This window comes from Arvicanthis niloticus, chromosome X (genome assembly GCF_011762505.2).
Source record: "Arvicanthis niloticus isolate mArvNil1 chromosome X, mArvNil1.pat.X, whole genome shotgun sequence".
Taxonomy (NCBI): Eukaryota; Metazoa; Chordata; class Mammalia; order Rodentia; family Muridae; genus Arvicanthis; species Arvicanthis niloticus.
Genome location: NC_047679.1, coordinates 294,166 through 438,344, shown reverse-complemented (window position 1 = coordinate 438,344; position 144,179 = coordinate 294,166). Strand labels below are relative to the sequence as shown.

Here is a 144,179-nt window from a genome sequence, read left to right as displayed (position 1 = left end):
TAGAGAGGTCAGTAGCGGGAGATTAGATGGTGGCTCTGTAGTTGAAGACCTTCTCTACGGTTCCCCACAGCAGGCCCCAAAGAAGAGAGGAAGTCCATGATCTTAAAATGTTTATTGTCATGGTGGAAAGTGGATGAAGCTGTACTCCATGTTCTCAGGGTGGGCCTGAGGTTAAATATCTTTTGCAAGGAGGAGGGTCTGGGAAGGAATGCTTAATTGGCTATGCCCTCTGGCCTTTAGGTATCATGAATATGGAGATGTCTTGAGGCTCTGCCATCTGTGTCACACCCTCTACGTGTGCTATATGACCAATGGCTGCAAACCTCTCTGTAGGAGGGGTTGTAGCTATGTAAAAGGAGCCAGGGGCCCAGGAGCAAGGCTGAACTCCTCCCATCCCTGGAGGGTCTCTGGGGTTCAAGGCCTACTTGACCAGGTACCCAGCTGCCTCTCACAGCCCACTGCCCCACACACATGACCCTGATAGCTTGATTTTAAGTTTCTATTCTCTAAAATGTGAAATGATGTGTTTATCTTGTTTTTCATACATAGTCCTTTGAAGTAGAAGCCCTAGGAAACTAATGCCGAGCATCAATGTGGGTATTTGCATTATCAGCTCTAGGGACATGTGGGACATCTGATAGTATGTGTTGGTATTGGCCCTAAGTTTCTGAGATGCTGCAGTCATCTTTTTATTTCTAGGATTATTGCTCTATCCATGCCAGTAAATGGCACTTAACTCTCTCAAATATCAAATAGAAAGCAATTATCTGAATCTAGTTCTCTATCATGTCCTCTGGACAGGGTTTAAAGTTCCTAAACCAGAAGTCATCTTCAAGATGGAGCAAGGAGAGGAACCATGGACACTGGAGGAGGGAGCCCCACGCCAGAGCTGGTCAGGTAAGTGAGTGTGACCTAGGTAGAGGTCTGTGGAATCCCCCTTCCCCAAGAGGCTACTACCTTGAAATGCTATCATTGTTGTCCTCCTTTAAGGTTTTAGAAATTGTTTTATGCAGCATTGGAGTCTTAGGAACTGAATTTTCTTCTCCCATTATTTTGGATGCTGTTATAAACTGTCTTCTTTACTTGGCTTTCCCCCAGGAAAAGTACCCTTCTGCCCTCATTTCCACACTCTGGACTGTAGGCTAGGTCTCCTCTCTATGTATCTTGCTTCCTTGGATATTTTCTCCTATCCCATTTTAATGCTTCATCACTTAAATTACACCTCAGCCTCCTAGATTATCATACCCATTTGGGTTGTAAGGGCATTGCTTTATTTGAAAATAGGTAAGATCAGCTTTTTCCTGTTGTTAGTATTTTTAGTAAAATATCTTCATTTTATCCTCTCACTTTAAGATACTCAACTGCCATTTACAGCTTTCCCTACTTTCTATTCTAAGTATTGCCTTAAAATTGTTCATTCTTTTTCTAAACACAGACCCATCTCTGTTCTAACTTTATGATCAATGCTCTCTTTTAGAATTAATTTTATCAAAGTATGATTTATACAGAATGAAATATATGCATTTTAAGAATACAGTATTATACCTTCTGACAAGGTATGCAACAGTATGACCACCAGGCATAGATAGTGCTATGTTTCAGAAATTTTTTTGTATGTGCCCCTTGGAATCAGTATCTACCACCCTTTCAGCCCTGGGCACTTACTGTCATACTTTTCATCATTATAGATTAGATTTGTCTTTATTAGGAATTCTATAAAGGGGATCCTGTCATGTGTACTCTTTGGGGGCAGGCTTGCTTCATTCATTCATAAGAATTAGTTTGCAATTTATCCCCATTATTTTACATATTTATTTTGATGTTGAATATTATGAAGATATCTGTTGAATACCCCTAATTAAAGGATCTGAAATTCTAAAGTGTCCCATAAATCACAAAACTTTTGAGCACTAAATTAATACTTAAGCAATGCTGTGCTGTAGGCTGTTCAATTTTTGAGTTAGGGTTGCTCAACTAACATTTCAAAATCTAAATTTTTTTTCTGGGTCAAACAGGTAAGGGATATTCAACCTATATTACAATTTGTTACTCTTACATTTCTTGATGGGTGGGTAGTTAATATTTGATAATCATAGATGCAGATAAATAAAATACACACATGTCTTTGTATGAATATATGTTTGCATATTATTGGGCAAATACATAAGTTTGGAATTACTGAGTCTTATGATAAGTGTATGTTTAACTTTATAAAAATTTCCAAAGTGTTTCAAACTCGCTGTACCAGTTTACATTCCCAAGAGCAATACTCACTTCCTATTGTTCTACACCATTGTGATTGTATGCTATCATCAGTCCCTTGAATTTTTTTAAAAGTTAATTTCTGATTTTTTCTTTTTATTTTCTTTTTTACTCATTTACTTTACAACCCACTCACTGCCCCCCTCCTGGTTAATTTCTCCCATAATCCTTCCCCTGTCTCTCCCATTCCCTTGTCCTTTGAGCAGGTGGGGGCCCTCTAGGTATCTCTCCCATCCTGGCAGTTCAAGTCTCTGCAAGGCTAGGTACTTCCTCTCCCACTGAGGCCAGACAAGGCAGCCCAGCTAGAAAAACACATCCTATGTATAGGCAACAGCTTTTGGGATAGCCCCCACTTCATTTTTTAATATTTTAATTAGCATTTACAGTGTTAGTTTTCATTACATCATTTTCAAATAAAATTTGCTTTTGTTGATTCTTCTTTGTCTCCCATTCCTGACTCACTTAAAAAAAAACTTTATATTTTTGAGATTATAATTATATCATTTCTCTTTTATTATACTATATGTGTGATGATGCTATCTCATTCTGATTTTAAATTGAATTACTTTGATAAGAGTAAGGACAGTAAGCATCTTTTCATGTGTTCATTCATTATTTGCATGTGTTTGTAAAAAAAAATCTGTTTAAAGCTTTCTCAGATTTTCAGCAAGTGGATGTCCATTTCTTCCTGGTGTATTTTCTTTTTTTCCCTTTTTTATTGGATAATATATTTACATTTCAAATTTTATCCCCTTACCCCATTCCCCCCACCACCCAGGAACCCCGTATCCCATCCCCCCTTCTCCTGCTTCTATGAGGGTGTGCCCTTACCTACCCCCCACTCCCACCTCCCCACCCTTGAATTCCCCCCCACTCAGTGTTCAGCCTTCATGGGACCAATGATCTCCTCTCCCACCTATGTCTAACAAGGCCATCCTCCCCTACATATACAGCTGGAGTCATGTGTCTCTCCCTATGTACTCCTAGGCTGGTGGTTTAGACCCTGGGGAGCTCTGGTTGGTTGGTATTATTGCTCTCCTCATGTGGCCACCAACCCTTAAGGCTCCTTCAGTTTTCTCTCTAACTTCTCCATTGGGAACCTTTGATCAGATCAATGGTTAGCTGTGAGCATCTGCCTCTGGGTATGTCAGACTCTGGCAGACCTCTAAGGAGACAGCTATATCAGGCTCTTGTCAGCATGCACTTCCTGACATCCACATCAGAGTCTACTTTTGGTGACTGCACATGGGATGGATACCCAGGTGGAATGGTCTTCAGATGGCCCCTCCTTCAGTTTCTGTCCCACACTTTGTCTCCATATTTGCTCCCTTGGGTATTTTGTTACTCCTTCTAAGTAGGACTTGGTCTTCCTTCTTCATGAGCTTCATGTGGTCTGTTAGTTGTATCTTGGGTATTGCAAGCTTTTGGGCTAATATCCAATCATCAGTGAGTACATACCATGTGTGTTCTTTTGTGATTGGGTTACCTCACTCAGGATGATATTTTCTAGTTCCATCCATTTACCTAAGAATTTCTAGAATTCATTATTTTTAATAGCTGAGTAATATTCCATTGTGTAAATGTACCACATTTTTTGTATCCATTCCTCTGTTGAAGGACATCCGGATATTTTCTTATTTAGATAAAGGTCTCATTTTGAAGTACACACTGCCCTAAAATTTTAGTCTTCCTGTCTAAGCCTCCTGAATTCTGGAATTATAGGCATACATATCACCATGCCAAACAGGTTTTATCATATTTTTAAAATTGAAAATACATTATTTTCTCATACACTTTGTCAGTTCATGTTCCCTCAGACATAGGACACGGCCTCTTGGCGACACAGAATGAGGGGAGTTTGACTGTGCTTACCCCATGCCTTCTCCTGGGTGGAAGCACTGAGGCACCACTCTAGGGGTGGGAAAGCACAGTTTGAGAGGTGGGAAAGGTGGAGCTGGTTAGGTGTCCCCAGACTTGCATGGGGTTCTCTGACTTCTGGACATCCAGGTGCTGCTGGGAATTTTTGGAAGAGCTGAGAACGGAGTTGGAACCACCAGCTGGGGACAGTGTCTAGCCCAGGGCCTGGGGGGATGGGTAGGAAAAGGGGATCTTTGACTTGTCTAAGTGGGGTGGTTGTCCTTAGCTTGTCTGAGGCAGGCTTGGTGGTGGTTGTGGCTGGGAGCATAGAAAGGCCTTTTGTGGCGGAATCAAGCTATAGCTCTGTAAGTGAATTCCTTCATGGTTCCCCACAGTGGATCTTGATGAAAAGAGACAGTCCGTGGTTCTAAACAGTTTATTTTTCATGGCAGAAAATGGATGTGTAAAACCCTACCCAACTTCTCAGTGTGGGCCTGAGATTAAATACTATTTTCAGGGAGGACTGTCTGGGAAAGGAAGCTTATTAGCTAAGCCTTTTGGGCCTCTACCTCATTAGCATGGAGAACTCTGCTTTGGGCCTATGTGACCATAGGACATGTTTCTTTTATGTAAGAAGCATGGCACATGTTCCAAGTCAGGAGTCTAGCCAGGAACAGTGAGTTGCCTAAGTCTCAGGTTTGTGCCCACTGAGTCTTTAGGTCTCAACATGCTCTACCTTACAAAACTTCCTGGCATGGTTTTACATTGCACAACACTACATAGTTTTCCATCCTTGCACTCCTCAAAGTTCCTCCCAAATCTCCTCCCCTCCTGATCCACTCTCCTGATCCACTCTCCTTCTGTTTCTCATTGGAAAAGAACAGGCTTTTAAGAGATAACAATCATGATAAAATAAAATATAATAAAATCAAACAAAAACTTTTATATGAAGTTAGACACAGCAACCCCACAGGAGGAAAGGAGTCCCAAGAGCAGGCAGAAGAGTTACACACCCACTTGTTCTCATAGTCAGGAGTTCCCTAAAAGCACTGAGCTAACAGCTATAATGCAGAGGACCTGGTACAGACCCATGTTAGCCCTGTGCTTGCTGCTTCAGTTTCTGTGAACTCACATGAACCTTGTTTAGTTAATTCAGAGGGCTGCCTTCTCCTGGTGTCCCCATCTCTTCTGACTCTTAAAGTTTTTCTGACTCACCTCTTCTTCTGTGGGATTCCCTGATCACTGAGAGAAGGTATTTGATGGAGAACTCCAGTGTAGACTCTTTATCCTCATAATGTCTGGCTGTTATTTTCTGTATCTGTTCCCATCTGGTGCTGGAGCAAGCCTCTCTGATGATGACTGATGAAGGCCCTGATCTATGAGTATAGCAGAGTATTACTAGGAATCATTTCTTTGGTTTTTTTTTTTAAACCAATCATGTTGGTTTTGCCTCAGGTCTCTGGGTTCTCTGGTCTCTCACTAATGCTTATCGAAGCAGTGTCAGGTATCAAATCAGTCATTTCTTGGCTACTTCCACAAGTTTTGTGCCACCATTTCCTTGACATATTTTTCAGGCAGGACAGATTATAGGTCAAAAGATAACCTTACATAACAAAGAGGCAAGAATGTGGGGGTGAAGGTTCCATGTGGGCACCAGATCGATTTATCCAGATCAATTTGAGTTATATGGATGTTCTCCTCAGCAATGGGGCCCCACTGTCAGTTTGTGCAGACCAATCCTTTTGGTCTTAGCATCAACATAGGTTGGTTGGGATTTTCCATGGGATCCCTTTGGCCAACAGCTCAATGGTATGCAACCCAGACCTACCACTGCCTCACATGGCTACAAGAGATGGCCAGTTGAGATTTCATATTCCCTATTACAGAAGCTTGTTAGTCTGTGTCTTTTTATTGGGGAATTGAGACCATTGATATTTAGAGATATCAATGATTGTTGATTCCTTTTATTTTATTGTTTTTGGTGGTAGTGGTGGTGGTGGTGGTGGTAGTGGTAGTAAGGAGTGTGTGTGTGTGTGTGTGTGTGTGTGTGTGTGTGTGTGCCTGTGTGTGTGTATTGTATGTTTTCCTTCTCTGGGTTTTGCTGGTCTGAGAATATTTTCTGTGTTCTTATGGGTGTAGTTAACCTTCTTAGATTTGAGTTTTTCTTCTAGCACTTTTTGTTGGGCTGTATTTATAGATACATGCTGTTTAAATTTGATTTTTATCATAGAATGTCTTACTTTATCTATCTATTGTGATTAGATGTTTTCTTTTATATAATAGTTGGACTGGCATCTGTGTTGTCTTAGAATCTGCAGCATATTTGTTCAGGACCTTTTGGCCTTTAGTATCTCCAGATGGGAATCAGGTGTAATTCTAATAGATCTGCCTTTATATGTTACTAGGTCTTTTTCCCAAACAGCTTTTAATATTCTTTCTTTGTTTTGTATGTTTAGTGTTTTATGTGTTTAGTATTTTGTGATATGGGGGACTTTCTTTTTTGGTCCGGACTATTTACTGTTGTGTATGGTTTCTTATACTTTTATAGGTATCTCCTTTTTAGGTTAAGAAAATTTTCTACTATGATTTTGTTGAAAATATTTTCTGGATCTTTGAGCTGAGATTCTTCTCCTTCCTCTATTCCTATTATTCTTATATTTGGTCTTTTCATAGTGTCCCAGGTTTCCTAGATATTTTGTGTTAGCAATTTTCTTTTTTAGATTTAATACTTTTTTGACAGATGTATCCATTTCTTCGATCATATTTTCAATTCCTGAGATTCTTTTTTACATTGCTTGTATTCTTCTGGTGAAGTTTGACCCTGTAGTTCCTGTTCAGTTTGCTAAATTTTTAATTTCCAGAATTTTCTTAGTTTGTTTTCTTTATTGCTTCTATTTCTATTTTCAGGTCTTGAACAGTTTTATTCATTTTTGTCAACTGTATTTTCTTGGCTTTCTTAAAGGGATTTATAGATTTCCTTACATGGTTGGTGTTTTCCTGGATTTTTAAAAATGATTTATTCATTTCCTCCACTCATTTGTTTTGTGTTTTCCAGATTTCTTTTTTTAATTGGATATTATATTTACATTTCAGATTTTATCCCTTTAACCCATTTCCCCCACCACCCAGGAACCTCCTATCCCATCCCGCCTCTTGCTTCTATGAGGATGTGCCCCCACCGACCCCCCACTCCCACGTTCCACCCTCGAATTTCCCCCCCACTTGGTGTTCAGCCTTCATGGGACCAAAGATCTCCTCTTCCACCTATGCCCAACAAGGCCATCCTTCCATACATATCCAGCTGGAGGCATGGGTCCCTCCCTATATGTGCCCACAGGCTGGTGGTTTAGACTCTGGGGAGCTCTGGTTGGTTGGTATTGTTGTTTTCCTCATGGGGCCACCAACACTTTCAGCTCCTTCAGTCTTCTCTTTAACTTCTCCATTGGGAAACCTTTGATCAGATCAATGGTTAGTTGTAAGCATCTGCCTCTGAATGTGTCAGACTCTGGGGGACCTCTAAGGAGACAGCTATATCAGGCTCTTGTCAGCATGCACTTCCTGACATCCACATCAGCGTCTACCTTTGGTGGACTGCACATGGGGATGGATACACAGGTGGAATGGTCTTCAGATGGCCCCTCCTTCAGTTTCTGTCCCACACTTTGTCTCCATATTTGCTCCCTTGAGTATTTTGTTACTCCTTCTAAGTAAGACCAAGGCATCCACACTTGGTCTTCCTTCTTCATGAACTTAATCTTGGGTATTTCTGTGAGTTGAATCTTGGGTATTTCAAGCTTTTGGGCTAATATCCACTTATCAATGAGTAAATACCATGTGTGTTCTTTTGTGATTGGGTTACCTCACTCGGGATGATATTTTCTAGTTCCATCAATTTCCCTAAGAATTTCTCGAATTCATTGTTTTTAATAGCTGAGTAATACCCCATTGTGTAAATGTACCACATTTTTTGTATCCATTCCTCTCTTGAGGGACATCTGGGTTCTTTCCAGCTTCTGGCTATTATAAATAAGGCTGCTATGAACATAGGGGAGCATATGATCTTGTTATATGTTGGAGAATCTTCTGGGTATATTCCCAGGAGTAGTATAGCTGGGTCCTCAGGTAATGCTATGTCCAATTTTCTGAGGAATCACCAGACTGATTTCCAGAGTGGTTGTACCCATCAAAAATGGAGGAATGTTCCTCTTTCTACACATCCTCACCAGCATCTTCTACCACCTGAGTTTTTTATCTTAGCCATTCTGACTGGTGTGAGTTAGTGTGTCAGGGTTGTTTTGATTTGCATTTTCCCTGATAACTAAGGATTTTGAGCATTTCTTGAGGTGCTTCTTGCTTGTGTCAGAACTCCTCAGAGTCCAGATGTCTCTGTGATCCTGTGATCCTGAGTTCCAGCTGCTGTGAGTACACTGGCTCCTCTAAGATGTCTCATGATATGGTGTGTGTCCATGGTTGCAGACCAGCTAGGTGTCCACTGATGTGGGCGCAGTGTCTCCTCTAGGATGTCTCAGGATAAGGTTTTCTTCACGGGAGCAGACCAGCTAGGTGTTCGCTTCTCTGAGTGTAGTGGCTCCTCTAGGATGTCTCAGGATATGGTGTCTGCTGCTCTGAGTTCAGTGGCTTCTCTAGGATTTCTCGGGATAAGGTATCTTCATGGGAGCAGACCAGCTGGGTGTCTGCTCCAACCAGAAGGACCAGGCGAAGGACAGAAGGGGAGTGGTATTCCTTTATCTTGATTGTGTCAGTACTGTTTGGGTTGGATGTCACTGCTGGGGTTAGAGCTGAAGCCCAAAATCTGCACATTGCTTGGGCAGAGACCAGAAGGAATCAGTGCCCTGGAGTGAATTTCTGGCTCCCAGTTGGTCCCAGTTACTCCTTGTTTGGGGCAGGTGTTGCTGTCTTCTTACCTAAGATACTCAAGTTTATTCTTTCACTATGATAGTGTGGCAGATTTATTTTATGATTTAAATTTTTATTGGTCTTTGTGTTGGTTTTTTAAAAGATATTTTCATTCAAGTATATAATGTACTTTGACCACATCTATTCCTTATATACTCCCATTCATTTCATTAGTCCCTTTTTTCCCCAGATAGCTTCACTTATCTATAATACCATATTATTCTATTATATGTGTGTGTATATGAGTATGTATGTGTGTATATATATATATATATATATATTATATGTACATATGCGCACACATACATATGTATGTATGTATGTATAAATTTAGGATTCTCATTTTAGAGAAAACATGTAATATTTGTCTTTTTAAGCCTGGCTTATTTTCAGTATGATGACTTCCATCCATGTTTCTGCAAATGACATTAATTTCATTCTTCTTAATGACTAAATAAAATTTCATGTATTTACAAATGAAGTTTAGTATATAACTCTAAAATTTCCCTAAACTGTCAACAGATATCTAAACTGAACTGAAAATACTAAAAATTAAATTACCCTATGATCCAGCTATACCACTCCTGGGAATAAATCCAAAGGAATCTAATTAAGCATGCTACAGAGATAACTGCATATCATTTTTTTTATTGAAGCTCTCTTCTCAGTAGTCAAGCTATTTATTGACTTTTCTCTATTAATAAATGTTATATGCCTTCAATTCTTTTTTTTACAGTCTAGTTATTATCCTCATCCTGGTCTACCCTCTGACTACATGTACCTCATGTCATTCCTTCTCCCTCTTCTACTATCCCTGTTTCCATTCTCCCACACCCGCCCCACCAGAACTTCTCACTTGCTGGGGCCTCAAGTCTCTCGAGGATTAGCTGCATCTTCTCCCACAGAGGCCAGACCTGGCAGTCCTCTGCTGTGTATATGTCCAGGGCCTCATTCAGCTGTTGTATGCTGCCTGGTTGGTGGCTCAGTGTCTGAGAGATCTCAGGGCTTCAGGTTAGTTGAGACTGCTGGTTTTCCTATGAGGAAGCCCTCCCCCTCAGCTTCTTCCAGCTTTTCCCTAATTCAACCACAGAGGTCCCCAGCTTCTGTCCATTGGTTGGATGTAAATATTTGCATGTGAGTCTTTCAGCTGCTTGTTGGGCCTCTCGGAAGGCAGCCATGTTAGGCTCCTGTCTGTAAGCACATCATAGCATCAGTAATAGTGTCAGGCCTTGGAGTCTTCCCTTGAGATGGATCCCCATTTGCACTGCTCACTGAACCTTCTTTCCCTCAGTCTCTTCTTCATTTTTGTCCCTGCATTTCTTTTAGACAGGAGCAATTCTAGGTCAGAGGTTTTGATTGTAGGATGGCAAACCCATCCCTCCACTTGATGCCCTGTCTTTCTACTGGAGATGGACTCTACAAGTTCACTCTCTCCATTGTAGGACATTTCGTCTAAGGTACTGAGAGTCTTTCACCTCCCAGGTCTCTGGAACATTCTAGAGGGTCCCCCACCTACCTCCCAAGGTTGCCTGTTTCCGTTTGTTCTGCTGGCCCTTAGGGCTTCACTCCTGTTCCCCACCCAGTACCTGATCATGTTTCTACTTTCCCCTCCCTGACTCCTCTCCTACCCAGGTCCCTTCCTCTCTCTGTCCTCCTTGATTGCTTTCTTCTCCCTCCCAAGTGGGATTGAGGTATCCTCACTTGGGCCCTTCAGCTTGTTAACCTTTTTGAGTTCTGTGGATTGTTTCCTGGGTATTCTGTACTCTTTTGGCTAATATCCACTTATTAGTGAATACATACCACACGTGTCCTTTTGGGTCTGAGTTACCTCACTCAGGATGATATTTTCTAGTTTCATCCATTTGCCTGCAAAACTCATGTCCTCATTCATAATAACTGAGTAAATGAACTACATTTTCTGTATCCATTCTTCTGTTGTGTGACATCTGGATTGTTTCCAGCTTCTGGCTATCCCAAATAAGGCCACTATGAATATAGTGGAACATGTGTCCCTGTGGCTGGGTGGGGCATCTTTTGGGTATATGCCCAAGAATGGTATAGCTGGGTCTTCAGGTAGATCTATTTCCAGTTTTCTGAGGAACCTCCAAATTGATTTTTTTTTCCCATGTAAGTCTTAAGTTTATTTTTTTTATATTTTTTGAGATTTATTTATTTATTTTTATATTTTATTTACATTTCAGATGCCATCCCCTTTCCCCATTTCTTCTCCCTAGAAAACCCCTATCCCATGCCCCCTTTTCCTTTTTGCTTTTATACATTTTTTTTAAAATGTTAATCAAAGGCTTTATAAGGTTGGTAATGCTCAATCAGAAGTGTAACCCAATACCCAACCTAGATATATAAACTATCTTTGACTGGTGGAGACACGTGAACATCTGCCTTGAAGCACCCCCGCCCTTCTCTCTCTCATCACCTAGCTTCACCCTTTCTGTTAAAATAAAACTTTTCTCTCAAAATGCAATTAGAGCATAGTTATTCCTAATTGTACTGGTGAGGTACAAGATAGTCCTAATACCCAGTCCATCATTTTGTTGACTAACCAGAACCTCTGTCATCTGTCCTAACTAAAGTACTTAGTTTTGAACCTGGCTTTTTTTTTCTTGGCTTTAGAATGAATGTCAGCTGAAAACCATCCACTCAGATCTGTTCTCTCAAAGTAAATAGCCAGGATTGGCAATGAGACTATAGGTCTTCAACCCCGTCAGAAATCTAGAATGACTGAGTTAACTGAAATTATGGGAAGAACTAAGCATAGCTTCTAAAACTTAGCCAATTTATAGAGACCGCTGAACACCTGGAAAGCCCCTATACTACCGAACGTTGGAGCATCAAATCTTCAGCCTTCTGGCCCAGAATCATCTGACAGACATTAGTGATGCAGAATTATTAAGGGCTGATTACTCTGTCTAGGCAGATATAATCAGTCAACTATTCTGCAAGTGTGTCCTTTTCTGGACAGTAATTTGTCTGTAGATGGAAAGAGGCAATTCTTGCCTAGTGGCTGTCACCAAACAACTGGAGTAACTCCAAAGATGCTCAATTTCTTCTTAGAATCCATGACAGGAAGCTGTCAGGAGCAGACAGGTCTCTAATCAAAATGAACATTAATATAGAAATATTTGTAACGTCAATTCTATGGACTTCTGACGTTTTGAAAACCAACTATCCATGTAAGATAATCTGGACTGTTGTCTGTTAACTCCTCTCAGCTATTTCAAAATAAAATATGGAAAGCACCCTAACAATAAACTCAAAGCCATGAATTTGCTATAGGCCCTTAACTCATAGGCTAACTGTCCCAAATCAGTTTAAAAAGTTAAAGAAGGACTGGGTCTAGGCCTTGTATTCCTAAGTGTGTTATACAGGCACAATGACCATGAGAGTATCAATATTCATTTCACTCTTATATCAATAAGAAGCTCGTACCAATGAAAACCTTAAATTTGAAATCAAAGTAAATTTTGTACTATTTAAGAAATTATAACTTCATCTTGATAACAATTATACAGATTTCTACCAATAGGTTATGGCTATGCAATAAGTCCTAGCTAATCCTCCCTGTTCCAACAAAACCACTACTTGTCCCTAGAAAGACAGACCATTATTAACCACATTAGTCCCCCAAGCTCAGGGAATAGGGGCGCTGACTCTTCTTTAACTTCTTCAAGCTGATTATGGGCATTGAGATATTAGAAGAGGGGAGGGGGAAGAGTAAGTTGGTAAGCCTCTGACGCTGTGTCTTCACTGAATCCAGATGGAATTCCAGGACATTGGAGGTTTGGGCAGGTCTGCTCAGTATGCTTGATGAGTAGATACACCAAGGCTGTGTATTCTGCAATATACAATTCTCAGAACAAGTTTTAGTATCAAGAAAAAAAAATTTTTTTTCCTAGAGGGTTGACATTTTTTTATAAAGATGTTGGTTCTAGCAACTTTTCTTTTGTTTTCCCTTTTTAAAATTGGTTGTAATATTTATATTTCAAATTTTATCTCCTTATCTTATTCCCCAACCACCCAGGAACCCCTTATCCCATCCCCACTCCTTGTGCTTCTATGAGGGTGTGATTTTCCAGTTTCTATGATGCTGTTTTCATTAACATAAATTGCCTTCTAAATTTCTAAATCCTTCCATTTATGTTATTAAATCTCCTATTTTTTCTTTCTTTTTTTCTCTTTTTTTTCTTTTTTTGCCCCTTTTTTTCATCTTTTTTAAAAATTGGGTATTATATTTACCTTTCAGATTTTATCCCCTTACCCCACTTTCTCCCACCACCAATCCCATCCCTCCTCCTCATGCACCTACCCCCCACTACCCCCTCCCCACCCCTCACATTTCCCCCACCCCACCCCCACACACTCTGTGTTCGTTTTTTATGGGACCAAGAAACTCCTCTCCCACCTATGCCAGACAAGGCATCCTCCCCTACATATACTGCTGGAGTCATGGGTCCTTCCCTATGTTCTCCCAGGCTGGTGGTTTAGACCCTGGGGGGCTCTAGTTGTTTGGTATTGTTGCTTTCCTCATGGGGTCACAAAACCTTTCTGCTCTTTCAGTCTTCTCTCTAAGTTCTCCATTGGGAAACCCTTGATCATATCAGTGGTTAGCTGTGAGCATCGTCCTCTGAGTGTGTTAGTCTTTGGCAGACCTCTAAGTAGACAGCTATATCATATTCTTGACAGCATGCGCTTCCTGCCATCCACATCAGTGTCTAGCTTAGGTGACTGTACATGGGATGAATACCCAGGTGGAATGGTCTCCTGATGGCCCCTCCATCAGTTTCTGTCCCATGTTTTGTTTCTATATTTGCTCCCTTGAGTATTTTTGTTACTTGTTCTATGTAGAACTGAGGCATCCCCTCTTGGTCTTCCTTCTTCATGAGCTTCATGTGGTCTGCGGGTTGAGTCTTTGCTATTCCAAGCTTTTGGGCTAACATCCGCTTAACAGTGAGTAAATACCATGTGTGTTCTTTTGTGATTGGGTTACCTCACTCAGGATGATAATTTCTAGATCCATCCACTTACCTAAAAATTTCTCAAATTCATTATTTTTAATAGCTGAGTAATACTCAACTGTGTAGATGTACCACATTTTTTGTATCCATTCCTCTGTTGAGGGACATCTTGGTTCTTTCCAGCTTCTGGCTATTATAAATAAGGATGCTATGAACATAGTGGAGCATATGTCCTTATTATATGCTGGAGCATCTTCTGGGTATATGCCCAGGAGTGGTATAGCTGGATCCTCAGGTAATGCTATGTCCAGTTTTCGGAGGAGCAGCCAGACTGATTTCCAGAGTGGTTGTACCAGCTTGCAATCCCACCAACAATGGAGGAGTGTTCCTCTTTCTCCGCATCCTCACCAGCATCTACTATCACCTGAGTTTTTGATCTTAGCCATTCTGACTGGTGTGAGGTGGTATCTCAGGGTTGTTTTGATTTGCATTTCCCTGATGACTAAGGATGTTGAGCATTTCTTAAGGTGCTTCTCAGCCATTCGAGTTTCCTCTGTTGAGAATTCTTTGTTTAGCTCTGTACCCCATTTTCAATAGGTTTATATAGTTGTCTGGAATCTAATTTCTAGAGTTCTTTGTATATTTTGGATATTAGCCCTCTATCGGATGTAGGATTGGTCAAGATCTTTTCCCAATCTGCTGGTTGCCATTTTGTCTTATTGACAATATCCTTTGCCTTAGAGAAGCTTTGCAATTTTATGAGGTCCCATTTGTCAATTCTTGATATTAGAGCAATAAGCCATTGGTGTTCTGTTCAGGAACTTTTCCCCAGTGCCTAGGTATTCGAGGGTCTTTCCTACCTTCTCTTCTATTAGTTTCAGTGTACCTGCTTTTAAGTGTAGATGTTTTATCCACTTGGATTTGAGCTTTGTACAAGGAGATATAAATGGATTGATTTTGCATCCTTCTGCATGCTGACCTCCAGTTGATACAGCACCATTTGTTGAAAATGCTGTCCTTTTTCCACTGGATGGTTTTAGCTCCTTTGTCAAAGATCAAGTGACCATAGGTGTGTGGGTTCATTTCTGGATCTTCAGTTCTATTCCATTGATCTTCCTGCCTGTCCCTGTACCAACACCATGCAGTTTTTTTTTATCACTTCTGCTCTGTAGTACAGTTTGAGGTCAGGGATGGTGATTCCCCCAGAAGTTCTTTTATTGTTGAGATAGTTCTCACTATTCTGGGTTTTTTTGTTGTTCCAAATAAATTTGCAAATTGCTCTTTCTATCTCTATGGAGAATAGATTTGGAATTTTGATGGGGATTGCATTGAATCTATAGATTGCTTTTGGTAAGATGGCCATTTTTACTAAATTAATCCTGCCAATCCAGGAGCATGGGAGATCTTTCCACCTTCTAAGATCTTCTTCGATTTCTTTCTTCAGAGACTTGAAGTTCTTGTCATACAGATCTTTCACTTGCTTGGTTAGATTCACTCCAAGATATTTTATTTTTGACTATTGTGAAGGGTGTCATTTCCCTAATTTCTTTCTCAGCCTGTTTATTGTTTGAGTAGAGGAAGGCTACTGATTTGTTTTAATTGATTTTATATCCAGCCACGTTGCTGAAGTTGTTTGTCAGGTTTAGGAATTCTCTGATGGAAGTTTTGGGGTCACTTAAGTATACTATCATATCATCTGCAAATAGTGAAATTTTGACTTCTTCCTTTCCTATTTGTATCCCTTTGACTTCCTTTTGTTGTCTAATCGCTCTAGCTAGGACTTCCAGTACTAGATTGTATAGGTAGGGTGAGAATGGGCAGCCTTGTCTGGTCCCTGATCTTAGTGGGATTGCTTCAAGTTTCTCTCCATTTAGTTTGATGTTGGCTACTGGCTTGCTGTATATTGCTTTTACTATGTTTATGTATGTTCCTTGAATTCCTGATCTTTCTAATACTTTTAACATGAAGGGATGTTGAATTTTGTCAAATGCTTTCTCAACATCTAGTGAGATGATCATGTGGTTTTTTTCTTTGAGTCTATTTATGTAGTGGATTACATTGATGGATTTCTGAATATTGAACCATTCGTGCATTCCTGGGATAAAGCCTACTTGATCATGATGGATGATTTCTTTGATGTGTTCTTGGATTCGGTTTGTGAGAATTTTATTGAGTATTTTAGCATCAATATTCATAATAGAGATTGGTCTGTAGTTCTGTTTCTTTGTTGGGTCTTTGTGAGGCTTAGATATGAGCATAATTGTAGCTTCATAGAATGAATTGGGTATTGTTCCTTCTGTTTCTATTCTGTGGAATAGTTTGAAGAGAATTGGTATTAGGTCTTCCTGGAATGTCTTATAGAATTCTGCGCTAAAACCATCTGGCCCCGGACTTTTTTTGGTGGGGAGATGTTTAATGACTGCTTCTATTTCTTCTATTTCTATTTCTTCTATTTCTTTAGGGGTTATGGGACTGTTTAGATGGTTCATCTGCTCCTTGTTTAACTTTGGTACCTGGTATCTATCTAGAAAATTGTCCATTTCATCCAGATTTACCAATTTTGTTGAGTATAGGCTTTTGTAGTAGGATCTGACAATTTTTTAAATTTCCTCTGTTTCTGATGTTTTGTTTCCTTTTTCTGTTCTGATTTTATTAATTTGAATGCTGTCTCTGCGCTCTTTGGTTAGTCTGGCTAAGGGTTTGTCTATCTTGTTGATTTTCTCAAAGAACCAGCTTCTAGTTTTGTTGATATTTTGTATAGTTCTTTTTGTTTCAACTTGGTTGATTTCAGCCCTGAGTTTGATTATTTCCTGCCGTCTACTCCTCTTGGGTATACTAGCTTCTTTTTGTTCTAATGCTTTCAGGTTTGCTGTCAAGTTGTTAATGTATGCTCTTTCCACTTTCTTTTTGTGAGCACTTAGAGCTATGATTTTTCCTCTTAGTACTGCTTTCATGGAGTCCCACAAATTTTGATGTGATGTGTCCTCATTGTCATTTAAATCTAAAAAGTCTTTAATTTCTTTCTTTATTTCTTCCTTGACCAAGTTATCATTGAGTAGAGCATTGTTCAGTTTCCCCGTGTATGTGGGCTTTTCATTGTTTTTATCCATGTCAAAGACGAGTCTTACTTAGCCCATGATGGTATGATAAGGTACAATGGATCATTTCAATCTTTTTGTATCTGTTGAGGCCTGATTTGTGACCAATTATATGGTCTATTTTGGAGAAGGTACCATGAGGTGCTGAGAAGAAGGTATATTCTTTTGTTTTAGGATGAAATGTTCTATAGATGTCAGTTAAGTCCAATTGTTTCATAACTTCTGTTAGTTTCATTGTGTCTCGGTTTAGTTTCTGTTTCCATGATCTGTCCATAGCTGAGAGTGGGGTGTTGAAATCTCCCACTATTATTGTGTAGGGTGCAATGTATGCTTTAAGCTTTAGTAAAGTTTCTTTTATGTATGTGGTGCCCTTGCATTTGACGCATAGATGTTCAGAATTGCAAGTTCCTCTTGGTGCATATTTCCTTTGATGAATATGAAGTGTCCTTCTTTGTCTTTTTTGATTACTTTTGGTTGAAAAACGATTTTATTTGATATTAGAATCGCTACTCCAGATTGTTTCTTGGGGCCATTTGCTTGGAAGATTGTTTTCCAACCCTTTACTCTGAGGTAGTGTCTGACTTTTTCACAAAGGTGCGTTTCCTGTATACAGCAAAATGTTGGGTCCTGTTTATGTATCCAATCTGATAGTCTATGTCTTTTTATTGGAGAATTGAGTCCATTGATATTAAGAGATACTAAGGAAAAATGAATGTTGTTTCCTGTTACTTTTGTTATTGGCAGTGGAGATATGTTTTTATAGCTACCTTTTTTAGGGTTGTTGGAAGATTACTTTCTTGCTTTTTCTAGGTTGTAGTTTCCCTCCTTGTGTTGGAATTTTCCACCAATTATCCTTTTAAGTGCTGGATTTGTGGTAAGATATTGTGTAAATTTGGATTTGTCATGGAATATTTTGGTTTCTCCACCAATATTGATTGAGAGTTTTGCTGGGTATAGTAGTCTGGGCTGGCATTTGTGTTCTCTTATGGCCTGTATGATATCAGTCCAGGATCTTCTGGCTTTTATAGTCTCTGGTGAGAAGTCTGGTGTAATTCTTATAGGTCTGCCTTTATATGTTACTTGACCTTTTTCCCTTACTGCTTTTAGTATCTTCTCTTTGTTTTGTATATTTGATGTTTTGATTATTATGTGACGAGAGGTATTTCTTTTTTGGTCTAGTCTATTTGGGGTTCTGTAGGCTTCTTGTATATTAAGGACATCTTGTTCTTTAGATTAAGGAAGTTTTCCTCTATAATTTTGTTGAAGATGTTTACTGGCCCTTTAAGTTGGGAGTCCTCACTCTCATCTATACCTATCATCCTTAGGTTTGGCCTTCTCATTGTGTCCTGGATTTTCTGGATGTTTTGTGTTAGGAGCTTTTTACATTTCATATTTTCTTTGACCATTGTGTCAATGTTTTCCATGGTATCTTCTGAGCATGAAATTCTCTCTTCTATGTCTTGTATTCTGTTGGTGATGCTTGTGTCTATGACTCCTGATCGTTTTCCTAGGTTTTCTATCTTCAGGGTAGTCTCCCTTTGAGATTTCTTTATTGGTTCTACTTCAATTTTTAGATCCTGGACGGTTTTGTGTAATTCCTTCACCTGTTTGGTTGTGTTTTCTTGCATTTCTTTAAGGGCTTCTACCTGTTTACCTGCATTCTCATCAAATTCTTTAAGAGTGTTGTTTATGTCCTTTTTAAAGTTCTCTATCATCATCATGAGAAGTGATTTTAATTCTGAGTCCTGCTTTTCTGGTGTGATGTGGTGTTCAGGCCTTGCTATGGTGGGGGAACTGGGTTCTGGTGATGCCAAGTAACTTTGGTTTCTGTTGTTTATGTTCTTAGGCTTGCCTTCTGCCATTTGGTTAGCTATAGTGCTACTCACACTCACTGGTTCTGACTGGAGTCTGCCTTTCCAGTTATCTTGGTTGTGTCAGAACTCCTCGTGGTCTGGATGACTCTATGATCCTGAGCTCCAGCTGCTCTGGGTACAGTGGCTCCTCTAGGATATTTCAGGATATGGTGTTTCCAAGGTAGGAGACCACCTAGGTTTTTGCTGCTCTGAATGTAGTTGCGTCTCTAGGATGCTTCAGGATATGGTGTCCCCTGCTCTGCAGCTCTGTGGGTCGTGTCCTCTCTAGGATGCCTGCAGCTCTGAGGTCCTTGACCTCTCTTGGGTACCTCTGCAGCTCTGCAGTCCGTGACCTGTGACCTCCCTAGGGTGCTTCCGGACTCAGTTTCCAGAGGGGAGTAGATCGGCTGGAAGACTGCTCCAGCCACCAGTATCTGGGTCAGGGGCGGAAGGGGAGTGGCTCTCCGCAGGGTCAGGGTCTGGATGCCAGGTGCACTCTGGGGTCTCCCTACTGCCAGTTCTGCTTCTAAGGCCTAGGGCAGTGTGCTCTGTTGTCCATGCCCTTCCTAGGGTGCCTCTGGACTCAGTTTCCAGAGGGGAGCAGATCAGCTGGGAGACTGCTCCAGCCACCAGTATCCGGGCCAGGGGCGGAAGGGTCCAAATTGATTTTTAGAGTGGTTGTACCAGCTTACAATCCCACCAGCAATGGAGGAGTGTTCTTTCTCCACATCCTTGCCAGCATCTGCTCTCACCTGAGTTTTTCATCTTAGTCATTTTGATTTGTGTAAGTTGGAATTTAAGGGTTGTTTTGATTTGCATTTTCTGATCACTAAGGACTTTGAACATTTCTTTAAATGCTTCTCACCTATTCAAGATTCCTCTTTTGTGAATTCTCTGTTTAGTTCTATACCAGATTTGTTGATTGGGTTGTTCAGCTTTTTGGAGGTTAGCTTCTTGATTTCTATAGATATTCTAGAAAGTATCCCTCTACCAGATGTGGGCTTAGTAAAGATTTTTTTTTTTTTGCCAATCTGTAGATTGGCAATTTGTCCTATTGACTATGTCCTTTGTTGTACAGAACCTTTTAAGTTTCATGAGGTCCTATTTATCAATTCTTGATCTTAGAGCCTGAGCCACTGGAGTTCTCTTTAGGAGATTCCCGCCTTCTCCCTTGCCAATGAGTTAGAGGCTCTTTTCCACTTTCTCTTCTATTAGATTCAGTGTATCTGGTTTTATGTTGAGGCCTTTGATCCACTTGGACTTAAGCTTTATGCAAGGTGACAAATATGGGTCTATTTTCATTTTTCTACATAGCAACTGCCAGTTAGACCAGCACCATTTATTGAAGATTCTTTCTTTTTTCCATTGTACATTTTTGGCTTTTTTTTGCCAAAGATCAAGTTTAAGTGTGTGGTTTTATTTCTGGGTCTTCAATTCTATTCCATTGATCAACCTGTCTGTCTCTGTACCAATACCATGCAGTTTTTATCACTATTGCTTTGTAGTAGAGCTTGAATTCAGGGACGGTGATTCCAGCAGAAGTTCTTTTATTGTTAAGAATTGTTTTGCTGTCCTGGGTTTTTTGTTATTCCAGTTGAAAATTTAAGAATTGCTCTTTCCATGTATTTGAAGAATTGTGTTGGAATTTTGATGGGGATTGCATTGAATCTGTAGATTGCTTTTGTAGGATGGCCAATTTTACTGTTAATTCTACCAATCTATGAGCATGGGAGATCTCTCCATTTTCTGGTGTCTTCTTCAGTTTCTTTCTTCAGAGACGTGAAGTTCTTGTCATACAGATCTTTCACCTGTTTGGTTAGAGTTACCCTAAGATATTTTATTTATTTGTGACTATTATGAAGGGAGTTGTTTTCCTAATTTCTTTCTCTGCCTGTTTATCATTTGTATAAAGGAAGGCTATTGATTTATTTGAGTTAATTTTATATCCAACCAGTTTGCTGAAGTTGTTTATCAGCTGGGGAAGTTCTCTGGTAGAGTATTTGGGGTTGCTTATGTGTACTATCATATCATCTCCAAATAGTGATACTTTGACTTCTTTGCCAATTTGTATCCCCTCGATCTCCTTTTGTTGTCTTATTGCTCTAGTTAGAACCTTGAGTACTATATTGAATAGATACAGAGAGAGTGGGCATCCTTGTCATGTACCTGATTTTAGTGGGATTGCTTCAAGTATTTCTCTGTTTAATTTGATATTGGTTATTTGTTTGATGTATATTGCTTTTTTATGGGTCTTAAATTCCTGATCTCCAAGACTTTTAACATGAAGGAGTGTTGCATTTTGTCAAAGGCTTTTCAGCATCTAAGGAGATGATCATGTGATTTTTTTTCTTTGAGTTTGTTTATATAGTGGATTTTCATATAGTGAACCAACCTTGCATCCCTGGGATGAAGCCTACTTGATTGTCATGAATGATGGTTTTGATGTGTTCTTGGATTCTGCTTGTGAGAATATTATTGAGTATTTTTGCATCAATATTTATAAGCAAAATTGGTCTGAAGTTCTCTTTTTGTTAGGTCATTGTGTAGTTTAGTTTATCAGAGTAATTGTGGCTTCATAGAATGAATTAGGTAGTGGTCCTTCTGTTTCTATTTTATGGAATAGTTCAAGGAATGTTGGTATTAGCTCTTCTTTGAAGGTCTGGTAGAATTCTGCCCTAAGCCATCTGGTCCTAGGCTTTTTTGGTTATAAGGTTTTTAAAGACTTGTATTTCCTTAGGGGATATTGGCCTGTTTACATAGTTTACCTGCTCTTGATTTAACTTTGATAAATAGTATCTGTCTAGAAAATTATTCATTTCATCTAGATTTTCCAGTTTAGTTGAGTATAGGCTTTTGTAGTAGGAGCTGATGATTTTTTTTAATTTCCCCAGTTTCTTTTGTTATGTGTCCCTTTTCATTTCTGGTTTTGTTGATTTGGATACTGTCTCTGGGCCCTTTAGTTAGTTTGGCTAGGGGTTTATCTATCTTGTTGATTTTCTCAAAAAAAAAAAAAAAAAAGACAGCATTTGGTTTTGTTGTTTCTTTGTATCAGTTTTCTTTGTTTCTATTTGGTTGATTTCAGCCCTGGATTTGACTATTTCCTGCCATCTACTCCTTTGGGTGTGTTTGCTTCTTTTTGTTCTAGAGCTCTCAGGTGTGCTGTTAAGTTGCTAGTGTAGGATCTCTCCAGCTTCTTTAGCAGGGCACTTAGTGCTATGCATTTTCCTCTTAGTGCTGCTTTTATTGTGTTCCAGAAGTTTGGGTATGCTATGTTCTTGATTTTTTTTTTATTGTTGAATTAATCTTGTGATTCTGAGATAGATACAACTTGATTTTAGTGTATTGTTAATATAAAGAGTTAGGTTCTACTTATCAATACTTTGTTTAAAATATGTACTTTTTAGTTATTGGTATTGTTTCATAGATTTTGTTTTGGACAATGTCTTTCTCATCTTTTTATATTAAGATTTTGCTGGCAACATGAAATTTTAAGGTCTTTCTCTATTTTTGGAAATAGTCTATGAAATAATATTTATACTTTTATTAGTTATGTAATTCACTAGAAAACCCATCTATGCTTCAAATTTTCTTCTTTTTCCTCCTCTTTCTTTTTTTTGGAAAGTATCTTTTATGTAGCCTAGACTTGCCTGGAACTATATATAGATTTATATATATATATTTCAGGCTAATCTTGAATTCTCAATTCTCTTGAGCTTCAGTGTTCCAGGTATTGGGATGTGAAGTTTTCTTGATGGGAAATTTTTTATATATTCATTCATTTTATGTCCTGATCAAAACCTCCCTCCTCCCTCTCCTGCCTGTCATACCTTCACATGCCCCATTCTCCATTACACCCTCCCCTTTCCCTCAGAGAAGGGGAAGTCCCCCATGGGAACCCACCTGCTCAGGCACATCAAGTCTCAGCAAGATTAAGTGCATTCCCCCCTGCCCCTGTACTGAGGCCAGACAAGACAGCCTAGCTAGGGAAGGCAATCCAAAGGAAGGTAACAGAGACAGCCCACTTTCCAGTTATTAGGGGGCCCACAGGAAGACCAAGCTATACGTCTGCTACAAATATGTAGGGAGCCTAGGTCCAGCCCATATATGTTGTTTGGTGGTTCAGTCTCTTTGAACCCCCATGGGCCCAGGTTTGTAGGCCTTCTTGTGGTGTCCTTGACCCCTCTGGATTTCTTAATCCTTCCCCTCACTCTTCCATAAGATTCAATGACTAAAGGCACTTGGATACTGTGCTGGTTACTTTTATGTCAACTTGACACAAGCTATAGTCATCTGCAAGGAGGGAATATCAATTGAGAAAATGCCTTCATAAGGTCTGTCTATAGGCAAGCCTGTAAGACAGTTTCTTAATTAGTGATTGATGCCCCCAGCATTGTCAGCAATGAGGTGGTGGTTCTGGTATCTATAAGAAAGGAGGCTGTGCAAGCCATGGGGAGAAAACCAGTAGAGCATTCTTCAGTGGCCTCTGTGTCAGCTCCTGTCTCCAGAAGATACAAGACAGATAACCTAAATTTGATTGCTGGAACCCACATTGAAAAAGAGAACTAACTACTATAAATTGTATTCTTATCTCCACATGAACACTGTAGAGTGCACACACACACAGTGGATAAATAAATATTGAAAATGTAAATTTGCTGCTGTTGATGGGTCAGTATTCTTTAATCTATAATAGAAGTTAGCCATATTTGTGAAAAATCTCTTTACATTCCAAATTTTGTTAAATTCTTTTTTCTTTTTTCCACTTGTAATTATGTTTTCTTAGTTATACTATAGTTCTTGTTTTTTCTTAATACTGTTCAGAGTCAGGTGTGGTGGTAGATGTCTTTAATCTTAATCAATCGGGAGGCAGAGGCAGTTGGATCTTTGTGAGTTTGAAGCCAGCCTCATCTACAGAGTGAGTTCCAGGACAGCCAGGGCTCCACACAGAACCCCTGTCTCGAAAAATCAATCGATCAATCGATCAATCAATCAAATGTTCAGATAGCCTCTCATTCCAGTTTCTAATAGGGATCTGAATACAAGTCTGTATTTACATATGCTTGGATTTTTGTGTTGTTAGTAAGAATTGCAAATTCCATTCTATATTTATTTTATTTATGTTTATTCTATTTCATTTTAAATGCAACTCTCCCATCTTATTCTGTAAGGTATTATCTTTGGCATTAGCTTTATGAAACAAATTTTCAGTTGGTCCATATTATATAACCCATAACCAGTTACACTTTTTTCTTTCATCTATTTCATGACCACTATTTCCAGTTTAAAATGTTACTTGTTCAGGTTTCCGTTATTTTTTTCTTCAAATATTTCATCTGTCTTCAGTGTTCACTATACACAAATTGTTTCTATGCACATGGGCTTTTCATTGTGTTGTATTTGTCTATTCAGGGTATAGATATTTTCATTTTGTATTCAGATGAGCAGCTCTTCCACGGACTGCTCTCACCTACTGTGAATGTTTTACTCTTTCTCTTTTCTCTTCTTGTCATCCTTCAAGGGATGAAAGCCCTTTATCATTTTGAAAGTCTCTGAAAATAAGAATTTATATTTCATTCTCATAAAAAGAAGAAGAGCACTGCCTACTTTTTCAGAGTATCTGGGTTCAATGGCCAGCACCCATATGTTATCTTCTAATGTTTATAACTCTAGTTCTAGTGCCACCTTTGCCACTGCAGGCACCAGGCATGCATGTAGCACACAGACATGCAAGCAGGCAAAACATCCTCGTAACATGACATGATATAACAAAATAAGAATAGGGTATAAAGTTTTTGGTAAAATGTGTATGTGGAAAAGAGAAAGTTGGATTTGATGTCTCAGAGCATTCTCAGTGTCTATAATTCCTTACTGAATACCTCAATGTCATAATGTTTCATTTTAAATTATTACTAAATAATAAATATTATTTACATGTTTCATGTATTCTGTAGTAATGAAAACATATGATACCTTTTCTGGAAGAGAATAGTACTTGAATTTTGTTAAAGCCAATTTGTACTAATAAAGATATTATAAGATACAGTGATTGGCTACATATAGTGGTATACTGGTATACATGTGGCACACATAATACTAGCACTTAGAAGGTAGAGGTAGAAGGATTAGGAGTTCAAAGCCAACCTCAGCCACATATTATGAGTTTGAGGCCAAGATAGACTGCATGAGACAATGTTTTGAGAAACAAACAAATACAAATATGTTGCGGCCCAAGCTACTCCATGTTTGGGGGCCAAAATGTCTCAGACCGCTCTGTCAATGTTGGAACCTGCACTGCCAAAAGCCTTGGGGGCTAAATTGTTAGAGCCTGCACTGCCCCAAGCTGCTCCAGTCCGTGGGTAGGGGTTCAGCAAGAGAAAGAGTGATGCCAGATGCGAAGAATGGAGACCAGACAGAGTGTGATTCAATCCTTTTTAGTCTTCATTCTCTCTTCTTCTCCAAGTCTCAAGTCTCGAGTTCCTAGTCCCCAGTGCTTCCAAGTTCCAAGTTTCTACTCTCAGGTTCAAGTGCCTAATACCTAATAATTATTCTTCCGAGTTCTCTAGTCCAAGTGTCTTCTTCCTCAATGCCTAGTTCCTACTCCAAGTTGTACTCTACTATGTTGTCTGGTACTCTCTAACCTAATTCCTAGTTCCAAGTTGTACTGAACTCTTCTGTCTGCCTCTTGCCTTTTATATGTCTCACTTCTAAGCCACGCCTCTAAGTTACGCCTTTAAGTCATGCCCTTAGGCCTTGTCTCTAAATCTTATCTCTAAGTCAAGCCCTTAAGTCTGGGCTCTAAATCACAGCTTTAAGTCTCACACACCCAAGGGGAGATCCTGGGTATCTAAAGCAAGATGTTATCAGAGTGTGCTCAGCTGTTATAGGCTGTTGTAATCAAATCTCTTACCAGGGTATATGGCTCAAGATGGCTGTAAGGATGATATCCGCCTTCTGTCAGCTCCCCACACAAATATATGCCAGGTATGGTGGCACATGCCTGTATTCCTACCACCTTGGAGACAGAGGCAGGAAGATCAGGTTTGAAGCCAAACTAATCTACATAGTGAATTCTAGGCCAGCTAGGGAGACACTGTCTCAAGAATAAAATGAATCCCCAAGCAAAAAATAAAACAAAACAAACAAACAACAAGATACATTTATTTAAATATGCAATGATTTTATTTCACTCTTATAGAAAACTTTGATATTCATATTTGTTTAGGAATCTTTAGTTTTTTTGTTTTTGTTTTTTATCATATATTATTCAACCTCTTAGATTTTTTCTGACACCTGCACATTTGAACCTTTGTTGCTGCCAAGTCCAGATTTAGTAAGCATAAAGGCAAAGGTGGACTTGGAAAAATGTCTAAGGTTCTGATACACTAGTTTGAAAGTGTACCTATAATTTTCTTTCCTATTCAGTTGATGAAAACACTGTTACATGGGAATGGCAGTCTTCAAAGGAGGCTCAGAAAGATTATTTGACTGGACATCCTTGTTAGTCTCTACCACAGATGGCCTATCTTTTTGATAAATATGTGTATATATGTAATAGCTTATCTCGTTTATCTCGTGTGTTTGTGTGCGTGTGTTTTGTGTAGTGAAAGAAAAAATTTCATCTGGGATATAGAAATGGAATGTATATATCCATTTATTGTTCCTGTAAATTAGAACTACAGTACTTACTCATATAGATATAATGGATAATTTATTTTATGATATTAATTTGGTATTGTTACTAATAAGATGAGAGGCACACACTTAAATCCCAGCAGTTTCCATTCACATTTGAAGCCAGCTTTATCTACATAATGAGTTTCAGGCCAGCAATTAATAAAAAAAAGTTAAGCAAGATAAAAGAATGAGACAAGTGAGGATTTAGACTTGGAAGTTAGAGTAGCATAAGTATCAATAGAGCTTGTCACATAGTAAGTGCTCTGTATATATTTTCAGTCACTATTTTCATCAGAGTTACTGATTTTTATGAGTTTGACATAGACATTTTAATCTTTCACAATCTATTCTTTATGTCAACTTTTGTATTTTTCTCTTAGGTGAGAAGTTTAGGATTAATAATAACTCAGAAAAAAGAATTTCTGAAAAAGCTACAGTTTACAGTGAAACAGTAGATGAAGATTCAAGAGATGATTCATTGTATTCCATCTTAGAAGAAATGTGGCAAGATGCTGAATGGATGAAAAGATACCAGGGAAACCAGTTCTACCCTTTGAATCATGCTGCTTTCAGTAAGAAAATATTGAATACTAAGAGGGATTCTGAATGTACAGATATTGGAAAGCATGTACACCTCAAACCAAATGTTCTTTCACAGAAAAGACTCCATAAAAAAGACTCATTTGGAAAGCATTTTAAGCATAATTTAGACTTACATATTCATAATAAAAACAAAGCAACAAAGAATTCTGACAAAATAATGAGCCGCAGGCAAGGTTTTACCCACAGTACTTCTTATACTAACCTTGAAAATCCACATATGGGAACAGAATTCTGTGAAAGTAATCAGTATGGAAAAGTCATCAGAATCAAGCATACATGTAGACAAAGTATGATATTTCCTGTTGGGGAAGAGCCAAAAACATGTGATGCATTTGGGAGAATCTTCACCCAAAAATCACATATCTTCACTGCTTCCAGAAGTCACAATGTAGAAAAACATCGTGAACTTAATAAATGCATAAATGTTTTTACACAGAAGCCACTACTTAGTATATATCTGCGAGTTCACAGAGATGAAAAACTATACATATGTACTCAATGTGGGAAGGCATTCATCCAGAATTCTGAATTAAAGATGCACGAGAAAACTCACACTAGAGAAAAACTGTACAAGTGCAGTGAATGTGGAAAATCATTTTTCCAGCTGCCATCTCTACTTAGGCATCAAACAACCCATACTGGAGAAAAATTCTATTCATGCAGTGAATGTGGGAAAGATTTCTCCTTGAGTTCAGCCCTCAATATACACCAGAAAATCCATACTGGGGAGAGACATCACAAATGTAATGACTGTGGGAAAGCCTTTACCCAAAAGTCAACACTCCGAATGCATCAGAGAATTCACACAGGAGAGAGATCTTATATATGTACTAAATGTGGACAGGCTTTCATCCAGAAGGCACACTTGATTGCACATCAAAGAATTCATACTGGAGAAAAGCCTTATGAATGCAGTGACTGTAGAAAATCCTTCCCTTCTAAGTCCCAACTTCAGATGCATAAGCGAATTCACACTGGAGAAAAACCCTACATATGCACTGAGTGTGGGAAGGCTTTCACCAACAGGTCAAACCTCAATACTCACCAAAAGTCTCATACTGGAGAAAAATCTTACATATGTGCTGAATGTGGGAAGGCCTTTGCTGACAGGTCAAATTTCAATAAACACCAGACCATTCATACTGAAGAAAAGCCCCATGTTTGTGCCAGTTGTGGGAGGGCCTTCATCCAGAAGTCACAGTTAATTACACACCAGAAAATCCACACTATGGAAAAACCTTATAAATGTCCCGACTGTGAGAAATCCTTCTTCAAGAAACCACATCTCAAAGTACACCAGCGAATCCACACAGGAGAGAAACCATACATATGTGCAGAGTGTGGGAAGGCCTTCACTGACAGGTCTAATTTCAATAAACACCAGACAGTTCACACTGGGGATAAGCCCTATAAATGTAGTGAATGTGGAAAGGGCTTTACTCAGAAGTCAGTTCTAAGTATGCATAGAAGTATTCATACCTGAAAGTATCCCTGCTTCATCTAAACAAGACAACTTTATGATAGAAGTCAAATCTAAGTGAATAAGATTCATCTAAGACATATTTGTGTAAATACCCTGTACAAAATATCCAGGTATCTCACATGAGATAAGAAAAAAATGTTTTGAAAAGACTCTTTAAGAATATATCGGAAAGGGGGATTTTTTATATTTGCATGGCCTCACAAAGCAGAATTCATATTGGGAAGAATGTAAGTTTGATACATTAAGAAATGTCTTTTTGTATTCCTATATTACAAAGCAAATTGTTACCAAATTCTTTTTTTAGAAAGAAATTATGTAAGTTTCAGTAATGTAAGTAATTAAAAGTAACATCAAGATGAATGATAAAGCAACAAAATAATGTATTTGATGTGTAAAATTCTCAGTTGTATATAGTTTTTGTGGTGAAATATACTGTGTAACAGGAAGAATATAAGTTCCTTTTCAAAGTTAGAAAGATTGTATCTATCAGTTTTTTTGCCACTGAATATTTCTTTCAAGTGTACTCACAAGTCTAAAGTCATTTTGATTTTCTGTATATACACATCTGCAGACAATGTTTTATATGGTAACATAAGATGATCTTGTTATTCATTCTGCTGGACATGAGATAATATTCTTCTTTCATTTGGTAGAAGTTCAGTAGCCACAGATGTGTGTGTATATAATATTTTCTGTTAGGTTTCTATTTTTATTGAACAGAAGAGCAAATGTCTTTGATTTTAATGTGTTCAATTAATTTTATTTGTAAGTATTAATTCTGAATTTTTATGGGCTACAGTGTGGTTTTTTGTGTATTTGCATATGTATATTGATCAGCTCAAATTACTTAACATTATCACCTCAAATACTTATCAGTTTTGCATGATGAAATGATTTGAAATAATTTCCTGTGGCTATTTTGAACTGCATGATGTCATATTGCTAGCCACAATTGCCCTTTATGTAATTGAACACCAGAACTTATTCCTTTAGTCTATCAGTTATGTTGTTCTCATTAATCAGTCTCTCCCTATTATCTTTTCTATCCTCTCTTTCCCAGTTAGGCACTTTTTAAGAAGTAGCTTCTCTCTGCTCCTTGACTTTTGACATTGACTATGACTGGCTTTGGCCAGAGGACCTTATGAAAGTGATTTTATTTATTTTTTTTATTTTTTATTTGTTGTTTTTTTGAGACAGGGTTTCTCTGTGTAGTCCTGGCTGTCCTGGAACTCACTCTGTAGACCAGGCTGGCCTCGAACTCAGAAATCCGCCTGCCTCTGCCTCCCAAGTGCTGGGATTAAAGGTGTGCGCCACACCGCCCGGCATGAAAGTGATTTTAAAAGGGGCTTGAGATATGTGAAAACCTACCTCAAGGTTTACTCTTTCTAACTGCTCTTTGGAATCCTGAGACTTCTGTGTGGAAAGTCTCAGATCATCCTACTGGGAGATTAAGAAAACCACATAGAGCAGAGCAAGCCAGCTCAGCTGAGATCTGGTCGGCCAAATAGCTTGCCAAGTCTTAGACATTGGAATGAGACCTTATTAGATTTCTAGTCCTATCCAAGATAGTCCTGCTCAGAACAGCCATATCAGTTATTCCAGCTAAACTGGCATTGTGAGATAAATAACCACCACTTTAAACAGCTGCATATTGGATTGGTTTGTTGCATAGCAAATGCTAAATAATACATAAAAGGATATTATATCCCACTATAATGTGGCATTGGCTTTGGTGCTAGGCATCAGGTGGAGACCAGAATGAGGAAACTTAGTAAAATGTAGCCCACATTATTTAGTAAGGGAAAAACGGGAAAACACCCAACATGTTCTGTAGGAAGATAAAGAACATATCAATTGAAATTTTGGATCTGACTTTGGAGATTTCTGAGAGACTAATACAAGTACCAACTTGCTGCTTTTAGCTGCATATAATAAAGTTCAGAAAAGAGAGATGAATTCAAGAAAAAACTGTTCCAACGGGCAAGCAGAATCAAAAGGAATACTAAAAAGACTTGAATATTTGAGAAATAACTGTTTTACATAAGTAATCACACAGTCAGTATCCTCAAGGTATTAAGTGTCCTTGCGTAAAGGTCAGTCATGGATTGTCTGTACAAGTCTTTATTACAATGTGTAGAATTGGTGCTAAATTAGTGAGCACATCTGTGTAATATCCCATGGTGCGTTGTAATATCCCATGGTACTTTGAGAAACTGCTCTAAATAGAGGCTTATCATAAAGATTCACTGATGTGGCATTTGGGACATGAGCTAGCTTAAACCAGATCCATAGAAAAGTAAAGAGACTTTTACCTTTGAAATTACCTCACGATTGCTTTTCAAAGTGACTGAAATAATTCAAAATTAAAAGTAATCTGGGCTGCCTTACCTAAACTAACATCTATGTGAGTGCCTTTGGCACTCATGGTACCAGCACTCGTGTTCATATATAACTATGCAGACCCTCATACACATAATTAAAATATTAAATAATTAATAAATATATAGTTGTCTAACTACAGATTATGTTCTCTAAACTCTCTTTAGTGGAGCCTGAAAGATGACAGAACTCTGAATTTCACTGTAGCTGAGTTTGGTGCTTGGCCAGAAAGTGTATTTGTGTGTGGGAAACATAAGACTTTGAAAGAGTAAAAATCTCTGTATAATAGAAAGAATGAAATTCAGCTTGGAATAAGAGAAAAAAGGCCTTGCAGTTAACTGGACACAGACAAAATTTCAATACATAAAAGACAAGAAACCTTACTTCTCCTGGTCTTGCCGCAGTGATAGAATGCCATAAATCCTGATTACATCCCTTCCCTTTTCTGTGACTACTGCTTTATCAGTGATGTCACCAAATGTCTTTCACCTATTTAGGAATTTCCCATTACTGAGCTTACTTGACATTCTATATGTAGGGTTGCATCTGTGTAGTTGCCCTACAGCCCTGGAGGCTTAGCTCCTGCCTTACATTCCACTTATGAGTTTGAGCTCTGTGTCCTTGTTGACAGCCACTGTGTTCTGTTTCTTCGAATGGGACGTGCTACCCAGGCTTAGCACACAGCTGGTGCTGCTTCCACTCTCCTCTAGCATGATCACTGCCACACTAGCCTGCAGCTCTCTACAACCTCAACTCATTGACAATTCAGGGGCCCCCCTCATATAAATACTGCGTTGTTTTCTCACACAAGTGAAGAGCAAGTGGGGTCAGAAGACTGAGGTGACAGGAAACATGCTCCATATGAAGAGTGAGGCCTGAAGGAGTTTTGTCCACAGTTGGGCATGGGGGCCATTTTGCCTAATAGAGACATGCGTACACTGTACATGATGAGTGGGGCATATAGTGTGCAGTGGTGGGAGTTTTTCCATGGGGGTTTGTTTGTGGTGAGTGAGTATTTATGTAGTGGGTGGAGTGTGCAAGGGCAATGGGCAGAGCATGTATGCTGGGAGCCAAGACCCCTTTCTGCCTGAGAGCAAATGTCAGTTAAGTAAACAGCCTGAGTTAAGGAATACTTTATTGCCCTTCTGCCTGAGAGCAAGTGTCAGTTAGGTAAATAGCCTGAGTTAAGGAATGCTGTATTGTGCTCCTGCCAGGGAGAAAATATTAATGAGATAAGCAACTCGAGCTGAGAAATGTTTTAATTGCCTTCTTGCTTGTGAGAAAATATTTAGATAAGTAATTTGGGCTAGGAATTCTTGTGGGCTTAGAGAACTCTGCGATTATGATATGACCCTGGACCCTGACTGTCAGATGACCCTCCTGCCTGCTTGCCTTTATAATGGCAGCCTGAACAATAAAATGTAAGCACTAGATCAGACATTCAGACTGGTGCTTCTTCCTTGTGTCTCTTGTCTCTTCATTCTTTCGCCCCCTTCCTTAGGGTCTTGTCGAATCCCCAAGGGCCGGGGCATCCTGGTGCCCGACGTGTGGCCCTTTGGGTCAGGGTCTGATTGAACATTGCTTCTACAGGGACGTCCTGCAAGCATAGGATCGATGCTTCTCTAGAGAGAAGGGAGAAGATCTGCATTGTGATCGCCACAGAGTAGCCTGCCTGTGAGATTGATCCAGTGAAGGTAAGAAAAAGCAATGCAATTATGGGACAAGCATTGAACAAACATGATTTGTTCTTACAGCGTCTCAGAGAGCCTCACAGCAGGAGGAGTAAGGGTTAAGAAAAAGGATCTTAAAAGATTCTTTGAATTCATTGGTGATATTTGTCCATGGTTTCCCCATGAGGGTTCTATTGATAAACGGGAACATTTGCAGTTAGTAAAAGAAGTGTGAGCTCTTGATTTAGAATTTACTTCCCTCTCCCCAATGCCTGCTATCTCTAAGAATAAATCTAAACCAAAACCTCAAAAACCTGTACTGGCCTCCCCTGTTACCAGAAGCAAACCTGCTGTCTCTTCCAATAGCAGAAATAAAAACACTGCCTCACCCCATAAACGGGGAAATGACTCTCCTTCTGAGGAAGATAATGAGTATGACTCTCCTGCTGGGGAAGACAATAAGGATACAACTCCTTCAGACAGTGAGGCCTCTGATAATGAAAACAAAGCCTCAGGGGAGTCAGAAAGTGAGGAAGATGAAATAAAAAGTCAACAGTATCACAGGCTAGGGTTCGATCAGCTGAAGGACTTTAAAATGGCAGTAACAAATTATGGACTGGCAGCCTCATTAACACATTTAAAAGGCATTGGACAAACCTCTAATCCCCAACAAAGCTCTAAGATCCTCACATGGGTAGATGAAGAAGGCAATTCTGGTACAGTACAGCCTTATGTTGTGCTGATTTACCTGTTAATCTATGGGGCAGAGACATACTTGGCCAGTTGAAACTTATCATGTGTAGCCCTAATGAGATAGTTATTCATCAAATGTTAAAACAGGGATTTCTACCCAGACAAGGGCTCGGAAAACATTCACAAGGAATAAAAGATCCTATCAAAGTGACTGAAAAATTTAACTGCCTGGGACTTGGTGCTGAAAATTTACCCTAATGGCTGTTGACATCCCTGTACCCCATGCAAACAAGATTACATGGAAATCAGATGAAGTTGTGTGGGTTAGTCAAGTTGTGTGGGTTAGTCGATGGCCATTAACCTCAGAAAAACTGGCTGCAGCAACAGTGTTAGTACAGGAACAGCTTGCTGCTGGCCATGTAGAACCTACTACCTCCCCTTGGAACACGCCTATCTTTGTTATTAAGAAAAAATCAGGCAAGTGGAGACTGTTACAAGATTTGAGAGAGATTAATAAAACTATGCTCACTATGGGAGCCTCACAACCTGGATTGCCCACCCCTGTGGCCATTCCTGCTGGATTCTTTAAGATAATAATAGACCTCAAAGATTGCTTCTTCACCATTCCCTTACACCCTGAAGATAAACAACCGTTTGCCTTTAGCCTGCCAGTAACCAATTTCAAAGGGCCCACGCCATGTCTCCAGTGGTGGGTCCTACCGCAGGGCATGGTTAAGTGGGAAGACCCATTTTTAAATTTGTTTTTTAATTGCTTTACATCCCAATGTCAGCCCCCCTCCTCCCAGTATCCCCTCACACAGATCCCCCTGAACCCCTTCTCATCTGAGAAGGGGCAGCACCCTCCCCCATGAGTTTACCCCCTGGCTCATCGAGTCACCAGAAAAATAGTTGGCGCATCTTCTCCCACTGAGACCAGACAAGCCGGCCCAGTTAGGGGAACTGGATCCATAGTCAGGCAACACATTCAGAGACAGCCCACTCCAGCTGTTAGGGTACCTGCATGAATCCCAGTGTTAACTTCTGCTATATATGTGCAGGGGAGCCTAGGTCCAGTCAATGCCTGCTCTTTGGTTGATGGCTCAGTCTCTGGGAGTCCCCAAGATCTAGGTTAGTTGACTCTGTTGGTGGAAGACCCATTTCTAATCCAGAACATTGAGGTGAAATCCATCTTTAATATGGACCACATCTTCTGCTGGCAGCCTACATAAAGGAAATGGAAGAAGGAAGCTCTCTTGCCAACTTGCTTTTCCTCTCCTTAGGAAGTCCATTCTTTCACTGCTTCTGTTTCAGAGCCTGCTGCCTTGGGACTTTGATATATTCTGGAAACCAGCTGAGATGAGATATCTAGCATCATGGACTGAACTACTACTGGATTCTTGGACATTCCATTTATAGTTAGCCACTGTTTGACTAGCTGGACCAAAGCCTATAAATCACTTTTTAAACTTACTCTTTTATTTTATTGAATATTTTCTATATTTACATTTCAAATGTTATCTCTCCCGCCCTCCCAAGACCCCCTATCCCATCCCCCTTCCCTGCTTCTATGAGTGTGTTCACTTATTCATGGGCTGTAGCCAGTGAGTGGTCAGGGACTTGAAAAGAGTAAGATTGTAAAATTGGTGAGAGAGACATTTGAAGAAGTATGTGGTTAAGTCTGTCCACTGTGGGCAAAGGATGTGAAGATACGTGTGACCCATTTAAATGCTTATCAAAAGGTGACTTCAGATGGGGAGGAGCTCAATAATCAAGTAGATAGAATGGCCCATTTTGTGGACAGTCAGCCTCTTTCCCCAGCCATGCCTATCATTGCCCAAAGGGCCCTCTATCTCTTTTGTGGAAAATTCCATTATGGCATTTTACTTCTCTTGTTTCTCTACCTTTATCAGATCCGAGGCCTGTGTCCTCATCTCCCACAGCCCTGACCAATGGTTTGCCTATTGTTCTTAATAATAAAGACAGCCAATGATTCCTATTGGACAATTAGGTATAGAAGCTGTACCAGGGAGGGAATGTTTCCCGCCATTAAGTGCTCACTGCTCCTCTGCTAGGCTGGTCACTGACTCACAAGTCTTCCACAAGAGCTACTCAGCTTGTGGTCAGAAACTTTGGTCTTCCTTTGCTCACCTCATGAAGCTGAGCACAAGAAGACTAGTGACACCACTCCAAGTTTCCACCATCTCCCCAAATAACACAAAAAGTTGGGGGCTGTGGATTCAACACATGAACTGTGGGTATAGTTTATATCCAAAATAGAATACCACTGAAAAATAATTCTAAAGACAGTCTAGAGGGCCAGGTAAGGTGACACATGCCTTTAATCCCAGCACTTAGGAGACAGGCAGGAGTATCTTTGTGAGTTCAAGGCTAGCCCAGTATTTTAGTTAGGATTTCATTGCTGCAAAGAGACATCATAACCATGGCAACACTTAAAACGTTTAATTGGGGCTGGCTTACAGTTTCAGAGGCTTGGTCCATTATCATCATGGTGGGAAGCATGGCTGTGTGCAGGCAGACCTGGTGCTGGAGGAGCTGAGAGTTCTACATCTTGATCCGAAGGTAGGAAGAAGGAGACTGTATGTGACACTGAGCATAGATTGAACATAGAAGACCTCAAACCCCCCACCCCAGTGACATACTTTCTCTAACAAGGCCACTCCTCCTGATAGTGCCACTCCCTATGGCCAAGCAGTCAAACACATGAATATATGGGGGCCATTCCTATTCAAACCAGCACACCCAGTCTACATAGAGAGTTCCAAGATAGCCAGGGCTACATAGTGAGACCCTGTTTCCAAAAATAAAAGGCTGAATCTATGTACCATTTATATCCATTAAAAGACAGAATAAGATAGTGTTAAAAAATGAGCCTGAGAATTGAGAATGGGTAAATAACTAAGACAACAAGAGAGGATGTATAATTATGAAAATACAGTCTAAACATTCCAATTAAATGACGATTTTGAATTGAGGATGTTGCCCTTTTGGCTACACAGTTTGAGGCAAGCCTAGACTAGAGACTTTGTTAATAAATAGTTGAACATAAGCATTCGACTCATTTCCCCCCAAGACATAAAAGGGTAATTGAAAAAAATTGTGGTGGATTGAACCCAGAGCCTTGCAAGAACTAATTAAGAATTCAACCACTGAAACACATCCCTGGCTTATATTTTCTTTTATGCCAGGGATGGTGGCAGCACTCAGGAGGCAGAGGCAGAATGATCTCAAGTTCAAGGCCAACCCAGTCTACATAGTATCCAGGTCTCCATATTGAGTCCCTGTATCAACGAAAAAAATCTTTTGAATGCATAAATTTACGGTGTGGACAAAATGATGGGGGGAAAGCAGAAGTCAGAGAAGTAACAGCACAAAAGATTTCTAGGATGCAGCTAAAAGAATGAGCAGTCAGTCAGGTAAGAACATGAAATGTGGCCTTTTGGCTCAGTGGAACCTCTGAGATCCCAGGACATGAAGTTGTCAGATCCCTAAAAGATCAGGGATGAAGTGTGTATTGGAAGTAGATGAGGAACCATACCCCACATCCCTCCTCAAGTGCATTGTGGGAAAAGGAGCAAGCTCAAATGCAAGCAAAGTAAGCCTTGGGGAATGTGTTGGCCACTTGTCACTTTATCAAAATTCTTGAGAAACTGAAAGGATGAAAGATTTATTTTGACTCTCAGTTTCAAGGGTTTCAGGGGTTACTTGGCTTTACTGTTTCTGGGCTGTGGTGAAACACTTAAGCATATCATGGTAGGCAATGTGGGAAAGAACAGAGGCACTTACTTCATGGCTGCTGGAAAACAGAGGAAAAGTTCCAGGACAAGATATACTCTTGAACTAGATTCAGTAATTCATATTTCATAACATTAACTTCATGATGATCCTATCCACCCTGCCTCTTTCTATGGTGCAGTTATGTGCATGTATTACACATTGTAGGCCAGATATCTCATACCCAAAATGGATATTTCAGCTTTGGGATTTTTTTACTTTTCAACTTTTGGAATACTTGCCTAGGCTTTTCAAGTTGGAACATTTTTAATCTGAAAATCACAAATGCTCCAAAATCTGATACTTTTTCTTTGCTTGCACATGGGGGCTGGTGTGTGTATGTTTCTGATGATACTTTTCTTAACTTTCAAGCAAGTACCTCCTGCTTGTGTCCTCATCTAACCTTATACCCTGTGATAAGAGAGCCCATGTGTTCTCTTGTATTTCTTGGACTATGGCCCTATCAGACCAAGGCTTCTTTATGCTTGTAGTTAGCCTTTATTAATTCTTGATACCCCATTTCCAATTACAACTCCGTGTGATTCTTAAGGAGTTTGTTACCATTGGGAAAAGACCATAGACTCAATCCAATTATAATTAAAAGATTTATTGATTAGCTGGTAGCAAGACAAACAATCTCTGAGCAAAATTTGATATTTTTATGAAGGAGAGGTACAGGGAAGGGTTTTTAAAGCATAAAACCACAAGAAGACCTTCAGTATCTATGCAAACAAGCATAAACTAGTCTGCTCTGACAAGTTTAAGTAATTAAGGCTACTCAAAATCGTTTTGGGGGTATCTATGTAAGCAAATCACAGAAGTGAAAAAAACAGCTGGCAATATCATAATAAGTAGATGGTCATAACTATTTCTGGGTGGGGATCAGTGAGTCAGGATTGTTTTCTGGGGACTCGTCTTTCTGGAATTTTTAGTCGAGGGCAAGCAGTCATTAGATACTACAATGGAGACTTTGTGCAAGTGGAGTTTCTCTGGCTGGTCCTTACAGTAGGTTAGGCCTTTAATGTATGAATTTGTGGAGGATAAAAACATTTAGTATGTGTACTAAGGTCAGTTGGCAGAATCCAGTCTAGCTTGGAGGTAAATATGCCCTCTGTGGGTGAGCTTCAATGACATTTGGTTTGGAGGGCAGTTGTACATTTCTCACTCTTCTGACAGATGTGTATACGTGTTCCAGTTCCCTGTTATTGGGGGTGAGCTTTGAGGTTTCAAGACCTCATGCCAGGCACAGCATATTCTCTCTCTCTCTCTCTCTCTCTCTCTCTCTCTCTCTCTCTCTCTCTCTCTCTCTGCCTGAAGATCAGGTTGTAGTTCTCAGCTACTGCTCCAGTACCATGCATGCTCCCTACCATGATGAAAATGGACTAAACTGTAAGCAAATCCAAGTTTAATGCTTTGTTTTGTAAGAGTTGCCTTGTTCATGGTGTCTCTTTACAGCAAGCAGTGACCAAGACATTCATCATAGCTTGTTCAGCCTGCTTTATTATAGAACCTAGGACCACCCACCCAGACATGGTACCACCCATAATGTGTTAGGCCATCCCACATCAATCACTACTTAAGAAAATGCCTTATGGCTGGATCTTCTGGAAGCATATTCTCAATTGAGGTTCTCTTCTCTTCTTTCAGGTGACTCTAGCTTACTTATGTCAAGTTGATAAAACTAGCCAGCACATGTGGAGAGCCTCCAATACACAGAGCATTTCAGTTCCTCCATGGGATTAAATATCCATCTTTTTAGCAACACTCAAGCCTGGATTGTTTCCTGGAGCAGCCAGTGCTCAATTCAATGGAATACAATGTAAAACTCACCTTTGGTAATGACAAGTATGAGAAAATGAGGTCCAAATCTGGTTACATTAGCCCTGGTATTGTTGCTGTTGATAATTTATTATTATTATTGACTGGATCTCAGTATGTAGCTTTGACTGGCTTGGAACTCAGAAATCTGCTTATTTCTGACTTCAAAATGCTAAGATTATAGGTAACACTGTACACTATCATACTTGGCCTATCTCTGGCATTTTAGATATGCCTTGGTCTAGATGTAGATAAGATGTAGTGTTGTTTATTGATCAATACTGACTAGGTCCATGAGGATGTGGATGGAAAGGTTACTTAGTTGGTGTGGCTTCTTTCTATATGACTAAATGCATTTTGTATTAGAGGTTAGAAGATCCTATAAATAGAAAAAGTGGTTACTTGTAAAGGTGCACAGAGTTTGCAGGGCTCTTATCACCCCTGCAGGGCATCGCTATTATCCCACAGGGTTGGCTAGTGTTGGCTTTGTATTGCAGTTTTTTAATATCATAATAGATTTTTTTTGGGGGGGGAACAATAGCTCACTATGTAGCTCTAGTTGGCCTGAACTCATTTTGTAGACTAGGCTGGCTTTTAACTTAGATATATGCCTGCCTCTGCCTCAAAAGTGCTTGGATTAAAGTGTGTACCATCATACTTGGATTTAATATTTTACATTTTAAATTATATTTCTTGAAGTATTATTTGCATGACTGGGGGTGGAGCCCAGGGCCGTGTGAGTCATAAGTAAGTTCTCTCATCAATGAGTTACGCCTAAGGCCTGCCAGGGTATTTCTTTTAAAATTTTTATTAGTTAAATAAAATGTAAACATATTTTGATCATATTTTCCCAGCCCTCAAGTTCATCTACGCCCTCTCCTCCTCCCTAATAACCCAAATGTTACCTTATATTCTTTCTCTAAAAACAAACAAATAAATAGGGAAACAAACAAAACAACCGGAAAGGGGCTTGAGAGATGGTTCAGCATAGTTAAGAGCACTGGCTGGTTTTCCAGCAACCACATGGTGGCGCACAACCACCTGTAATGGGATCTGATGCCCTTTTCTGGTGTGCCTGAAGAGAGCTACACTGTACTCATAGATGTATTTAATAAATAATTATTTATTTATTACAATATATTATATATTTATATATTTGTCAATAAACATATAATGTACAATATATTGTATATAAATAAATCATCATACAATATATTTATAAATATATAAATAATAGATCATATAAATACAAATATAAAAATATACATATATATAAATATATAAAAAACTAAATAAGTAATAAATAAATAAATAAATAAATAAATAAATAAAATCCCAGAAAACTAAGATAAAAAAATGCTCAAAATCTAGAAAAGAAAACATATCAACCCAAACAATCAAACAAAACAAAACATAACAAAAATACCAACTTTAACCAAAGAAAAGTACACACACACAAACACATACAGAAAAAGAGAGAGGAAGGGAGGGAGGGAGGGAGGGAGAGAGAAAGAGAGAGAGAGAGAGAGAGAGAGAGAGAGAGAGAGAGAGAGAGAGAGAGGAGAGTCCATTATTTCTTGGTCAACTATACACTATATACACTATACCTGAACATGAGTTCTGCCCTGGAGTGGCTGATATATACCCAGCATTATTTGATTGGAGAAAACTGATCTTCCCTCTCCCAGGAGGTATAAATTACAGTTCCATTGATAATCTTTACTTTAGTGGCTAGGTATTCAGTCATTCACTCATTTTCAAACTTTAACAATATAAGATAAAACAAACAATCACATTGAAGTCAGAAAAGACAGACCAGCAGAAGGAAAAGAGACCAAGATGGGGCATAAGAGTCGGAGACCCACTCATTCACATACTCAGGAATCCCATAATACACTAAACTGGTAGTCATAAGTACAGTGGGCCTGGTGCAGACCCATGCAGGCCCTGTGCTTGTGGCTTCAGTCTCTTGTGATTTTATATGATTTTTACTCATGTTGATTTTAGAGGTCCTGTTTTCTTGGTGTCTTCTATCTTCTTTGACTTTTCTTTAACGGGGTTACCTGAGCTCTGAGGGGAGAGATGTGATGAAGACATCCCACTTAGGGCTAAGTGTTCCAAGGTCTCTCACTCTCTGTGTAATGTCTGGCTGTGGGTCCTTGTATTTGTTCCCATCTGTTACAGGACAATACTTTTCTGATAGTGGTTGTACAAGGCATGGATGTATGAGATCTATGAGTATAGCAGATTATCATTAGAAGTCATTTCATCACTATATACATTGTTTTCTTTTAGACCAGTATTATTTGGCTTTGTCCTAGTTTCCTGGGCTATTTAGTTTCAGGATCTTAGTCATCGAAGCAGTATCAGGTATAAGGTCATGGAGTAGACCTTAAGTCAGATCAGTTGTTGGTTGGTTACTCTCACAACCTTTGTGCCACCATTGCCCTAGCATATCTTTTTTTTTTCAAGACAGCAAGCCCTGGCTGTCCTGGAACTCAGACAGATCAACCTGCCTCTCCCTCCCGAGTACTGGGATTAAAGGCTTGCACCACCACCACCTGCCCACTCCTAGCTTATCTTGCAGGTAGTACACCATTATAGATAAAGGTTTTATGGCTGGCTTTAATGTTTCTTTTTGATAGTGTGCAGAGTACCTTTTTGTAACAAAGACACTGGAAACAGAGGTAAAGGGTTTATGTGACACCATCTTGGCTTCTCTATGTTCAGTGAGTTGTATAGATATTGTCTTCAGCAATGGGGGCCTTGTGGTAAGATTGTGGAGAGCATCTTATGGTCTTGGCAAAATCCTGGGTTGTTTGGGGATTCCCATTTCTTTGGACTCAATTAGATGTAACCCAAACTTCGTGACAGGAAATGACCAACTGGGCTCTGTCATCCCCATTATTTGGTGATTTCGTTTAGACCATCTTTATATGTGTATGTTTTAGGCGGTTTCTACTGTATGAGATTTCCATACTACCCCTCAAATGGCGCTTCATTGTTTTGTAGCTGTCTCTACCCATATTCCTTTCTGCTAACCCCTCCCCTTCCCATTCTTACATGATACTTCCTTTCCACATCCCCTCATCCATCTACAAATATCCATTGTATTTCCATTTCCTAATGAGGTCTATCTGTTCCCTCTAAGTATAAAGTAATACCTATCCTCTGTAGTTCTATGGATTATAGCTTTGTTGTTATTGAATTAACAGCTAATACCAACATAGAATCAAATACAAACAATATTTGTCTTTCAGCATCTGAGTTAACTTACTCAGATAATTTCTTTCTAATTCCATTCATTTGCTTGCAAAGTTCATGATGTCATTTTTTATAATGACTGAGTAATACTCCAGTGTATAAATGTATTATTTTCTTTATCCATTCTTCTGTTGAAGGACATCTAGGATGTTTCTAGGTTCTACCTATTGTGAACACAGCAGCAATGAACATGTTTGAACAAGTGTCTTTATGGTAGTATGAAGCATCCTTTGGGTCTATACTCAAGAGTGGTATAGCTGGATCTTGAGGTGGATTGGTTCTCAACTTTCTGGGGAACTGCTATATTGGATATAGTGGCTGTTTAAGTTTGCACTCTCACTAGCAATGAATAAGTAGTCTCCTTACTCCACATTCTTGAAGGCATGAGCATCCACTTCTTTTGTTCATCTTAGGCATTCTGACAGGTGTAAGATGGAATCTCAAAGTTTTGATTTGTATTTCACTGATGGCTAAGGATGTTTAACATTTTGTTTCTCAGCTATTTGAATTTTCTTTATTGTGAATTATCTGTTTAGATCTTTTATCTATTGATTAAAAATCAATGATTTTTAATTGGGTTATTAATTGGTCAACATGTCTGTTTTTGTGCCAATACCTTTTATTTAGGAGTGTTTTCGCTATTCTGGGCTTTTTGTGTTTACAAATGAAGTGGAAAAGTGTGTCCTTTCAAGGTCTGTGAAGAATTGTGTTGCACATTTGATGGAGATTGCATTGAATATGTAGGTTCCTTTTGGCAGAATGGTCCCCCCCCCCTTTTTTTTTTACTATGTTAATCCTACTGATCCATGAGCATGGGAAATTTCTCAATCTTATGATCTCTTCAGATTCTTTAAAGACTTGAAGTTTTAATCATACAAGTTGTTCATTTGCATGGTAAGAGATACTCCAAGGTAGTTTATATTATTTGAGGCTATTGTGAATGGTATTATTTCTATGATTTCTTTCTCAGACCATTTATCATTTGCATATAGGAGGGCTGCTGATTTTTGTCGGTTTGTTTTGAATCCAGCTACTTTGCTTAAAATGTTTAGCAGGTGTAGGAGTTCTCCAGTGGAATTTTAGGGACACTTACGTATACTATCATATCATCTGAAAATAAAGATACCTTGACTTCTTCCTTTCCAGTTTGTAGGCCTTTTATTTCCCTCAGTTGTGTTACTGATCTAGCTAAAACTTAAAGTACTACATTGAATAGGTAGGGAGAGAGTAGAAAACCTTGTCTTCTTCCTGATTTTAGTGGTATTGCTTTGAGTTTCTCTCCATTTAATTTGATATTGCATATGACTTTGCTATGTGTTGTATGATATTTGATCACACTCTGAACCCTGAGGTTGTGTTATTTACTGAAAAAAATCTGTTTTGAGTTGTGTGGCTCAGCCTTAGCAAGGTTGGAATCCAGATGGGCCCTTAGTACACACCTTTAATCCCAAACATTGAAGGTAAAGTTTAGTTTGTAGAAGGAAGCACCCATGTTTGAAAGTGATGTCTAATTGAGTAGCAGACAATGTGATGAATCAGAGAAAGGTTTGACAGAATAGGATATGCCCAACTCTCAGAAGAGAGGAAAGGAAAGCTACTTAAAGGGCAGTGCTGAGAAAAAGAGGAGGGCAGTTTAATCAGGAGCATTTTAGTGAGAGAACAAGTAAGACATATGTGAAGACAGAATGAGCCAGGGGATGAGAAAGAGCCAGAAGATTAGAACAGATTGCCAAATGCAATCTGAAAAGTCAGAGGCCAAGAGAGAAGCCAGATTGAATCAGTTAGAGGAGAGGAGTTTTAAGCCATGACAGCTGAGTTGATCAGTCATTCAGAGCTCAGAAAGAATAGGAAGGGGTGAGCTTGTTCAGCAGCAAGTCTTAGAAGCTAAAAACATTCTAGGCCTAGATTAGATTATATAGAAGCAATACGTTTCCAGGACTAGGCAGGTTAACAGAAAGAGACAGCCTTGGAGATGACATTTACTTCAGGCAAAAAACAAAAAAACAAAAAAACAAAAAAACAAAAAAACAAAAAACAAAAAAACAAAAACGATACTTTTATAGCCATGAATTGCCTTTATTATGTTCAGATATGCCTCTTGTATCCCTAATCTCTTTTTATCATGCAGGGGTGTTGCATTTTGTCAAAGACCTTTTCTACATCTAATGGGATGATCATGTGATTTCTTTTCCTTTTAGTGTGTTTATATGGTAGATTATATTTATAGATTTATGTATGTTGAACCCTGTCTCTATCTCTAGGATGAACTCTACTTGTTCATGGTGAATGATTTTTCTTGATGTGTTTTTCTATCCAGTTTGCAAGTATTTTAATGAATATTTTTGCATCTATGTTCTAATGGGAAATTGGTTTACAATTCTCCTTTTGAGGGGTTCTTTATGAGTTTTGGGTATTGGGGTAAATGTGTCCTTGTGAAATGAATTTAGCAATGTTACTTCTGCTTCCATGTTGTGGAATGGTTTGATGAATGTTGGAATTAACTCTTACTTGAAAGTCTGGTAGAATTCTGTGCTAAAACTATCTGTCCCCAGACTTTTTTGGTTGATGGAATTTTAATGATTTACTTCTATTTCACTCAGGGTTATAGGTCTTTTTAAATTGCTTATCTGATCTTGACTTAATTTTGGAACATTGTACCTATTGAGAAAATTATCCATTTCTTTTACATCTCCTAATTTGGTAGAGTACAAGTTTCAAAGTATATCTTTATGATTCTGTGGATTTCCTCAGTGTCTATTTTTGTCCCCTATTACACTTCTGATTTTGTTAATTTGGATAATCTGTATCCACATTTTAGTTATTTTAGATAAGGTTTTTTTTTTATCTCATTCATTTTTCTAAATAACTAACTTTTGTTTCATTAATTCTTTGTATTGTTTTCTTTGTTTCTATTTTATTGATTTATTTGATTGTGATCTACTCCTTTTTGGTGTCATTTCTTCTATAGTTTTCAGGTGTACTGTTACATTGCTAGTATGAGATCTTTCTAGTTTTTTTTAATGTATGAACTTAATGCTACTTGCGTTTTAAAACAGCCTTCCTTGTGTCCCATTAGCTTGTGTATATTGCATATTTATTTTCATTCAATTCTAGAAAGTCTTTGACTTCTTTATTTCTGCTTAGACTAATTTTTCATCAGTGGAGAGTTATTCAGTTTTTATGAATTTTTTTATGAGTTTGTAAGCTTTCTATTGTTTTTGTTGTTGTTGGTACCCAACTTTAATCCATGACGGTCTGATAGGATGCAGCAAGTTCTTTCAATTTCTTTGTTTCTGATGAGACTTACTTTGTCTTTCACATGGCCTGTTTTGGAGAACATTCTATGAAGTGCTGAGAAGAAAGTACATTCTTTGTGTGTGTGAAATGTTCTGTTAAATACCTGTTAGGTCCTTTGGTTTATAAATATCTCTTACCTCCTGTCAGATCCTGTCTTTCTCTGTTAAGTTTTATTTCTGGATGAACTGTTATTAATGAATTAGGGTGACGAAGTCTCCCACAGTCACTGTGTGAGGGTCAATATATGATTTAAGCTGTAGTGGTTTTTATTTTTGTTTCAGAAACTTGATTGTTCTTGTGTTTACGGCATAGATGTTAAGAATCACAATGTCCTTTTGGTGTATTTTACCATGGTAAGTATACAGTGTCCTTATCTCTCTTCTGATCAGTTTTGATGTGAACTTTATTTTGTCAGATATTAAAATGGCTACACCAGCTTGTTTCTTAGAGCCATTTGCTTGCAACATTTTTTATAACTATTTTCCACCTATCTTTTTCTTTCTTTTTTTCTTTTTTATTGGATATTTTATTTACATTTCAGATGCCATCCCCTTTCCCCATTTCCCCCCTATCCCATACCCCCTTCTCCTTTTTGATTTTATAGTTTTTTAAAATGTTAACCAATGGCTTTATAAATTTGGTAATGCTCAATATCAATCAGAAGTGTAACCTAATACCCAACCTAGATATATCAACTATCTTTGACTGGCGGAGACATGTGAACATCTGCCTCCATGTCTGGCCCCCTCTCTCCTTCTCTATCATCACCCAGTCCTCATCTCCTTCTCCTCCTCCTCTCCTTACTCCTCCTCTCCGTAATCCTCCCACCTTAGCCCCTCCTACATATCACCTTTCCTGTTAAAATAAAACTTTTCTCTCAAAATTCAGTTAGAGCATAACTATACCAATTTATGTCAGTAAGGTGCAAGATAGACCTATTACCCAGTCCATCATTTTGTTGACTAAGCAGAACCTCTGTCATCTCTGCTAAATAAAAGACTTAGTTCTGAACCTGGCTTTTTTTCTTTCTTGGCTTTAGAATGAATGTCAGCTGAAAACCACCCTCTCAAATCTTTTCTCTCAAAGTAAATAGCAAAGATTGGCTATGAGACTATAAGTTTTCAACCCCATCAGAAATCCAGAATGACTGAGTTAACTGAAATTATAGGAAGCACAAAGCATAGCTTCTAAAACTTAGCCAATTTATAGAGACCATTGAACACCTGGACAGTCCCTATATTATAGAACGTTGGAGCATCTGATCTTCAGCCTTCTGGCCCAGGATCATCTGACAGACCTAGTGATGCAGAATTATTAAGGGCTGATTACTCTGTATAGGCAGATATAATCAGTCGACTATTCTGCAAGTGTGTCCTTTTCTGGACAGTGATTTGTCTGTAGATGGAAACAGGCAATTCTTGCCTAGTGGCTGACTCACCACAACTGGAGTAACTCCAAGAATGCTCAATTTCTTCTTAGAATCCACGACAGGAAGCTGTCAGGAGCAGACAGGTCTGTAATCAAAATGAACACTAATACAGAAATGTTTGTAACGTCAATTCTGTGGATTTCTGATGTTTTGAAAACCAACTATTTATATAAGGCAATCTGGACTGTTGTCTGTTAACTCCTCTCAGCTATTTCTAAATAAAATATAGAAAACTCCCTAACAATAAACTCCAAGCCATGAATTTGCTATAGGCCCTTAACTCACAGGCTAACCATCTCAAATAAGTTAAAAAGGTTAAAGAAAGACTGGGTCTAAGCCTTGTATTCCTAAATGTGTTATACAGGCACAATGCCTATGATAGTAACAATATTCATCTCACTTTTATATTAATAAGAAGCTTGTACCAATGAAAACCTTAAATTTGAAATTAAAGTAAATTTTGTACCATTTAAGAAATTATAACTTCATCTTAATAAGAATTATACATATTTCTACCAGTAGGTTATGGCTATGCAATAAATCCTACCTAATCCTCCATGTTCCACCAAAACTACTACTTTTCCCTAGAAAGACAGCCCAATATTAACCACCTCAGTCCCCAAGCCCAGGGAATAGAGGCGCCGACTCTTTATTAACTTCTTCAAGCTGATTATGGGTGTTGAGATATTAGAAGATGAGTTGGGGGAAGAGTAAATTGATAAGCCTCTGACACTGTGTCTTCACTGCATCCAGCTGGAATTTCAGGACATCAGAGGTTTGAGCAGGTCTGCTCAGCTTGCCTGATGAGTAGATACGCCAAGGCTATGTATTCTGCAATATACAATTCTCAAAACAAATTTTAGTATCAAGATAATTGTTTGTTTGAATTCTGGAATCTAGTCTTCTGGCAGCCTGCCTCAGTCATGTCTAATCCATACAATTCTGGGAGTTTCTATGAGGGTGTGCTCCCACCATCCTCCCATTTTTGCCTTCCTGCTCTCAAATTTCCCAACATCAGGGAATCCAAACTTTCCGGCACCTAGGCCCTCTACTTCCACTGATGCCTAACCCCTTACTCCATTCCCCCCTCCAATTACTATGAGGGTGTGCTCCCACCATCCTCTCATTCCTGCCTCCCTGCTCTTGCAATTCCCCAACACTAGGGAATCCAAACTTTCAGGTACCAAGGCTGTCCACTTCCACTGATGCCTGGCAAGGCCACCCTCAACTACCTATACAGGTGGAGCCAGGAGTCCCCCCACCCCCTTTGTGTTCTCGGGCTGGAGATTTTAGAGTGGCTACTCCAGCTTGTTTCTTAGGACCATTTGCTTGAAAAATTGTTTTCCAGCCGTTTACTCTAAGGTAGAGTCTGTCTTTGCACTGAGGCGGGTTTCCTGTATGCAGTAAAATGCTGGGTCCCGTTTATGTATCCAGTCTATTAGCCTATGTCTTTTAATTGGGGAACTGAGTCCATTGATGTTAAGAGATACTAAGGAACAGTGATATTTGTCTCCTGTTATTTTTGTTATTAGAGGTGAAGTTATCTTTGTGTGGCTATCTTCTTTTGGATTTGTTGGAAGAGGGTTACTTTTTTGCTCTTTCTAGGGTATAATTTCCCTCCTTGTATTGGAGCTTTCCTGCTATTATCCTTTGTAATGCTGGGTTTGTGGAAAGATATTGTGTAAATTTGGTTTTGTCATGGAATATCTTGATTTCTCCATCTATGGCAATTGAGAGTTTTGCTGGGTATAGTAGCCTGGGTTGGTATTTGTGTTCTCTTAGGGTGTGTATGACATCTGTCCAGCATCTTCTAGCTTTTATAGTATCTGGTGAGAAGTCTGGTGTAATTCTGATAGGTCTGCCTTTATATGTTACTTGGCTTTTCTCCCTTACTGCATTTAACATTCTTTCTTTGTTTTGTGCACTTGGTGTTTTATTATGTGATGGGAGGTATTTCTTTTCTGGTCTAGTCTATTTGGCGTTCTATAGGCTTCTTGTATGTTTATGGGCATCTCGTTCTTTAGATTAGGGAAATTTTCTTCTATAATTTTGTTGAAGATATTTATTGGCCCTTTAATTCACTTTCATCTATGCCTATTATCCTTAGGTTTGGTCTCCTCATTGTGTCCTGGATTTCCTGGATATTTTGTGTTAAGAACTTTTTGCATTTTGCATTTTCTTTGACAGTTGTTTTGATATATTCTATGGTATCTTCTGCACCTGAGATTCTCTCTTCTATCTCTTGTATTCTGTTGGTGATGCTTGTGTCTATGACTCCTGATTTCTTTCCTAGGTTTTCTATCTCCAGCATAGTCTCCCTTTGTGATTTCTTGATTGTTTCTACTTCCATTTTTATGTCCTGGATGGTTTTGTTCAATTCCTTCACCTGTTTGGTTGTGTTCTCTTGTAATTCTTTAAGGGATTTTTGTGTTCCCTCTTTAAGGGCTTCTACCTGTTTACCTGTGTTCTCCTCAAATTCTTTGAGAGTGTTATTTGTGTCCTTCTTAAAGTCCTCTATCATCGTCATTAAAAGTGATTTTAAATCTGAATCTTGCTTTCCTGGTGATATGGGGAATTCAGGACTATCTAGTGTGGGAGAACTAGGTTCTAATGATGCCAAGTACCCTGGGTTGCTGATGCTTATGTTCTTGAGCTTGCCTTTTGCCATCTGTATCTCCTTAGTGCTACCTGCCCTGTCCCTGACTGGAGCCTGTCTTTCCTTGTCTTTTCCTTTTCTTGGTTATATCAGAACTTTGTGGGGTGGGTGTAACTACTGGGGTAAACACTGGGGCCCAAAATCTGCTCAGTGCTCAAGCACATACAGGATGCTGCCCAGGTTAGAGCTCTGGGAGCCCTGTTTCCTCTGGGTTCTTAGAGATTGGGGGCAGAGCTGCCACCCAAGATCTGCTCAGTGCTCTGGTTCAGACTGGAAGGAATCAGTGCTCCGGGCAGGGAGTGAATTCCTGGGTCCTTGTGGGTCCCAGTTACTCCCTGTTTGGGGAGAACGTTGCTGTCTGCTTACTTAAGATACTGCCCTGGTTAGAGTTCCTGGGAGCCCCGCTTCCTCTGGGTTTTGTGTGATTGGGGGCAGAGCTGCTGTCTTGGATCTGATCAGTTCCTGGGCCCAGACCGCAAGGAAACTTTTCCACCTATCTTTGTTGTGAAGGTGTCTTTCTTGGATGCAGAAGGATGAATCTTGTTTCACATACATTTGTTAATCTGTGTCTTTTTATTGGAAAATTGAAACTACTGATGTTGACAGTTATTAGTGACCAATGGTTGTTGATTCCTATTGTTTTGGTGTGTGTATGTATATTCCCTTCTTTTGACTTTTCTGGACTGAGATTATTAATGACCTGTGTCTTCTTGTATGTAGTTAATCTCTTTAAGTTGCAGTTTACCTTTTAGCACCTTTTGCAATGCTAAATTTGTCAATACATATTTCTTAAATTTGGTTTTATCATGCAATATCTTATTTTTTTCATTTAAAGTGATTTATTTGTGTTCTCTTAAAGTCTGCACATTTTTCCAGACTCTTCTGGCCTTTAGTATTTCCATTGAGAAGTCAGGTATAATTCTAATAGTTCTGCCTGTATATGTTACTTGTTCTTTTTCCTATACATATTTTAATATTCTGTCTTTTTTTGTACGATTAACAATTTGATTATTTTGTGGTATGGAACTTTCTGTTTTGGTCCAGTCTAGTTGGTGTCTTATATGCTTCTTGCACTTTTAGGTATCTCCTTTTTTAAGTTAGAAAAAATTTCTATGATTTTGTTGAAAATATTTTCTGGGTCTTTGAGCGGGGATTCTTTTCCTTCCTCTATTCCTATTATTCTTATGTTTTGTCTTTCATAGTATCCCAGATTATCAGGATATTTTGTGTCAGGAATTTTTAAAGATTTTACCATTCCATTTTGTTTGACAACTTGTATCTATGTCTTCTATAGTATCTTCAATTCCTGAGATTCTCTCTTTCATGTCTTGTATTTTTCTGGTGAAGCTTGCCCCTGTGGTTCCTGTTCACAGTTCCTAAAGCTTTTTTTTTCCCCAGAATCTTTTTAGTTTGTGGTTTTCTTATTTCTTCTATTACTATTTTTATGTCTTTGATAATTTTATTAATTTACTTTGTTTTAATCAATTCATTTAAGGTATTTATTCATTTCCTTTTAAAAGACATCTATCGTATTTGCTTAGTCAATGTTCTATTGCAAGAGGCTCCATGACCATGGCAAATCTTATAAAAGAAATGATTTATTTGAGGCTTTGTTATCTTCAGTCCATTATTATAATGGTGGGAAAACATGGTGTCACACAGGCAGACTTAGTGCTGGAGAGGTAGCTGAGAGTTCTACCTGTGTATCAGCCAGCAACAGGAAGAGATCTATCTACCTTGGGTCTGGCTTGAGCATTTGAAACCTCAAATTCCACCCCCAGTGATACATATCCTTCGACAAGCCACACCTACTCCAAGAAGGCCACAGGTCCTTATGCTTTCAAGTAGTATCATTCCCTATGACCTATGAGGGCTATTTTCATTTAAACCACAGTATCCATAAGGGTTATTTTAAGCTCTTTTTTGTGCTTCAAATGTCTTGTTGTGATAGGGTTGCTGGGCACCAGATGAGACATTTTTTACTGTCTATAATTGTGTTTTTGTGTTGGTATCTTGGATTGGGAAGATTATAATCTTAAGTGCTGATATCTGGTCTTACCTCTGTTGGATGGGTGCTTTGTTCCTTGGTTTCTGTTTCTCTTTGGTTCTTAGGAAAGTATAGAGGGACATCTGGTGTCTTCATGGGCACTAGAGGTTCCAGGAAAAATGTGCTTCTGGGAATTAAAACCTGACTTAGGAATTAGGATGTGCTGGGGGCAGTGGTGGGGCTTTGCAATAGGGAGGAAAGCTTGGTGTTACATGGTGATCTGTTTGGCTAGTTCCCTGAGACTAGAGTTAGATAGTGAGGAGAAAGCAAAGCAGAAGACCTGCTAGAAACCTGGGGATGATATTGGGGGAGTGCACTGAGGAGCTGCAGTCAGCCTACCTGCTTCCTTGGCAGGAATAGCCTGTGGGGTCCCAGGAGTTGGTGGCTGGGAAAAGGCAAGTAGTGGGTGAGGGAGGTTAGGAGAGGAAGCTGTGTGAAATCAGCTGGAGATGGGTGCAGGAAAGGTCAGGGGGTTTGCTGCAGCAGATACTCTGTTGTAGAGCTAGGGCTGAAACTGGGGGATTTGAATTGGAGGAGCAAAAGGAGACGTGAAGGTTTGCAATTGGTCTACCTGCGTTCCTGGCCAGAGTGGCCTAGTTTTCTGTTTTTGTTTTTCTTTTTCTTTCAGGGAGTGCCTGCTAGAGTTTGGGGGTGGGTGGAGTAAAGGAAAGACTTGGGAGAGGTAGATTAGGAAGTAAAAATCTGTGGCATTCTCTAGAGATGAGGTACAGAGCTGCTGTGGGTGCTCTCCCTGTTTCTTGACAATTTGATATGCAATTGTATTTATTAGGGATTTATAATCAATTAATTGTGTGTGTGGGTACATGCTCGGGTGCGCCCTTGTGGAGGTTAAAGGACAACTTGCAGGAGCCTGTTCTCTCCTTCCACCATTTGAGTACTAGGGATTAAATTAGGCCTGCTAGCAAGAGCTTTTACCCCATAAGCTATCTTGCTGGCCCCTACTGAAAACATTTTACTAACATGTATTAATTGTACATGATAACAGAGTTCATTAAGTTCATGCATATAGCATTCACTCATCAACTTCACATTCTTTTCAATTTCTAGTCATCCTTATTCTGTTTTCTAATTAGCTTATTTTTAAGCTTAAGATTTTAAATTTGATTGTACCAATCATGAGCATCTTGGTTATAATGCTGGCGCCATGTGCTATATCTAAGTGTGATTTAAATGGGCCTCAGTAGGTGTGGTCCATTGCCTTACGTGATGACACTGATAACATTTCCCACCATGGACAGTAACCAAGACCAGCACTAATTTAGAGCTCCCTGAGCCAGAGCTTGATGGACTCTGGACTAAATCATCATGGTGCATGCCACCAGAGTATGTCATTTTGTATGCTTACTCTGACATCCTACAAGTGGCTAAACTCTTTGGTCAGCTAGTGTTTTCTGTTGAATTGACACAGGAACTTATGAGGCCTTATAACCACCTATTCAAGTCATAAAAATCCCCACTAACAAGGCAGAGTGGACTATGGTCCAAGTCCTCATGGAGGCTGTCTTTTACCCTTCTGTAGATTGGCCAGGATGCTATACTTGTGGATGCTATTATCCCCACCCATGTTGTGGCAGCTATGTCTGATCTTTGAAGGGGGTTGAGAACCAAACTCTCTCTGAGTGGTCTTCTGGTAAGAAGCCGTCCTAAGGCTCAGTATCTGTCTCCTAGTTGAATGTAATAGGATATCCACCTCCCTGACTCCTTGAGTGGGCAGAAGTATAAGATCCCTTGAATCTAGTCTAATTCATTAGCTGCATAACCCAAGTTTGTGATCTTGATATCCTATATGGAGGGCCTCAAAACATGACAAATAACTGAATGCTACAATAACTATGACTATGTATGTCGGGGTCAGGCCTTAGCCTAACAACCTGCCTTACCAGCTCAGCTACCTTCCATTATGGTTCTTATGGATAGATATTCTTTCTTCCCAAGTCCTCTATATCAGTAATCTCACACACAAAGCTCTTTCCATTATAGTCTGTTCTATGGTGAGGGTAGCCCACCCTCCAGGATGGCATGTTGTTCCTCTCATGTTTATCCCACAGGTCTCACAAGGTCCAGAACTAATATAATTGAAATTAAATGGGTGGTTAACCTTTCTCAGGTAGTTGGATACCTCAGACATCTAGCAACCAATCCTCCTTGAGTCTAGGATAGTAAACCATGCCAGGAAGCTTGGTGGATAGAGCCGGCTGAGACCCAGGAGACTTGGTTGGCACACACCTGGGACTTAGGTGACTCCCCAGTCCCTGATAGATTCCTGGCCTGGAACACATGTCATGCTCCTCATGTTGGTCACTAGCCCAAAACAAAGTTCTCCATGCTAATAAGGTACCTAGAGGCCCTGAGGATGTAGCCAATAAGCTCCCTGTCCCAGACATTCCTCCCTGCAAAATGTATTTAATCTGAGGTCCACCCTGAGAGGTATCTGTATGCATTCATTTTCTGCCATGAACAGTCAATAACCATGGACTCTCTTTCAACTACCATTGCCATGGGGAACATTCAAGTCTTTGCCTATAGAGCCACAGCTTAAATCTCCCATAGAAGGTCTAGATGCCAGTCTTCAGCCTGCGGCCCCAACTCTGTTCTCGGCTTTTCTGCAACTCCCAGTGGCGCCTGGATGTCCAAGAATTGGAGAACCCAAAAGCCCCAGCCTCATTGTAAGTCCGGGTACCCCTGAACCAGCCAGCTTTATCCCTCATCTCAGACTTCATTTCCCACCCCTAGAGTGCCCAGTGGCTGGGTATATGCGGACCCACAACTGAGTGCTTTTACGGACATACTGGTGTTATTGCTTGACCATTCTAGTGATACAGAGGGAGTCCATAAAAATGGAGTGCAGCATGGTACAGAAAAATGCCATGTCAAACTGCTACAGAAGTATTCTTGATTCTATTATCCTTTGAGGCTGTTTATGATCAACTTGCCAATTATTTAATGAATTGTGTAGACCCTGTGCCACTGAAAAAATGCATCACTGGATGTTTGGCCTTCCACTGGAAGGCCAACATACCAGGGGCTACACTCTTAAAAGAAAACAGACTTTCATTCTTTTGGTAGCTATCAATTGCCAATGACTAATTAGTTAGGGGTGAGACGTTTATGCCCACTTGCTCTGTCCATGTTGGAATTTAGTCTTCAAAAACCACTATAAGTTCATATGTGCAACTTTCCTGCTGTGTCTAGAAGACACTGTTTCCTTATTGTTATCCATGGCTCATACTTCAGTGGAAGCCTACATGCTCAAGAATATATGAGTAAATATTATCAAAATACACTGTATAGAATTCTCATAGAACTAGTGAAAATTCAAAACATCTGTACTTCAGTGTCTGGTGAGTTTGAGGATTTCTAGCTGGTCAACTAAGAGATATGATCTTGAGATATCAGTATTACAGAGGAAGTTTTTATTCCAGTTTTAATCAGATGCCCCTGACTTGAATATCATCCATTTCTAATATGTTCAAAATTTAATTAAAATATTTTAACACAAGAGTGATTTAGGATAACAGAAATTGCCTGATCTTATTGTATTGGACCTAGAAAAACATATCCCTATGATTGCTGAGCCCCCCCCCCCCTTTTTAATTCTGAGACAGGTCTCTCTACATAGCTGTTCTGGATTTCACCAAGTTGGCCCTGAACTCAGAGATCCATCTGCTTCTGCCTCCTGAGTGCTGTAATTTAAGACACGTGACGACAACGCATGTGGCCTGCTGCTGGCCCTTTATTTATGATCTACTTACTAAGTGACTAACTGGTAGAAGCTAATAACATGTAAGTGCTTGATAAGGAGATGGTTTAATGGATGGAGTAAAGTCTGGTGCTACTCAGAATGGCACTCAGTTTAACACAGTGTTCCTGGAATTTTCCTTTTAATATTTTCAGAACAGAGTTGACAACCAAAAGAGAACTTAGGCTTGGTAAAAGGGGACTACTACTGTATGCTGGTATAGCATAGGCACACCTACTTTCTTGGATTCTTTGTGTGTTTATCTTTGTCTATTTTGCCTACCTTGTGTTCTCATAGTTAAGACATCTACTTATCTTGGACGTTGAGGACAAGGCTTACATTAGTAAACATAGTACAGCAGAGGAGCCGATACATGGGCCCGAGCCACGTTTTTGATATATGATGTCTTGAGGCATGCTAAGTATAACCCACAAGGACATGGAGAAAAGAGCTGACCTTCATTGAACACTGAGTCCAGAGTCCAGGTTGTTCCCATCTCATATACCTGTGTTCTTGGTGGCATTCTCTAGTGTTGTGGATGGGCCTGGTGCTGTTTGCATTTTTTATGTTAATTCCACTGTCCTTGGAGGGGCTGTGGACAAGGGATGAGTCACCACATACTTAGGTGACTTCTTGTGAACCAATCCCCTGATGAATAAAGAAGCTAATCACTGGGCGAGTAGGAGGGACTTCTAGGTTGGATAGGGGAAGAGAGGAAGAAGAGGGTCCTTTTGGACAGGGACAGCATGAGGACAAGATGTAGCTACTAGTATCTTCTGGTTTCTCCCTGGCCCATCCATCACCAGAGGATTTAGATTTAATATAGATACAAGATTAGGATTCTAGTTGTTGAGCCCCAGAGATTGAGTTACCATTGTTTCTGAGCTAAGTTTGTGTGGTGTTTTCCTTCCCAAGGTGGTTTTACTGGGTTCCAGAGAGAGAGGTACAGTGGCGAAGTGTGGGTTTGCCAAATGTGCACCACAAAGGCCGTGGGGGTTTTGAAGCACGGGAATGGCATGGTAGTGACCCGCCAGTGGGAACTTAGCCAGCTGGGTGGTGAGATTTTGGAGCTTTGGCCAGTGTCAGCTACAATGTGGGAACTTGGCTGGTGGGAACTTGGCTGGTGGGAACTTGGCTGGTGGGAACTTGGCTGGCAGCAGTGCCAGGAAGCTGCTGGTCATTATCTTTTAATATTTCCCACTACACTCTACTTGGCTCTCACCAATTGCCTAGCATTACCCAAGGTCCTGTGATTGTAACTCTTGGTACCATAGATCCTTGTTATCTATCATTCTTTCACTCTGGCAGTCTGCCTACTTTGATGACTCATCCATTTTCTTCTTTTCATTCATCTGCATGGCTCCCTACTCAAGTGCATCTAGCAGGATTATTGGCTATACCTCACCTTTCCTCACTTCCAATACAATCTTCTCTGTCCATTCACCCTCAAATCCATGCATGTTTATTTATGCTCATCTAGTCTCAAGTACTGAACTTCACTGGATTTCATATTTTTTCCCCTATTCGCTCCCCACCTCTGCCCTTTACTGCCCCATTGACCCACATTCGGTGCTTCATTAGCCTTCTCTCTTTCCCTCTAACCTTAGCACATTTGCATCCTGCAGTTCATCCTCATCCCATCTCTTCGGTCTGTCTGTCCCTTCAATTTGCCACATGTAGTTGGAACAAGTTGCCATCCTGTGCACAGGAAGGTGTCCCAAGATTAACAGGAGGGCACAACCTGAGCTCTCACCTTACTGCAGATTAACCTTAAATGGAGATGACTTTCTATTGGTAAAAAAGATCAAATAGCTATTTCTGGTTCCCCTTGGTATCATTAATGTAGACTGCACCAGGAACAAGCTAGTGGGCCCTACATTTTTTTCTGCCTAGAAATGGACATATATATCTTATGGAGCTCAAAAACAAAGGGAAGATGCAGCAGAATGTGGGAGCACTTCACATTTGCAAAGCCCTATGTTTGACCTACAGCATTAAAGCGTCGCCCCCCTCTAACACAAACCTATTGCTCACTTTTTCCTCCAGAATTAAACCATTAAAAGAGGCTTTACAGAGGACCCAACTTCAGTAAATATTTATACATTAAATATTGTTTGACTGGGGCTATGGAGTTTGAGAGAAAATTATTGAGAGCAGTTGTATTAAACTTTCTAAATGCAGTTTAGACATCTATATAAAAGCAATTTAGTTTCCAGGATTTGACCCTGGAGAACAAACATAAACATACACAGACAAAAAATTGGATTGTGACTCTCTGAGCCTCAGCACGCATGTAAACATGCATGAGTGCATGAATGCAGACACAACACACACTCTCAAAAAGAGGTAGTCTAGAAAGGCACAAACGGACTCAAGTCTAATTCATCTGTTTTGATAAGAACAAACCCAACTGACCTCCAGGTTTTATATACCTTGTGTTGCCTATTAATGTTAGACAAGAATCAATGAATGATAGCCACATTAACAAGAGGGCTTACAAATACAGTAATCCACAAACAAGACCTCTTGTTCTCCAGGAAATGTTATATTGTTCTTATGGGCCTCAATTTCATCTCTGATCTTAGAAAATACATGTCAACATATTTGGAGGATATTACTCTACCTCCTGTTGAATTGGTATTTTATGCTTCCTGTAAAAATGGAGTAATTTTAAATCATTTTAAGATTTGAAAAGGTGTCATTGTACACTCTAAGCATGAAATATATTCCAGTTTCTGTTATTGTAGGCTTATGTAATATGGTATTTCCCATGTGTCACTGTCTGTGCACACTAAATTGGAAAATGTGTTCCAGATTTTGTTATTTTAGGCATATGTCATATGGTCACAGGTGACCCCAGATTCACTTGAGGCTTGGGAAAAATGTCTACATATCTTAGGAATTGATTGAATATTTTTGATTCTCTGTTTGCCTGGTTATTCAATTTGTTCGCTGAAAATAAATCAAACTTTATTGAACTTATATACATTAAATGTTATGAATTCTGTATCCGGAGTGACCATTAAAGGAATACAATACGGTTTTAAAAGATTTATTGTTCAAACAGGTAGTATATTCACGCTATACAACTTTCCAAAGCTATGAAAGAATACAAAAGGTATTTCCAAGTTTCATCTCCCTAGTCACCTACTACTCTTTCCTTTTGTAAGGTAGTAATGGTAATCACACTCCTTTCCAGAAACAGCGTATACATACAATTCATTCTGTACTTACAATTTCCCCACTTTTATATACAAACAGTAGCACATAATACTCACTTTGCTGTGTCTTGCTTTTTCCTAGCTAATGATGTAACTTGGAGATTATCTCAAATCACTAAAGAAATGATATCCACGTTCTTTCTGTTCATTTTTGCCTCTGAGGAGTCTGCTGTAAGAACATATCAGTTTCAGGAAGCAGAATCCACATGATGCAGTTTCAACAGCTTCTAATCTTTTGTTTTCCAACAATGCATCAACAAATACCTCTGTGTTTTGATTATTTTACACATATATGAGTATCTGTATTCCCAGAAGTAGAAATTTATTTGTGGTTTTGATTACTTTTAAATACTTTAATTTGAATGAGAAAAGTCATTCCTGGACTTGCTATTTGCCACAAGTTCTTGAGGGGAACATGCCAGGATATCAGTTTTTTAAACAACTGAGACACTCCTTAACATATGTTAGTTCTTTCAAACTTTACTTTCTCCAAATCAGTAAACAAGAACAACTATATCCCTTTATTTGCCCCATCTCCCCCACCTCCAGCTGTTCTTCAAATCCTTTAGATTACTTTCTGTAAATGCAAGGTGTTTCTGCTTGTTTCTCCCCAGACCTCACATGGTCTTCGTCAAAGCTGTCTGTGGTCATGCACCTTAGCGAGCAACTGAACCCTCAGCAGAGGCCTTGGCTATGCTGTCTCCCTTCTGAAGCCCTTAAATCTCCTGCACTGGTGCCTGATTGCCTCTTCATCTGGCAGCCCTATGGTTCCAGTGGTTTCAAAGAAATTACACATCTACTTCTTTTTCAACTTTCTTTAGGGTGAAGAGGATAAAAGGAAATGCTGTTTTATCCCAATGATTAGGCTAGAATCTATGGTCATAATTTTTAAACATTAATAGAGCTTTCCTTTGGAATATATAAAAGACACTATTGCATAGTAGGCTTTGACTTGCAAGTGTGGCCTTTTTCATGGGCTTTCTTTCCTGTATGGGTTCTTTGATGTACAATAAGATTGGATTTCTGGGTAAAGGCTTTCCCACATTCTGTACACTTATAGGGTTTCTCTCCAGTGTGAGTTCTTTGATGTACAGTGAATGTTGATTTTTCCCTGAATGCTTTACCACATTCTGTGCATTTATAGGGCTTTTCTCCTGTGTGTGTTCTCTGATGGATAATGAGCTGTGACTTCTGGCTGAAAGCTTTCCAGCACACAAGGCATTCATAGGGTTTCTCTCCTGTGTGGATCCTCTGATGGATAATGAGCTTTGACTTTTCTCGAAAAGCCTTTCCACACTCATTACATTTATAGGGTTTTTCTTCTGTATGGGTTCTTTGATGTATAATGAGATACGACTTCTGGGAAAATGCCTTCTCACATTCATTGCATTCATAGGGCTTCTCACCCGTGTGGCCTCGTTGGTGTAGCATGAGGTAGGATTTCTGAGAGAAGGCTTTCTCACATTCATTACACTCAAATGGTTTCTCTCCTGAATGAGTTCTTTGATGCACACCCAGATTTGATTTTTGGGTGAAAGTTTTCCCACACACATCACATTCATAGGGCTTCTCGCCAGTGTGAGTTCTTTGGTGCACAATGAGGGTTGACTTTTCATTGAAAGACTTCCCACATTCAGTACACTTATGAGGTTTCTCTCCAGTGTGAGTTCTCTGATGTATAACGAGGGTTGACTTATCACTGAATGTTTTCTTACACTCATTACATTCATGAAGCTTCTTTCCTGTGTGAGTACTATGGTGTATAATTAGGTCAAGTTTCTGTATGAAAGATTCCCCACACTTGGTACACTCATAGGTTTTTTCTCCTGTGTGGGTTTTTTGATGAACAATGAGGTTTGATTTCTGAGTAAAGGCTTTCCCACATTCATTACATTCATAAGGCTTCTCTCCCGTATGAGTTCTATAATGTATGATGACAGTTGACTTTTCTCTGAAGGCTTTGCCACATTCTGGACATGCAAAGGGTCTTTCTCCTGTATGAGTTCTGAGGTGTATAATGAGCTGAGACTTTTGGCTAAAGGCTTTCCCACACTCAGTACATTCAAATGGTTTCTCTCCTGTATGAGTTCTCCAATGGACAATGAGGTGTGACTTTTTGCTGAAGGTTTTCTGACATGCAGTACATTCAAAAGGCCTCTCTCCATTTTTAATTCTCTGATGAAGGCTAAGGCCTTTCTTTCGCCTGAGGGTTTTCTCATATTCTTTATATCCATAGGGTCTTACTATGAAATTAGGGTTTTCATATTCTGTATGGAAGAAAAAATTTGCATACCCAGTATCATGTTTATTTTCTATAGAGCTTCTAGTAAGTAAGTTTAAATTGTCTACCATATCATTTCCAAATGATTCAAATTTATGGGATCCTTGCTTTGGAACAACAAGGCTTGAGCTCAGATGCAATGCATTTCCAAATTCAGTACAGTTCGGCCCACTCTTGGTAATTACGTTGTCGTTAGGGAATCCAACTTGCATCAACTGATACTTATCTTGTTTATCTTGATGTCGCCTCTCAAATTGTTCATTAACTTGGTAGACTTCTAAAAAAAAAAAAGCACAATTATGTTTACACTTTGTCAGTATGGGGAATAGGCCTATTCTAGAACTACTATAATCTCAACTATTACTGCCATACAGCTACTAACCACCTAAGATGCAGATCTAGCAGATCCTAGGTTGTGCTTGGCTCTCTCTAAGTGCATCTTATAAGAGCTTATCCTGTGAGTCAGATGAGGTTATCACATCATTTTTTCAGAGTGCCAAGGGAGAGAGAGAATCTTTTAGTATATGCTCATGTACTGACATTTTTATAACCAAGTCCTTAGTTACAGGAACTTTTTTTTTTGACATAGGGTCTCACTATGTAGACCTGGATGGCCTGGAATTTGCTACGCAGACTAGGATAAGTCAAAGAGATCCATCTGCCTTAGCTTCCTGAGTGCATGTACAGGAATGCTGACTCCTGGCTTAGCTATATGAACTGACTGCACATGTCTTACATATTATCTCCATCTAGGGAAAGCACTGTGCTCCCTAAACTCAATATTAACAATCCTGGATCTACATAATAATGAGCTCGGCAAAGCCAAAATTTACTCAATAAGCATTCACAAGTGTTATCTCCTTTAATACATATACAGCTTTTCAACACCACTGTTTCTGCTGTCTACATTATCTCACGTACAAATTGTGCATATTTTAACTCTGACTTTTAAGATGTTTCATTATCTATATTACCCTCCTTTCTCTTATATTTTGCTATATTCAGAATCTACATAACTTTTAAGAGGCAGTTGTATCATTGTACGAAAAGCTTACTTTGACCTTCCTATATACTTTAAGTTTTGATTAACATCTAATGTGCCTAATAATCTGTACTACTCATTTAGACAATTAAACTATAAATCTGCATCTTTAATTTCATATTTTATCATCTGTAAAATGTTTTACATTTTCACACCTCTAAATCCAAATGTAGCTTAAAATCAATGCTATCAACATGCCATAACTTAATTAGTGGCACTATTTGGTGGCACATCTTAAAATCAATGGTGTCTTGAATCTAACCAAATACAGCACAATTTTGCACACAGATATGAATTATGTTTTTTAGTTTACTTAAATATTTTAGAGTTAATCCAACTACTACTGATGTTTCTAATTGGTTTTCATAGTAGTACTGTTTACTATAGTAGCAATAAATTTTAAAATGGGTCCCATGGTTGTGGTTCTCCTTCCTGTGACTTCCTTTCTCTAGCTAGAAAAGCACAAGTTCTTAGCAAGAGATGGAACACTGAATCATAGGAAGTGGTCTCACAACTTGTATTTAGAGGGAGTCAAACTATATCTAGGATCTGCTAAATCTGAACCTCCTTAGGTGGTCAGAAGTAGTATAGCCTCTGTGGTTTAGGTCATATAGATTATCTGGATCAAGAGTAAATCCTGACTCAGCTTTTTCACTTGATCCAATCTATTTGCATAATTTTCCCACCTATAAAACAGTGCTCACCAAAATGAATATTCAGGGAGATTCAAATACTTACAACAGAACTTATATGCTCTCAATGAAATACTTAAAATGTTTACTAAACCAAATGTTACTGTTATCATGAGCTATGTCAAGCCATACACTACATTACTATAAAAGAAATAACAAGTTTATATACATATACAAATATATATTTGATATGTTCTCAGATACTAAGTGAAAAGGGACAATAAAACCTCACCCTGTGCATAGGAGCCAGGTATGGTGGTTCACATCTTTAACTTCAGCATTTGGGAGGCATATACAGGAAATTTCTGTGACTTAGAGGCTGGCTTGGTCTATATAGTGAGTCCCAGGTGAGTCAGGGGTCAACAATGGGACCCTGTCTCAAAAGCTAAATCAAACTAAACCAAACTAAACTAAACCGAACCAAGCAAACCGAACCAAACAACGGTATATAGCAGAGTATAATATTAAAGAAATAGATCATCAACGTTGGAATGTTAATATAGAGTTATGATGTAAGAAACCAATGAGATGACAAACCTTTAAATTCCACTAATGGTTACCTGTGAGGAAAAGAGAGCAGACAGGGAGAGGGAACGATGTTGGACTGCTCTTTTTATATTTTACATTTATTTATTTATTTGTATGTTAGGTGGGCACACATACCATATGTGGTGGCTAGAGGACAACTTATAGGAGTCAGTTCTCACCCTCTACCCTATGGGTTTCAGGAAGTGAATTCAGGTCATCAGACTTAGCAACAAACATTTTAGCCATAGTGCTGTCTCCTCAGCCTGTTCTTAGTAACCTGGTTTAATAGATTTCATTTCAGAATCACGTAAATATTTTTGTAACATTTTATAAAATCATCAGCAAAACTAAATAAAAAAAGACTTCCCTAATATTGGTGGGTACCTTGCCATTTCTATTTCCCAGTGAGAAGTTTTAATTCTCAGAGATACCAACATCATTATTTCATTCGACTCCATATACTCTATGTGCATAACAGACTTAGAATGATACTGTCAGATGAAAAATTAATAGGTCTAGTGAGATGGCTCAGCAGACAAAGATATTGATGACCTTAGTTTAATTTTAGGGATCTACAAAGTGAAATGAGGAGACCTACTCTTGTAAAATTTCTCCTGACTGTCAAACAAATGCTGTGGTATGCATGCATGTGCATCTAAGAATGCATGTGTGTACACTGAATGTACATATACACACATACACATAAAAATCTAATAAATTAAAAAACCACTAGAATTTGATGTAGAAATATAAATTTGAAGACATAAGGATTTTTCTTCTTTAAAGAAACATAGTCTCCAACTCCTATAAATGAAAATGTCTAAGAGTGATTTAATAAGAATCAATTTGCGGCACCTTTTACAATGGACTGAAATAATATCAAAAATCTTAGGATAACTCTAACCAAGCAAATGAAAGCCTTGTATGATAAAAAAAAATTCAAGAAATTATAGAAGGTATCACAAGATGGAAATATCTCTGATGCTTGTGGACCATTAAGATTAATAAAGTAAAAATAGCCATTCTACCAAAAGCAATCTACATATTTAATGCAATCCCCATCAGAATTCCAACATAATTCTTCACATATCTTGAAAAGACATTCTTCAGCTTCATATGTAAATACCAGAAACTCAGTATAGCTAAAACAGTCCTGAATAATAAAAAAACTGCTAGAGGTCTTACCATTTTCAGTTTTAAATTGTTGTAGAAATATAAACAGCATGGTATTGGCACAAAAACAGACACATTAACCAATGAAATTTAATTGAAGACTCGGGCATAAATCCACACATCTATGAACACCTGATTTTTGATACAGAAGCCAGTACTGCACATTGGAAAAAAGACAGCATTTTTTGACAAATGGTGCTGGTAAAACTGGGTGTCAGCATATAAAAGTATCCGAATAGATCCATACTTATCATGCTGCACAAAACTCAAGTTGAAATGGATCAAAGACCTGAACAGAAAACCAGATACTGAGAGGGGTAAGTAAGTGGTGGAGAAATAGAAGAGAAAGAGAAAATAAGGGTGTGGAGGGCGGGTATGAGGGTAGGGAGAGATGAGTAGGATTGGGGTGCATGATGTGAAATTCACAAAGAATCAATAAATAAAAAGCTTAAAAAAACCAGGTACACTGAACCTTTTAGTAGAGAAACCGGGGAATAGCCTTGAATTCATTAACCTAGGGAAAGATTTTCTGAATAGAACACTGATAGCACAGGTACCAAGATTAACAATGAATAAATGCGACTGCATGAAACTGAGAAGTTTCTGTACAACAAAGGATACTGAAAGGATACTGTCATTTGGACAAAGTGGCAGTCTATAGAATGGGAAAAGATTTTTACCAACCACACATCTGACAGAGTGCTAATTCCAAAATATATAAAGAATTCAAGAAAGAGATACCAAGAAACCAAATAACCCAGTTAAAATGGGGTACAAATCTAAACAGAGACTTCTCAATAGATAAATGGTTGAGAAAACTCTTAAAGCAATGTTCAGCATCCTTAGCTACCAGGGAAATAGAAATCAAAACTACTTTGAAATTTCATCTTGTCAGAATGGCTAAGGTAAAAAAAAAAAAAAAAAAACCCAAACCAAAAACCCAAAACTGCAACTGACAGCTCATGCTGGTGAGGACATAAAGCATTCCTCCATTGTTGGAATGCAAACTTGTACTACTACTATGGAAATCAGCATGGCCGTTCCCTGGGAAGATGTTATTTGATCTATGTCAAGATCCAGTTGTATCACTCTTGGGCATGTACCAAAGGATACTTCATCCTACCACAGTGACAGTAGCTCAACCATATTCATTGCTGTTCTATTCATAATAGTCAGAAACTGGAAACAACCAAGATGCCCCTCAACAGAAGAATGGATAAAGAAAATGTGGTACATTTATACAATGGAGTATTGCTCAGCTTAAAAAATGAAATCATGAAACTAAAAGATCGAACCAGATATATTGGTTTGTATTTGCTGATTATGTGATTAGTAGCTGTTACATCAAGGATAAAAATGGTACAATCCATAGAACTACAGAGGTCAGTTATAGAGTATGGGACTGTGTGTGTGTGTGTGTGTGTGTGTACATAGATTTCTCTAGTAAAGGGAAATAGAATAGAGAGTTATGGATGGATGGTGGAGGGGTGAAGACTAGAACAGGAAGATCAATTGGAGGGGTGAAGAAGAGAGGGATAAATGAGGAAATATGGGGAGACAGCTAAAATTAAAGAACATTTGAGGGGTAGTATGGAAATCTAATACAGTACAAGTTTCCCAAAATATACATACATGAAAGTAATCTAAATGAAATCAGCAAATTATGTGGGGAGACAGAGCCTCAACTGACCATCTTTTATTATCAAATGAAGCTTCTACTACTGGGATTGGATTATCATTGAGTTGTTGGCCAAACGTGTTCCATGGGAACCCCCAAACAATTCAGTCTGCTGCCAAGACTTAGGTTGTTCTCCACAAACTGACTTGCTGAAGACAACACCTACCTATAGGGCATTTTCTTAATTAGTGGTTGATGTGGGAGGGCTCTGTCCATTGTGGGTGGTGCCATCCTGGTAGTCTTGGGTTCTATAAGAAAGCAGGCTAAGCAAGCCATGGGAAGCAAGCAACACCCCTCCATGATCTCTGCATTAGCTTCTGACTCCAGGTTCCTGCCCTTTTGAGTTCCTGTCCTGACTTCCTCTAGTAATGAACAGTGATGTGTAAGCCAGATTAACCATTTTCTCCCAATTTGCTTTTGGTCATGGTGTTTCATCACAATAATAGTAATCTCAACTAAGAAAGAAGGGAAATATGTTCAACATATAATATATACTTGCATGAAAATTTTAATTAAAAAGAATATAACTTGTTGGTCACTTTCAGATGGTGTTCAAAACCATTTAAAAATTGTCTTAAAATTTACTTTTATTTATATCTATGTGTCCATGTGTGAGTATGTGCACATGAGTGTGGGTATCAACAGAAGCAAAAAGAAGGTTTTGATTTCCTTGGAGCTGGAGTTACAGATGTTTGTGTTGTGTTGTGATAAGGGTGCTAGGAAACAATCTCAATTCTAGAAGAGTAACAATTGTTATTAACTTCTGAGCCATCTTTCCAGCCCCACTAAAATTATTTTTGAATAATGATAAACAAAACCTTAATCATTCTATAGAATATGTAACTCACGCTAACCAAGTAATAAATGAGATACATACAATTTCTCTCTCTCCCTCTCTTTCTCTGTATATTCTCTCTCTCAGACTGACAGAGATCCTTCTGTCTATGCCTTCTGAGTGCTGGGATTAAAGGCAGGTACCACCATGCCAGGCCTTGACAATTTGTTTTCACAGAAATATTCTAGCTAAATAATAAATAACAGAATTAAAATCTCATCCTTAAATCATGGGAGTCCTACTAGTGGCCATATTCTCAAAGAGCAAATCTCCTTCTTCCAGCCAATAGTTAATTAGGAAGGGGTGAGCTTTTTGTGATCATCTACCTTCTATCTATGTTGCAATTTGGGCTGGCTTAGTCTTGTGCATGTAACACAAGTTTCCTCACATTCATGAACATATGGACAGCACCAACTGGACTTGGTTGTAAGAAAAAGAAAAGACATGAAATTTCGAGAAAGATCTGTTGAGGGGATGATGGGAGGAATAGGAGGTGGGAGATGGTTGGGTAAGTGTGATCATATTTTATTGTATACATGTAAGAAATTCTCAAGAATAAAAAAAATTAAAAATTTTTGGTTGTGAGCCTAGCATTTGATGGCCCAGCAAAGTACAGGATAAGCATGCTATAACCCATAGAAGCTAAGTAAAAAGGAGGGCCCAAGGGAGGACCCTTGAATCTCACTTAGAAGGGGATATAAAAGAGACATTGGAGGTGGAGGGAGGGAGGCAACTGGGTGGGAGAATGGGTAGAGATGGGGCTAGGGATGGGGAACAGGTGTGGGGAGAGTAGGGGTTAGTGTGTGTGAGAGAGGGCTGAGAGAATGGAAATCAGAAGGGGGACATTTCTGGGACAAGCTGGAGATCAGAGATGGGGGAGACTCCTGGGAGTCTATGAGGAAACCCTAGCTGAGACTCCTAGCAGGGAGGATATGGGGCCTGAAGTGGCTACTTCCCAGGTGGGACTCTCAGTGGAGGGAAAAGGACAGCAACCCCCACACAAATATTTCGACTCAAAACATGTCCTGCCTACAAGAAGTACAGGGGCAAAGACAAAGCAGAGACTGAGCGAATGGCCAACTGATGACTGCCACAACTTGAGATCCATACCATGGAAGAGAACTGATCCCTGACGCTATTAATGATACTCTGCTATGCCTGCATTCAGGAGTCTAGCATCACAGTGTTCTGAGAGGCTTCATCCAACAGCTGATGGAAACAGATGCAGAGACCCACAGCCAAAGATTAGGTGGAGCTCACATAGTGTTATGGAAGAGTGGGGTAATGATTGAGGGAGCCAGAGGGGTCAAGGACACCACAAGAAGATCTGAGGAGTCAACTAACCTAAAACTATGGGGACTCACAGAGACTGAACCACCAACCAAAGAGCATGCAGGGGCTGGACCTAGGCCCCCTACACATTTTTAGCATATGTGCAGCTTGTTCTTCATGTGGGTCCACTAACAAGTGGAGTGAAGGCTCTTCTGACTCTGTTGCCTATCTTTGGATCCCCTTCCCCTAGCTGGGTTGCCTTGTCTAGCCTCAGAGGACAAGGATCAGCTGAGTCCTGCTGCGACTCAATGAGCCAGGATGGGTTGTTACCCATGGGGTTCTTCTTCTCTTAGGAGGGGAAATTGGGGGAGGAGTTTGTGAGGGTGGGACTGGAAGGAAAGGTGGGAGGGGGCTGTGATGTTAACATGAATAAATTAAAAAATAAAAGTCATAATTTTGCATTTATTAGTGAATTAATTAGCCTAAGCAGTAATTACCAGTAACTAATAGCATAAGACAGACAACTGTGTTTGACAAACCTCCTGATGGAAATAATTAGGAAGGAAAAAGAAAGCCCCAAATTTAATCTAGCTTAAAAGAAAACCAAGACAGAGGGCTGCATTAAGATACTACCTGGAAGGCAGCTATGCTTATTGGGTTACACTTCTGATTGAGCATTACCAAACTTATAAAGCCTTTGATTAACATTTTAAAAAATGTATAAAAGCAAAAAGGAAAAGGGGGCATGGGATAGGGGTTTTCTAGGGAGGGGAAATGGGATGGCATCTGAAATGTAAATAAAATATAAAAAAAATTAAAAATAATAAATTAAAAAAAAAGATACTACCTGGAAAGCTCCAAACTGGAATTTCCCCATCTTCTGGGTCTGGTTCTTTTACTTCCAGCTTGATAATGAGATCTGGCTTAGTAACCTGCTGTTCTGAGGATGATAAATGATAGATACCTCCTTTGTCTTCAGAGCCTGAAACAGCACAAGTTGCAGTTTGGGGTCAGCAGAAGGGACCTGTCACTTAACACAAACCATTTAAGCAATATTTTGAGTTTCCTTTTAAAAAAGGAAAATATGAAGACAAGCAAGAGAAGTCCCCCTACTGGATATAATAACCATCAAAAATTACCTGTGGAAGCCACCTCACCCACAGAAACAAGGTTGTTGTAGGTCTCAAGCATCACATCTCGGTACAGGGTCCTCTGTGGAGAGTTCAAGTATTGCCACTCCTCCTGAGTGAAATCCACAGCTACATCCTCAAATGTCACTAGTTCCTGTAATGGCAAACTTCTTTTATTCTAAAATGCTGAGCACTGAATGGTAAGGATATAATGTGAAAAAGTTGCTAATTGAGCTCCCAGTTCAACCCCTGGTCTATAGGCACATCTGTTATACGTTTTCTTCATTGCTAATTGGTAGAGGAGAGCCGGCCGGCCCACTGTGGCAGGACCATCCCTTTGCAAATGGCTCTGGCTCTTTGAGAAAAGTAGCTGAGGAAGGCAGAAAAAGCAAGCCCATAAGTACTATTCCTCCATAGTCTCTGCTTCAGGTCCTGACTAGTTTCCTGAAAAGTTATATCCCGACAAGTGATTCTGCAGCAGAAAAAAATACCCCTCAAAATGCATCACTGACTTAAATGTAGTATCTAAACCCATAGTATTTGTAGGGAAAAACATATTGGATGAAGTCCTTTAAATCTTGATGAGTCAAGTGTTCTTCTGTAACCAAAAAAATTCCAAAGATATTCACTATTCTTTTGTTTTGGTTTTGATACTCTTAAAGATAATGAAAAGGTAAGTCACAGAACAGAAGGAAATACTGCAGCTTAGATATCTAATAATATAAAAGGTACAATTAAACTATTGAAGAGTATGAAAACTAAAATAAGATATAAGAATTATCTGCAAATACAAAAACAACTATTACAAGTGGAATATTACACCAAATAAGACATATAAATGGCAAATAAATACATAAAAAGTTGTGAATGAGGCACTAGCATACATCTGTTAGTGTAGGAGAACTTACACTATCAAGTAGTGTAGATATGGCACAGCTGGATCTCTTTTATTACAGGCATGAAAGAAGAAATAGCACAGGCCTTGGGAAACAGTTTTGCAAGTGTTTGTGACGTTATCATATACTACCTAACAACCCAACAATCATGCTCCTAGGTATATTCATCCCAGTAAAACGAAAATCTCACAACCCCCAAAAGCTTATAAAAAAAAAAAAACCCAAAAGCGTATATTCATTTATTTTTAATCATCCAAACGTGAAATAACCTAAGCACTTTCAGTCAGCAAATGGACAAACTTGAATCCACATAATGTCATACTATTCAACGATACAAATGAAATACTTAACACATGTGATAATACAGATAGTAAATGTAGTGTAGCAGGGCACTTGCCTAACATGGAGAAAGGTTTGGGTTGAATCTTTTGCATTTTCAAAAAAACTCAACTCACTAAAAATCCCTCAAATCTCTCCATGAACTTTATAATAAAAAATATACTAATGAACACATTATATACCACACATAATCGATACTTTTAGTTTGTATAATATAAATTAGAGACTAACACAGAATGCTCTAAATACCTACAAACGAAAAACTAACAAGCGAACATAAAGAACACAAACATCCAGGTCAGCTGTCTTTCAAACTCTTGCCATCAGGTCAGCTTGTCTTTTCAAACTGTATAAGAATACAAGAGGGGTCTGAAAATCCAGAGCAGAGTGGGTAAAGGAAGCTGAGATCATGTATAGAAAGATGCCTAGTGCACTGCCATCTATGTGTATAAAAGTACTGAAAAAACGGATCAGCTCTCAAGAACTGCTAGCTGTAGGAGAAATGTACAGGAGCCAAGGTGACAGTCATAAAGAGCATCAATTCTCTAGGAGAAAATGGAAACAAAAGAACTAGAAGCATTTGAAGAGTGTGTGATGACAGGAGAAAAACAGAAATGGGAAATTAGGGTCATATATGTTATGATTCAAATATGAAATGTACTGCACAATGCTTTGAACATTTGCTCCTTAGGTGAAACTGTTTTGAGAGGTTATGGAGCCTTTAGGAAATGGTACATGGGGAAAGTAGCTTATTAAGAGATGGAATTCTCTTTTTTTGCTGGGGCAGACTCCTAGTTGGTCTGCTCCCATGAAGACACCATATCCTGACATATCCTAGAGGAACCACTGTACTCAGAGCAGCTGTTAAGAATCCTCCCCAACAACCTGAAGCCACAGAGTTGTAGCTGGAAGTCTGGGGCACTCAGGACCCATCACCCACCAAAACCCCACCCTCACCTTCTGCCCCTCCTTTGGTCCTTATGGCTGGGGCAGACTCCTAATTGGTCTGCTCCCTTGAAGGCACCATATCCTGACCCATCCTAGAGAAAGCACTGTACTCAGAGCTGTGGAGGAACCACTGCACTCAGAGCAGCAGAGGATCCACTGCACTCAGAAAAGTTGAGGAAGTCGAACTCCCAGGAGCTCTAACACAACAAGGATCATTGGATTTCAGGAACCCAGAAGCAGCCTGAGTCCCAGGAGCTCTTCCACCCAGGATCCCAGGATCCCAGGATCCCAGGATCTCAGGATCTCAGGATCTCAGGATCTCAGGATCACAGGATCACAGGATCACAGGATCACAGATATATCTGGACTCTGAGGAGTTCTGACACAGCAAGATAACAGGAGAGACAGGCTCCAGTCAGAGACAGTGAGTGCACTTAGCACTAGAGATAACCAGATTGTGAAAGGAAAGCACAAGAACTTAAGCAACAGAAACTAAGGTTACCTGGCATCACCAGAACCCAGTTCTACCACCATAGCAAGTCCTGAACACCCCATCACACCAGAAAAGCAGGATTTCAGATTTAAAATCACTTCTCATGATGATAAAGGACTTTAAGAAGGACATAAATAATTCACTTAAAGAAATACATGAGAACACAGGTAAACAGGTAGAAGCTCTTAAAAAGAAAACACAAAAATCCCTTAAAGAATGACAGGAAAACATGGTGACAGGTGAAGGAATTAAATAAAACCATCCAGGATCTAAAAATGGAAGTAGAAAAAAAAAAAAGAAATCACAAAGGGAGACTACCATGAAGATAGAAAACCTAGGAAAGAGATCAGGGGTCATAGATGCAAGCATCACCAACAAAACACAAGAGATAGGAGAGAGAATCTCAGGTGCAGAAGATACCATAGAAAACATTGACACAACTGTCAAAGAAAATGAAAAATACAAAAAGCTCCTAATCATCTAGGAAAACATCTAGGAAATCCAGGACACAATGAGAAGACCAAACCTAAGGATAATAGGTATAGATGAGAGTGAAGATTCCCAACTTAAAGTTCCAGTAAATATCTTCAATGAAATTACAGAAGAAAACTTCCCTAACCTAAAGAAAGAGATGCCCATTACCATATAAGAAGCCAAAAGAACTCCAAATAGACTGAATCAGAAAAAAATTTTCCTGTCACATAATAATCAAAACATCAAATGCACAAAACAATGAATATTAAAAGCGGTAAGGGGAAAAGATCAAGTAACATATGAAGGCAGACCTATAAGAATTACACCAGACTTCTCACCACAGATTATGAAAGCTAGAAGATCCTGAGCAGATGTCATACAGACACTAACAGAACACAAATGCCAGCCCAGACTACTATATCCAGCAAAACTCTCAATTAACATAGATAGAAAAACCAAGATATTCCATGACAAAACCAAATTTACACAATATCTTTCCACAAATCCAGCCCTACAAAGGGTAATAGATGAAAAACTCCAACACAAGGAGGGAAACTACAACCTAGAAAAAGCAGGAAAGTAGTCTCCTTTCAACGAACCTAAAAGAAGATAGCCACACAAACATAATTCCACCTCTAACAACAAAAATAACAGGAAGCAACAATCACGTCTCCTTAATATCTCTTAAAATCAATAGACACAATTCCCCAGAAAAAAGAAGTAGATTAACAGACTGGATATGAAAACAGGACCCAGCATTTTGCTGCATACAGAAAATGCACCTCAGTGACAAAGACATACACACTACTTCAGAGTAAAAGGCAGGGAAAACAATTTTCCAAGTAAATGGTCCCAAGAAATAAGCTAGAGTAGCAATTCTAATATCAAATAAAATCGACTTTCAACCAAAAGCTATCAAAAAAGATAAGAAAGGACACTTGATACTCATCAAAGGAAAAATCTACCAAGATGAACTCTCAAATGCAAGGGCACCCACATTCATAAAAGAAACTTTACTAAAGCCCAAAGCAGCATTGCCCCTTACACAATAATACTATAATAGTGGGAGACTTCAACACCCGACTCTGAGAAAGACAGATCATGGAAACAGAAACTAAACAGAGACACAGTAACATGAAAAGAAGTTTTGAAGCAAATGTATTTAACAGATATCTGTAGAACATTTAATCCTAAAACAAAAGAATATACCTTCTTTTCAGTACCTCATGGTACCTTCTCCAAAATAGATAATATAATTGGTCATAAAACAGGCATTAACAGATTGAAATAATCACACACATCCTATCAGATCACCATGGACTAAGGCTGGTTTTCAATAATGACAAAAATAACAGAAAGCCCACATACACGTGAAAACGGAACAGTGCTATACTCAATGATAACTTGGTCAAGGACGAAATAAAGAAATTAAAGACTTTTTAGAATTTAATGAAAATGAAGGCTCATCATACCAAAACTTATAGGACACAATGAAAGCAGTGCTAAAAGGAAAACTCATAGTTCTGAGTGCCTCTAAAAAGAAACTAGAGAGAGCATACACTAGCAGCAGAACCTGAAAGCTCTAAAACAAAAAGAAGCAAATACACCCAAGAGGAGTAGATGGCAGGAAATAATCAAACTCAGGGCTGAAACCAGCCAAGTAGAAACAAAAAGAACTATACAAAGTATCAAGAAAACGAGGAGCTGGTTCTTTGAGAAAATCAACAAGATAGATAAACACTTTGCCAGACTAACCACAGGGCAGAGAGACAGTATTCAAATTAATAACATCAGTACTGAAAAGAATGACATAACAACAGAAACTGAGGAAATTCAAAAAATCATCAGATCCTACTACAAAAGCCTATACTCAACAAAACTGGAACAACTGGATGAAATGGACAATTTTCTAGACAGATACTAGGAATCAAAGCTAAATCAGGAGCAGATAAAGCATCTAAATAGTCCCATAACCCCTAAAGAAATAGTAGCAGTCATTAAAAGTCTCCCCACCAAAAAAAGCCCAGGACCAGATGGTTTTAGTGCAGAATTCTATCAGACATTCAAGGAAGACCTAATACCAATTTTCTTTAAACTATTGCCCAGAATAGAAACAGAAGGAACACTACCCAATTTGTTCTATTAAGCTACAATTACACTCATACCTATACCACACAAAGACACAACAAAGAAAGAGAACTTCAGACCATTTTCCCTTATGAATATCGATGCACAAATACTCAATAAAATTCTTGAAAACCGAATCCAACAACACATCAAAGCAATCATCCATCATGATCAAGTAGGCTTTATCCCAGGAATGCAGGGATGGTTCAATATATGGAAATCTATCAATGTAATCCACTACATAAATAAACTCAAAGAAAAAAACCACATGATCATCTCACTAGATGCTGAGAAAGCATTTGACAAAATTCAACATCCCTTCATGTTAAAAGTCTTGGAAAGATCAGGAATTCAAGGCCCATACCTAAATATAGTAAAAGCAATATACAGCAAGCCAGTAACCAACATCAAACTAAATGGAGAGAAACTTGAAGCAATCCCACTAAGATGAGGGACTAGACAAGGCTGCCCACTCTCACCCTACCTATTCAATCTAGTATTGGAAGTTCTAGTCTTAGCAATTAGACAACAAGTGGAAGTCAAAGGGATACAGATAGGAAAGGAAGAAGCCAAAATATCACTATTTGCAGATGATAGGATAGTATACTTAAGTGACCCCAAAACTTTCACCAGAGAAATCCTAAACCTGATAAACAACTTCAGCAAAGTGGCTGGATATAAAATTAATTCAAATAAATCAGTAGCCTTCTTCTACTCAAAGGAGAAACAGGCTGAGAAAGAAATTAGGGAAATGACACCTTTCACAATAATATGAAATACCTTGGTGCGAATCTAACCAAGCAAGTAAAAGATCTGTATGACAAGAACTTCAAGTCTCTGAAGAAAAAAAACTGAAGATCTCAAAAGGTGGAAAGATCTCCCATGCTCATGAATTGGCAGGATTAATATAGTAAAAATGACCATCTTGTCAAAAACAATCTACAGATTCAATGCAATCCCCATCAAAATCCAACTCAATTCTTCATAGAGATAGAAAGAGCAATTCTCAAATTTATTTGGAATAACAAAAACCCAGGATAGTGAAAACTATCTTCAATAATAAAAGAAATTCTGGGGTAATCACTGTCCTTGACCTCAAGCTGTACTACAAAGCAATAATGATAAAAATTACATGGTATTGGTACAGAGACAGGCAGGAAGATCAATGGAATAGAATTGAAGACACAGAACATGAACCTACACACCTATGGTCACTTGATATTTGACAAAGGAGCTAAAACCATCCAGTGGGAAAAGGACAGCATTTTCAACAAATGGTGCTGGTTTAATTTGAGGTCAGCATGTCGAATAATACAAATTGATCCAGCCTTATCTGCTTGTAAAACTCTCAAGTCCAAGTGGAACAAGGACCTCCAATAAAACCAGGTACACTGAAACCAACAGGAGAGAAAGTAGGGAAGAGCCTTGAATACTTGTGCACAGGGGAAAAGTTCCTGAACAGAACACCAATGGCTTATGCTCTAAGATCAAGAATTGACAAATGGGACCTCATAAAATTGCAAACCTTCTGTAAGGCAAAGGACACTATCAGTAGGACAAAAATGACAACCAACAGATTGGGGAAAGATCTTTACCAATCCTACATTCAATAGAGGGACAATATTTAATATATACAAAGAACTCAAGAAATTAGACTCCTGACAATCAAATGACCGTATTAAGAAATGGGGTATAGAGCCAAACAAAGAATTCTCAAATGAGGAATATTTAATGTTGGAGAAGCACCTAAAGAAATTTTCTACATCCTTAGTCATCAGGGAAATGAAAATCAAAAGAACCCTGAGATTCCACCTCACATCAGTCAGAATGGCTAAGATCAAAAACTCAGATGACAGCAGATGTTGGTGAGAATGTGGACAAAGTGGAACACTCCTCCCTTTTTGGTGGGATTGCAAGCTGGTACAATCACTCTGGAAATCAGTCAGATAATTAGACATAGTATTACTTGAGGACCCAGCTATACCACTCCTGGGCATATACCCAGAAAATGCTCCAACGTATAACAAGGACACATGCTCCACTATGTTCATAGCAGCCTTATTTATAATAGCCAGAAGCTGGAAAGAACCAAGATGTCCTTCAACAGAGGAATAGATACAGAAAATGTGGTACATTTATACAATGGAGTATTTATTACTCAGCTATTAAAAACAATGAATTCAAGAAATTCTTAGGCAAATGGATGGAACTAGAATATATCACCCTGACTGCAGTAACCCAATCACAAAAGAACACACATGGTATGCACTCACAGATAAGTGGGTATTAGTCCAAAAGCTTGAAATACCCAAGATACAACTAACAGACCACATGAAGCTCAAGAAGAAAGTGTGACCAAAGTGTGGGTGATTTGGTCCATCTTAGATAGAGGAACAAAATACTCATGGGAACAAATACGAAAACAAAGTATGGAGTAGAGACTGAAGTACAGGCATCCATCCCATGTGCAGTCAAAGTCAGAGGCTGTTGTGGATGCCAGGAAGTGCACGCTGACAGGAGCCTGATATAGCTGTCTCCCTGAGAGGCTCTGCCAGAGCCTGAAATATACAGAGGAGGATGCTCACAGCTAACCATTGATCTGATCAAGGGGTTCCCAATGGAGAAGTTAGAGAGAAGACTGAAGGAGCTGAAAGGGTTTGAGGCCCCATGGGGAGAACAACAATACCAACCAACCAGAGCTCTCAGGGTCTAAAACCACCAGCCTGGGAGCACATAGGGAGGGACCCATGGCTCCAGCTGTATATGTAAGGTAGGATAGCCTTTTTAGGCATTGGTGGGAGAGGAGCTCCTTGGTCCTGTGAAGGCTGGATGCCCCAGTGTGGGGCAATTCGAGGGCTGGGAGGTAGGAGTGGGTGGGTGGCTGGGGGCACAACCTCATAGAAGCAGAAGGAGAGGAGATGGGATAGGGGGCTTCTGGGGGAGATGGGTAAAGGGGATAACATCTGAAATGTAAATAAATAAAATATCCAAGAAAAGAAAGAAAAAAAAAAAAAGAGATGGAGTTCTCAAGATTAAATCTGTTTCTGGTTTTGAATTTGGCCTGTTGTTCTCTGCTTCCTTATCTGGCTACCTCCACCACACACTCATACTTCAATAAACTCCACTGTGGCCTGAGAAACTCTGAAACTATGAGGCAAAATAAAGCCTTACTCTATTAAGCTGTTTTTGTTAGGTATGTTGTTATAGCAACAAGAAAAATAGTGAATATAAGACTAAGAATAGGATATAATAAAACCAAGTCAGAGTATACAAAATACTTCTCAGTAGTGCCCATAGCAAAAGGCATCTCCTCAAGCTGCTGCATCATACCCCACTGCCAGATCTTGAACTAAGAGGCATCATGTAGGCCACTTGAACACCAGGTTATCCTTAGAACAAAGCAACACAAACAGTGGAAATCCACTCAAAACTTGTTAAAAACAATGGAAAATGAGAAGATATTTTGTGACTAGACTAAGGATTTAGCTGAAAAGTAGAACCCTAAGTTCAATCTGCAGCACCAATCACCTCCAAAAGCATTCCAGGTGACAAAAAATTCACCCCACAATGATGACAGCAAAGTGGCAAAGTAGGCAACTCTAAGCTCTCATCCTTTCACAGAAATAAACATACAAAATGAATAAGAGGACCAGTAAAATGGCTCAATAAATAAAGACCCTTGCAACTAAGACTAGCAATTTGAGTTCAAGCTCAGTACCTACCCTGAGATTGGTGGAAGTAGAGGACTGTCTTTCATAAGTTGTCTTCTTATCTGTATGCTTAGGTAGTGGTTCTGTCTCTGTCTCTGTGTTTCTTAGTCTTCTCACCTCTATGTTTAGGTGCTGTTTCTCTCTCTCTCTCTCTCTCTCTCTCTCTCTCTCTCTCTCTCTCTCTCTCTCTCTCTCTCTCAAAAATGCATTAAATATAATAAGAGACCAAACCAAATGTAAGTTTGGAATAACACTCACAGGTTTGCAGCAAACACACAAAGATATAATCAACATAAAGAATACAGCATAGGCCCAGAATCCCTCAAACCTCTGACACTTCCTTAAAGCTAAGAGGGCTCTATACAACAATGATATAGTACACCATACAACAGCCCACAACTCTAGTGGAAGCCCCTACTCTACTAGAGACCTCACTGGTTCCCAGAACTCCTGAGGAAATGCTGGCACATTCCCTCAAATTCCCGAACACTATGGCATCCAGACTTTCAGGGACCAAGACCCTCCTCTTCCAATGATGCCTGACAAGACCATCCTCAACTACCTATACAGGTGGAGCCATGAGTCCCTCCCTCTGTGTTTCCAGGCTGGAGGTTTAGACCCTGGGAGTTCTGGTTGAGTATTTTGTTACTCCTTCTAAGAAAGACCAAAGCACCCACACTTTGGTCTTCCTTCTTCTTCTTGAGCTTCATGTGGTCTATGCATTGTATCTTAGGGATTGTGAGCTTCTGGGCTTATATCTAATTATCAGTGAGTGAATACCATGTGTGTTCTTTATGATTGGGTTATATCACTCAGGATGATATTTTCTAGTTCCATCCATTTGCCTAAGAATTTCATGAATTCATTGTTTTTAATAGCTGATTAGTACCCCATTGTGTAAGTGTATCACATTTTCTATATCCATTCCTCTGTTGAAGGACATCTAGGTTCTTTCCAGCTTCTGGCTATTATAAATAAAGATGCTATGAACATAGTGGAACATGTGTCCCTATTGTATGTTGGAGCATCTTTTAGGTATATGCCCAGGAGTGGTATAGCTGGGTCCTCAGATAATGCTATGTCCAATTTTCTGAGGAACTGCCAGACTGCTTTCCATAGTGGTTGTACCAGTCTGCAATCCCACCAACAATGGAGGAGTGTTCCTCTTTCTCCACATCCTTGCCAGTATCTGCTGTCACCTGAGTTTTTGATCTTAGCCAATCCTGACTGGTGTGAGGTAGAATCTCAGGTTGTTTTGATTTGCATTTATCTGAAGACTAAAGTTGAACATTTCTTTAGGTGCTTCTCCCAGAACAAAGAAAGAATATTAAAAGCTGAAAGGGAAAAAAGCCAAGTAACATACAAATGCAGACCTATTAGAATTACGCCCAACTTCTCAACAGACTTTAAAAACCAGAAAGGCCTGGGCAGATGTCTTGCAAATTCTAAGAGACCACAGGTGTCTGCCAAGACTACTATACCCAGTAAAATAGATGAAGAAAATAGATATTCCATGACAAAGTCAAATTTAAACTATCCACAAATCCAGCCCTACACTAGAAGAAAAACTCCAAACCAAGGAGGTTAACTACATCCAGGAAAACACAGGTATAAATAATCTTACACTAACAAAACCAAAAGAAGGGATGGACTCTCTCTCTCTCTCTCTCTCTCTCTCTCTCTCTCTCTCTCTCTCTCTCTCTCTCTCTCTTCCTCCCCCAATTTTGGACAGAAGAGATCATGGAGGCAAAATGTAGGTAGCGGGGGACCCTGGTTCAGCTGGTTCAGGTGGCAGATCCGCTGGGATTCACTACAGGAGGATTTATAACTTAGAATAGCTTACAAATTAGGATGCTAGTTGCTGTGCCCAGTGATTGTGTTACCTAATGATTTTAAAATAAGATTGTGTGGTGTTTTCCTTCACACAGTGACTCAGCTGGGTTCCATAGAAAGGTACTGTAGCAGGATGCCCCAGCTATCCACAGGAATTTGGAAGCGTGTGGCATGAGTGACAGCGGCCCATCATGGGAACTTACTGAGCTTGGTCTCGGAGAGATTTTGGAGCTCTGAGTCTGAGAGTCTGCTGGGCTGAGAACAGACAGTGCCTTGCAAGCAGTAGCATGGATTGCTTTTTAATATTTCATGCTACAGGTAAATGAAGTCATACAAATGGCTAACAAAAGAGACTTCAAAACAAAATTAATCAAAAGGGCCAGAAAAGGACATTTCATACTCATCAAAGGAAAAATCCACCAAGATGATTCTTCAATGATTAACATCTGTGCCACAAATGCAAGAGCACTGATACATTTGCAAAGGAAACACTATTAAAGCTTAAATGATACATGGACTCACACATTGATAGTGGAAGACTTCAATACCCCACTCTCACTAATGGATAAGTCATCTAGTCAAAAACTTAACAGAAAAATACTGGAGTTAAGAGATGTTATGAACCAAATGTACCTAACAAATATCTACAGAACATTTTACACAAACACAAAAAATATTCATTCTCAGAATCTCACAGAACCTTCTCCAATAGCAACCACAAATACAAAAGAAGCCTCAACAGACACAATGCAATTGAAATAACCCCCTGCATCTTATCAGGCCTCTATGGGCTAAAACTGGATTTCTTTCTTGGTTTTTGTTTTGTTTTGTTTTGTTTTTCGAGACAGGGTTTCTCTGTGTAGCCCTGGCTGTCCTGGAACTCACTCTGAAGACCAGGCTGGCCTTGAACTCAGAAATCTGCCTGCCTCTGCCTCCCAAGTGCTGAGATTAAAGGTGTGCGCCACCACTGCCCGGCTAAAACTGCATTTCAACAACAGAAAGCCTACAAACTCACAGAAACTGAGCAACATTCTACTGAATAACTACTGGGTCAAGTCAGATATAAAGAAATTAAAGACTTCCTAGTATTCAATGAAAAAGAATACCCAACATACCCAAATATATGGGACACAATGAAAGTGGTGCTATGAGAAAATTTCATAGCCCTAAGTGCCTACATAAAGAAATTGGAGAGACTTCATACTAGGGACTTAAACAGCATATATAAAAGCTCTATAATAAAAATAAACAAGTTTACCCAAGAGGAGTAGATGGCAGGAAATAATTAGACTGAAAACTGAAATCAACATAAAAAACAGAGAACAATTGAAAGAATCAATGAAGCAAAGAGTTGGTTCTTTGAGAAAAATCAACAGGATAGACAAACCCTTAGTCAAGCTCACTAAAAAACAGAGAAAAAAAATATCCAAATTAACAAAATCAGAAATGAAAAGGGGGACATACAGCAGACACTGAGGAAATTCAAAGAATCATTATGTCATACTTTAAAAACCTGTACCCCACAAACTTGGAAAATCTACAAGAAATGTATAATTTTCTCAATAGACACTATTTATTGCAGTAAAATCAAGGTCAGATAAAGAATTTAAATAGACCTATAACCCCCAAGGAAATAGAAGCAGTCATTAAAAGTCCTCCACCCCTTGCAAAAAAAAAAAAAAAAAAAAAAACAAAAAACTCAGGGTCAGATGTTTTGGAGCACAATTCTACCAGACTTTATAAAAGAGTTACTGCCAATACTCCTCAAATTATTCCACAAAAGAGAAGAAACATTGACCATTTCATTTTATGAGGCCACAGTTACCTTGATACCAAACCATACAAAGACTTAACAAAGAAAGAGAATTACAGACCAATTTTTTCTTATGAGCATAGATGCAAAATTAATCATTAAAATACTTGCAAACCAAATCCAAAACACATCAAGAAGATCATGCACAACAGTCATACTTGAGATGTTTCCTCACAGAGATGTAGGGATGGTTCAACATATGAAAATCAGTCAATGTAATCTACCATATAAACAAACTGAAACAAAAAAACCCCCACATGATCATCTCATTAGATGCTGAAAAAACCTTTGACAAAATTCAACACTCCTTCATGATGAAAATCTTGGAGAGATTATGGATACAATGGACATACCTAAACATAAGAAAGGCAATTTACAGCAAGCTGATAGCCAAAAGCATATTAAACAGAGAGAAACTCAGACCTATCCCACTAAAATCAGGAACAAGACAAGGTTGTCCATTCTTTCTATATCTATTCAGTACAGTAATTGAAGTTCTAGCAGGAGTTATAAGATAACTAAAGAAGATCAAAGGGATATAAATTGGAAAGGAAGAAGGCAAAGTATCTTTTATTTGCAGATGATATGATAGTATGGTATAAATAACACTAAACATTATAATAAGATACATGAGTGATGGTGGATAATAAAATTTTACCAGGGAACTCCTACTGCTGATAAACACCTTTAGCAAAGTGGCTGGATACAAGACTAACTCAAAAAGAAAAACAATCAGTAGCCCTCCTACTCACAAATGATAAATGGACCGAGAAAGAAATGGCTGCTCCAGGAACACCAGGGGAAATGATGCCTTGAAGGCCCATGTAGGTTTCTTTAAAACCTCGATAATATCCAGACTCAAGTACTAGATCTATGGAGCCCAGAAGGAACTGTCTACTGTTTAGAGGCACCTTCTCCGCCATCCTCCCCCCAGGGGCCATTGATGTGAGTGACCTCCGTCTGACCGGTGCTAGACAACCAAGAAGTTTTCTGACATCCTGTGGCCAACCAGAGTCTGATCATAGAACTTCTGGAGCTGCAGGCCCACATGCAGGGCAAAGCAGCTGCATGGTACCATTTTGAGGACGTTGGCAGGGTGCAAGGTGCTAGGGCCGTACATGTGCTATCTGTGCAGCCTCTCTGGAGAATTTATCCCTGAGAGGTCAAGATGCCTGGTTCCTTTCTGGCAAGTAGCAGGTAGCTAAAGAAAACCAGCAGGTAGCAAAGGATGTCACACTGCGTCAGGCCTTGCTTCAGCTGCCCCAGTATCAGACTGTATCTTTTGCTTACCCTCAATCAGACCCCATAAGGATGAAGGAGTGGGTGGGAACTTTGCAACTGAGTCCCCAAAACAATTAAGCTGGGTGGGTCAAACTCCTTCAAGGAATCAGAAATAGGCTATAGGCTTGGGGGTGGGAGGAGGTTCATAAATTCCTGGTCTTCTGGGGTTTGCTCTTGCAAACCTCAAGCTGGACCACTTTCCTTCCCCCTCTATTCCCTTACCCTAAGGTGTCACAGCAGGTCTTTTGGCCCTGAAAATCTGTTGTCATGTCCACCTTGGAGCCTGGGTAACATTGAAGAGCTGGTAACTAGCTTGACTCTTCATGATCCCAACCTCTTTGGTTCCCAGTAAAGATGGTTAAAACACAACGTGCTGCTGGGGACTCAGGGACCTAGTTCTGAGAGAGGGAGTTTCTTTCTGCTTCTTCCCTGGATGTAAACATAAGACACCTTCTCTGCAGAAATAAACTTGTTTTATGAAGAACATTAAAAAAGAAATCAGGGAAAGAACACCCTTTACAATAGCTACAAATAATATAAAATATCTTGGAGCACCTCTAACCAAGCAAGAGAAAGATCTGTATGACAAGAACTTCAAGTCTTAAAAAAAATTGAAGAAGATACAGAAGATGGAATGATCTCCCATGCTCATGGATATGTAGGATTAACACAGTAAAAATGGCGATCCTACCAAAAACAATTTACATATTCAATGTAAGCCCCATCAAAATTGTATCACAAGTCTTTACAGACCTTGAAAGGTCAACATTCAACTTCATATAGAAAAACAAACAAACAAAAAACCCAGAGTAGCTAAAACAATAAAAGAGCATTTGTAGATAATAGCATCCTTGATTTCAGACTTTACTACAGAGCTACTGAAATAAAATTGCATGTTACTGGCATAAAAAGAGACAGGTTGAGCAATGGAATCAAACTGAAGATCAGACATAAATCCATACTTATGGACACTTGATTTTGGATAAAGAAGCCAGAAATACACAATGGAAAAGCCTCCTCAGCAGATGGCATTGGTAAAAATGGCATTGGTCTAATTGGATGTTAGCATGTAGAAGAATGCAAATAGATCTGTATCACCCTTCACAAAACTCAAGTCCAAGAGGATCAAAACCTCAATGTAAAACCAGGTATACTAAATCTGATAGAAAGGAAAGTAGGAAATAGTCTTGAACACATTGGTACAGGAGATAATTTCTTGAGCAGAACAGCAATGACTCAGGCTCTAAGATCAACATTGATAAATGGGACCTCATGAAACTGAAAAGCTTTTATAAGGCAAAGGACACTGTCAATAGGACAAAATGGCAAAAGACCGTCACTAACCTTACATCTGACAGAGGGATAATATCCAAAATATATAAAGAACTCAAGAAGTTAGACACCAACAAACCAAATAACCAATTTAAAAATGCAGTATTATGCCACGCAGTGGTGGCGCACGCCTTTAATCCCAGCACTTGGGAGGCAGAGGCAGGAGGATTTCTGAGTTCAAGGCCAGACTGGTCTACAGAGTGAGTTCTAGGACAGCCAGGGCTATACAGAGAAACCCTATCTTGAAAAACCAAAAAAAAAAAAAAAAAAAAAATGCAGTATAGAGTTAGACAAAGAGTTCTCAACAAAGGAATCTCTAATGGTTGATAAATACTCACAAAGAAATATTCAACATCCTTAGCCATCACAGAAATGCAAATTAAAACAACTCTGAGATTCCAACCTTCACCTGTCAGAATTGGCCAATATCAACAAAATACAAGTGACAGCTCATGCTGGCAAGGATGTGGAATAAGGGAACACTCCTTCATTGCTGGTAGGAGTGCAAACTTGTACAACCACTATGGAATCAACATGGTGGTTCCTCAGAAAACTGGGAACTGATCTACCTCAAGATCCAGCTATACCATCCTTGGGCATATACCCAAAGGATGCTTCATCCTACCACAGGGACATGTGCGTTACTATACTCATAGCAGCCTTATTCATAATAGCCAGAAACCCGGAACAACCTAGTTGTCCTTCAACAGAAGAAGGGATAAAGAAAATGTGGTACATTTACATAGTGGAATATTATTCAGCTGTTAAAAATGAAATGATAAGATTTGCAGGCAAATGGATGGAGCTAGAGAAAAATCACTGAGTGAAGTAAACTAGACCCAGAAAGACCCAATGAGAAAGGACTCATTTATAGGTGGAATTACCTGGTAATTAAAAGACAATCATGCTATAATCCACAAACTCAGACAGGCTAAGTAAAAAGTAAAAAGAAGGGCTCAATGGACCTCCCTGGCAAGGGGAAATCTAATAGACTTTGTGGGTGGACTGGGGGCAGATGGTGATGAGAGCAAGTGGGATCAAGCAGGAGTACAGGGGAAGTGGGGAGACGGAAAAAGAAAGTACCGGGAGAGATTATTGGAATTGGGGGGGGGGGCTTTTGAGGAGTTATACAGAAATCAGTGAGGTAGAAACTCCCTGGGATTTATGAGAGTGACCCTAGCAATGTTTCCTAGTGTGGTGGCTTAAATATGCATGGCCCAGGGAGTAGCACTATAAGTCGGTGTGACCTTGTTGGAGGAAGTGTGTCACTGTGGGCTTTGAGAACTTCCTCCTAGCTGCCTGTGAGTCAGTCTTCTGTCTGCCTTTGGAACAAGAGGTAGAACTCTCAGCTCCTCCAGCACCATGCCTGCTTGGATGCAGCCATGCTTCCCACCATGATGATAATGGATTGAACCTTTAAACCTTTAAACCTGTAAGCTAGGTCCAATTAAATATTGTCCTTTACCAGAGTTCCCTTGGTCATGGTATCTCTTCACAGCAATGGAAACCCTAACTAAGACACCTAGTAATGGGGGATATAGAGTGTAAACAGGCCGTCTTCTATAACCAGGCAAGGCACCTAGCAGTGGGACTGAGACATCAATCCAGCCATAGAACTTTCCACCTATAAACTGTCCTGCCTGCAATATATGCTAGGGTAATGGTGGTGCAGACTTTGTGGGACTGGTCAACCAATGGCTGTCCCAACTTGAGGCCCATGCTATGAGAGAGCCAGTGCTTAACACTGTGTGGGTGTACAGGAGCCAGAGGCAGGGTAGCCTGGAGACCTAGGATAGAACTAAACCCAACTGCCAAAAAGTCAATGAAATGATTCCTAATGATATTCTGTTATACTCATAGATTGGTGCCTAGCCCTATTGTCAAAAGAAGGGCATCATCCAGCAACTGATGGGAGAAGATGCAGAGACCCACAGCCAAACACTAGTGGGAGCCAGGGGAACCCTGCAAAAGAGGAAAAGGAACTATAGGAATCAGAGAGGTCAAGAACACCAGGAAAATGGGGCATACAGAATCAACTAAACAGGGCTCATAGGAGCTCACAGAAACTAAACTGACAAATGGACTCTGTGAGTCTGAACTAGGGTAGGTCCTTTGCATATACCTTATGATTGATTGCATAGCTTGGTTTCCTTGTAGGTCTTTCTACAATGGGAGTGGGTGTACCTGAATGTTTTGCCTGCTTTTGAGACCCCTTTTGGAGGTTGTCTTAGTTAGGGTCTTACTGCTGTGAACAGACACCATGACCAAAGCAAGTCTTATAAAGGACAGCATATATTTGGGGCTGGCTTACAGGTTCAGAGGCTTAGTCTATTATCATCAAGATGGGAGCATGGGCAGCATCCAGGCAGGCGTGGTGCAAGAGCAGCTGAGAATTCTCCATCTTCATCTGGAAGCTGCTAGCAGAATATTGACTTCAGGCAGCTAAGATGAGGGTCTTAAAACCCACACCCACAGTGACACACCTACCCCAACAAGGCCACACCTACCCCTATAGGGTTGCACTTTCTAATAGTGCCACTCCCTGGGCCAAGCATATACAAATCACTACAGAGGTCCTACTGAACTGTCATGCCCAGTTGTGATATGAGGGTTTATGCCCAGTCTTATTGTATCTTACTAGGCCATGTTTGATAGATATCCCTAGGAGGTCTGCTCTTTTTTCTTTTTGAAGGGAAACAGAGGAAGAGTAGATCTAGGGGAGGTAGAGGTTGGGGGAGAGACTGGGAGGAGTGGAGGGAGGGTAAACTGCAGTTGGGATATAATAAGAATAATAAAAGTTTTTTTTTTTTTTTAAGAATATAACATAAAGGCCATAGGAAAGCTTTTATGGCTTAGGTTTTACCTCTCCTTCCTTTCCCTCTCCCTGTTCCCTCCCCCTTTTAGCATAGTAGCCTCACCTTTGTCCTTGTTCTACTGCTACTGATAAGCCTGTGCTTATTACCCTGTCCATGGTGTTAGAGGGAGCAAAAAAAATTTTTTTTTGGATGCCAAGGAACTTTCTGCTGAGTGTCTATGGCACCCTTACAGGCATATGGCATGATCTCGACCAGGTATCCAATATGGGGAAGAGAGCATGTTTGTGTTTTTTCTGAAGGATGCTGTAGGAGCATGGTGGCTGCCAGAGTGATTGGTGAGACATGCTGTTGCTGAGACAAAGAATGATGCTGACCCGTGAGCTTGCTGAGTGCCCTGACAAGGGTGACTGGGGAGTTGTATTGGACATATGTTCCTGACCCACTTTTGCTTGCCTATATCCCAGATGGGACAAGCTACCTTGCCTCAAGTTTTTAGACCTTGTGGGACAGAGAATCAAAAAGAGAAATTATAATGTCTCTTGTATTTTTCTTAGTGACCAGTTATTCTGATTCAATCATATACTAGTCTAGAAATGAATCCAATATTGAAAATAACAGTCTTCATTTGGAAGGCTGGATCTGCACATTTTCAGAGACATATTTGGAAATTAGCTGCAGTTCTCTATGATGTTACTTTAGCAAGAGATAAAGTTGGGACAGGATCTAGATTTCAAACAAGGGTTAATGCATGTTTTAAGGCTCTTTTAATTGTCAAGCTAAAATTAGTTTTGAGTCTTCTACAGCATTTATTGTAAGTTGCATTGACTGTATACTTTCTAATTGTGTTAGTGTGTTGAAACCTGGCATGTCTGTGACCAGAGTCTATCAACCAGCTTTCTGTCTTACTGCCCTGAGTATTAGAAAACCTTAATTTTATGAAAAAAGCTTGAAAGTGCTAAAAGAAGTGAGTTAGGCTTTAAGCAGAAGAGGGTAGTGGGCTTGATTATTGCTGGTATAACAGCTTTAATTTCATTAATTGCTGGCACCACTGTTTCTGCAATAGGTTTGACACAAGGAGTTAAGACAGCTATTTTTGTTAACCTATATCCTATCTATATCCTATTAAATTATCTGAAGGAGGTTCAGAGTTCAAGAGTTAGGAGCCATCTCAAGTGTCATGACAAATATCATTGGAGTAGTGTTACTTCTAAAATTTACAATGATTGTCACTATAATTAGAAAAAAGTTTAAAGACACCTGTAGGTATTTGGCATAATCCTAACACCTCTCTGGGTGTGTTAACTTTGCATAGTGAGATTATGAATTTAAAGAATGCTGCTCTGTTGAGCTTTGATGCAGCAGAATGCCAATAAAATTATCCATGGCCTGAGGTCAGTATTTCTATTTTAGTCAAACCTCAGGAATGACATATATAGCTTGATCAGGCTAGCCCTTCTTGTCCTAGGAATACTTTTATTCCTGCCCATCGTGTTAACTCCCATCTCTACATCAACAGGCTGGCAGCCAAAGTACATGACTTGAAACTGAAAATGGACCTCAGACAGAGTTATTAATTTAACAGGCTGGCAAGCCAAGGACAGGTAAGATTCTACACAGGGCCTTACCAACCTAAGACATAAGTGCATTGGTTATGATAATGAATATTCTACAACGGGTAAGGAAGGCTTTCTTGTCAGAACCACCTAAGACAAGCTCGGTCTGGTTTATATAATAAAAAAGGGGAGATGTGGAGAGCTTTTGGAGCTGCCTGGCAGGAATCTGACATTGGCCAATGACAAGGAAATGGGCTGTTTGGAAGGAATCTGACATAGGACAAGGACAAGAAAATGGACTGCAGGTAGGAATCTGGCATTAGGCTGGAACAAAAAAGTAATTTTAGGCAGAAATCTAAATCCTAGGCTAGAACAAAGAAGAAATTCCAGGCAGGAATCTAAATCTTTGGCTAGAACAAAGAAGTAGGCTTCAGGCATCAAAATGACTTTGGGCTAGGATAGGGAAGCAGGCTCAGATATTTTGGTTATCTTGATAAGCCCTTAGAAAAATTGATCATAGGAGTGATCACGGGACTCTGTTTATTGTCCTGCATGTTCTTTGATTATCTGGGTTTATTGTCTTGCTTGTTCCTTGACTATTTGCATCTATTGTATTGCTAGTTCCTCAACCTAGAACTGACCTTAATACTTGAATGTAATTTAAACAGTATAAAAGCAAAAAAGGAGGAAGAATGGGATAGGGGATTAATGAGGGGGGGAGTTGTAGATAGGGAAAGGGAATAAGGGGATAACATCTGAAATGTAAATAAATAAAATAGCGAATTAAAATTAAAAAAGAAAGAAAAAGCCAAAAAGATCCTCAGTGGGTACAGGCTCTGGCCATCAAGCCTGATGATCTGACTTTATGCATAGGAACCACATAGGAGAAGAAGAGAACCAATCTTAACAATTTTTCCTCTGGCCTCCAAACACAGACACTAACATTTTTTAAAGAAAATTACTAAAGTGAATTTATTGCCATTTCCTATTTTTAAAACATCCAAAATAGTATTAGAATTGAGAATAATTTCTTTAATATAACCAAGGGTTATTTTACACTTATATTGACTAGTTTCATGTCAACTTTGCACAATCTATAATCATCTGGAAAGAAGGAATCTCAACTGAGAAAATGTTTCTCTAAGATTGGCTGATAGGCAAACCTACGGGTATTTTCTTATCTGGTGATTGATGTTTGAAGGCCCAGCCCATTGTGGGTAGTAGCATCCCCAGGCACAAGGAATAGAGAACAAGCCAGTAAGCAGTATTCCCCCATGGCCTCTACTTTAGCCTGCCTCCAGGTTCCTGCCTTGAATTTCTGCCCTGACTTCCCTCTGATGACAGACTGTGATGTGGAAGCATAAGATACAATAAACCCTTTCCTCCATAAGTTGCTTTGGGTCATGGCATTTTATCACAGCAAGAGAAGCCGTAGCTAAAACAATACTCAATCTATGACCTTTCAAGGAAGGTTAAATATATAAGTCCTGAAGTCAACATTTCATTTAATGGATAAAATCCCCATTAGCATCAAGAACAAAGCAAAATACAGTCACCATTGCTATGGAATATGGTATTGTAGGGATTAGCTAATGCAATTAGATATTAGAAAACAAATGAGAACTAAAAAGAAATTTATACTTATAAACCATATGAGAGTATATCTGAAAACTATAGAATCAACAATAATACTAAACAATTATTTGAAGAATCCAGAAAAGCACTATATAAGAATCAATGCTTTCCATATGTGCAAACAAATGCTAGTTAACTTATATAAACTGCAGAAAAACAGCAACAAGGAAGAAAAAATTTTTAAGAGATATTTTTCAAAGAAATGTGAAAAATCTATATGATAGAAAGTTGAAAAATACTTCATATAAACACAAATGATGGCATTTCTTTTTAAATAGTAAAAATAATTCAATCTTTTCAAAACCTTGTCTGGCATTGGTCCTTGGCTTCATGAAGGTAATTTTAAAGTTTTCCTGCCCATGAGTGTCTTTGTTCGTATGAGAGCCCTGTTCACATGGGTAGTATATTATGATTTAGGCTGGAGGTTTTGGGTCTTTACTAAAGGGGCTGGAGGTAGAGACCTGCCACAGGAACAATCACGCCTATATAATGAAGCCATAATAAGAATTCTGAATACTGAAACACACCCAAGTGTCCCTAATGGGAAATACTCCCAGAGTGTTATTTATTGCACAGTCCTGTCAAAAGTAGTGTTGACTCCATGAGAAGAAAGTGGGAGGTCTGCATGTGGTACTTCTTTAAACTTGGCCCTAAGTGCTTCTCATAGCTGATTTCAAATAGTACGCTTTCTGCGCAAAAAGTCAGTATTGTGCATTTAACAGCTTTCTATAACTTTTAATGCACCCATGGTATTATCAAATCCAAAAGTGGTTTTGGTATTCTAGTAGCCTCTTATAGGGATTATTCCCTCTAACATGACAGAAAAACACATCACAAAATGACACAAAGTCACAAAGATGTAATTTCCTAACGTAATTTATAAATATAGTGAGGACCAAATAAACAAGCTTTATAAAGGTGTTGAAAAAGGTAGCAGTGGGTAGGATGTAGCTCAGTGCTGTAGAGTGTCTGTTTAGCATGTGTAAGGTCATAACTTCAGAACCCTAAAGAAAAAAAGGTCATATATAAAATATAAAAGTATTAAAATAAAAGCAAGGCCGAGTGCGGTAATATGCACCATAGGCCCAGAATTTGAGAGGCAAAGGCAGGAGGATCATGAATTTTAGACAGCATGGCTACATATATGGTACATAAGAGGCCAAGCTTGGATACACAGACTCTATCCAGTTTGCTTTTTAAAAAGATTTATTCATTTATTTATATGCATGTGCTAATACATTTTTATGAAAATATCTGACTACTAAAAGACTATTTTCGACTTTATAGCCAGGTTAAAAATCTGCCTTGAGATTTTTAAAACTATGTACTGAATCTGCTAACCCACTATGTACTCAACCTCTTTTAAATTTAATCTGCCTTTAAGAGAACAATGAAACCAACTTTACTATGTCTTGGATTTCTCATGCACTTAGCTTTTATAATCTAAGCTAAATGCGTACATAGTTTTAATCTTAAATGGTGTACTTTTCCATACCCCTGACCCAGAAAATTTATGTGTGTATTTGTATGTTATGGTAATCATTTGCTTAAAACAGCTGACAGGTTGGAAGCAACCTTAATCCTGTAAATATTGAATAGGTTGGTAATGTCTGTCTGTAGTGTTGAGTGCTATCAGGGGTCAACTGGAGTCAGCAAATTATGGAGAATTCCTTGTTCCTTCCCATACCATGTTTTCTGTGCTCTTCAATAAATACTGAGCAAAGTTCTTTGATGGGGTCAGACAAATCAGACACATAAAACAGACAGGGCAGTAACCATAGATTACAGACTGCTGAGTTGTCTCTGTAGCTCCAAGCCTCATACTGACAGAGACTCTCACTACACCTGGAACTTATGATTTTTCTGGTGAGCAACCCCTGACATATCTGCCTGTTTTCCTGATACTGGGGTTACAGACATTCATCACAATGCCTGGCTTTTAACATGGGTGCTAGGGATCTGAACTCAGGTCCTCATGCTTATGCAGCAAACATTTTATTCATCTGGCCACCTCTCCAGATTTTTACTTAAAGCAAAACAACAAAAGAAACATTATGAACAAAAACTGCCTCAAAGGCAGAGTTAAAATGGAACAGATAGAGTAGTTGCATTCTTTGTCTTTTGTATAATTTTTTCTTTAAAAAAATACATTAAAAAATACACTAAGGGGTCTGCGCCTGGAGCTGATCCTGTGCCAGAGGGTTCCATACCCAAATACCACCGGGAGAGAGCTGGTCTCCCAGGAGTGCTGGCATACCTGTGAGCACAAGTAACACCACCACTTCTGCTTAAATTACTGGCCCAAGAGGGACCAGCGCAGAACCATAAGGACACAGGAACCAAGGAACAGCATCGGACAGGATCATTCAGGTTTCCATCTGCATCCCGGAGCTGACACTGTGCCGTAGGTCTCCATACCTAAATTCCTCCCAGAGAAAACTGGTCTCCAAGGAGTACTGACACACAGGCTTACAGGAGGGACACGTCACAGTCAGAGACACAAAGACCAGCTAACACCAGAGATAACAAGACAAGGGCAAGAACATAAGCAACAGAAATCAAGGCTACTTGGCTTCATCAGAACCCAGTTCTTTCATCACAGCAAGTCCAGGATACCCCAACACATCAGAAAAGCTAGACTCAGATTTAAAGGCACATCTCAGGATGATGACAGAGGACTTTCAGAAAGACATAAATAACTCACTTAAAGAAATACAGGAGAACTCAGGTAAACAGGTAGAAACCCTTAAAGAGGAAACACAAAAGTCCCTTAAAGAATGACAGAAAAACACAACCATACAGGTGATGGAATTAACTAAAACCATCCAGGTTCTAAAAATGGAAGTAGAAAAAAAAAAGAAATCACAAAGGGAGACAACTCTAGAGATTGTAAACCTAGGAAAGAGATCAGGAGTCCTAGATGCAAGCATCACCAACAGAATACAAGAGATAGAAGAGAGACTCACAGGTGCAGAAAATACCACAGAAAACATTGACACAACAGTCAAAGAAAATGCAAAATGCAAAAAGCCCCTAACCCAAAACATCCAGGAAATCCAGGACACAATGAGAAGACCAAACCTAAGGATAATAGGCATAGATGAAAGTGAAGATTCCCAACTTAAAGAGCCAATAAAATCTTCAACAAATTATAGAAGAAATCTTCCTTAACCTAAAGAACGAGATGCCCATAAACATATAAGAAGCCTATAGAACGCCAAATAGACTAGACCAGAAAAGAAATACCTCCTGTCACAAAATAATCAATACTCCGCCAGGCAGTGGTGGCGCACGCCTTTAATCCCAGCACCTGGGAGGCAGAGGCATGTGGATTTCTGAGTTCAAGGCCAGCCTGGTTTACAAAATGAGTTCCAGGACAGCCAGGGCTATACAGAAAAACACTGTCTCAAAAAAAACAAACAAAAACAAACAAACAAACAAACAAACAAATAATCAAAACACCAAATGCACAAAACAAAGAAAGAATATTAAAAACAGTAAGGGAAAAAGGTCAAGTAACATATGAAGGCAGACCTATACGAATTACACCAGACTTCTCACTAGAGACTATAAAAGCCAGAAGATCCCCATACAGACCCTAAGAAATCACAAATGCCAGCCCAGGCTATACCCAGGAAAACTCTCAATTACCATAGATGGAGAAATCAAGATATTCCATGACAAAACCAAATTTACACAATATCTTTCCACAAATCCAGCCCTACAAAGGGTAATAGATGAAAAACTCCAACACAAGGAGGGAAACTACAACCTAGAAAAAGCAGGAAAGTAATCTCCTTTCAACGAACCTAAAAGAAGATAGCCACACAAACATAATTCCACCTCTAACAACAAAAATAACAGGAAGCAACAATCACGTCTCCTTAATATCTCTTAAAATCAAATGGACTCAATTCTCCAATAAAAAGACGTAGACTATCAGACTGGATATAAAAACAGGACCCAGCATTTTGCTGCATACAGAAAATGCACCTCAGTGACAAAGACATACACACTACTTCAGAGTAAAAGGCAGGGAAAACAAATTTCCAAGCAAATGGTCCCAAGAAATAAGCTGGAGTAGCAATTCTAATATCAAATAAAATCGACTTTCAACCAAAAGCTATCAAAAAAGATAAGGAAGGACACTTCATACTCATCAAAGGAAAAATCTACAAAGATGAACTCTCAATTCTGAACATCTATGCCCCAAATGCAAGGGCACCCACATACATAAAAGAAACTTTACTAAAGCTCAAAGCACACATTGCACCTCACACAATAATAGTGGGGGATTTCAACACCCCACTCTCAGCAATGAACAGATCATGGAAACAAAAGGGGATGGCATCTGAAATGTAAATAAAATATAAAATAAATAAATAAAATAAATAAAATTTTAAAAAGGCAAAAAAAAAAAAAAACCTAAACAGAGATACAGTGAAACTAACAGAAGTTATAGACCAAATGGATTTAACAGATATTTATAGAACATTTAATCCTAAAACAAAAGAATATAACTTCTTTTCAGCACCTCATGACACCTTCTACAAAACTGACCATATAACTGGTCACAAAACAGGTGTCAACAGACACAAGAAGACTGAAATAATCCCATGCATCGTATCAGATCACCACGAACTAAGGCTGGTCTTCAATAACGACAAAAGCAATAGAAAGCCCACATACACATGGAAGCCGAATACCAGCTCTTAACCTCAGGTCCACTGCAGTGAACCAGATGCTTCACTTTGTGCTTTACAGCTCCTGCTTCCAACACCAAGACACTAACCTGCCAGACACTGCTGTCCCAGACTAAGTTAAAATGTGAAATGTTTGGAAAGGTTTCTACTGAATGTTAGTTACATCCTCCCATCCTAAAATGTGCCAAGGATTCTTGAACAAATCATGGGCAGCCTGTTATATACCTGTTTGAATAGCCGAATGTATATCTTGAAATACTTCATGCTTTAAAATGTCCACATCCTTTTATCCTGAAATATCTTGTAATTTCTTGAAGACATTTTGAAAATCATTGAGTTAGCAATTTTCTATATAATATGCACAATGATAATGATGACAGTGTTGTAAGATGTGAATACCATGAATCTGCACACTTGTGATATGACATAAAAAACAAAACAAAATAAAACATAAAAAAAACAAAAAATAAATAAATTGAATACAATTATAATAATTTAAAAAATTATCATTTTTGAAATAGAAAATAAGACAAACTCTGTGATTCAATGTTTCATATTTTCTAGCCCTTAATGAGAAAATTAAAATACCTGAAAATACTAGTGTAGATTACACTAAACTACCAAAAAAGGATTAAAATAAGTTCCTAATTTTCATAAATGAATAAAATCTCTCTGATTCCAAGGAATTCAAAGATGAATTAAATATGTAGTTTCTTTATAAATAAGGATTTAGAAAACCCCAACTCAGACACTATATACTTCTTGAAAAAATAGAATATAATATCTTTGTATTTTGGTTGAGGAGTAATTTGTTTTTAGTTTTACTTTATGTATATAAATGTTTTGCCTGCCTGTATGTATGTGCACTACATATGTGCTTGTTGCCCAAGGAGGTCAGAAGAAAGCAAAGAATTTCCTGAAACTGGAATTACAGACTGTCAGGAGCTACCTGGTAAGTGTTGGGAACCAAACAGGGGTCCTCTACAAGAACAGCCAGGACTCTTAAATGCTGAGTCATTTCTCAAACTCTTTGATTATAGCTTTTCCATGCTTGATTTATTTATTTGGTAGAATGAAGTTTATGTACAAGGAGAGTGGAGTCAAACTTGAGAACTTCTAGTGTCATTATACAGCTAGCTAATTAAGACTGGAGAGTTGTTGCCTGAGAGTAAAGGAAAACTTAACCTCAAATTCTTCCCAATAATAAGTATCTTTATGGCCCATCTAACTAAGTTCTACCTATTTCATTCAAAACTAAATCCCTTGCCTTCTGATTCTCCAAAGCATTCATGGACAAAATGTCAAAGACTATCTAGGTTTTGTGCAAAGCATTCTTTTATGCAAGATTATTATACAATTCAACTCAGCTTGAAGATTCCTTCATTTGATAAATTCTTTGGTGACCAAGAGTGAACTTGGGCAGAATCTTGATTTTCTATTGTGATTTTTGGGGGGAGGAGGAGTAGACATTGATTTATATCTCCCCCAGGAAGAGAATTTTAGCAATATATACATATCTTAATGTAGCCTGAAAGTAAATTGCTGGTGTATTTTTAGTGTATGTGCATTTTGACTTCGAGCCATTATATCATATAGAGGTCTGTTGGGAGCCGACTTTAGCAGAAAGTGGCTAGATCAACTTTGCAGCCATCTGGAACCATATACCCTGACGAAAGATTTGGTTTTCAATAGCCTACAACAGCTGAAGCACACTCTGATATCCCACATATTTTGTGTTGCTGTTTACTGGCCCCAGCTGCAAGGTGCACGTGGTAGTCACGCCTGCAAGGCATGCAGTTCACGTGCTGTCCACGTGCTATCTACGCCATACATGCTTATAAGGCGCATGTGCTATCCAAGCCTGCAAGGCATTGCGGTGCACGTGCTGTCCACGCTATAGACGCCTGTAAGGCTTATGTCATATCAACACCTGCAAGGCACGTGGTATCCACGCACCTACAAGGCACGTGGCAAAAGCCTATAAATAGCTCCGAATTCCCTTCAATAAACGAGACTTGATCAGAATCTCTGTCTTGTCTCCATTCTTCACGTCTCTTCCCCTTTATCCCCACTCTCTCTCTCTCTCTCTCTCTCGCTAGACCCTGACCCTCGGACCGGAACGGGCAGTACGGACAGCAACAGAGGTCAGATACAGATTTCTCTACTTCTATAATACTGGTACTCAAAAAATGATTTTGTAGCATTTCAAATGTCAGCTTTTTATGCTATGGATGTTCAACCCATTTGCTAGTCATATGCAGTTAAGAAGGAAAAGGCAATCCTCCAGTGTGATGTGGGAAGATGCCTTCACTCTAGTCACTCAGTAAGCATATTAAGTATAACTATATACCTTGAAAGTACACAAGAGGCACTCCATCAAAAATCAAAGAAAGGAAAAGTGGAAAGTAGTCTGGTTAGGAATCCAAGGAATTCACAAAAGTGCTAGAGTGTAAGATGACTGCCCATCTTCAACAACAGAAGTCACACAGGCCATGTCTCTCAATCCCAACCTACACATACATACATACATACATACATACATACATGTTTCAGCCTTTCCACCCACTAATAGGTGTCTCTTTAACAACATCAGACACAAAGGGAATAGCAGCAAGTGAGATCAGTGGGATGTCTGCAGCAGGGAAAGTGTTTTTGTTCCCCCACTGAGTCTGCCTGTGTTGGCAAACAGGCAACATGTCACGGGAGACACATAGAACAAGCATCCAAGATGGGCTATACTTTGTTCCTGCTGGCCAAGAGACCAATCTCTTATTGTGACCAGATCAAAAAGAATGACAATTCAGGCCAGTGAGATAGCTCAGCAGGTAAGGGTGCTTGCTGCCAAGCCTGACAGTCGGAGTTCAATCTCTTGAAACCTACATAGTGGAAGGACAGAACTGACTTCTGTAAGTTGCCTTCTGACCTCCATATGCACAAATGTGTGCACACACAAAAACATAAATAAATGTAAGAGATGATGACTACACTGAAAAATCTATACATTATGGAAATTTCCTTCAGGAATAAAAGTGAAATAAAGATACAATAAAGGAAAAATATGTTGCCAACAGGCTTAATCTGAAAATAATTACTAAAAGCAGTTTACGGACAGATAAATGATCACAGAAGGAAATCTGAGTTATCAACAATGAAGAACATCAGACATGTTTGTTTTTAAAAAAGATAAATATAATAATGTCATTTCTCTTCAATTTTCTAAAATATGAAGATGTTGAAAGCAATAACTATAACAATGTAAAGACTGATGTGGTAGCACATGGCTGTGCCACCTACTCAGGAGGCTGAGGCAGGAGAATTAAACGAACCTAGGAATTTGAAACTTGAGAACAAATATAGTGAAACCAAACAAAGAGACAAAGACACTGTAAGAGTGTCCAATGTAATTTTCTATGCATGTAAATATAACAACCAAAACAGAATGGGACCAGGTAAGGAAACTTATACAAGCTCATACATGTAGCTAAAGAGGTAAAAATATTAACATTAGTTGTATTTTATAAAGTTAAGTACACATGATAATCTCTAGAGTAAACACAAAAGAAACTCTGTAAATAGATATAGTCTAATATATAACCAAGGGCAAAGCATGGTGGTACTTTTACCTGCAATCTCAATGCTTCGGAAGTAGAGGAGCCAGGAGGATCACAAGTTTGAGGCCAGCCTAGGCTGTATATCAAGTTACAAAACAGCCTGAAATTGAAAGAACCAGTAGATAGAAAATCAATATAGGACTTTAATCCCAGCAGTCAGGAAGCAGAGCAGGCATAACTCTGTGAGTTCAAGGCCGTTCAAAAGCTACATGGTTACACTGTCTTAAAACCAATATAAGCCAACCAAACAAATGAAATAACACCACCAACTAACTGTTTGCTGTCACATATAGAATACCCCACCAAAAAGCAAAACATACATTTTTTTTCCAAGTATGAATGAGTTGGGAAACAAGCTTTAACAAAATTAATATAATTGAAACCACTGGGCTACATAGCAAGATAAGATAAACACAAGATACTCAGTGGTAGAGTATGTTTATCATACCAGGGTTCTGGGTTCAATTCTCACCAGATACAGAGAGAGAAAACATAAAACAAGCTTGGTTTGGGTTAAGTTCTTGTGTACGGGCAAGAAGGGAGTTAAGAAGAAAGTGGTTGATCCATTTTCTAAGAAAGACTGGTATGGCATGAAAGCTCCAGCAATGTTCAATATTAGGAACACTGGAAAAACACTAGTCACAAGGACTCAAGGAACCAAAATTGCATCTGATGGCCTCAAGGGTCCTGTGTTTGAAGTGAGCCTTGCTGATCTACAGAATGACAAAGTTGCATTTAGAAAATTCAAGCTAATTACTGAGGATGTTCAGGGCAAAAGCTGTCTAACTTCCATGGCATGGATATTACTTGGGACAAAATGTGCTCCATGGTCAAAAAGTGGCAGACCATGATTGAAGCTCATGTTGATGTCAAGACAACCAATGGGTATTTGCTCTGACTTTTCTGTGCTGGTTTCACTAAAAAACCTCAACAATCAGATAAGAAAGACATCCTATGCACAGCACCAGCAAGTCCACCAGATCCGCAAGAAGATGATGGAGACCATGATCTGGGAAGTGCAGACTAATGACTTGAAGGAAGTAGTTAATAAACTGATTCCAGACAGCATTGGGAAAGACATAGAAAAGGCTTGCCAGTCCATTTATCCTCTTCATGATGTCTTCATTAGAAAAGTAAAAATGTTGAAGAAACCCAAGTTTGAATTGGGAAAGCTCATGGAGCTCCATAGTGAAGGCGGTAGTTCTGGCAAAACAAATGGAGATGAAACAGGTGCTAAGGTTGAAAGAACTGATGGATATGAACCACGAGTCCAAGAATCCATTTAAAATCCAGATTTTTAATAGTGACAAATAAAAACTCCTATTTGTGAAAAAAAACACAACAGAACACCAAATACAAAACAAAACAAATGTTTAATTTTTTAAAAGGCAGCAAGAGTAACCACCGCCAAATAAAATGGGAAAAAGGGCAATGAATGAACAATAAAATGGGATGCCAAAATCCAATAATTTCATTTAAAGTGAAAAGACTAAAATGCACCAGTTAAATGAAAATTTCCAAATGGATTACAGCTATTTCCAAATGGATTACAACATATAATATGTGCTAATAAATCCATTAAAAGATACATCAGTATGGACTGAAACTGTGTCCTTCAAGACATACATTTAAATCTTAATCTCCAATGTGGTTTGGTTTGGGGGTGCAGATTAGGGAGATAGTAAGGTTAAATGAAGTCAGAAGGGCCATCACCTGACAGGAGTCCATAAGAGGAAGGACAACAAATCAAGTTCTCTGCCCTCCTCTTCCCATATGATGTACACATAGAAAAGGCCATATAAGAGCACATAAAAAGGCAGCTACCAACAAGTCAAGAAGCCACTGTATTAGAAACTAACCCTGCTGGCATCTGATCTTATACTGTGGTATCTTCTCATGGTAACCTAAGCAGAACAAAATACATGCATAGGATCTGTATGCTGAAAACAATATAACATCAACGAGATGATCAAAGATCTAAATAAATGGAGAGGTATACTGTAGTCAATGTTATTTAATTCAGTCACAGTTCTAGCAAAATATTTTTAAACATACAAGCAAGATCATCCTAAAATGTATGCAAAAAGCCAAAAGGAAAGGAGCACACATAGGTTAACAATTTTGGCAAGGTAGAATAAAGTTAAGAGAGTTTACGCTATCTAATTTTAAGATTTACTATAAAACTCCTTCATTATTTACTATAATGAAGGCACTCTAGTACTGGTAGAAGATAGATACACAAATCAACAGAACAAAATAGACAACTCCTAGATGAAAACACAGAAACTGGAGGTGGTGCATATCTACCAGCATAGCAGTCATATGCCAAGAGGCAGGAGGATTAAGAGTTTTTGGCCAAAAAGGACTATATAGTCAGTTTCTGGCCAACCTGGGTTTCATATCAAGACCTTAAAAACTAAGAAAAAAATTAAAAATCCCACTCGTAAAACATAGCATCAGTCTGGGCAATAGTTGGTTTGGGATGTGATCCCTAAGGCTCAGCAACAGAAATAATAATAGGTTAAGTAGAATTAATTGAAAAAAATACTTCTGCATAAGGAAAAAAATAGCTAAGAATGTGAAGAAGCAAACCTGTGGATTGGGAGGAAATATATTTGATTTTTAATGTTAATGTATTTTGTTAATGTTAAATAAATATATGATTTAAAAGTTATATTTAAGTAATTTTTAATAAAAAACCATTATTTCTAATAAGGTATTAATAGCTAAAAAGTATAAGGAACTGAACTCAATAGCAAACAAACAACTCCACTTGAAAACAAGCAAGGAACCTCAACAGATTCTTCTAAGAAAAAAGACACAGGTAAGCAAACACCTATAAACCTAGCACTTGGAAAGGCAAGCAAAAGCTACATAGCAAGTTCGTCACTAGCCTGGGGCACATCTCAGTTACATGTAGAATCTAAAACAATCAAACTCAATAGTAGTAGAGAGCAGAATGGTAGATACCAGACAAAGTATAGAATACTTCAGTTAGATAGGATTAAGTGATAAGTATTTGAGGTGACAGATGTGCTGGGTATGATTTAAGCATTTCTCAATATATAAATAGCATCATTCTGTATGGCTCTCTATCACCTTGCTTTCTTATATAACCCAGGACCAGCTGCCTAAGAGTGGCACAATTCATAGGGGGCTGGGATTTCTCACATCAATCATTAATCAAGAAAATGATCCTTAAGGCCAATCAGCCAGAGGCATTTTCTCAATTGAGCCTCCTCCTTCCCAGATGACTCTAGTTAACAAACACACTAGTCCCCACAGTATCCAGTAAATATACACAACTATGCGGAATATTCTTTTTTTTTTCTAAATCAGAACAGAGATAGATACCATCAATAATGTTTTAATGTTGGGAACAGATCCCAGGGTCTTGCCCATGCTAGGTAGATGGTCTACCTCTGGGCTACATCTTCAGCATTTGTATTTTAGGGACAGGACCCTGCTAGGTAGCTCAGAGTAGCCCAGAACTCATGGTTCTTTTGTCTCAGCTGAGATTACAGCTATATGCCATCCGGCCCAGAAGATAACTGATGTGAAGTGAGAGCGAAGACAAGGTTTTGTGTAGCCTGAGTATCTGTTACTTAGATGATTTCATTTATATCATATGACATAACCAAACTCTTGAAATAAGAGAACAGATAGGTGTTTCCAGCAGTCTAGGTCCGGGGTGGGGGTGAGGGGTCAGGGAGCAGTGAATGTAGCGTTGAGGAAGCCTTAAAGTGATGCAATATTTTGATCATGTTAATGTCAGTACCCTGTCTGTGATATTGACTATATAGTTCTGAAAGATATAATGGGTATACAGGCCTTTTTTGTATTATTCTTTGAAGTATATGTACATATTCTTCAAACAGTATGTAAATCAATCTTGAAAGCAAATATATAATTTCAAACTAAGGTTATAAATACCTGATCCCATTTTATATGACACACTTGAGAAATCAAAACTGTAATGATACAGAATAGATCTATAGTTGCCTGAGTTTACAAGATGGGATACTATAAGAGAACAGCATGAAACAGCTTTTGGGGAAGATGAAACTATTCTCCGTCTCCCTGGTCAGTTAGTTCCAACAATCTACTTGTGTTAACATTTATCAACTTGTACAACAGCAAGACTTCACTGTAATTAAAAAAAACCTGAACACTGAACAAAAAAGATGGTAAATTGTACATATCTCAGGGAATTTGTCTTTTGGATGCAAGAGAACTGAAAATCCAACCGAGGAAATGATTACAGGAAAATCATTTGAAAGAGAAGAGATTTCATTCCCAAAGTCTCCATTCTCTCTATGGAATTTTATGAGAAATAACTACAGGAAAGCAGGGAAACATTTTTTTTATCAGTCTATTACTGAAGACAATTCTACATGAAGACACAGGAAAAAATGCCCCAAAATACAATTCCAGAAAAATCTTGGTTTTCCGTGAAGCCTTGGTATGCTCTATCCTAATGAAATAAGGCAAACCAAAGTACTGGTTACACTACCATATAGCTGTCAGACAGTTCAACAACAAACTGGAAATTCACAGATAATCTTAACTGAAGAATTAACATTTTTTCACTTTACAATGGTGCAAAAATAATGTGAACTGAATAGAAACTATACATCAAATTTTGATTTTTTCCTGAGATAACCGTAAGCAATACTCTATTCTTTGATGATAGAAGGCAGCAGCAAGAGCAACAGTTTCCAGTAAGCAATGCCATTATGGCCTATACAGACCACAATATACCATGTTGCCATGATGTTGAGTGGGATAGGGGTATTAAATGAAATTTCAACTATGAATTGACATAACTCCAGAATATAGTATCATCATAAGTTAAGAAACATCTGTTACCTTTATTTACTTAAGGCATCAACTATCTAATTTGATCTTAATTGGCTATTTTTCCATTTTCTCTGATTCCAGTAATTGATAGTTTCCTATTTTGCAGTGCTGATGCTTATATATCTCATCACATCTATGATAACATATAGAAACAGATAGACCACATACTTACCTGGGGTTTGGTCATTTCTTGCTTTTCTTGAGAAAACAGATGTATGAAAGCTGAGCTGGAATGAGTACAGTAGAAGCAATCATTAGCTATGCAGGGCTTAGAATCATCTGCCCAGAAATCCCCTCACGTGAGAGGCCATTCTCTGGAAGAGTATGAGCAACTCTAAGTCTTTTGTTTTGTTTTCTTTTTGAGACAGATCTCTCTCAAAATGTAGCCCTGGGTGGCCTTGAACTCACTGAGATCTTCCAGTCTCTGCCTCCCAAGTACTAGAATTAAAGGGGTGTGCCACCACATCAGCACCAACATTCCTTGTAGTACTGATAGAACCTATTCCTAGGGCTTTGTGCATGCTAAGCCAGTCCTATACCAGCGAGATACAAAGAACAGATTTTAATAATGCAAAACTAAAGCAATCATAGGAAATGTGTAATATGATAATAAGTAGAAATTCAGGATAAAAGGCTATATAGATGTTAAAATAATGTATAGAACTGTACACTTATTATCTACATGTTTTGTAGCTCAAAGTTTAGAAAATGTTACAGAGAAATATCTGAGGCCAAATTAAATTTCTAAATAAAAATGATATATAAAACTACAGGCATGCATTTTAAATAATATAAATTAAATGTTAACTATTAAGTGATATATAGCTCTTGAACGTCTAAGAATGGACATTTAAATAAGGGGTAAAATTAGTTCCTATTTTCTTCCCCTCTATTTTCAAATTAATCATAACTCAAATATTATTAAACTCTAAAAAAATAAGCCTCTACCTATTATTCAAATTGTGCCTGTCTATCCCTCCTCAGACCCAAATGTCCAAAGGCCGATAAGGCTTTACAGATTTTTTCCCCTTTCTCTCACCTCACTGGGGCGGGCTACCTCAGGTGCTGCGAAGAAGTCTTTAAATGCTGATTCAATCCAGGACCCTTCCCCGCGACTCCTGCGAGTTGTACTCTGGAAGACTGAGATAAGGGGGCGCATCTAAAGAGGGGAGATCACTGTGGTAGAAAATGTATAAAAGCCAAAGTTTAGTAAGACTCACTTAATCCTAACTAGCCTCATAACTTTGTCCCCTATTAAGTCCGCAGACCCCGGTTCTCTGTCCTCTCAAGCCCCCATCATCCCATCTCCCAGTCTCTCGCATCAATGACATACACGAACCTCCCTTCACTCATTCCCCCAAAACTCCCCACCACTCAGCTCGCGACCCCAGATGTTAGACCCTCAACCTTACTCAATCAGATTTTTTTTTTCTTTTTCTTTTTTTTGGCAGGCTGTTGAGTAGACCTTTCCGTGAGCGGTTCAGAAAAGCACTTCCGCATCGGACCTACTAGCTGTCTCTGCCGCTTATACGGGGACCGTGGCTTGTACTACGCATGCTCAAGTTTGCCTTTGAGACAGCATCCGCCAATAGTCAACATGGCACGCAAAGGCGACCACGCTGAACGCATGCGCAGAGGGTAGCCGGCCGCGTAGATGATGTCACTGATCGGAAAATAAATTCTGCATCCACTGTTTTTTTTTTTTAACCTTCTGAGTGGCTTGGCAAAGCTGGTGTTTATTTAGCAGAGATTAGCATTTCCAAGGACATCTGGCGCCAATATTTTTTTTGATAGGGTGGAAAAAGGGAGTGTCCAATTAAGAAAATTATTCCAACAAGAACGAATTTCCTGTGGTGAATTCAGAGAGCAGCCACAGGGTTACAGATGCAGTTAACAAGACAATGCAGAGTCTTAAAGGCTTTAAGTGATTTCAATTTCAGTTTAGGGAAAAGTCCCCCGGCTCTATCCTTTCATCTAGAACCGAGAGAGTTTGCATTCTAGCATCTAAAGGGTCACAGGACTCTTCAAACAATAAGGTGAAGAATTAACTGCCACAGGGGGCCACAGAGAGAAAAGTACAGTAGTGTATTAAGTGGTGGCTGACAATGCCTTCGCCTTTCCAAAGAAAGCAGTCATTGTGTTGAGAATAAGAAGGTGTGGGTATTGACTACCTGGTATTGTACTTCCTGAACCAGGGACAAGGCTTCATATTTTACCTATTAAAACAGATGAAGCAACCTAACATTGTATACTGAGCTTAAAATTACATATAAAGCTACAAGCAGTTAGTTACTGCTCACTTCACTGCTCCCCTGCAGTATACTCAATAATAAACTACTCTTTTAAAATGGTGCAGGATAGCCCAAATAAACCCTCACCTCTTCCTGTTCCCCAAACAGCTGGCTGAGGGACTTTTCCTAGACAGGATTAGTGGGCATGCTAAAAGATTTTCAGTCACTGGTCTTTGGCAGTTTTTTTTTTCCCTGTTTGGTAGCAGCACAATCTCAAATGGCTTAGTAGGGAGTTTGTACCACAACTTTTGCTACCACAAAACTTGAACTCAAAAACATCCTGCAAGTTGAAGTGGAACATTTTCTCCCAGCTGGCTTAACCGCGGGATTGCTGTGACTGGTTTTAAAGGGACAAGGTTGTTCAAACAGGAGTCTCGAAGGCTATGATTGGTGCTAAAAGGCAAGGCTAGGGTTGTCTAAAGCATATGGCTGTGATTTGTGCTGATGCTTCTGGAGCTAAGGGTCCACATACCAGAAGCCTACACAAAGACTATGCCACTTAAGGAACCACCTGCTGTTGCTGCCACCTGCTTATTCCTGCCAAACACTGAGGTAAACAACACCTTCTAAAGAAAAGTGCTTGAAGAGTTTCTCCTCACCTGATTTCCCTCTCTGATTTTTTTGTATGTTATTGGCTTTCACTTTTATTAGTAGGCCTAAGTATAGCAGTACACTATGAGCTACTAGACAATAGTTCTTATAAATGTGTTTTCATTGTACCCGCATGCATACCTCTTCCAGGATGACATTCACTTCACTCTGTGGCCAACTTGACATATCTTCTTTCACTACCATTGTTTTAATTAATTAGCACTGGTTCTGGTGCTCTTTTAACCTTACTCAAGATTTTGATCTGGGTAGGCAGACAAGCAGTCACATGGTGGGACGGGAGACTTTAGATGAAGAACAGGAAGCCCCAAATGTTGAGGGTGGGGGAATCCCAAAGTGTTAAGGAAAGCATGCAATAAGGGAAAGCATGCAAACAAGGGAAATAAATTGCAGGCTAGTTTGGTGAAGAACATATTTTAAAAGAAAAAGAAGGCCAGTGTAGAGGTTCTGGCAACAAGCACAGGAAGTGAAATAAGTGTGTGCTGTGTGCCATACACTTTGTGAAGTACATATTGAACTACCTCAAATAGTCACTACAACAGTCCCATTGCTCCCATCTGTTAGATAAGGGAACTGTTCCAGAGATCAGTACTTGCCCAAGGTCACAAGTCCTTAAAGTTGGATCCATAACTTCCACTCAATAATAGCCTTTATTTCTTTATTATTCTAGAGAGTTTCTGGAAGGTATCTGATTATATAAGCATTTCATCTTAGAGAACTTGAATGGGGGCAAAGAGGACACCCGGGACTGGCAGAGGTGTTGAAGAACAGTGATTACAGGCCAAATTGGGAGTGAAGGAGCTGAGAGAAAAACAAAAAGTGATGGAATGAAGATGAGTGAGCAGCAGAGTGAAGGGAATGAAGGAGGATATGTGACAGAGGAAAGGCATGACTGGTTTAGATTTTTAAAGTTCCCACAAAGCTTGTTGAAAAGTTTGGTCTTAAATGTAGTAGTGTTCAAAGGTGTGCCTTTGGGAGTGGACTGGTTTTTGAGGACTCTGACATTATGAAGTAATTCACGTTCATATTTGTTCTCCCTGCACCTTTCTCACGTATGCATAGATAGATAGATAAATAAATAAATAAATAAATGTTTTTAAAAAATCCATGTGCCAGAAACTTAATCCTCAGTGCCTTGGATGATGGGCCATTTGGACAGGTATTTAGGTGACAAAGAGCTCCACTTTCATGATAAATTAATATGACTAGTGTGTTGGATAGTTTTATGTCAACTTGACACAAGCCAAAGTCATCTGAGAGAAGGAAATTTCAATTAAGAAGATAGTCCCATAAGATAAGGCTGAACAAAACCCTGTAGAGCATTTTTTAAATTAGTGATTGACAAGGGAGGAACCAGCCCATTGTGGGTGGTACCATCCCTGAGCTGGGGTCCTGGATGCTTTAAGAAAGCAGGCTGAGCAAGCCATGAGGTGCAACCCAGTAAGTAGCACCCATCCATGCCCTCTGCATAAGCTCCTGCCTCCTGTTTCCTGCCCTGTATGAGTTCCTACTCTCACTTCTTTTGATGAACTGTTAAATGGAACTGTGAACAAAAAACCCTTTTCCTCCCTAAGTTGTTTTGGTCATGATGTTTCATCATAGCAATAGTATCCCTAAGACTGTAAAGGTCTGATAATCACTAAAGGAAGACCCCAGACTCAGATAGCATGCAAAGACAAAAAGCATTTATTCTGCAGAAACATCCAGCATGTGTGTGTGTGGGAGGGGGTCAATCATTCTTCAAAATGGTGACTCTATACAGAGGTGCACTGGCCTTCTTATAGGGAACCAGGAGAACTCTCTAGAAGAATTAGGTAATCTCTAATGTGATTGGCAGGGACCAAAGCAGTGACGTCATTATAACTTTGGCTGATATGTGTTAGTTCTTCTATATATAGTGGGTTAGGTAATCTAATATTTCATTGGTTGATGCTGGGGAAGTGCATGGATCAGCTTCTGATTGGCTTGTGCCAGGCAGTCAGTGGTCTGCATTCCTATGTCATTAACTACAGGATGAGATCAGATTGCTCAGCACAGATGACCCATCCTGGGAGAAGATATTTTCCTGTTCTTGTGGTTATCCCCAGGCTGTTTTTTTTGGGAGGGGGTTTTATGATCTTGTTCTGGATTTTATGGCCTCTTCCAGGAGCTGGTGTCTTAATGGTCTGTTCTTGGAGCTGGTGCCTATGGCCTTCTTTTCGGAATCAGGCCTGGTCCTTAAATGGAGACAAATGGGGTTTATGTTGTCCTTTCAAGACAACTACCAAAAGAACTTGCAGAAATTAGTTCACTCTTGTCCCTCTGCCTTCCACCATGTGAGAATAAGAAAGCACTTATCAGATGCCATAATTGTAATCTTGGACTTATTGGCCTCCAAAAACTATAAGGAAATATATTTCTGTTCTTAATGAATTACGTAGTTTCAGGTATTCTGCAGTACAAACAGATGAAGACCATGAGTAAATAAAGCTAATAAGGGGTAGCAAGAAGACATGATGGTCATATTCTGAATAGCATAAAGAATTAGAGGTGACAGTAAACACATTGTAGAAGACAAAACTGACCACTCAGCAGAGTGGGTAATAAAGACAGCAAGCATCATCGTGAGTAGAAAAGGAGGTAGCTAAGTGGCAAAGAATGATTAGCAAGGATAGAACAAGGTAGGGCAATATTAAAGAATGTAGAGGAATGTGGGTCTACTGTAAGGATAAGTATTCAAGTTCCATGCATCTTTTGTGTATATCCAATCTTTCTCCCTGCATCTTTCTCATATTTCTGAGTTTCTCCCTGTATTTATCTCCCTTTGTTATGTGTGTATATGTTAATGTTTTTGTTTCTCCGTTCCTTTTGTTCTCTAATAGAGTTGGCATTAAGGAAAGTGGTACAGTCCCCAGGCATCATGTAGCCCATGTGTTCCAGAATCTACAGCTCAGACTGGTACTCATAAAGCCTAGCATTCTAGAATGTCCCTATTTCTGATCATCATTGAATCTGAGTCAAAGAAACATATAGAAGGGCTTTTGGCTGCCATGCAGGTCTGCAGCACTGTGGTAGTGATCTTGGCCACACTGTTGATTGCCACAGTGGATGCCAAGATTTATGAACGCTGTGAACTGGCAAGGAAGCTGGAGAAGGCTGGCCTCAATGGCTTCAAAGGCTACACTGTTGGAGACTGTAAGATTCCTATTGCCCCAAGTCTTATCCACCCCAATTTATCCACTTCACTCAGACCCAGTAAACTTTTATATTTTTCATCTTTTTGGGGGCCAGGACACAATCTTTTCAGTCACTACCTGATTATAATGACTAGTTTAATTCAACCATAAAGTCACAGTCATCACTGTCTTCACAATTGTTAGCTCTATCATTAACACCACCATTGCCATCAATATTATCATGTTTACCACCATTTGCCACCAGCATCAGCTATAGGTCACCAGAATCAACACCTGACAGCCAATCCAAGATCACCATGTTCACAATTAAGATGAGATTCATACCCCCACCATCTCCCCTCTTCTCCTAGCCTTCCCTTTTCCTATGCTTATGCCCATCTTATAACTACCCTCTCACTGTCCTAGGGCTGTGTGTAGCACACTATGAGAGTGGCTTTGACACCTCTTTTGTGGACCACAATCCAGATGGCAGCAGTGAATATGGCATTTTCCAGTTGAACTCCGCCTGGTGGTGTAACAATGGCATCACACCCACTCAGAACCTCTGCCACATGGATTGTAATGGTAAGGCATCCCTGGGGACACACAGGACTGTCTGCCACCTGACTCCCATGTCATAAACAGAAAGCAATGTCTTTTGTAGTTGTTGTTTTGAGATAGGCTGGCCTTAAACTCAGGAGATCCTCCTGCCTCTGTCTCCTGAATGCTAGGATTAAAAGCATCTGGCAGCAATGTCTTTTAAATCTTAATCTCATGCTGAAGCAGAAAAATAATGAGAAAGGAAAAACTCTCTGAGTTGATAGAGAAAGCATCCTGAATCTTTAATAAGTCTAGACCAGAGGTTATTTAGGTCAGAAATAGCATAAATGCCCATCACCACCCCAACCTCTCTTAAAATGCAAACTGCAGTTTTATTAAAATTTTGAAAACAGGAAACTTTGCTCCATGTGAAATAGAATAATGTGATATTTAGGCCCTGAGGAAAGAGGCCAAAGTATAGAAGTAAGAACAAAAACAAACTACCCCAGGGATGGAATTAGAGAACTTTCCAGGCAAAAATGTTGAGTAGTACTGTTGAGGGACACACACACACACACACACACACACACACACACACACACACACACACAGGACAATTGAAACTTAAGGTTATCCACAATGATGGCTAAGATTATCTCCAATGGGTCAAAATGGAGACTACAGTTATTTGAAGCCAGGCAGAGTGGGGGTTGAGGTTGAGGTTGATCTAAGTCTTGAGAACATGACAGCAGAGGTCATCCAAGATTGGCAAGACTGAAGGTTGAGGTTGTCTAGAACCTCAGATGAACTTAGACAGGGCAAATGAATAATGATTTTTTACATGAGTAGGTAAAATGAAGATTAAAGTTGTTCAGTTTGAGGTAACATAACCAGTAAGATCATTTAGATTTGAATGATCTGTTTGACTTTGACTATCATGCTGGCTGGTTATGGATAACTCCAACTACCACACCTGGATATCCTCCAACTCCACATTGGCCAACTCTGGATGACATCAACTGTCATCATGTGTAGGGTTGAATGATGTCAACTATAATGTTGACTGATCTGGCTTTACCTCAACTACCATGTGGCTAATTGGGAACCTACTTTATTTCCATATTGGTCAGTCCTGATGAATTCAAACCCTATGTGGTTAGATTCTTGATAAATTCAGCTTCTATCTGAGTGTTATGAATGAACTCAATCAGGAGTTCAAGTCAAAATGAAGGACAAATTACAACTAGTCATATTTGTGGTTAAGATTATCTAAGGAGCTGGGGAGATAGCTCAGTGGTTGAGTGCTTGCTGTTCTTCCAGGGGACCCAAGTTCAGTTCCCAGCACTCATGTTAGATGACTTATAAGCTCCTATAAATCCACTTCATGGTATCTGATACCTTCTTATAGCCTTCATGGGCACACCTACACTTGTGATATATACCCACACATACATATAAATAATAAAAACAAGACTTTTCAGGACTGGTAAGCACGGTGGTTGAGAACATTAATAATTATTAAAGTGGTAAGTAAATACTATCCTGGCCTACAACATGGCAGTTCAAATCATGTAGGACTATGCAGTATGATGGGTGGAACTGAATGAAGCTGGCCAGTATGAAGATTAAACTAATTTATTTTTTATTTTAAAAGGTATTTATTTACATTTTATGTGTATGAATGTTTTATGGGCATGCTTATATGTGTATTATATCCATGCCTCGTGCCTGTAGATGGAGCAGAAAAGGTGTCAGATTTCTTGGGAATGAAGTTATAGGAAATGGAGTTCCCTGAAAATGGAGCTACCATGTGGGTTCTAGGAACTGAACCTGGATCTTCTTCAAGAGAAGCAAGTTATAACTCATAACTGCTGAGTTCTCTCTTCATTCCTGATTGAGTTCATTCATAACACTCAGAAGCTTAATTTATCAAGTATCTAACCACATAGGGTTTGAATTCATCAGGACTGACCAATATGGAAATAAAGTAGGTTCCCAATTAGCCACATGTTAGTTGAGGTAAAGCCAGATCAACCAACATTATAGTTGACATCATTCAACCCTACACATGATGACAGTTGATGTCATCCAGAGTTGGCCAATGTGGAGTTGGAGGATGTCCAGGAACTCATTGTGGTGGTTGGAGTTATTCATAACCAACCAGCATGATAGTCAAAGTCAAACAGATCATTCAACATGAGTTAAGATTGTATAGCATCAGTCAACAAGGCAATGGAAATAGTTCATGACTATCTAGCAAAGAATGAAAGTCATTTACAATTTGCCAACATCATAGCTAAGGTTATTTAGGCTTTAAGGAATCCAGAAACTTTAGTCCCTTCAAATACTTTACTATGTCACCAGTGTATCACATCACCCCATCCTTCTTTTCCCATCCCCAGACCTGCTCAACCGCCATATTTTGGATGATATCATGTGTGCCAAGAGGGTTGTATCCTCACATAAGGGCATGAAGGCCTGGTAAGTTTGTGGGCATGGTCTGGACCTTTAACAGCCCAAATAGTGATGCTACCATTCCATTAACTTGTCCACTTCATTTTCCTTTCTTTCTTTCATTTCCCAGGGATTCCTGGACCCGGCACTGTGCTGGTCATGATTTATCTGAATGGCTAAAGGGGTGTGATGTGCATCTGAAAATTAACTCAAATTATGATAACTGGTGACTCAAATTGTATAAAGATAGAGATTCCATTTTTGTGGGTTTAATAAAAGATGGCATTTATAAATAATGCAAGATCTATTACCTGTCAGATGCTTTGACTTTCTTCATGTTTCCCAGTGCTTGAAAGTACTCCCAGTCAATCCTTTCTTCCACAGATTCATAGATCTAATCTGGAGATACAAATCACTTGGGGGTTGGGAGGATGATATAAAAATCAAGAGCACAGATTCCCTTTGATTTACATATGCTCTCTGACACCTACTGGTTGTGCTTCTTTTAAATAACCACTGATTTTTTTCTCTGACTGTTTCCAAATCTGAAAAACAAGGAAGATAATGAGAGCAATAACTCATGGAGTTTATTTGGAGGACTTAATGAACTGATATTTGGAAAACACATATAGTGCTTGGCATAAAATTCTTAAAAATATGCATGTGGTGATACATGCTTGTCATACCAGCACTCAGGTGGCAAAGGCAGAACATCACAAACTTAAGGCCAGCCTGGTCTACATAGTAAGACCCTGCCTCAAAAGAAAACCAGCAACAGATTTGGAGAGAGAGGGGGTTGGTATAAGGATATGAAAGATGTCTTATCTTTAAAAGCATCATTTTCAGATTAGGTCACTATGGGGTCTTTATTTAAGACATTTGCAGTCTCTTCAGGGGAGAATTAAATTAAATAGAGCTTACATAGTGTGAACTACGAGTTTAAAATATTCACATTCTTTCACATACTCTAACATACTACCATTCTAAGCCCCAACCTCCTGTTATATTTTTCATGATCTAAATCTAAAGTTGAAAATGACAGACTTGGAATTTAGGCAAAGGATTCAAAGGACACACAAAGTAATAATTTCTTTTTACAGAATGCCTTGGTTTCATGCTATGTCTGGAACACAGCCATTAGCTCTCATTTCATTGGGCAGTCACATTGGAAGTAGCTATTCTCATGAAGTAGTTGCTCATGTTGTTTGTAGTCCATGGTCAGGGCTCAGTTACCCAAAGCCTTGCTTTCAGTGTTCATCAGAAATAAACAGTTAGTTGATCATTAAAACAGCTAGTTGTCACTGCATGGCAAGGAGAGTTCAAGACCTCTTCCTTAATGTCAACTGGAATTTTCCATTATTTCACCCCAACCCCATAGATAACCAAATTTCACATCTTTCTGGGAAACCATAAAAGGTGCTACCATGCTGGCTATTGAAAAAAGTCTGAATGTGGTAGGTATTCATTAAAAGCAGCATAAATGAACTCTAGTGAATTTGTGTCCAAAACTTGTCTTCTAAAGCCTATTAGGCAGCTTATAGTCCTTCTTGGAATCTTATAGTATTCCCAGATAAGGCTAGGAAAGAAACATTGGCATTATCAACTGTTATTACTGCTTAACACTGGATTTGATACTCTAGTAGTATCTTCTTACATTGTTCTGATAATTAAAATAATTTGGAATTTTGTAATATATTCTTTGTTGTTCCTTTAATGGTTATATTTAAATCTTTAACTTAAAATTGTTTGGCAAACCACTTTTTCTAATAATTTCTTTTTATGTTTTCTATGAGTGTTTGATATTGAATTTGGAAACATACGGATTTCCTTTACTTCACTTTTGAGGAACTATACTTATTTAAATTAATTAATTGAATTATTTTTACACTTATGCCCACAATTATGATGAGGTTTGTTTTTCAACTGACAGCTTTCATACATTGAAGACTTGAAAAGATTTTGGCATTGAACAATCTCTTTGATGAGAAATGATAATTCAATAGATGCAAAAGTACAGAGGCCAAGTTTTTTTCTTTAAGAAAGAGGATTTTCCTATTTCTTTTGCACAGAATGCTCTTATCCCAATATGGCTGGTGCTGATCTTTAAGCACAAGTGTCATATGCTCAGAAAAGCACCCTAGCTACAGCACAATTTCCCCATCACTTTTTACAGTTCCTTTTTCTTTCACTTTACTATGACACATTTTCCATTTTCAGTTCTTTGTTTTCTTTCATCTCTGAGTTCTCTAATTTATGAGGAACTTTGATCTCTGGAAAGTTTCTTTCCAATTCAGGGCAGTCATAGGGTTTCTCTCTTATGTGAATTCTTTGATGCACAGTGAGTTTGGACTTTTCTCTGAAGGCTCTGCTACACTTATCACATTGATATGGTTTCTCTCCCGTATGGGTTCTTTGATGAATAATGAGATATGATTTTTGGGAGAAAGATTTCTCACATATATTACACTCATAGGGTTTCTCCCCTGTGTGAACTCTCTGATGAATAATGAGATATGATTTCTGGAAGAATGCTTTATCACATTCATTGCATTCATATGATTTTTCAAATTTTTCTCTTGTATGAGCTCTCTGATGTAACATGAGGTATGACTTCCGGGAGAAGACTTTTCCACATACAGTACATCCATCTGTTTTTTCCCCTGTATGAATTCTCTGGTGAGCACTGAGGCTTAGCTTAAGGGTAAAGGCTCTTCCACATTCTGAACACACATAAGGTTTTTCTCCTGTATGAATTCTTTGATGTCTGCGCAGAGTTGACTTTTCTCTGAAAGCTTTGCCACATTCATTGCATTCAAAAGGTTTCTCTCCTGTGTGTGTTCTCTGATGTACACTGAGGTGTGCCTTTTGGTTAAAGGCTCTCCCACATTCTGAACATTCATAGGGTTTCTCTCCTGTGTGAGTTCTCTGATGTATAATGAGTTTTGTCTTTTCTCTGAAGGCTTTGCCACACTCATTGCATACATATGGTTTCTCTCCTGTATGAGTTCTTTGATGTATATTCAGGGTTGATTTCTCTCTGAAGTACTTGCCACAATCGGTACATTCGAAAGGTTTTTCTCCTGTGTGTGTTCTCTGATGTACATTCAGATGTGCCTTTTGGTTGAAGGTTTTTTCACAATCTGTACATTTATAGGGCTTCTCTCCTTTGTGAGTTCTCCGATGTATGATAAGATTTGTCTTTTCTTGAAAAGCACTGCCACACTCATTGCATATATATGGTTTTTCACCTGTATGTGTTCTTTGATGTATATGCAGTGTTGACTCCTCTCTGAAGGACTTGCCACATTCATTACATTCAAAAAGCTTGTCTCCTGTGTGCATTGTTTGATGTAGACTGAGGTGTGCTGTGTTGTTGAATGCTTCTCTGCATCTTACCCATTCATAAGACTTTTCTCCTATGTGAGTGATTTGATGAACAACAAGGAATGAACTTGGGCTGAGGGTTATTCTACACTCAGGACATTCATAGGTTTTGTCTCTAAGTTGAATCAAGTCAGGCTGAACAAAGTTATAAATATGCTCTTTTCCATACATAATATGATCACGGGACTTCATTCCATCACTTATCTCATGTCTGTTAAGAATTAATAATTTCCTACATCTATTACATTCATAACATTCCCGGGCTACAAAGCTCAGATTACTAGGATTAAGTAAACCTAAATTATCTTTAATACTTTCCCCAAATGAGTTATTCATATAGGGTATGGGTCTTGAAGAAACTACCCATGTGTTCTGAGGAAGTGGGCTTACAAGTCCATCACATTCATAACTTCTTTCTTCAGTCACATTTTTCTCAATAATGGATATAGCCTGTTCCAGGTGCATATTTTGCTTTTTCTGATGCCATGCTAGGTTGTATTCAGCTTGACCATCTTCTGAAAAGAAAAACAATAAACCAGACTCTGTAAATACAGCCAGTCAAAATCAGGCTTTTGATGGTTGGTGTTCACTTTTATTTTCTTCTAACTCTACATATTTCCCAGAAAGAAGTTCCAAGCATGTGTCTCTCTTATACTAAGAGCTTAAGGGAACAAACTCCAAGGTAATCCAATGAACATTGGAACAAGAAAATAACAATAAGTATAAGTAATATGACTGAAAATTAGGTTTAAAGTGGGGAAACTAAAAATAGGTTCAGAGAACTATGAATAGGAAAAGGGATCTGGAAAGATAGCAAATCTAGGATTGGGGGCAGGAATACCCACAATGTTAAGATCTTTTCAGAAAGGCTGGAGATGATTGAATGAATGGAAAAAGAAGCAGAAGGAATAAGCCAGAGTAGGGTACAGTTTCTTTCTTAACATCTCATTCAAAGGTTACTGTGAGATAAGCCTACCAAACTAACAATCTATAATGAGCAGTAACAGTGTGTGTGTGTGTGTGTGTGTGTGTGTGTGTGTGTGTGTGTGTGTAATTTAAGAAGATATTTCTGAGATCTTAAAGATAGAAAACCTTCACCAGAGCATCTAGGGTCTTGCTCTCACCATCTTCCAATTCTCTCTTCTTACCTGTACAACTTGAACTTGGGATTTCTCTCTTTATGAGCCCAAGGACTCCTTGTTCTAAAGAGGTGATCACTTCTGGTTTGGTAATAGGATACCCTGTAATGAGAAATTATACAAGACTTGGGCACTCTGTGTGACATTCAGCTTTCCAAAATTAGTAAGGTAGGTTTTAATAAGAGTACATTTCACATAGGCAATTAACATCTTCTTTATCTAAGAGGAAATAAAAACTATGATACCCAGAACCCAAGGTATTGAAACTTTAGAAACAGAAAGTTACACTAGTAGGGAAACTATAAATTACTCAACAAGCCATCCTCACCCAGAGAGACAAAATGGCTATAATTCTCTAGCATCACATCTCTGTATAGGCTCCTCTGAATAGGGTCCAGTTGATTCCATTCTTCCTGAGTGAAGTCCACAGACACATCCTCAAATGACACTGATCCCTGTAATTGCATACTTTTATTCAATTAGTTTGGCAAAAATTAAAGTGATCTCCAAATCTTTGTTTTGATACTTTAAATTGACACATTATATTTGCACATATTTATGGAGTATATATGATGTGTGTGTGTGTGTGTGTGTGTGTTTGTAGGAGAGGGGGAGAGCAAGAGTGAGAGAGAGAGAGAGAGAGAGAGAGAGAGAGAGAGAGAGAGAGAGAGAGATCAGACCAGACTAACTGAAGTGATAATGTTCTTTACGATAAAGGAAATATACTTCAAATAGAAGGTATTGTTTTACCATTTAAAAAATTCTTCTTAGGGACTACAGGTGTAGCTCAGTAGTAGAATACTTGACCAGCATGTATAGGCTCTGAACTCTATTCTCAGCACTGCAACAGCCTTCTTCAAGATTTGCAAGATCTAATCAAAGCAAAGGACCTTCATGCTATAGAAACTATCAAGAACTAATGAGATAAATATTGATAATCCAATAGTAAATAGAAAATATTCAATAGATGTTTCAGAAAAGAGGATATCCAAATAGTGGATAAACATACACAAAGATGCTTGTTGTTACATTAGTCATCGGAAAAGACAAACATAAGCCTCACTCAGATCCTAGTATTTGTTAACAGAACAGTTAAAATTAAGTCTAACAACCTAAGTGTTGTCAGTGATGTGGAACAACACAAAGTGTCATACCCTGCCTGGAGTAAAATGGTTACAGACACTTTGGAAATGGCTTGGTAGAATTGTTAAAACTGAAAATACTTCTATGAAGTTTCAACCTTACTCTTTGGTATGTATCTAAAGGAAATATGCACACAGGTTCACCAATACATAAATAAGAATGTTCACAGAAGTATTATTTATAATAGCAAAAATGGAAACACCTATCAGCAGTGGATTTAAAGAGTAATTGTGAGATTGTTATGCAATAGAATAGTACACAATAACAGAAATAGAACAAACTACTGATACTTAAAGTAACAAGGTTATATGTATATTTAAAACATGATGGGTGAGAGATATAGCTCAGTGGAAGTTTGCTTACCTAATATTTGTAATGCTCTGGGTACTAGTCCCAGCATCACAAATATTCATGACTAATCCAAAAATATAATACATATATTTCTATTTATGTGAAATTCAAGAAGAGAAAAATAATTTATGATGATAGAAATTAGAAAGCTGTTAATATAAATCAAGAGCTAGTAATTGGAAATGGCATGACAGCTTCTGGGAACCATGTTATTTCCTCCTCTTTTTTGATCCAAGTACTGTTTATGGAAGTGTTTTTCATCTGTAGAAGTTCATAAAACTGTATACTTTATATGCTTTTCTATTTGCTATATTTCAACAAATCTACCTCAGAAGATTTTTGTGTATGCTATATTTCTACAAAATGTTCAAAAATAGGAAGACAAAGAGTTGAAACTCACTTAAAAAGGGAGTATTTGGGAAAAACAATTCACAAAAGAAATATAAAAAGAGAAAAACATAGTTGTTCAACCTTGTTGATAAACACAAACCTAAACATAAGATATTTCCAATTATCATATTGCAAATCCTTAAACTATGACAAGAGGATTCAGAAAGGTCTTTTCACCCATTATCAGAGAAACTGTCAACTTGAATTAACATTTCAAAATGCAGTTTGGCAATATATATGCACATTCACAACACACTTCAAACAAAACTCTTCAAATAGACATTTTAGAAATGCTTATCTCTGAAAACAAAGATGACAAACCATGACCACATCACTATCAGAAATTACACCGAGTTCCTTCAACATGAAGTTAGCCAATAAATCATGATGTATGAATACAAGAGAAAAATACAGTTGTTTAAAATATTCCCATGTGAGCTAGCTTTGGTAACATATGTCAATAATCTCAGCACTCAGGAGGCTGAGTCAGGAGAAACCCAAGTTCAGGACCAGCCTGGGTTATACACGTGAAACCCTATAGTAAAAATAAATAATCAAATTAAAGAAAACAAAATAAAATATCTATGAGCAAGGTATGTCACTCAGTAGTAGAATTCTCGTTTAGCATATAGGAGGTCCTGGATTTCATCCTCTGCATTGATTTAAAAACCACAAAGAACAAAAACCCTCTATGTCCTGATATTGAAACATCTGTAAACAAGTATTCATTTAGTAGGGACTATCCCAGCTGTGCTAGTGATGAGCTGTGTAAATCTTATTTACTCTGTCCCTCACCTAGAAGATGTGAATTATCATGGTGCCTATATCATAATGTTATTATGAGGATTAAAGTTGCCAGTACATATAAAGTATTTCGTCAGTAGAGTGCTGTGCATAGTATGAGGTTGCTTGTTGCCATCCTATTACCACTAGCATCACCATCATAACTACTACAGATTGTGCAGTCTTTATCCAAAATGCATGAGACAAAGAAGTATTTTAGATTTGGGATTTTTTTGAATACTCACATAAGATATTTTTTTAGGGATGAGATCCAAATGGACACGTGAAATTCACACACACACACACACACACACACACACACACACATTTTCCTTAAAATTAAGGAAATTTCACAAAATGCTTTCAGAATGCCTGCATTTTGGCTGTGATCCATCATCACATAAGGTCATTTGTGGAATTTTTGACTTGAGGCATCATGTCCATAAACGCAAAGTTGCATATTTGTAGCTTTGGGCAATTTAAATGCGCAGATTATAGATGCTCACTTTGTATTGCTGTGACCAATATTACATTGTAAAGAGAAGACAGAGTTGCAAAAGTTTTATTTAATGAGTAAATTTTAATGAAAGGGATGCATGCTATTATGTTTAGAAATATATGTACGTTTAGAAAGATTACGGCAAAATAGCAAAAGTTAAACAAATTCAAATGATCTACAGTGATTGATGATATAATGAGATACTTTGCCTTTAACTTTTATTTTATTTATTATTATTGTTTTTCTGGAAGAAGAACAAAGGGTCTGTTGACCATTCTAGCCAAATGAATTACTTTTCTAGACTGCAAGTTCCTTGAGAGTTTATTTTCTGCATTGAGGATTGAATCCAAGGCCCACTGTAGAAAAACTACCACTGTGTGTGTGTGTGTGTGTGTGTGTGTGTGTGTGTACCTCAGTATGCTCTATCATCAGTATCCACCCACCCATCTCTTTCCTGTCCTTCCCTCTCTTTCTCTGGGGACTGTTGAATTAACCCTTGATATTTTGATACACAGTCTGTTACATAGGCAAGGCTGGCACTCACTAGGTAACCAAGGTTACCCTCAAATTCTAAATCATCCTGCCCCAGCCTCCTGAAAATTGGGATAATATGCATGTGTGACTACACTTATTAAAGAAATTTGAATTTTTGGTGCCATTCCTGTCCTACTTTTGTATGAAAAAGAAAAGAAGATGAAATAGTAGACTTGTAAAAAGAAGGGCAGAAGAGAAAGAATGTAAAATATTCAGGGATGTTATAAATTTTGAGACTAAAAGTAAAAGGACAACCCTATGGGTTTCTTGAGGTTTTCTTCTAAATAATAAAAATTAAAAAAAATGTCTGGAAAAGAATATGAAGGACATATGGCTTATATCATCATCTTGGCCATCAAGTTTTTATTCAGTCCAGAACATGTTTGTGTAGGCTTAGCTTGGCTTTCCTGAACAGTCACATCCTTTTTAGTTTTGTTTTAGCAAGATACCTTTGGTTGCCAGGAAAATAATTTAAGTCACAACAGAGCAATATTAGTCCTGTGTTTTCTAATAAGGACTTAGAGGACCCATCAGAGGACTGTCTGATCAACATTAGGAAATCTGTGCATCCATGGAAGTGGCTTACTGTTTCTTTAATAATGGGATACAAGTGAATATGTTTCATTCCTTTTATGTTATGGCTTATGAAAGCTCAAAAAATTAACTATATCTTAACATAAAATATAAAATCCTATGACACACTCAAACTCTTGCGCTGGTCTTATTCTATATCCTTAAATTCTGTGTTTATATGTACTGGCTTTATAGAACAAATAATAATACAATAATTTGTATACTCACATATAAAGTTTATTACATATCAAAGCATTGTTCTAAACATATATTAACTCAATTGATCTCCACAAGGTATATATTATTATCATTATCATCTTAACCATTCCCATTTTACAGTTAAGAAAATCAAGGCACAGAGGGCTTTGGTAAGCTTATAATGCTGTTAAGAGCAATTTAGCTGCAGATTGATTCTATTGTCTTAACCACTGGACAATATTGCTTCTATCCTAATATGGGCAGAGGGTAATTGGGAGAAGCAAATAAGAACTTACCTGGGACTCAGTCATGACTGACTGTTGTGGTGAGAAGCCAAAGGCCTAAAAAGGCAGAACTGTTGAGAGGGAGAAGAAAAAAAAGAAGAGTTTCAGATGGCAAGGATACTCAGACTGAAACTTCACCATATCACCATGCCAGAAATTCACAAATGCCAGCAGGTAAAATGGCCAGGGTATAGTTAAGAAAGATGGGAAAGGTAATTTGTTTTCCCTCACTGATCCCCATTATCCAACAACACAGCTCTATCAAGGACCTCATAGGCCACTGCACATTTTATCACGGTTTCCCCAACACTGACTTAAAACTCACAAGCATATACTCCACAGAGCTCAATATCACTTACACTACTGATCCTATCACTCTACTGCACGCTCACCACAAACCCCAAATATTCCCATCATTTACGCCACAGCCCACCTCGATCAAAGCCTCCACAGATCATTCAACGTATCTCCGTCACTCAGCTTGCAGCGTCCTGCCCACATTTTCAGTTCTCATCTTTGAGCCCCTCCCCAAGTACTCACCGAATAAATTCGCGTCTTTGCAGTGTCACACTTGCCTGTCTCACTCCGCCTGCAGAGTGCCAGCCCTCTCACTTCCGTTCTGAATGAACTCTGCACTCCGTCACTCTCCTATCTTAAAATCTGAATTCTTATGCAGGCAGAGTCTTTAATATTTCCCGAATCACTCATAACTTCCTGCGATAACCACTTTTTACTCCTAAATTTAGTGACTCGCCTAAGGAACTGCGAGTCACTAGATTTACGCATGCGCAGTAGCCCTTCCTGAAGCGGTCAGTGCTAGCCGACCTAAATATTTTGATTACCACAAGGATTGAATTTGCGGGCAGGAAAAATGGATGCGCCAATAAGCCGTGTTTTTAAGGGAGCAGACATCTTTATTGCCTTTGCCATTTCGTACAGCGGAGAAAAATCTGCCTCTTAATGTTTAAAGGAGATGAGATCTTGTGGGGAATTTGAACACTTGGAGATAAGAATGGCTTTTTGTACAGAGGCACACTAAGACGGTTGACTTTTAGAGCTAAGGGCTACAACTCCAGCTCCGCTTCCCCACCCCCACCCCTGGGCAGGGAGATACCAAGAGGAGACCGGGGGGGGGGGGGAAGAGCTGGAACGCTGCTACCCTTCCTGGGACCTATAGGGGTAAAAGAAAACCAGAACAGAGAACAATGCGTTCCTCTAAAGAGCAGCACCATTATGGACACAGGGAGAAATCGTGGATTTGGTGGTTCTTTCAAGGAAATACCACTAGAGAGGCAGGTACTTTTAGGCTAGTTGTGATGAAAACTCAGATTGGTATGATCCTCTGTGGGAAATACCAGGATGCTGACGTATGCAAGTTTAGGGGCTGCAGAAATCTGCTCAGAGAAAGGGATTCTGAAGAAAGTGATGCCAGTAAACTCAGGTGCAGGGAAAATTGGAGACAAAAACGCAGGCAACGTTGTTGTGGCGTAGAGACTGAGTAGGAGAATCCACAAAGTCCTGACTGTGACACCCCACCCCCACCCCCCAAACCCACATTCCTGGGAACACGTGGCAGAGAGATTTGGGGAAGTGTCTATGCCAGGTTCTGCGTCCTATGGAACCCAACTCAGGGTCTTCTACAGTCCTGGAGGAAGCAACAGGAGACTGATCTAGCTTTGGACTGCAGACACTGCACTATCATTTTACCACGGGAAAGCTAACATAACATGCGAAGATCAACTAAGTCATTTTTTTCATGGCTATTGCAATTAACAAATATTTTTGTTAATGGGAAATATAATAGAGACAAGGAAGAAGGGTTAGAATTTTTATAGAGACACGTCAATAGAGCAGTATCCTTGAATCATGAGTATGGATGATTTGAGTCTTATTTCAGAATGTGGAAAAAGCACCGGGAGTGCTATGGATTTGTGTACCCTCCCAAAACCAATGCGTTGAAATTTTAACCCTCAGTGCAATATTATTTGGAGATGAGGCCTTTGAAAAGTAATTAGAGTTAGATAATGTTATTAGGGTGAACCCTGGTCCAATGGAGTTGGTGGCGCAATAAAAGACACACAAGACTTTACTTATTTTTTGTTTGCACACAAATTAAGTCACATGACAATGTAGTAATTAATACACAGCTATTTGTAAGCAAGAAAGACAACTTTTACCCCAAACCAAATGAGCTGACTTTGCCCTTCCCAGCCCCCAGAACTATGAGAAAGCAAATTCCTAATGTTTATGCTGGTATGTTGTTGTGGCCGCTAGAGCCAAAAAAGACAGGGACCTGTATAGTTTGCCTTTTGCTGGAATGCAAAAGCAAAAAGGTAGAGATCTTCATAGTCAACTCTGCTTTCAAGGAACACTAGACTCAAACTGTGACACTTTCAACTGCGTTCCAGCTTGCTATGCTCTCATGATTCTCACTTCTTCCCACTCTGCCAATCATTCTAATCCATCCCCATTTCAGTTGCGCTGTTACTAACTTACTGTTCATGCTGCTTCATGACACGTGTGTTCACATTTACTACCTCATGTGAAAACTGCAAGGGGAGAGGGCCTGGGTCCATAACTCAGTGGCAGTGCACATTTGTACCATGTAAAGAGTTTTGCTTTTGATTCCCCACACAAAACCCAAAGAAACATTTAAAGACAAGTAAGCCTTTATTTCTCACATAAAGTCAGATGAGTTGTTTGGTTTTTGGTGATTAGAGACCAAGTCCTGTATCCTTATCTGACTCCTCCAGCCTTCAACCTTGGGTGAAGCTACAGTGCAGCAGCAACAGCAGAGATGGTATTAGTGGCAGTAGCCACAGGGAAATGAGCCACAAAGGCAGAAGGCCTTGATCTTGTCAGTAAGTGGGAAGGTGTACTCAATGTCCTCAGTCAGGACCCACTTTTGCCCATCTATGATAAAAGGTGGCACTGAAATAACAGTCCCATAAAGAATGTGCAGACAAACAGTGACAACATATATGGGTGCCTTCCAAGAAGTGAGAATAAAAGGCTAGATTAGGGATATAAAGCACTTTGTGTATAAAGCCACCAGTGCCTCCTTAGTGAACATAAAACCCTCTGAAATATAAGGAAACTGTTTCTCCCGAGTTGGCTTCTCTTCCAAATACCATGTGTAACTCGGAGTTCTTACCTATCAGTAGCACAATCTTCCTTCCAAATCTGCCTGGAATCCACTTCGTTTGCTCCTGCAGTGAGGCATTTAGGATAATCATCCAAAATTCTGGATAGTTTTAAGAAAGAAGTTGGATTTCTAGCTCTCCCTGACTTCCTTGAGCACCATGGTGGAGAGCCAGGGATTATTATGCAGAGTTTAAAGATGATGTTACTATAATGAGGATGTCTGGGGAAAAGGCAAACTTTTTTTTTATTTGAAAAAAACACATATAACATGAATTTTACCATGTTGTCCATTTTAACAATGTGATTCATTACAACGCTGTGCAAGTGTTTTTGCTATCTAGTTCCAAACTGTCTTCATTACCTAAGACAAAAGCCCACAGCCATCAACAATCTTTTCCCACCCATCCCCGATCCCAGATCTTAGCTACCACATACTTTTTTTTTGCTGTCACTATGGGTTTGGTTATTGTGAACATTTCATAAAAGTAGAACCACATATTACCTTTTGTGTTTAGCTTCTTTCACAGAGTATAGAATCTTTGTGTTAGTACATTTCTGTGGTAATAACAGAATAGCACAGACTGGATAATTTTAAATGATAGGTGTTTATTTGGCACATGTTTGGAGGCGGAAAAAAATCCAAGATTATAACATAGAAAAAGAATATTATGAACATTTTAGAGGAAGAAAGAGAAATCAGGAAACATAATGGTTTTCAATCAGGAAAACTACTCTTTGAGGTAACTAACCTACTCCCTCGATAACAGCACAATGACAGGGAAAATAGTAAAATTTTTGGGAATAATCCTGATCTGTACAGGACATTATCTAATCAGTCACCCAAATTGACAAAAAAAATTCTGGATGACTTCAAGTACTGAAACTCAGAATCAAAATGCCACAGCAACAGTTTGGCATGGTAGTGATTTGTGCTGTTGTTACAATTTTATGTGGCCTCATGCTGTGGAGCCAAGCAGGAATAAGAGTGCTTAAATGAATCCTCTTTGGTAGAATTAATTATCGAGGACCAGAGTGTTGTGTGAGACACTTTTCCTGCAAAGATGTAACACACACACACACACACACACACACACACACACACACACACACACACCACTTCCACTCACTCCAGAAAGGGAATCAAAATAATGATTGCACCAAAGTCCAATTTGGTCAACCAATGAGTGTTTATTGGGATTACTAACAGCAATATGGGTGTGGGGGTTACAGCATGGGAAGTAACTCCAATGCAGCTGCCATCATTAAGAAGCCCATCCCTGATGAATAAGGATGTTGTTGAATATTTCTTTAGGTGCTTCTCAGCCATTCGATATTTCTCAGTCGAGAATTCTTTGTTTAGCTCTGTACCCCAATTTTAATAGGGTTATTTGGTTCTCTGGAGTCTAACAAGAAGTTAGACTTCTTTGTATATATTGGATATTAGCCCTCTAGTGGATGTAGGATTGGTAAAGACCTTTTCCCAATCTGGGGGTTGCCATTTTGTCCTACTGACAGTGTCTTTTGCCTTACAAAAGCTTTCCAATTTTATGAGGTCCTGTTTGTCGATTGTTGATCTTAGAGCATAAGCCTTTGGTGTTCTGTTCAGAAAATTTTCTTCTGTGTCCATGTGTTCAATGCTCTTCCCCACTTTCTCTTCTAATAGATTCAGTGTATCTGGTTTTGTGTGGAGTTCCTTGATCCACTTGGACTTGAGCTTTGTACAAGGGGATAAGAATGGATTGATTTGCATTCTTCTACATGCTGACCTCCAGTTGAACCAGCACTATTTGTTGAAAACGCTGTCATTTTCCACTGGATGGTTTTAGCTCCTTTGTCAAATATCAAGTGACCATAGATGTGTGGGTTCATTTCTGGGTCTTCAATTATATTCCATTGGTCTTCCTGCCTGTCTCTGTACCAGTACCATGCAGTTTTTATCACTATTGCTTTATAGTACAGCTTGAGGTCAGGAAAAGTGATTACTTCCGGAAGTTCTTTTATTGTTGAGAATAGTTTTTGCTCTCATGGGTTTTTGTTGTTCCAAATGAATTTGCTTTCAGTTAAATGACCATTTTTATTATATTAATCCTACCAAACCATGAGCATGGGAGATCTTTCTTCAGTTTCTTTCTTCAGGGACTTGAAGTTCTTGTCATACAGATCTTTCACTTGCTTGGTTAAAGTCACACCAATGCATTTAATATTATTTGTGACTATTATGGAGGGTGTTTATTCCCTAATTTCTTTCTCAGCCTGTTTATCCTTTGAGTAGAGGAAGGCTACTGACCTATTTGAATTAATTTTATATTCAGCCACTTTGCTGAAGTTGTTTATCAGGTTTAGGAGTTCTCTGGTGGAAGTTTTGGGGTCACTTAAGTATACCATCCTATCATCTGCAAATAGTGATATTTTGACTTCTTCCTTTCCTGTCTGTGTCCCCTTGACTTCCATTTGTTGTCTAATTGCTATGACTAGGACTTTGAGTACTATATTTAATAGGTAGGGTGAGACTGGGCAGCCTTGTCTAGTCTCTGATTTTAGTGGTATTGCTTCAAGTTTCTCTCCATTTAGTTTGATGTTGGCTACTGTTTTGCTTTTACTATGGTTAGGTATGGTTACAAAACATTATATGCCACTTTTTATGAGCAAAATGACACACAATTCTGTTATTGGCAAGAATTGATATTGGAAGTGCAATACAATAGAGTTTAGAAGCATATACGAATAAAGAATATGAATAAAGATATAAAAACCTATATAAAATATAGAATATATGAAATATAAAATAAAAGGATATAAATAAAACAATAAAGGAAATTCTTATTAGGTGTGGGAGAATATTATTAAAATGATTATTCTATAAGAAAAATGATGCCAGATTTTATATTTTAGAGTAAACACAACAAATAAAATGAAGCTATAAAACAAATTTAATACAAGGTAAAATAGCCATTTTGGTGGGGCAGACTCCTAGGTGGTCTGCTCCTGTGAAGACACCATAACTTGACCCATCCTAGAGGAACCATTGCACTCAGAGCAGAGGGTAAGAACCCTCTCCCACAACCCTATGCCCTAGAGCTGCAGCTGGGAACCTGGGACACTCAGGACCCATCACCTACCAAAACCCCACCCTTCCTGCCTTTCCTTGGTCCTTTTTACTGGGACAGACTCCCAGATGGTGTGCTCCTGTGAAGACACCATATTCTTTTTCTTTCTTTCTTTTTTTATTGGATATTTTATTTACATTTCAGATGCCATCCCTTCCCCCATTTCCCCTCCCTAGAAAACCCATATCCCATGCCCCCTTTTCCCGTTTGCTTTTATACAATTTTTTAAAAATGTTAATCAAAGGCTTTGTAAGTTTGGTAATACTCAATCAGAAGTGTAACCCAATACCCAACCTAGATATATCAACTATCTTTGACTGGTGGAGACACATGAACATCTGCCTCCATGTTCCCACCTCTCTTTCTCTCTCTCATCACCTAGCTTCTCCTCTCCTTCTCCTCCTCTTCTTACTCCTTCTCTTCCTCTCGGGACTCCTTCCACCTTAGCTCCTCCTACATATCACCCTTCCTGTTAAAATAAAACTTTTCTCTCTAAATACAATTGGAGCATAATTATGCCAATTTGTACCAGTGAGGTACAAGATAGTCCTAATACCAAGTCCATCATTTTGTTGACTAACCAGAACCTCTGTCATCTATCCTAACTAAAACACTTAGCTCTGAACCTGGCTTTTTTCTTGGCTTTATAATGAATGTCAGCTGAAAACCATCCATTCAGATCTTTTCTCTCAAAGTAAATAGCCAGGATTGGCTATGAGACTATAAGTTTTCAACCCCGTCAGAAATCCAGAATGACTGAGTTAACTAAAATTATGGGAAGCACAAAGCATAGCTTCTAAAACTTAGCCAATTTATAGAGACTGCTGAATGCCTGAACAGTCCCTATACTACAGAACATTGGAGCATCTGATCTTCAGCCTTCTGGCCCAGGATCATCTGACAGACCTTAGTCATGCAGAATTATTAAGGGCTGATTACTCTGTCTAGGCAGATATAATCAGTCGACTATTCTGCAAGTGTGTCTTTTTCTGGACAGTAATTTGTCTGTAGATGGAAAGAGGCAATTCTTGCCTAGTAGCTGTCTCACCAGAACTGGAGTAACTCCAAAGATGCTCAATTTCTTCTTAGAATCCAAGACAGGAAGCTGTCAGGAGCAGACAGGTCTCTAATCAAAATGAACATTAATACAGAAATGTTTGTAATGTCAATTCTGTGGACTTCTGACATTTTGAAAACCAACTATCCATGTAAGGTAATTTGGACTGTTGTCTGTTAACTCTTCTCAGCTATTTCAAAATAAAATATAGAAAACACCTTAACAATAAACTCATAGCCATGAATTTGCTATAGGCCCCTAACTCACAGGTTTACCATCTCAAATCAGTTAAAAAAGTTAAAGAAGGACTGGGTCTAAGCCTTGTATTTCTAAATGTTATACAGGCACAATGCCTATGAGAGTAACAATATTCATCTCACTTTTATATCAATAAGAAGCTCGTACCAATAAAAACCTTAAATTTGAAATCAAAGTAAATTTTGTACCATTTAAGAAACTGTAACTTCATCTTGACAATAATTATACATATTTCTACCAATGGGTTATAGCTATAAAATAAATCCTGGCTAATTCTCACTGTTTCAACAAAACCACTAATTTTCCCTAGAAAGACAGTCCAATATTAACCACCTTAGTCCCCACGCCCAGGGAATAGGGGCGCTGACTCTTCCTTAACTTCTTCAGGCTGATTACGGGCATTGAGATATTAGAAGAAGGGTGGGGGGGGGGGGAAGAGTAAATTGATAAGCCTCTGACGCTGTGTCTTCACTGCATCCAGATGGAATTCCAGGACATCAGAGGTTTGAGCAGGCCTGCTCAGCTTGCTTGATGAGTAGAAAAACCAAGGCTGTGTATTCTGCAATATACAATTCTCAAAACAAATTTAGGTATCAAAATAAAATTTTTAGAGGGCTGACATTTTATTAAAGATGTTGGTTCTAGCAACTTTTCTTTTTTCCTTTTTTATTGGATATAATATTTACATTTCATATTTTATCCCCTTACCCCATTCCCCCCACCACCCAGGAACCCCTTATCCCATCCCCCCTCCTCCTGCTTCTATTCACCTACCCACCACTCCCACCTCCCCACCCTCAGATTCCACCTCCACTCAGTGTTTAGCCTTCATGGGACCAATGATCTCCTCTCCCACCTATGCCCAACAAGGCCATCCTCCACTACATATATAGCTGGAGTCATGGGTCCCTCCCTATGTGCTCCTAGGTTTGGTGTTTTAGACCCTGGGAAGCTCTGGTTGGTTGGTATTGTTGCTCTCCTCATGGAGCCACAACCCTTTCAGCTCCTTCAGTCTTCTCTCTAACTTCTCCATTGGGAACCCATGATCAGATCAATGGTTAGCTGTGAGTATCTGCCTCTGAGTATGTCAGACTCTGGGGGACCTCTAAGGAGACAGCCATATCAGGCCACTGTCAGCATGCACTTCCTGTCATCCATATCAGTGTCTATTTTTGGTGACAGCGCATGGGATGAATACCCAGGTGGAGTGGTCTCCATACAACCTCTCCTTCAGTTTCTGTCTCACACTTTGTCTCCATATTTGCTCCCTTGGGTATTTTGTTACTCCTTCTAAGAAAGACCTAGGCATCCACACTTGTTCTTCCTTCTTCATGAGCTTCATGTGGTCTGTTAGTTGAATCTTTGTTGTTTCAAACTTTTGGGCTAATATCCGCTTATCAGTGAGTAAATACCACGTGTATTCTTTTGTGATTGGGTTACCTCACTCAGGATGATATTTTCTAGTTCCATCCATTTGCCTAAGGATTTCTCAAATTCATTATTTTTAATAGCTGAGTAATACTCCATTGTGTAAATGTACCACATTTTTTGTATCCATTCCTCTGCTGAAGGGCATCTGGGCTCTTTCCAGCTTCTGGCTATTATAAATAAGGCTGCTATGAACATAGTGGAGCATATGTCCTTGTTATATGTTGCAGAATTTTTGGGTATATGCCCAGGAGTGGTATAGCTGGGTCCTCATGTAGTGCTATGTCCAATTTTCTGAGGAATTGCCAGACTGATTTCCAGAGTGGTTGTACCAGCTTGCAACCCCACCAACGATGGAGGAGTGTTCCTCTTTCTCCACATCCTCGCCAGCATCTACTATCACCTGAGTTTTTGATCTTAGCCATTCTGACTGGTGTGAAGTGGTATCTCAGGGTTATTTTGATTTGCATTTCCCTGATGACTAAGGATGTTGAGCATTTCTTAAGGTGCTTCTCAGCCATTCGAGTTTCGTCAGTTGAGAATTCTTTGTTTAGCTCTGTACCCCATTTTTAATGGGGTTATTTTGTTGTCTGGCATCTAATTTCTTGAGTTCTTTGTATATATTCGATATTAGCCCTCTATTGGATGCAGGGTTGGTAATGATCTTTTCCCAATCTGTTGGTTGCCATTTTGTCCTATTGACAATGTCCTTTGCCTTACAGAAGCTTTGCAACTTGATGAGGCCCCATTTGCCAATTCTTGATCTTAGAGCATAAGCCATTGGTGTTCTGTTCAGAAACTTTTCCCCTGTGCCTAGGTATTCGAGGGTCTTCCCCACCTTCTCTTCCATTCGTTTCAGTGTATCTGGTTTTATGAAGACACCATATTCTTAAAAATCCTAGAGGAACCACTGTACCCAGAGCAGTTGAGGAATGTGGACTCCCAGGAGCTCTAACACGCTCTAATCACAGCGCTGAACCCAATCCCACACTACCAAGAGGAAGCTTGCTCCCAGGAGCTCTAACATACACATGATCATAGAATTTCAGGATCAGAGAGGCAGCCTGAGTCCCAGGAGCTCTTCCACCTAGGATCTCAGGATCACAGGATCACAGGATCACAAAGAAAGCTGGACTCTGAGGAGTTCTGACTTAAGAAAGATAGCAGGAGAGACAGGCTCCAGTTAGAGTCAGTGAGTGCAGGTAGCACTAAAAATAACCAGATGGCAAAAGGCATGAACAAGAACGTAAGCAACAGAAACCAAGGTTACCTGCCATCAGAACCCAGTTCTACTACAATAGAAAGACCTGGACACCCCCATCACACCAGAAAAACAGAATTCAGAGTTAAAATCACTTCTCATGATGATGATAGAGGACTTTAAGAAGGACATAAATAACTCACTTAAAGAAATACAGGAAAACACAGGTAAACAGGTTTCTGCCATTAAAGAGGAAACACAAAAATACCTTAAGGAATTGCAATAAAATGCAACAAAACAGGTGAAGGAATTAAAACAATCCAGGATCTAAAAATGGAAGTAGAAACAATAAAGAAATCTCAAAGAAAGACTACACTGGAGATAGAAAACCTAGGAAAGAGATCAGGAATCATAGACGCAAGCATCACCAACAGAATACAAGAGATAGAAGAGAGAATCCCCGGTGCAGAAAATACTGTGGAAAACATTGACACAACTATCAAAGAAAATGCAAAAAACTCCTAACCCAAAACATCCAGGAAATCCAGGACACAACGAGAAGACCAAACCTAAGGATAATAGGTATAGATGAGAGTGAAGATTCTCAACTTAAAGGGCCAATAAATATCTTCAACAAAATTATAGAGAAAAACTTCCCTAACCTAAAGAATGAGATGCCCATAAACATATAAGAAGCCTATAGAACGCCAAATAGACTAGACCAGAAAAAAATACCTCCTGTCACATAATAATCAAAACACCAAATGCACAAAACAAAGAAAGAATATTAAAAGCAGTATGGGCAAAAGGTCAAGTAACATATAAAGGCAGATCTATAAGAATTACACCAGACTTCTCACCAGATACTATAAAAGCTAGAAGATGCTGGAGAGATGTCATAGAGACACTAAGAGAACACAAATGCCAGCCCAGACTAATATACCCAGGAAAACTCTCAATAACTATAGATGGAGAAACCAAGATATTCCATGACAAAACCAAATTTACACAATATCTTTCCACAAATCCAGCTCTACAAAGGATAATAGATGGAAAACTCCAACACAAGGAGGGAAAAAACAACCTAGAAAAAGCAAGAAAGTAATATTCCAACAAACCCTAAAGAAGATAGCTAAACAAACATAATTCCAACTCTAATAATGTAAATAGCAGGAAGCAACAATCATTTTTTCTTAATATCTGTTAAAATCAATGGATTCAATTCCCCAATAAAAAGACTAACAGACAGGACATAAAAATAGGACCAAGAATTTTGCTGCAAACAGGAAACATACCTCAGTGACAAAAACAGACGCTACCTCAAAGTAAAAGGCAGGGAAAACAATTTTCCAAGCAAATGGTCCCAAGAAACAAGCTGGAGTAGGCATTCTAACATCGAATAAAATCGACTTTCAACCAAAAGTTATCAAAAATGATAAGAAAGGACACTTCATACTCCTCAAAGAAAAAAATCTACCAAGACGAACCTTACTAAAGCTCAAAGCACACATTGCACGTCTCACAATAATAGTGGGGGACTTCAACACCCAACTCTCAGAAATGGACAGATCATGGAAACAGAAACTAAACAGAGACAAAGTGAAACTAACAGAAGTCATGAACCAACTAGATTTAACAGATATCTATAGAACATTTCATCCTAAAACAAAAGAATATACCCTTTTCTCAGCACCTCATGGTACCTTCTCCAAAATAGATAATATAATTGGTCACAAAACAGGCCTCAACAGATGCAAAAAAAGATTGAAATAATCCTTTGCATCCTATCAGATCACCACTGACTAAGGCTGGTCTTCAATAATAACAAAAACAATGGAAAGCCCACATACACATGGCAACTGAACAATGCTCTACTCAATGATAACTTGGTCAAGGAAGAAAGAAATTAAAGACTTTTAAATTTCAAAAGTTTTTTTTTTAATTTCAAAGAAAGAAATTAAAGACTTTTTAGAATATTATGAAAATGAAGGGTCATCATACCAAAATTTATCAGACACAATGAAAGCAGTGCTAAAAGGAAAACTCATAGCTCTGAGTGCCTCCAAAAAGAAACTAGAGATAGCATACACTAGCAGCTGAACAGCACAGCTGAAAGCTCTAAAACAAAAAGAAGCAAATACACCCAAAAGGAGTAGACGGCAGGAAATAATCAAACTCGGGGCTGATATCAACCAAGTAGAAACAACAAGAAGTATACAAATATCAACAAAACCAGGAGCTGGTTCTTTGAGAAAATAAACAAGATAAATAAACCCTTATGCAGACTAACCGGAGGGCACAGAGACAGTATCCAAATTATTAAAATCAGAACTGAAATGGGAGACATAAAAACAGAAACTGAGGAAATTAAAAAAATATCATCAGATCCTACTACAAAAGCCTATACTCAACAAAAGAGGAAAATCTGGATGAAATGGACAATTTTCTAGACAGATACCAAGTATCAAAGTTAAATCAGGAGCAGATAAACCATCTAACCAGTCCCATAACCTCTAAAGAAATAGCAGCAGTCATTAAAATTCTCCCCACCAAAAAAAAGCCCAGGACCAGATGGTTTTAGTGCAGAATTCTATCAGACCTTCAAAGAAGTCCAAATACCAATTCTCTTCAAACTATTCCATAGAATAGAAACAGAAGGAACACTACCCAATTAGTTCTATTAAGCTAACATTACACTCATACCTAAACCACACAAAGACACAACAAAGAAAGAGAATTTCAGACCAATCTCCCTTATGAATATAGATGCTAAAATACTCAATAAAATTCTCACAAATGGAATTCAAAAAAACATCAAAACAATCATCCATCATGATCAAGTAGGTTTTATTCCAGGAGTGCAGAGATTGTTCAATATATGGAAATCCATCAATATAATCCACTATATAAAAAAACATATGATCATCTCACTAGATGCTGAGAAAGCATTTGACAAAATTCAATATCCCTTCATGTTAAAAGTCTTGGAAAGATCAGGAATACAAGGCCCATATCTAAACATAGTAAAAGCAATATACAGCAAGCCAGTAGCCAACATCAAACTAAATGGAGAGAAACTTGAAGCAATCCCCCTAAGATCAGGGACTAGACAAGGCTGCCCACTCTCACCTTACCTATTCAATATAGTACTGGAAGTCCTAGCTAGAGCAATTAGACAACAAAAGGAAGTCAAAGGGATACAAATTGGAAAGGAAGAAGTCAAAATTCACTATTTGCAGATGATATGATAATATACTTGACCCCAAAACTTCCACCAGAGAACTCCTAAACCTGATAAACAACTTCAGCAAAGTGGCTGGATATAAAATTAATTCAAAGAAATCAGTAGCCCTCCTCTACTCAAAGAATAAACAGGCTGAGAAAGAAATTAGGGAAATGACACTTTTCACAATAGTCACAAAATAATATAAAATACCTTGGGGAGAATCTAACCAAGCAAGTGAAAGATCTGTATGACAGGAACTTCAAGTCTTTGAAGAAAGAAATCAAAGATCTCAGAAGATGGAAAGATCTCCCATGCTCATGGATTGGCAGGATTAATATAGTAAAAATGGCCATTTTGCTGAGAGCAATCTACAGATTTAATGCAATCCCCATCAAAATTCCAATTCAATTCTTCACAGAGATAGAAAGAGAAATTCTCAAGTTCATTTAGAATAACAAAAAACCCAGGATAGTGAAAACTACTCTCAACAATAAAAGAACTTCTGGGGGAATCACCATCCCTGAACTCCAGGTGTTCTACAGAGCAATAGTGATAAAAAGTGCATCGTATTAGTACAAACCCAAGCAGGAAGATTAGTGGAATAGAAGTGAAGATCCAGAAATGAACCCACACACCTATGGTCACTTGATCTTTGACAAAGGAGCTAAAACTGTCCAGTGGGAAAAGGACAGCATTTTCAACACATGTTGCTGGTTCAACTGGTAACAACAAAAGGTCAGCATGTAGAAGAATGCAAATCAATCCATTCTTATCTCCTTGTACAAAGCTCAAGTCCAACTGGACAAAGGACCTTCACATAAAACCAGACACATTGAAAATAATAGAAGAAAAAGTGGAAAAGAGCCTCGAATACCTAGGCACAGGGGAAAAGTTCCTGAACAGAAGAACTCCAGTGGCTTATGCTTTAAGATCATGAATTGACAAATGGGACCTCATAAAATTGCAAACCTTCTGTAAAGCAAAAGATACTGTCAATAGGACCAAACTGCATCCAACAGGTTGGAAAAAAATCTTTACCAATTCTATATCATATAGAGGGCTAATATCCAATATATACAAATAATTCAAGAAATTAGGCTCCAGACAACTAAATAACTCTCCTAAAAATGGGGTACAGAGCTAAGCAAAGAATTCTCACCTGAGGAAACTCGAATGTCTGAGAAGGCCCTAAAGAAATGTTCAACATCCTTAGTCATCAGGGAAATGCAAATCAAAACAACCCTGAGATTCCACCTCATACTAGTCAGAATGGCTAAGATCAAAAACTCAGGTGATAGTAGATGCTGGCGAGGATGTGGAGAAAGAGGAACACTCCTCCATTGTTGGTGGGACTGCAAGCTGATACAACCACTCTGGAAATCAGTCTGGCGATTCTTCAGAAAATTGGACATAGTATTACCTGAGGACCCAGCTATACCACTCCTGGGCATATACCCAGAAGATGCTCCAACATATAGCAAGGACATATGCTCCACTATGCTCATAGCAGCCTTATTTATAATAGCCAGAAGCTGGAAAGAACCCAGATGTCCTTCAACAGAGGAATGGATATAAAAAATGTGGTACATTTACACAATGGAGTATTACTCAGCTATTAAAAATAATGAATTTGAGAAATTCTTAGGTAAATGGATGGAACTAGAAAATATCATCCTGAGTGAGGTAACCTAATCACAAAAGAACACACATGGTATGCACTCACTGATAAGTGGATATTAGTCCAAAAGATTGTAGTACCTGTAACACCTGTAGCCTAACAGCAGAGGATTAGGCAATGTGGCCTTTGTTCTATCTCAGCGAGAACTGCTAGGCTCTAACTTACATCTGCTAGTCTGAAGTCACAGAAAGAAAAGACACTTAAGAAAAGTTATTACATAGAGTTTATTACTAAATGTAAAAAGTTTCCTATGAAAGCTATCTAAGGGGAAAAGAAGAAAGGTCCTAAGTGGGGGAAAAAGGAAAACTTCTATTTGGGAAAAGGGAAAAAATTCTATTCTATCTCTATTTTATCTTCTAACTCTCTATTCTAACTCTATTCTATATCTAACTATTCTAACTCTTCTGACTATCTAACTCACTATTCTAACTATTCTCACTAACTAACTCCAATCTCTTTGTCCATGTACAAGGTTCATCACCTTTTAATTCAGAAATTAAAATGACTATGGATATTCAAATATGTATATATGCTGGTTTATTTTAACTGTAAAATTTATTAGATTCACAAAATGCACAGGAGTTACAGACGTCATTTCTGTGTGTATCTGTGTGTATATGTGTGTGTTCATGAATATATATATATATATATATATATATATATATTCCCAGAGATAATGAGATTTTGAGGACTTAGCCCAAATCAATGCATGAATATCTTCATGGGTTCATAAAGTGAAGTTGTATTTCATAGGTGGTAAAAAAGAAAGTGATGGGGCCTTTGAAAGAATATTAGTCACTGTGGGTTTTACTTGGGACTAGATCTCGCCCTGACTCTTTCATGTTCTTTCTTTCTTTTTTCTTTTTTTTTCTCTTTACCATCCAAGAAAAATGGAAGAAAACTCTCTGGAATGTCCTACTGCCACATTCTGTTCAGCCCAAGTTCATGAAAAATGCAAGTTTGAACTGAGCTGTCTTAAACAGTGAGCCCCCCCCCCAACAAGGCTTTTCCCTCGAATTTATTTTCCCATACATTTGTTCTGAGTGATGAGGTTACTATCTGATGGACTTGAGCTCAGTAGTAGAACACTGGTGTGGCATATAGAAGACCATGATACATATCTCCTGGAGTGTGTGTGCGTGCACACACACACACACACACACACACACACACACACACACATTATTTCCAAATAAACTAGTCCTGGTTTCCTCTCATTACATCCTTTCTGTCCACAGTTGGACAGTCTTTGAGGGAAGGAGAGCTGGGTGTTGGGAAATGTGAAACCAGCATTCCCAGCTCATAGAATTTGCATCTGTCACCTGGGAAGAGGCAGTAAAGGAGTGAATGGGAGAGAAGGGAACGAGAGAATGGGGTAGGGTTCTTCAACATCTAGAGAAAGAACATTATAAAAAATATTTACTGGGGTTACCAGTGGGTAAAGGAACTCTCAACTAAGCCCAACTACCTGAGTAAATCTCTGCAGGCCACATGGATGGAGATGTGAATTGATTACACAGAGATGTACTCTCATCCCCATATATACACCCCAACGTTATTTTAAAAATACATTTTCTGTCATGAATCAATAACTTTGAGGCACTCTTCCTATGAATGTCTCATGTGTCAGACAATCTTTGAATTCCTTCTTTTCAAAGAAAACCAAAGCAAATCATCCTTGTATATTTTCTATGTGGTCTCTTTGTATTCTCCCGGAGAATAAAATGACAGCATATAGTTTTCATGGCTCTTGCTTGCTTCTCTGTCAACCCTCTTCTGCACACCTTACCTAATTCTCTCTCACCACTACCTCACTCCCCAAAACACTCTTGACCTTCTTTTGCTGCATTCCCTCTCACTGAGGACTCATTTTGGAAAATGATACTAATTCAGGTATTAGGACTATAACCTAGACACATTCAATTTTCCCTCCCCTATCATGCGTACTTCTTTTAAATGTTCCTATCAACCAAGTGAGACCTAAAGTCAGCATCACCTCCTATCATGCAGATAATGGATGTGTCCAGGAGCTGTAGCAAGATGACTCAGATATCTCTGGGTCTCGAGCCCTCATCTAGGGCAGGATGAAAGATCTGTTAGGTACCACCCCAACTTGGGCACTTGTATTTGTCTGTCCCACCACATCCCCATGTCTCTTCCAGCTCTAAGTCATCACACCACACATCAGGTGGTTTTTGAAAGAATGAGAACTTTATTATGGCAAACTTGTCTCTAAAGTTTGTCCTTAACATCTCTAATATGTGTAAACAAGAGTAAGAAGAGTTAATACTGCAAATGTCTCCAGGTAGTGACTGAGCTTGGGTACATAAATATGGGCCTTTGAAGTATGAGGATAGCATCAGACAGGAAACTTGAAAAGAATTTTTCTCAGACTCATTTGTGGTAAGGCAAAGCTGGACAGATACCTGCAGTGATAACCTCTATGGATGCAAATGCAGAAAAAAGACCAGGCTTAAGCACATCTGACTTCCATTAACAGTTCCATCATATGTGAGGCAAGAGTAATGTTTTTCTGTGCAGAGGACTACCATTGCTTATTTCATAAACTAAGTGTGAAGACACACAGAAGTATGCATCACTAAGTTTTATTTCTCAACAGGATGGTAACACCTGTGCTTACCACAATAAGAATAATGGTAAAGTAATTCAGGATATTGTTGGGAGCCAACTCCTAGCAGAAAGCGGCTGTGATCCTTGCAGCCATCTTGAGCCATATACCCTGACATGAGACTTGTTTTTCAACAGCCTACAACAGCTGAGCACACTCTGATAAACATCTTGTTTATCCCACATATCTTGTTTTGCTGTTTAGTGACCCCAGCTGCAAGGTGCACGTGGTATCCACACCTGCAAGGCATGTGATATCCACACCTGCAAGATGCACAGAGTATCCATGCCTACAAGGCACGTGGCAAAGTGTATAAATACCCCAGATTTCCTTTCGATAAAAGAGACTTGATCAGACCCTCTTGTCTTGTCTCTATTCTTCCTGTCTCTTCCCCTCCATGCCCACTCTCTCTGTTGCTAGACCCTGACCCGTGGACCGAAGCAGTAGCTCGGGCCGGGACACAGTGGCCCCAAAGCCGGGCAGTGTAAGCCCCAACATAGTGGCCTCCAAGTGTGGGGCAGTGCAGTTCTCAACAGGATATATTGGAAGAGTAGTGCTGTGATCGTGGTTCAGACAAAATAGGAGCACTACTTATGGTTCACAATTAATAAAGATAATGCTTGTGGAATGTATTTAGTAAGATGCCTAAGGAGTTCTTGTAAAGAAGAATGCTAATGAACTGGTAAAAAGCAAGAGCCATGGTAACACAGTGCTTGAAACAACAAGAGCAATGTTAAGAGATGTACATGGACACATTAAGAAAAGTGCTTATGGAGTAAAAATTCAGTACAATCAATGCTAAGAGAAGACTACACAGAAGGAACAATGCTGATGTGTTACACAGTAGGTCCAATGTTCAAGGCAGTCCTTGGCACTTAGAAGGTACAGTGATGCTTAACTTTCCCTGATAAGAATTTTTCTTTTTGATGCTTAGGATTTTAGAGTTGTGCCCATAATCTTGAGGCCTATGATGTTCTTCTTCACACCATGGGGTTCTTCCTCCTATCTGAGACAGAGAGGCAGGGAAAAAAAGAAAGTATCAGGGAGAACCTTCAACTCCCCCTCTGTCACTGCAAAGCATGTGCACTCTCATTCTGCAAGAACTTGGAGTCCATGCTCCCCAAACAAAGCCCCTGCTAAGAATGCAGTGACTATCTCAATGCTCTCTGAGTTCCTTGGTTAGAGGAAGGTGTGGCCTGCACATTAAGAGCTGACCTGGCATTTGGAAGCCTGCAGCATCCTGAATTGGAAAGGTTCCTAACATAATTGACAGGGAGTTGAGGAAGCATGGGATATTGCATTCAGCCATCATGTTGCACCACAGATGACTACCAGTGAATGATTGGCAGGTCCTTGTGACCTTGTGGGATCCCATGTGAGAAATATATATAACCCAGGGTGTACAAAATGTGTCACAGGGTCACTTACAGTTTGAATCTTCTTCTCTTTCTCCTTCTTCTCCTTCTTCTTCCTCTTCCTCTTTATCTTCATCTTCTTCTTCTTCCGGGTCACTGATTTCTTCATATATCACCGGCTTCTTCCTTCCCTTAACCGATGGCTCCAGATGCTTACTGGCCTTCTAAGTCCTGAGATCAGGAAGGATTACTACATGAGAGCTGGGTGCTGGGAGGATTTAAGGCTTTTGTTTGGTCAGAAAGTATACGGCTTGGGTCTCACATATGTCTATGGGCTTTTTGTCAAGCACTTGTTTTTAATATCTTCTGACACAGACAGACCAAGACAGCAGATCCTCCCCACTTTGGATCAAAGGCCAGTTCAATAAGAAGCTTTCTTTGTAACCTATTTCATCCAGCCATGTACCTGAGAGTGCATATATTCCCCCGAGACACTGACTGATATGAGGCACTTAACTAGTTTACTATGGGGAACAAAATGCATGAGGAAGGATTGGTGATTTAGCTCAGAGGTGCTGAAATTTTCCAGTAAAACTTGAAAGAAAAAAGTGGCATCAATTGTAGGGCAGTGGGCTGTGAGAAGCAGCTGGGTGTTTGGTTGAGCATGAGTTTCGAACCCTGGAACCTTTGTTGGACGGCAGGAGTTCAGCTCTGCTCCCAGGCCCTGGTTCTTTTCACTTAGCTTCAGTCCTCCAACAACCCCTCCTACAGAGAGGTTTATGACCATCACTCACGAGGAATGGTCCCTCGGAGAGACAGGGGCAACACCTGGGAGAGACCAGTCATCGACAGGGCGCCAGAGGCAGCTGCAGGGGCAGGCAATCTCCCCTCCTGTCTGCACTCTGTGTCCTTTGGCCTCGACCTCCTGCATCAGGTTGGGACAGAGACCTACAAACATTGGAGACGCAGGCCGGAGGCAGCTCGGAGACAGTAGCGAGCCCTCCCTGCTCTCATCCTGTCCCCAGTCGGGAGATGTCGTGGGACACCCTCCAGAACAAGGGACTCACAATCAACAAAACCACCTTGCAGAGATCAAGCTCCCCATTTGTGAATCTATTATATTTACTGTGGTAGCCTATGGAATCTGACCAGCTTAACTTCAAAGTTACAGGGCTACTGGAGATATTTTGTGGCTTTTCTTTATTCTCTCTCTCTCTCTCTCTCTCTCTCTCTCTCTCTCTCTCTCTCTCTCTCTCTCTCTCTCTCTCTCTCTCTCTCTCTCTCTCGCCAGAAAAGAAGAGCCAGGGAGCACATTTGGCCACATTGATGATGATTATGTATGCTAATCAGATACACAAGGCCTGTGCAATTAAAGATCACATGGTGACTCAAGCTTAGATCTCAGCATTCAGGAAGCTAAGTCAAGGGAACTACCTTAAGTCTGAGGTCAGCTGGGAGCTGTAGCATGAGGCCCAATCTTAAAAATTTCATACTACTGTCTCTGTTTCTTTTTTCAACTATATTCTATCTCTTACCTAACCAGTGAGAAATATATGTATTCATGTGTGTGTCTCTGTATGTGTCACGTGTGTAAAGTAGGAAAAGGATCTAATATTATTCTGTGCTAGGCATGGTCTGTTTGCCTCCAGTCTCTGCCTCTAGTTGGCAGGATGATTCCTGGGGTCTAGGAATTCAATACCAGCATGGAAAGGATATAGACTGTTTTTCTGAACACATCCTTTCTGGGATGAACATATAGAATAAAATCCAGATGAGAGTAAAAATGTATTTCATTATTATATCTTGCTCTAATAATGTGTAGCATTTATTTTTATTTCATTTGAGTACGCACTGTTAGGATACTGATTCTGAAGTTTTACATAGACTTTATTGTGTAAAATTATAGTTACACTGTGATTCATGAACAGCATTTTTCAAGAAATACATAGCTTTTAAAAAGAAGTATTTCAACCATAGACACTGATAGAAACTTGTACCAGGTCCAGATGGAGCTCAACATTAGCTCTCAAAGGGCTTCATATCTCTGTTTTCTTTAAACAAACCAGCCACAATGGAAGCTGTCTATTCTCCTACCAGTCTTACCCTCCCTCCAGTTCCACTCAAGCATCTAAATATTTACTGTTTACCTACTTTCAAAGAAAATACATATTCTCTTTTTGCACATTTAATTTTTTTTTTGCTGTGTCCATATATTTTTAACATCACTATTCTCTCAGCACTGACCTGAGGGATAGACGATTTTTCTGTAACTCTCACTGATACTTGACTAAAAAGTTTTCATGTACATAGCTCCTCCATGTCTACTCACCTTGACACTCATGGCTGGAAACTTCGTCACTGTCATTGAGCACAGATTGTGTGACCTCTTTCTTAGATTCCATGAAATCTGGGAGATGAGCTCTGAGGCCTAGAAAGAAGCAAAATGTTTCTTCCTTATCACATAACTGAGAAGAGTAATGCAAGGGGCTGGCTCTGGGAGGACGTAAGACAACACTGTCCATCTGAACAAAGGTCTACTGGAGAGGCAATTCAGGCTACAGAGATGTGTGCTCTAGTAGCTGTTTCTTGCCCTCAGCCATGCACAGGATAAAAATGAACAGGATATTCAGCAGTTGCCTTGGCATTTCTCTTGAAGAAGAGATCATAGTAAGAGGCTGAGAAGCCATAGTACAGAGAGAGCCTGGAGGACAATCAGGCTTGTCTGACCCCAGAACTCACTCTTACCTAGATTAGTCATGGTGGTGTAGTTTCTTTTCATATACACATATGTGATCTTCTCTGAACGGCTCAGCTTTGCCCACTCTCCCTTGGAGAAGTGTTTGGAGATATCCTTGAAGGCCTAAAAAAGGAGGAAAATTTCATTCTGGCAGCAAATCTGCCGTGCATGTGTGCCCTTCTGCCCAGAGCATGCCCTCTGCTCCTAGATCTCCATGCTACACTTGGGAAT

General features: G+C 39.0%; 4 protein-coding genes and 2 pseudogenes across 16 annotated transcripts in view; 4 read left to right on the top strand and 2 right to left on the bottom strand.

Moving 5' to 3' along the window:
* LOC117694591 (uncharacterized) overlaps nt 1-32,558 on the top strand; it is a 102,499-nt gene extending 69,941 nt beyond the window's left edge. For 4 of the 5 annotated variants that reach the window (XM_076919056.1, XM_076919058.1, XM_076919055.1 and 1 more), the window contains 2 exons: nt 802-897; nt 27,015-32,558. In XM_076919056.1, the coding sequence (XP_076775171.1) occupies nt 802-897; nt 27,015-28,720 (1,802 nt within the window). In that variant the 3' untranslated portion in view covers nt 28,721-32,558. Of the gene's footprint in view, nt 1-801; nt 898-25,870; nt 25,942-27,014 lie in introns of those variants that run through there. The other variant, XM_076919059.1, reaches the window with a different exon arrangement.
* Nucleotides 32,559-58,563: 26,005 nt separating this feature from the next.
* LOC117695479 (uncharacterized) lies at nt 58,564-123,102 on the bottom strand. 9 transcript variants are annotated; one of them, XM_034484706.3, is made up of 7 exons: nt 122,669-123,090; nt 122,141-122,199; nt 117,702-117,828; nt 117,383-117,475; nt 115,223-116,749; nt 110,378-110,382; nt 58,564-60,876 (listed from the first exon to the last, which is right to left on the bottom strand). In XM_034484706.3, exons 2-7 carry the CDS (start codon nt 122,153-122,155, stop codon nt 59,677-59,679), a joined length of 2,967 nt encoding a protein of 988 aa, XP_034340597.2. In that variant the 5' UTR covers nt 122,156-122,199; nt 122,669-123,090; the 3' UTR covers nt 58,564-59,676. The 9 variants fall into 9 exon arrangements, with proteins under 9 accessions (XP_034340597.2, XP_034342258.1, XP_076774819.1 ...); XM_034486367.2 differs by lacking the exons at nt 110,378-110,382; nt 115,223-116,749; nt 117,383-117,475; ... (1 more) ...; nt 122,141-122,199; nt 122,669-123,090 and adding exons at nt 69,095-69,229; nt 69,387-69,531; nt 103,974-104,028; nt 104,841-104,977; nt 105,214-105,377 and having other exon boundaries at nt 58,564-61,304; XM_076918704.1 differs by lacking the exons at nt 58,564-60,876; nt 110,378-110,382 and having other exon boundaries at nt 114,782-116,746; nt 122,669-123,102.
* Nucleotides 82,884-83,319, top strand: LOC117695480 (ran guanine nucleotide release factor pseudogene; annotated as a pseudogene).
* On the top strand, nt 98,059-100,227 carry LOC117694047 (small ribosomal subunit protein eS1 pseudogene; annotated as a pseudogene).
* Nucleotides 109,562-113,080, top strand: Spaca5 (sperm acrosome associated 5). Its single transcript, XM_034486332.2, has 4 exons — nt 109,562-109,875; nt 110,283-110,441; nt 112,799-112,877; nt 112,981-113,080. Exons 1-4 carry the CDS (start codon nt 109,665-109,667, stop codon nt 113,078-113,080), a joined length of 549 nt encoding a protein of 182 aa, XP_034342223.2. The 5' UTR covers nt 109,562-109,664.
* Nucleotides 123,103-138,424: 15,322 nt separating the features above from the next.
* The window catches only part of LOC117694025 (protein SSXA1-like), a 6,201-nt gene continuing 446 nt past the window's right edge, over nt 138,425-144,179 (bottom strand). Inside the window, exons 2-4 of the mRNA XM_076918557.1 lie at nt 143,957-144,071; nt 143,541-143,639; nt 138,425-138,549 (exon numbers count right to left, since the gene is read on the bottom strand). Of these exons, the coding sequence (XP_076774672.1) occupies nt 138,425-138,549; nt 143,541-143,639; nt 143,957-144,071 (339 nt within the window). The remainder of the gene's footprint in view (nt 138,550-143,540; nt 143,640-143,956; nt 144,072-144,179) is intronic.

What these genes read in the sequence shown, in the direction of transcription:
- Spaca5 (XM_034486332.2), top strand. Translation starts at nt 109,665, where the DNA reads ATGTCCCTATTTCTGATCATCATTGAATCTGAGTCAAAGAAACATATA. An exon ending in AGGCTACACTGTTGGAGACT is followed by an intron (nt 109,876 to 110,282) that starts GTAAGATTCCTA and finishes TCACTGTCCTAG; the next exon opens with GGCTGTGTGTAGCACACTAT. An exon ending in CATAAGGGCATGAAGGCCTG is followed by an intron (nt 112,878 to 112,980) that starts GTAAGTTTGTGG and finishes TTCATTTCCCAG; the next exon opens with GGATTCCTGGACCCGGCACT.
- LOC117695479 (XM_034484706.3), bottom strand. An exon ending in TAGCCATTTTGTCTCTCTGG is followed by an intron (nt 117,476 to 117,701) that starts GTGAGGATGGCT and finishes TTCTCATTACAG; the next exon opens with GGTATCCTATTACCAAACCA. An exon ending in CCCAAGTTCAAGTTGTACAG is followed by an intron (nt 116,750 to 117,382) that starts GTAAGAAGAGAG and finishes TTTTCTTTTCAG; the next exon opens with AAGATGGTCAAGCTGAATAC.